The 104,916-nt window shown below is 49.1% G+C and overlaps 3 protein-coding genes across 11 annotated transcripts in view; 2 read left to right on the top strand and 1 right to left on the bottom strand.

The window, feature by feature from the left end:
* Window positions 1-15,223, top strand: part of GJA5 (gap junction protein alpha 5) — a 19,191-nt gene extending 3,968 nt beyond the window's left edge. Inside the window, exons 1-2 of one of the 2 annotated variants that reach the window (XM_009943282.2) lie at window positions 1,511-1,573; window positions 12,346-15,223. In XM_009943282.2, coding sequence (XP_009941584.2) covers window positions 12,399-13,508 — 1,110 coding nt within the window. In that variant the 5' untranslated portion in view covers window positions 1,511-1,573; window positions 12,346-12,398 and the 3' untranslated portion in view covers window positions 13,509-15,223. Of the gene's footprint in view, window positions 1-1,510; window positions 1,574-12,345 lie in introns of those variants that run through there. The other variant, XM_075434300.1, reaches the window with a different exon arrangement.
* Window positions 15,224-31,603: 16,380 nt separating this feature from the next.
* Window positions 31,604-39,120, top strand: ACP6 (acid phosphatase 6, lysophosphatidic). The gene is made up of 10 exons (XM_075434319.1): window positions 31,604-31,824; window positions 32,297-32,425; window positions 32,519-32,649; window positions 33,259-33,338; window positions 34,167-34,254; window positions 35,859-35,991; window positions 36,646-36,746; window positions 38,142-38,237; window positions 38,444-38,609; window positions 38,942-39,120. Exons 1-10 carry the CDS (start codon window positions 31,630-31,632, stop codon window positions 39,080-39,082), a joined length of 1,260 nt encoding a protein of 419 aa, XP_075290434.1. The 5' UTR covers window positions 31,604-31,629; the 3' UTR covers window positions 39,083-39,120.
* A 5,836-nt stretch (window positions 39,121-44,956) lies between these two features.
* On the bottom strand, window positions 44,957-104,171 carry BCL9 (BCL9 transcription coactivator). Of its 8 annotated transcripts, none has more exons than XM_075434392.1 (9): window positions 103,979-104,171; window positions 59,933-60,015; window positions 56,679-56,985; window positions 54,774-55,090; window positions 53,673-53,862; window positions 53,102-53,201; window positions 50,426-52,655; window positions 48,515-48,775; window positions 44,957-47,078 (listed from the first exon to the last, which is right to left on the bottom strand). In XM_075434392.1, the coding sequence occupies exons 3-9, from the start codon at window positions 56,729-56,731 to the stop codon at window positions 45,997-45,999; spliced, it is 4,233 nt and encodes a 1,410-aa protein (XP_075290507.1). In that variant the 5' UTR covers window positions 56,732-56,985; window positions 59,933-60,015; window positions 103,979-104,171; the 3' UTR covers window positions 44,957-45,996. The 8 variants fall into 8 exon arrangements, with proteins under 8 accessions (XP_075290507.1, XP_075290500.1, XP_075290445.1 ...); XM_075434385.1 differs by having other exon boundaries at window positions 44,957-47,114; window positions 54,774-55,087; window positions 103,979-104,170; XM_075434330.1 differs by having other exon boundaries at window positions 44,957-47,114; window positions 103,979-104,170.
* Window positions 104,172-104,916: the final 745 nt, after the last annotated feature.

The raw sequence follows: 104,916 nt of genomic DNA on the forward strand, positions 1-104,916 counted from the left end.
AGGAAATTTCATCACAGGTACACAACTGCCAGGCAGGAGAGGGAAAAACAACTCCGGAAACATTCCCATTTTCTTTGAAGTCACGGGACGCCTTTCAATACAGCTAGAAATGGAGCGGCAAATGACTGTGGGTTTCTCCATACCAGGAGTTTACTGAGATGCGGTGGGAATTTACTGTGCGCTGTATGTCCGGCACTAACCGTCAATGAGGATTCAGCCCTCTTGAAAAGGGGTTGCACTCTCAACTTCAGAGTGAGAGCGTCCACATCTGACAGGCCTCCAGAGGTGGCCTCTGCACCGCACTGTCCCTGCGTAGGCTGCCTTTCAGTCTCGTGACTGAAGGGGGTACGAAATTAGTGGGAGAACAATGATGAGATTACAAGAGTTGCCAGCCCTGTGTTTTAGTCTCTGGACTGCTTTTGCTTCGTGATCTACACTAGCTGCTGCATAGGGACCACTGAGCAATTCCATTCTGGATGGGAGATATCTAGCCCAGGAAGGATAGCTGGAGGGACACCCCCCAAAGTTTGTGCGCAGCAGGCCTGCTCTCAGGGTAGCAGAGCCTTCCACCCCAGTCTCACTCCCCTGACACTGGTTCTTTGAGCCTTTATCAAAGCCAGAAGGCATCTCTGATTCACCCTCACCTCTGGGGCCTGATGTGCAGGAATCAGAGGCTCGACTTCACACACACATGAAATACAAGACCTTCAGACACTTTATGTGCCAAAAGCACTTTTTAGAAAGGCTCAAACGCTCATGCATCAGACTCTGTGTGTGCAGAGAGGTGGAGGGGGGGTGGAGGTGCCAAAAAACACCTTTTCTGAGAGGCAGGTTATTCTCCACTTACTGGTAAGTGAAACATGTGAAACCTCCTGGGAAGCATCAGGTGCTCTTTGGGACAATGCTCCAGCTGTGCCGGGCCCCTGGTCCAAGCCAGTAGAGCAAGTCCTATGTTATTTGGAGAAGTGGAGGACCCTGCTCCGCATGAACTCTGCTTTGCCTGATTAAGCCTGAGCAAGTTGGAAAAACGTCCTTCATGGGTGCCCTGCGTGGAAGAAGCTTCCCAGGGTCTGGCTGGGGTAACTGTGGGCAACCCTCTCTCTTTTCATTTAAGGAAGGCTTAGACCCTGGCATGTTATCTGGGGGAGGAGGTGTGAGGAGCACCGGTAGTAGCAACTGGAGGGGACAGCATGAAGGCAGCAGCGAGTGCATCCTGTCGGCATGGGGAGGGTGGCACAGGGAAAGGCTGAGAATGGAGAGGGAGGAATGAGATCCATGGTCTTTAAAGGAAAAACAACAGCAAACTGGGTTTGAAAATAGAAAGATTAAGCTGGAGGGGGTGGAAGAGACAAGAAAAGTAGGTGAAGAAAGAAGAGAGGGAAAGGCAGAGAGGCAGTGGGGAAGACTGAAAGTGACACAGAAAGGGGGTGGAGAAAAAGAGAGGAAGAGAGAGAGAACCGTATTAAAGGAATAAAACCAAGCAACTGAAAAGAACAAGGAGTCCAACTCAACTACAGAAAGGAAAAGTGCTAAAGCAAGGAAAGGAGACAGAAGACAAGATACTGGAAATCAGGTAAGGAACCGAGAGGGGGAAATACCAGGACTGCGGAAGCATTGATGGGAGATCAAGCTGTTACATGCAAGGGGAAAACAGCATGAGGGTAGAGAAGGACTTGGTGAGGCAGGAAAAGAAGGATGGCCAAAAATTACTTAAGAAATGTACTTTTTCTTTCATTTTCTCTCCAAAACGTTCCCACCAGTAACAAGATGAGCGTGGGACATTTTAAAAATTAAACCCTCTTTGCCACAGGCAGCTACAGAAAAGACAAGGAAGCCTCCCTGCAGCGACCACAGATATCGATAGATTTCAACTTACAGGAGAGGAGGATAAGAGCCCCAAGTATCCCCAGACAGTATAACGCGCAAATCGCGGTTTCTGTCAGATCCCATTTCGGCATGCTGTTAGGCTGCTCCAGGGAGGGTGGTGAAGGGAACTCTTACCTATGAGAGCCTCTCAGGGTATAAACACTTTATCAAGTGTCTGCGTGAACCACCTATATTCCGAAGCACACAGGATGGTTTCAAAATGTTGCACTTTCTTTTTCCTTGAGAGCGTTGCGTCCTGGCTGGCCTGTGACATTGAGCCTGTGAATGTAACTCAAATGTAGAGAAGTGCCTTGCTGGTATCTCCCGGTCACCCGTACAGCGTGCGCTGCAGAGGGAATGCCTTTCTCCTCCATCCCGACACTGCCCAGGGCAGCCTCAGCAGAGAGGCACGCAGACCTAGGGGAACAAATGCCTTCTCCCACTAGCAGCTGCTTCTTCGTTATATTTTCCTTCCTAACTTTTTTCCCCTTTTTGTACTTGGAATAATTATTCAATTACATTTCCATAATTTAATACTTTTAGCACTGCCACCACATGTTTCAGAGAATAGTCCAGCTTGAAAACACAGTACCCCTATAAATCCACCTGGAAAGAAGATATGACAGTGAATATAAAGGTTGCCTGCTAATTGCCACCCCTGATCTGTGTCGACTCCTTTGATTTCCTAAAGGATCATTTTACTGGCCATTTGTCATGTCTAACGAGCTTTGTGGCACTCTGATTTTAACAGCTCAGGTAAACTGAGGCAGTGCCTCTGTCCCTCAAGTACTGTGAAAACCACCAGAGGATCACATAAGTAGCATTTCTGGACAAACCTCAGCTAAAAAAGTCATGGGTTGAATGAGCCTTAATCATTGAACTCTTCCTCCATGCTAATAAACCTGTCAAAATTTCTTAGTGAAGCAGTACATGTGAGAGTTTTTTCCCTGCAGCTGCCTATGTGATCTTCTCTTTAAGGCTAAAGAACTTGATGTGTGTAATATATGTGTGCATATGTGTGTGCAGCTAGGAGCGGGTTAAACTGTTATTTGGAAGCCTTGCAGTATTAAGTATTTGCACCAGAAACCAAACAATTCTGCATTTGCTGGTCTTTTCAAAATCTACTCTGAGAAGAGTGCAGGAGATTTCTTACTTTATTCCCCCTTTCCTTGGGAGCAGAACAGTAGTTTAGGAGAATTCCTGAGGCTTCAGGGTTTAAAATACTCATCAGGCTCTGGTCGCTTGGGAACTATGTTAAGTATTCCTGCTACTATAACTGTTTGGGGTTGTTGGGTTTTTTCCACTCAACAGTATATATTATCACAATATTTTCGTATTACGGGCTTTCACATGAAAAATTTAAACCTTGCCAAAAAACACAGAACTTCATACCCTAGCCTCTCTTCTCTTTTTGACCTTCAGGCAGATTTCACATATTCTGCACGTTTGCCCTTGTTTTCTGACTTATCTCGCAGCATTGAAAATAGACGAGAAGGAATGAGTAATTCAGCACTATACCATGTCATTAGGGAGCACATTTCAGAGACTGCTCCACACCTCGGGTGCTGTTGTATGAGGCAGGAGGACAGAGGCTTAAAATTAGAAATAGTTCCCAGGAGGCACCAGAGAAACTTCAGTCTTTGGGGTAAGAATTCATAAAAAGGAGGGGAAAAAAATCAATTTTATGGCTATTGATAAGCAACAGAGAGATCTCTATGAACAATATTCTGGCACGCCAGCTCCTTCCTGAAAGAAAGAAATATTTGTGCCACACATTACTATGATAAGTAATGAGCATAGTCATGCATGCTTCTAAGCCTCTCTAGTGTATCTTTAAAGAGGGTTCAGTGTTTTTTAATGTAAGAACGAAGGGGTTTACACTTACATTTCCATCTTTCTTCATTGTCTTTGTCATTACGGACATGCCTTGAGAAAGGTTGAGAATTTCCATACGAAACTCCTCTCCCTTAGAAGCAGGAAAGCTGACAGATGCCTTGGTCAGGGCACAGGGTCACTTGGGAAGTGAAGCAGTCCAGCGAGGGTGACTGCTGCAGAGCTCCAGGGTCTTCGGCTGCATTCGGATGTCTGGTGAAGAAGGGAGGGAATACTGGGATGGAAGAAATACTGCCTCCAGTTTAAAATCAGATACAGCTATCCAAGAGGTCTGGGGTTAATTCTTGCTTCTTACTCCAATTTCCTCTGTCATAATGGGGTAAATCACTTAAGCCACGTTTCTTCACAAATGCCCCCTCGGTGGTGTCTCTCATCTTCTTTGTGTCTGACTTCTAGATGTGGTCCAGTTGGTGGAAGTGATAAACTCTCCCACTCCGGCATTAACCAGACAGAGCTCTGCTTTGAACATACATTATATAGTGCTAAATACACTGAAAAAAAAAACAGATTAGCAACATCGCAACGAGTTTCCAAAATTAATGAACACTTTTTATCTTAATCTCTCACTGCCTTAGTTCCTCAGCTGTAAAGTTGATCTAATACCATCTCTTCACTTCTGAGTGGTAATGAAAATAAGTAAATTAATAATTGTGAAGCAATCAGATACTGTTGTGATGAAAGCCATAGGAAAACCCATGAGGAAACTAATAATTCTGTCTTTAGAACTGGACTTGAATATGTACAGTAAATGAGGCACAGGCCACCCACTGAACAATGAGGAGAAAACAAAACATTGAATAGCTGCTGTTCAAGAAAGCCCCAGCCAGGCTGGCACAGAATAAGGCAGGCATCCTGTGCAAAGAATGAGGTGACAATGTGAGGATGTGGTTAAAGACTCATAGCCATGAAGCACAGGCACAAAGAGATTGAATTAAGATTACCGAGAACAGTAACTCTAGCATTTCCTAACTCCCTACTGCTGGGCTTTGCAAATTTAGTATTGGTTGTTTTTAAGGGAGTGGAGGAGGATGTGCATATATATGTACATACACAGAGTATATAAAATAATCCAGTCCCAAGATACAGCCAGACTTTGCCCTGAATGATAAATTAAATACTTGAGGCAAGAATACAGCAGTGAGGCTGGAGTGTGAAGAGAATGGTATGGATTTTTGGAAAGAAAGAAGAGATGAGATTTGACAAGGTAGTACTAACTGAGAAGTAGATAGTTGCCAAAAATTTCCCCTTTCCAAAACTGAAAGCGTTAGCAGTCTGGGTGCTGTAGAGAGTTAAGTGGGCAAAACTGCCAAAAAGCTGAGGCAAGGCTCTGAGTGGGGGAGCTTGACTGTAGGAGAGCAAGGGGGAAGTGATAGGCAGGGAGACGCTGAGGGGAGAGGCGGGAAGAAAGGATGGGAAATATCTGAATGAAAGTCCTCTCCTTCTCCCACTACCTTTCCAGTCTGTTTTATTTCAACACTATAACAAGTTGTATCTCGTGCCGTATATGAACCAGTCTAAAATCACACAGACAGGTTTTCTGCTGCTATGTTGGGCCCAACGTGATGCCTGCCATCACCTCCACGCCTCCCTATACCAGCCTCCTCCGCTGCCTAAGCAGTGCTTAAGATCAGTTTCTCTCAGCAGAGCTCGGGAACTGCTTTACTACAGCGGTCCTCAAATTTCTCAGCATGTTTCTGTTTTCCGGAGCTCCCTCTGCCCTGTTTGGCTGTGCTCTCTCCTGTGTACAGCACTGCCCAATTTAGCATAAGCTGCAAATTCGTACAGGTTGGTTTCTCCATGGAAATATAAAGAAACTGTAAACAGCACCAAGCTCTGTAATCCTGAACTGGACACTCTTCATCCTGTAAATTAAGGACTGAGTAATATCCATTAGCCTCTGCAGCATTTACATCAGAGAGAGAACTGATGTTTTCTTCTAACAAAAAGCACACGTGAGCCTTCACTGAGCTTATCCTAAGTCCAGTTTTGTTGTATTTGTTGGGCTCTCCAAGGACCCACATTTCTCTAAGGCATAGAGATCACCCCAAGAGAATTAGAGTGTGGTCCTTGCATGCAAAATGTATGCCTGGATACCTCTAACACATAACTGATGCAGGCTTTTCAAATGCAGTGGGACAAATTCATTGCTCAGTTTGACTCATCTGAGTTCAAGGTATTTTCTGTTCTTGGTCTCCTGCATCTACATCAGGCAGAACTTGGCCCTAATGTCTGGATATACGAAAGCACAATTTGACCCTGGCCAAGAAGGGGAAAAAATAGCATTAGATGGCCTGGATAGACAAATAATAAAAATTCAGCTAACTGGGAGTCTGCAGCTTCCCCTATCACTTCAGATGAAAATATTCTACATAATACTGTCATCTCCGTGTGTAACACATTCCTGATATACACACTTGGAGGTGTTGAGTGATTTCCCTCTGTCTGTGTGCAGCAGGGTGGGTGTGTGTTCAGGAGGTGACAGGTCATTCAGCTCCCTTATCTTCTCACCCACTCGCTTTTTTGTGAACTCTGAGATTTTCCACATTTGGAGAGGAGGGGGAAAGCATACCTCATGAAGGAATGACAAGCTGTCTGCAACTGCAAGCAGGGCCAGTGGTCTGGATACCAGCATGAGTGAACTTCCAGAAATTGCAGTGAACTCAGGAGCAGCAGAGAGTTGAGAAACATTGGATGCCTGTATGCTAGGACAGGAGCTGTTAACACGGAGCTCTGCCTCCCCCATGAGATATGAGCACTAGAGTCAAAGTCACTCTCCCTGCTACTGATTCAGCATGGGACTTTGAACCCAGGGAACTAGAAAGCAACCTATGCAAACATGTCAGTTTTTTTTTTTTTCTTATAAAGCATAAAGAAGTACAAACCTATTTAGTCCAGATCCACGTGCAGATCAGAGTACAAATTTGGCTAAAGAACTGGCCTATTTCAGGCAGAAACTTACCATAAGCACATGCGTGCACATATGAAGCCAGAGGGCTGCCGCTTGGACAACAATGCCTACTGAGTCACTGCTTGTCGATCGCATACACATATGAAGGAGCCAATGCCAGTAAACAATGAATAAAAAGATACATGCTGAGGTGGGCTTTAGCACTGATCTATGTTGCAAAGCTCTGAAAAGCCTCTGGAATTCAAAGCATCACACCCATGCTGAACAATGCATTTCTAACTTTATTCATCTTTTAATGTTGCAAACCATGTGCCCCCAAAATGCTTCCTGACCAGGTCCTGGCAACAAAGGAGCACTGTATACATACACTGAAAAGGCTGCTTCTTCCCTTTGGGCACTGAACACAGCTGTGGGCTCCACCAGCAATAACAAGATGTTAATCTCCTAGAAAAGCACCAGAAAAACCCAAGAGAACCTCTGGTTCTGCCAGGTGTACCTGCTGTAGAAGGGTAGCACGAGAGGGATGTCTTTCAGGTGACCAAGACAGTATTGTCCCAGGGCACAGGAGAGAAGGGCTGCAGTCTGTAAAAGCAGATGTTCTTGTGCTGTAGAAGCAGTGTTGTGTTGCTGTCACCAAGTCGGAGAGGACAGAAAAAAGGACTCAAGTTTGCAAGTCACAACCCCTGAGCTCTGTCCCCAGACTGCCACTGACACAGTGACCTTGAACAAGCAGTTTGCCCTTTCTGTACCCCAGTGATCACGATCTGCAGGATAAAGTTGACAGCATCTGCACTGCTTGGGATGCTGGGAGGCTGGACTACTGCTAACAGGGGGCTGAAGACCCTTAAGTGACGGTACAGCTGTATAGCAAAGCACTAATCTCCGGCGCAGAGCTGAAAGTGTCCTTCCTAAGTGTCCACGGGTCTGAGCAGGCAGTCTTGCAGTGCTGGGACCACTCAGGCTTGGCTGCAGCCTGACAGTTATCAACACAGGGGAAAAGATCTCTGCCCACATACCCCCCACGGTAGCTATCTGTTGTGCCACGCGCTGGCCTGGACCTGATATGAGGGGACACAGCTGGAGGGACAAAGGTCACAAGCCATTCCTAGGCACTGACCGTGCCACAGCTGGCCTTGATTCTCCGCTGCACAGGGCTGTCACTTCTCATGCGCCCAGCAGCTAAAGGAGACGGCTGCCTCTCCGCTTGGTAGCTCAGAGGGGATGGACTTGCCGCGTGGCCTCCACACGCAGCCCTGTGTGTGTTGTGTGAGCCTCTTCAAAACATCTTGGGCCCCAGACTCGCAGTTTGTTGAGATATCTGCGTAGCTATCAGATGCACACATTTGTATCCAACTGAGCAAATCACATGCAGATTGGGGAAAAATCCAATGGTTTCCACTTCGTTCCTTTCTCCCTCCCTGGGACCCACGCTTCCCCCACACAAAGCAGCCTTCCTTGGAGAGCCTCTCTGCCGCCTGGGACCTGCCAAGGGGAAGAGGTGAGCCCAGTGAGGGAGAGCAGAAACAGTGTTATAATCAGGCTCTCCACTTTATTTTAGAAACATCCCGCAGAGATGGCGACCTCCTGTCACCTTCCTTGTGGGAAAAGTTAGCGTGAAGTGTCAAGCTCAGCTATTTATATCACTGCTGATAGTCTCGCCTGTCTTCTAAAGGGGTGAAAACTTTCTTCCTAACAACCCCTGGGGAAATAAACTCATATAAAGAAGACGGTTGCAGAGGAACTGCCCTGCTGGCACTCTGGGGTGAATTTCCTAACTGTTCCTCAGAGCCCTGGCTAGCCCGAGCAGCATGAGCGTGCCGGCCAGAGCAAGCAGCAGCGATGCGAAATGCTCGCCCGTCCCTCAGAGAATGCGGCATCACCAAGAGGATGGGCAAAACTGCTCCAGGAGCAACACACTTCCCCTCCTGCAGAAAAAGGTAGCGCAAAAAAGGGATGGTGGAGAGCAGCCCGTGGCTGGCAAGCCAGCATGGCATACTAGCAGGTGCTGTCCCCGCCGGGGTATTTTTATCGTGGAATTTGGCAGTCACAAGGCAGCCTGGAGCTGGGTGAACTTCACGCCTGGCCTCCAGTGTGATATTCGGTTTTCCCCAGCTTTAGTAGCATTCCAGGTGACGATTAAGGCAGGACAACCACGTCGCTGGGCTTGTGCCAGGCTGTGCTGGTCTTTGTCACATACGCGTTTCCTGGTGCCGAGGTCCTATGACTGCACGCAGCTCCTCTGTTGATCCAGCCAAAAGCAGGGCTGGGCGGCAGCACTGCCCACCACTCTGTGTGAATATGCATGACTCTGCCGTCAAGACAGTCTGCTATCAGGTGCTGAGACCCTGCAAAGATACCCAGAGGTGCTTTTTGCTGAGTCACGTCAGAGTGAGACAAGATTTGTCCAACTGAGTCCAAACTAGGAATATAAAAGGCTGAAGATGCTCACATGCTGAGAGGTCAAAGCATGGGAGGACAACAGTAGTCTGGGAATGAGGGAAGGGAACTACATGGAAAATTCCCAAGAATAGTAAAGCCCTGAGGAGAAAGGCTAGGTCAGAGGCAGCCCTGCCTAGCCAGGAAAAGTTGTCAGGAGATGACAACAATCCTTCTTTGCTTGCTGGCAGCAGAGAGCTAGATGCTCTCCTCTGTTGTTCTAGGAGTCCCTTGGTCTGGCAGTGCAAGAATAGCTCACTAATAATTAAAAAATGTGTAAGCCAAAGCACTGCTCTAGGAGGGAAACTCCTTTTCCTGGTTTCCCAAAACCCATTCTCCGGTGGCCACCTACCCCCTTGCAGCAGCCAGCTCAGCTCTCAGCTCTCCGTGGGGCTGCAGCAGGATGATCAGAGGCATTCAGCTCTTTGGGCAGCCCCTCCTCTAAACAGCCTGTGCAGAGAAGCAGCCAGCAGGAAGAGTAGACAGAACAGCCCTATTATTTAGCCTAAGCCTCGTGGCTGCCAGCCTTGGATCATTCTGATTTACTTCCTTTTGGAAAATTTTGTGCGTGTGTGAGGCAAATAAGTTACTGTCATTCTCACATCCATCACGATTTTTTATTTCCAGACTCCTCTTGCATCTATGTTTGCTTTACTTTGTGTTCTGTACACATTGATCTTTACAATTTGCAAGTGTCTGGGTGTAGTAGCCTTCCCTGGGGAAAACAAGCCCAAACCCCAAACTAGCTGCACGTGGTAGAACTGATGGGAAGACGTGCTCAGTCTGTGACTGCACACACACATGGCAGGAAGAAAAACTCATCCTTGGCACAGTCAGGGAGAAGTGTGTTCATTTTTATCCTAACAAGCAAGGTGAATCAAGAAAAAGCAGCTGTCAACTAGCAACAGCAGGAGCAAGAGGGGCACCTGCAAACACCACCAACTCATCTGGAAAAATGAGGATACCCACCATTGTTCATGCTGTATTGGAAGGAATATTCCACACATACAGTTGGGCTATACCATAATGACCTTGGACACACCCGTACCATGAACGTACCATGAGGGAGCTGGTTGCCTTGTCTGCACTCTGGAGTAGAAAAAAAAAAAAAGATCCTGATTTCAGTTCAACTGCCTGTAAATATTTCTCACCACTGATTTGTCTGCCTGTATTCAATCCCCTGCTGCCCACAGAATGAAGCCATGTGCTAATTTCTGCAGAATGCAGTAACTGCACCAAAGCCACTTCAGAAGATAAGGTATACCCACAGATTTGCCAGTTTTTGCCAGTGCAGACAAGAGGAGTCAGAAAGACTCGCTGATTTTCTGTGTTACGGCTCCACCAGTTCTGGGCTGGCAGCAGATGAAAACTTCTGCATACGCCAAGCAGCCATCAGGACCTACATCAGCACACTTGCAGCATGCCTGCCAAAGCAGGACAGAGCCAAAGCCTGTCCTTGGCTGCCCAGTATGCCCCTTCTGCCTCCTCACATGGCTTCCGAAAGTCGGTGGGGCAGCCAGTGGTCACCTCTCCATCTCCTCACCTGGGCAGTCCTCACCTTTCCTCAGGGCAGCCCTCAGCAGCACCAGGAGTTTAAGGATTCAGCTTTTGGTCTTTGTCCCATCCATCCTCGCAGATGGACACTGCATATAAACAAGCGATGGCCTAAATCACTGCATGCGCTGCTACGTTAAATTACATCATGTACTTAACCAGAGGAGGGAATACTGCTCCCTCAACAAGTGTATCTCTCTGTTCTCCAGCTTTTGCTCACAGGAAATCTACACGATATTGCTGCAGTAAATTCTCAGCATTTAACTGTGTCTACTCTCCACAGACTCTCTTAGCACAGTAAAAATAATTGGCTCTTAAAGACAAGACAAGGGACAATAAAGAAGGAGAGTTAACACTTTTGGACCCTACGGCTTTGGGATTTACCTTGTCTAGTGCTTTTAATATTTCATTACGATGATTATTAAGTTTTTCATTTATTTATTAAAAGGATATTTTCAAAAAGAGTGACTGTGGGAGAATATTATCTCCAAGGTAATACTGCATACTTTATAGCAGCTAGCCCTTAACTCATGCACAAGGGAGAGCTTTGCAGTGCCCTGGGAAGGTAAGCACGGTGAGTACAACTGGATCAAATGATCACTCAAGCACCCCCACAGAGCCCCACCAAAGACGGATTAAACCCATCATTCTCTTTTTATCCAGGGGGTTAAGTGACTTGGCCAGAAACAGTCTGTCAGAGTCAGAAACAAAACTGAAGCAGGCTCTCCTACATCCTCACGTTGTAATCTTACTACCACCCCACCAAACCTTTCCTCTCATCAGACCACCTACCAAACAGCAGTTCCCAGGAGCTGCTGGTCTTTGGGAGTCTTTCAAAGGAGGCTTTTTTCTTTGCCTGTGTCATTTGAACTGTGAATTTTGTCTCAGAGCTTAAGAAAAGAGGAGGGAGCAAGAGCCACCATTTAAATTTTGCAGCAGTTTCCGAGAGGTGTGACAGGGTGGCAGCAGATTAGGTTTACGGGACTGGCACAGCTCACCAAAGTCTTTACACTCCCCAAAACATTTTGCAGCTTGTATATGAAACACTTGCTACTGGCAACACTGCAAAACCAAAGCAAAACCCATGGGCAAGGGGCAGGTGGGCAACAGGAAGGTTTTCTCTGCATTTTTTTCAGTGGCGGCATCAAGCTCAGAAATGAAGCCCAGAGCTGCGAGCACCTCACAGACCAGGTGTCAGTGCAGGTATTACACAAAGGTGACACGGGAAAGTGCCAAGGCACTGCTCAGACCAAGCGGTAGCCTCCAGTCTTATCTCCCAGGGGATCAGCCCGTTAGGGATTCCCCAGAGCATAGTCTGCAGACAGACGAGCACTGCTTCAACTACACAGTCCGCAGAGGATGCAATATGCAGATCGCAGTGAAAGGACTACTCGAGCCAAGAAAATAATCTGTCTCACCCACAAAGTTTTGGCAGCCCATTTAACGGGTTGCAGTCAGATTACGCAAAAAAGAGCAGTTTTAGTTTCAGTAGCTGAATCGAAAAAAAAACCACAACACATCATTTTCAGTAGATGTGAAACAAAGTTTTCAGCACACCAGACCTCATTCATTTCAGGTCAAATTAAAACACGTTCTATGACACAAACCAAACCCTTCCACTCCATGCATTGCCAATCGGGCATTTCCAAACCCTCCTTAGAGCCACTCTCTTCTATTTTCTCCCACAGAGGCTGTGTTCAATTCTCCCTTCAAGACTTCTTACCCCTCCTGGTGAGCAGAAATGGGAGACTGGAGTTTCCTGGGAGAATTCCTCGAGGAGGTCCACAAACACTCCACAGTGGTGGGGAAAGTCTGGTTGACCGTGCTCTTCATCTTCCGGATGCTGGTGCTAGGTACGGCAGCAGAGTCCTCCTGGGGGGACGAGCAGTCTGACTTCATGTGTGACACCCAGCAGCCTGGCTGCGAGAACGTCTGCTACGACAAGGCTTTCCCCATCTCCCACGTCCGGTTTTGGGTCCTCCAGATCATCTTTGTCTCCACCCCATCTCTGGTGTATATGGGCCACGCAATGCACACGGTACGCATGGAGGAGAAGAGGAAGATGAAGGAGGCAGAAATAGAGGCCCAGGAGATGAAAAACAACGGCGACACATACTACCAGCAGAAGTGCCCTACGGCAGAGAAGGCCGAGCTGTCTTGCTGGGATGAATCAGGAGGCAAAATCATACTCAGGGGCAGTCTGCTGAACACCTACGTCTACAGCATTTTGATTCGCACCGCCATGGAAGTGGCCTTCATTGTGGGACAGTACATCTTGTACGGGATCTTTCTGGAGACCCTGTATATCTGCCAGCGGGCACCTTGTCCCCACCCTGTCAACTGCTATGTTTCCCGCCCCACAGAGAAGAACGTGTTCATCGTCTTCATGCTGGCTGTGGCAGTGCTCTCCCTTTTCCTCAGTCTGGCTGAGCTGTACCACTTGGGCTGGAAGAAAGCCAAAGAGAAGTGCTCCCGGTCTTACAAGCCCAACTCCAGCACAGCCCCCGGCAGATTGGAGTCTGCCCCACAAGTAGAAAGGGCCCAGATGTACACTCCTCCACCAGATTTTAACCAGTGCTTGTCAAGTCCCAATGGGAAGTTCATCAGCCCCTTCAGCAACAAGATGGCCTCCCAGCAGAACACTGCCAACTTTGCCACCGAGCGGGTCCATGGCCAGGAGGACCGTGCTGGTGAAGGGCACTTTGTTAAGTCCAGCTACGTGGAGAGTCCAGAGGTGGCCAACGAATGTGCAGCACCTGCCTTCCCTGAGAACTACTTCAATGAGAAACGCCGGTTCAGCAAGACTAGCCGTGCCAGCAGCAAGGCGAGGTCGGATGATTTGTCTGTGTGACCTGTCTCCAGGAGGAGTGAGGAGAAGGAGCAGTCTCAGCGCTCAGTAAAACTTCTGCAAAGCAGAATCCAGACTCCTGCCACTAACCTCTCTCTGTTTTAACACCCTCTCGCTCCTTTTCAGTGAACATCATCATTACATTGCAGACAGCACCTCTCACAGCTTAGGGCAGGGGCAGCCACTGGGAGACACGCACTGAAGAGAAGCACCGACCTCGTGATGTGGAGCTCTCAGCCATATTTTCACCATGGGACCCACAGGGATTGGAGACTCACTATCCTTAGCCTGGTAGAGCACAGGCCAGCAGACTCCTGAGGCTGCCCAGGAGGTATCCACTGTGACACTGTATTAACAGACTGACTGGACCTCAAACCCCTTGCATCTTCTTTGGTGTCTATTCAGCATTTGCTACATTGGTTTGGCAATTACACTGAGCTGAATCTTCTCTCACTTGCAGGGAGCAGAAACACACCAGTAGGCTTTCTGAAAGAAAGACTTTCTTATCTGCTTTGTTCTCGCTCTTTCTAACCCTGCCTTTCTCTACCTGAGCCCACATATTTCATACCAGTTTACCTATACAATAAATCCTACTTGAATTTTTTTACACTATGTATATAACTTTTCCCCATAGATAAGGGCATCCGTGGTCCCCCACGCACAGCTGCCTCATGTCTAATGTTGGAATCCCTTCCTCATTCCTAAGTCAGCGCAGCAGATTGGCTCTGGGGCCCAGGGATAGAGCTTAGATGGCCAGCTGATGAAGACTAGGGAATTTTCCCAAGATACTTATGTCATCAATTCTAAGCAAGACATCCATTAACAGATACAGAGATTCTCCTGTGAGAACAAATATCCTACTAGTAAAAAAGGAGGAGTCACCATGTGGAATCAAAGTGATTTTTCCCCTTTTTAAACTCATCTTTCAAGCAACATGAACGCTGCTGAAAGGGTGCTGCTAGCTGCCAATGAGAGAAAAAACACCCTCTGTTTATCTGCAGAAGAGGTACAGCCTGTGTCTTCTCTCATTAACCTACCAAACGCTTCAGCATCTTTTGCAAGGAGCAAGAGTCCTCTCCAGGTGTCACACATCATTCAGCTCTTAACTGCTTTCTCAGGCCTGCCAGACAGTGCAAGCCAAGATATTTGTCCTCACAGCAAGTCCCTGTTCTTCTACCAGGTCATCTTCATCTTCACTCCATCCTTAGCGCATATGGCATAAGAAACCACCCATGGACCAGCTCTTTCCACCGCTGTCGCCTCTTCGAGCAGCTGTTGGGGCTCAGCACAGCACAGTGGGTCTGGTGGGTGAGGTCTGTAGGCAGCTCCCGCTCCAGACACATTTTCTCACTGCAGAGCTGACATCCCTCTTTTAAAGAGAGCTGCTAAACAGAGCTAACTGCTCCCTGTTGTTTGCCCTGTGATGCCGTTTCAGACACGGGCCACAGCTTCCCAACATTGGACTACGTGAGCGAGTGGCCTGGCACCAGCTTATGAGGGCATCGAGCCGTTCGCTTTCTTAGGGGCTGCTGAAAGGGACTGTGAATCCTTGCTCCCGATACATCGTTAGATTTGGTACCATTCCCTGTACATATACATAAATACTCACACACAGAGGGGGGAAAACTTTTTTTGTTTGTAAGGTGTTTTATATATGTGTATTTTTTAATCCTGAGAAGACCTGCGTGCTCTCCTTAACATGAGATTTTAGTCAATCGTGCCTAGGTTTCTCATAATAAAGTTCTAACTCCATCTCTGCTTGTCGATGTTTCTCCTTTCACGTGGCTGAGAATGAGCTGCTAGCATCGATCAGTCTGCCCGCCAGCCTCTGCTGTTCAAAGATCACAAAAGTTCCCATTGCCCAGAGTGGCAGGGATGAGGGGAGGGCTCAGCCAGGGGGATAAATAATAAACATTGGGAAATGATTGATTGACTGGCTAACAGAAACCCCCTCCAGCTCCCCCATCTGCCTCTGCATTACCAAGGAAGGCTGGGAAGAGCTGGCCAGAGCAGAGCTTCCATCCTCTTGCGATGGAAGCACTACCTCCTGGCATCCTCTAGCACACCTCTGCACCCAGAGAGGCCACCTGCGACGTGAGGCCACTAAGCAGGAAAAGGGGAGCAAAACCTGTCCCCTGATCACCTGATTGCTTGTCCATGCAGTAGCAGAGTCCTGAAAGGCCTTTTAAGTGGCAAGGTCTTGAGAGACATTGAGAATCCACTGCTAACCATCTCTGCAAAGAGTTCCTGTGGGTGCTCAGCTACCTTTCTTCAGACGTAGTTGTCCACCCCAAAGAACACCCTTTCTTCCCCCAGCTGATGCCTCTCTGAACTTCATCACTTGCTCCCACTTTCCGACTTTCACAGGCTCCCTCCTTCTGACCTTGGGGCCCCCGTCCACCCAAAGGAAGTGCCCTTCCTTCCTTTCTCCACACAATCTCCCATCCCGCGGGACTCTGCAGGCTGGGAAGCTGGAGACCAGTAAAGTACTGGGTCCCAGCAAGAACCCTGAGAGGGGGCATAAAGAATGAAACTGGAATTTGATGAGGACACCAAGACAAGGACCTTTTACTGTGTTAGAAACTGCAGCGACCATTTAAGATCAAAGGAGCCTTGGCGTGGGGGTTTTCAGCCCAGAAAGGATGATGCCCCCTGAGCACCCACAGCTACACAATGCAGCGAGGAGGCAGGATTAGTCCCGCAGACCTGGAGTTTTTAACTGGCCTGTGCACAGCCCTGAGCAGTATGCCTGTCCCTCAGGGTGCCACCTTGCTGGGAGGGGTACACAGCGAGTAACTCAGGAGCTCATTAACGCATATTCACAGCAGATCACTCCCCTCAGAAAACTTGGCTATTGAGTGATATTGCTGTTTCATAGGGCCACTCAAACAATAACCCAGGCCTTGTTTAATAAACTGTTCTTGGTTTATAATAAGCAACAGTCCAAACTTTAAAACCTCTGTGCTACAGGCACTCAGAAGGATCACGTCTCTGCTGGAGAGCAAAACATAGTCTAAAAATGAGGATAAAGGTCTCCTCTACACCATTTCAGACCTCTACAATCCACACGTGTCCACAGGTGGTGTTTTGTTGGTCTTTGAGACCACAGGAGTACAACCACCCCAGCTCTCTATCTCCCAGCCTAGAGAACACACACATCAAAGCAGATAATATCTCTTGGCCACTCATTTCTTAATGCCTCCCTGGTTCTGTCTTCTAGGTACAACAATCAGGGAATAATTGACGGACAGATGTTTGCACTGGCTGACAGACCATAAACTTGGGATTCTTGGAATCAAGAATCAAGTCAAGGCTAGCCAGGCTGTCACACCCCAATAGGAGCACATTTACTTCAGACAGTGAGGACGGAGGCTGGCCTGTCATTTCAGACAGATTTTGTACTTATTACTTTGTACCAGGTGGATGGATGGACAGTCTTATAGTTGTGACTTAAATCAACATTATATATTAAATTCAGCCCTTGGATAGGCACTCAGTCTTTAAATGGCAGCATTACAAAGACAACGGTCCAAGGGAGAAAAAAGAAAACATGAGAACTTTTCATTCTGCTCTTGTCCCTCTTTTCTCCAGAGTGGTACCTGCTGGGGTCCGCTCAGCCTCTCAGAACTGAATTCTCCAGCGAGAGCTGGAACTGACATCTAACAGAAACACCATTCCCAATTGTCTCCTTGGTCAGCATGCCTCAAACTACTTCAGCATCGCCTCCTCTAACTGGTGTCTGAAGGAGCCAGGAGCCAGTTCTGATCTACAGCCTTGCGCTGATCAGCCACCGAGCCTAAGATAGGAGAACAGGAAAATGGATTTCACTAAGATCTTAAAACACAAATACTTCATCCTATAAAAGGAAAAGTTATATTTAAAAATGCATAGAATGCCAAAACCAACAAGTAATGAATCGAGACAAGGTCATGCCTGTAGTCCCTCTTCTCTCTCCAAACAGCACAGAGGGACAGCTGAGCAGGCCAAGAGACAAATGAGGGAGAAACCGAGAGAAATACCTAAAAGTAATGGCTGATCTAGAGCACATGGGTCGAGCAAGTTTCTTCCTGTTTCAGAATATGTGAGCAAGGCCACGCTCGAGAAAACTCAAATCTGATAATATTTAAGACTTAAAAGGGAACAGGTAAAAAGATGCCAGACTACACAATCTCCCCTCAATCACTTTTCCACAAAATCACACTGAGGCCAAGAAATTAAGAAGATCCCAAAACAAAAGAATAAAAGCCCTGTGTGTTCATAGGAACGAGAACATGCTTGGCTAGACTGCAAACGGCCAAAGTATGAAGAATGCAGAAATTCACAGCCCCAGCAGCCAGCGTGGCGTAGCAGAGAGCCCTCCTGCAGCAATGGCGAGCACCCCAGACCACCAGCATCAGCAGGAGCTGGGGAGCAGCCCCCCCTGCCACCGCTGCTCCCTTGAGCAGCTCTCGGCAGCCACACAGTATGGCCAAAAGCATCTTTATAAGCCTGGGCTCAGCACGAGAATCAAGGTACAGACAGCACACGATCTCTCTCATTCTGGGCCCGAGAGTAGCTGGCACCAACTTTCTCCTTATCCAAGCAAGGAGGAATGACTTCAGGAACGGGCATGAAGCTGAGAGGCAGCTGAAGGGATGCAGTGTCACTGTTCCAATCACATCCCACCACTGGCTTTCTCTGCTCAGTAAAGCTCCCGGGGAAGTCTGGTGCTTTTCTTCTGACCTGGTGAACTATCACTAGGTGCACAAAAATCAGAAATTTCCCAGTGGCAAAAATGATGACAGAAAAGGACAGCAGTGTCTTTACAAATGGCATTGAAATAGATAGATAGATAGATAGATAGATAGATAGATAGATAGATAGATAGATAGATAGATAGATAGATAGATAGATAACCGAGCCAAACAACAAAACTAGCCAGCCCCATTCAGGGCTATAATATCAACCTGGAAGTTGTTAAAGAGAAAAAAAAAAGGAGGAGGGGAAGCAATCTGGGCCACATAGGGTGTGGAGCTCCGTACTGAGTTCACATCGCATCCAGCTCGCAGAGCTGAAAGAGCTGGTTGGGCTATGAGGAGCTTCCAGCTGTGACTCATTTGCAGGAAGAAACACCAGGACAGGGACCGGTCAACTTCTACCTTTGGCAGTCAGGTTAGAACTCAGCCTTTTCTCTCTCTGCCTAATAAGACCTCTAACTGCTCCAAGGAATTCTGGCACCTCCTCCCAGTAGCGATTACAGGGGGGATCCTGTACAGGGCTGATGCCAGTTTTTGCACCCATTCATGAATAAAGTGCAACTTTTTGGTGATTAGGTTACCAGCTGCAGCAAAGGTGCAGATGGACTGAGAATGAGGATGGAGAGTGACGCTTCTGAAGATACACTTTTTAGGGGAAAACTATGACTGAAGTGCAAAATCAATAGCTTTGCTTTTGCCTTAAGTGTTCGTTGCTTACATGGTGTAAATGATTAAAGATCTTTCTGGGGACCACAGGAATTGTAATACTATATATATATATATGTATTACATTGTCATTAAAATTTGATGACAGAAAAAGAAAGAGGATCAAATGAGATTATAAAACTCACCGTAGCCAAATAGCGGAGAAATGCTTCATTTTTCCTTCACTGAACATCGGTTTACATTTTTTAAAATGAATTTGCTGAGACCACATTCACATACCACCACTGGTTTCCCACCGACATTTCAGCAATTGAGTTTGACGGGCAACAGAGTTCTCAAAAAGTGAATGTCAGTCATGGAAACTTAATTTTAAATTCATATGGGCCAATATCCACCCCAGAGGCAGCTGTGTGTTCCTCCAGCCGTTGGGAAGCACAAACAATATTGCGTAACCAATCCTGCCAATCACAAACCCAACAACACACCTCCGCCAGAGAGTATGAGCAATAAATACACACCAAAATACATTTTAAAGACAGTTATGCATCAGATCAGTAATATAAAACATCTGAGAGAACAGAGATGTACTGGCATTCTGCTGGTGGAAGTGGTGGTTATTTCAAACTCATTTTTAGCTCCCTTCCACTAGCCCCTAGGCATTGCCCGAGACATGGCTAGGAATCCTTGACGGCCATGCAGGAACCCCACAGCAGGACCTTATGTGGATAAGGAGTGCAGAACACCTCACCTTCCTGGCTGCTCACAAAGTAGAAGGCTGACAGGGGATCTTACAAATGCTTATAAATATCTCAAGGGTGGGTGTCAGGAGAATGGGGCCAGACTCTTTCCAGTGATGCCCAGCGACAGGACAAGGGGCAACGGGCACAAACTGAGACATAGGAAGTTCTGTCTAAACATGAGAAAGAACTTCTTCCCTCTGAGGGTGACGGAGCACTGGAACAGGCTGCCCAGGGAGGTTGTGGAGTCTCCTTCTCTGGAGATACTCAAACCCTGCCTTGGCAAGGTCCTGTGCAGCCTGCTGTAGGTGACCCTGCTTCGGCGGAGGGGTTGAACTAGATGACCCACAGAGGTCCCTTCCAGCCATTGCTGTTCTGTGATTCTGTGATTCCCATGGGCAGGTTCGAGGCCTCCAGCAGCCTCTCCATGTGAACACTTTTCACCATTTTGTGCTCCTACGCAGAGGGTTTTCCCAGCCCCTCGCAAGCCCGTGCACTTCCCAAGCACAAAAGTAGCAAAAGCACCATGAAAGTACTAAAGTGCTGCCATAAAACACGCTCTCCCATGCTCTAACACAGTTTGCCACACAGGGCTTCGTAGCCTACCTACTAACACAAAAACACCTGTCTCTGGATAAATAAAAGCAACCAAACCCCGTTTGCTAGCAAAAAGTATTCCCCCAGAGCAAGCCAGGAAGCAAAACTCAGAAAAGCCACAATATTTACGTATTCCTTTAAAATGATTTCTGGACCAAGGCCTATAGGACTGCTACATTAAGCCACTTTCCTCCCTCAAGGTGGCTACATCTTACTAGCGGATTAGGCACTTTCTTTCTGTTTTAATTTCTACATCACAAACTCCATCTGGCTGGCCCACAACAGGCTCCTGCGAGGCAACAGCCCAACTGCAGCATCTGCAGGAGCAAGATCAAGCACCCTGCGGACCACTGTTATTTTTTGAGAGGACATCTCCATTTCTTGGGGCTGGAACACAGCGGGAAAGTGTTCAGCGATTACTCCGAGCTGGGTTTTGTGACTCACTGTTCATACACAGGAGCTCCTCTTTATCATAAGATTAATTTAGACAGGAAGGGCCAGGACAGACGTGGCCAAGCTAGACATCAAAAATGAACTGTAAGGGACTCACAAGAGACTTAAATTTTCTTGTTCGTGTTGGACATGAACCTAACCTTAAAAAGACATGTCGGCGATGGCCAGCGATATGGCAATATAAAGAAAGCAAAAGACACATCAAGCCATTTTTCTAGAAACTAGATACGGGCTGCCAGGGCATGACATTTTTAATGGCAGCCCCAGCAAAAACCGACACGCTCATACTCAGCTACACACAGGGTTTCTCTAGAAATCACATTAGCCACCAGCTCCTACCCTTAAAAGGAATCAGATTAGCAGGGAGAGGCAAGCCTGAGGTCAGAAACTTGCTGCTATTTGTTTGGGTTTGTTTTTTAAGTAAATGCCGCGCGAGCTCTTCAGCCTGGGAACAAAGTTTGAGGTTGAAAAGTGCTCCTGACAGAACAAGCTTGATGGGTGCCAGGCTATGGGCAAGACGTTTCAGAAACAAGCGCCTAAAATTAGCCATTGCTAAATCACGTAGTCCAATGAAGTTCAGTTGCCACCTTGCTTGTTTTCCACTTCAGCACAGATTCAAGGAAGCACTTTGGTACACATGTATAGCAGAAATTGCCATCACCTTCACTGCGTAACATGAACTGCCAACCCAAAAGCACATGTGGTTTGTAACTGGTATTCCACTGAAAAAATGGGAGTGGGGGGATGTTCAATTAATTTTCCCCTTCCAGATCATGAGACCTCTTTCCTCACACTTTTTTCCTCTTGGATTCCTTGGATTACTTTTCCCCCTCTTTGTGGTCTTGTATTTTCTTAGGGTACGATTATACTTTCCTCTCCAGATTTCTAGTTTCTCCAGATTCCTCCCATCTCTGGCATTTCCAGAGAATACCAAATTTTAAGGACTTTCTGAAAAGTTCATTAAAGTGCCCAGCTCTAAATCAACAATAAAGACATTCATTAAATGAAAGAGAACTCTGCGCAGTCTTCACTGATTCCTGACGGATGTCTCTGACCACACAAGCACATCCCAGCTCCCAGCACAGTGAGGTACCCGAGAGCTTGAGGAGATCCTCAGAAGCACACTCGCTGAGATACCTTAGCCCTGTTCCTCTCCCAGTGCATACCTGGGGGTAAGGCGAACAGCCCACTTCCTATGGTGAATAGCCTATAGCTTTTCAAAGTGCTCCTCCCCACGAGTCAAATCAGGGCTGCCACCACCCCCATGCGTGTCTCTAAGCAAGCAGCAAGGCTGCGGTGCACATGCAGACATGCATCAGATCACAGCATCACACATCCGTACCATCCCAGACCCAGAAACACAAATATGGGCGGGCCTGCCTGCACCGCACTCGCACGCAGTGCCAGCTCCAGCGTTACCCCCAGCATCTCTGCACCACAGACTGGCCTGCAATGGGAGCCTACAGCTTGCTCTGTTCCCCTTACCAAGGCAAAGCTAAGAAGCATTTGAATCCTGAACGCAAGCACTTGCGATGGGGACAACATATCTGGCAACCGACTGCTCTTCTCACAGAAGCACTCTTATAATGAGAACCATTATTTTAATTAACAATTGGGAAGCACAGTCTAGGGATGAGGTTGTTTCTAATTATGGCAATGGGGTTTAAAAAGGTATGCACTGGTACTATAAGAAGTTGCTGACTCCATCGGAAATTACTGGTTAAGGTCCTCTCCCCTGCACTAAGCAGACAGTCAGACCAGTCACCCCAGCATTAAAACCTAGAAATCTGTGGAAAATTTACTGCGGTCAATACGTTGCAGTTCATAATGATTATTTTTTGTGCATGGTGCTGCTGTTTGTTTCAATCCATTTAGCAACATTCATTAGCTCCCCACTTCAAATTAGGGTAACTGAGAGTAAGACAACATGTAATAAAGATTTTTACTAAGGGAGACATGCCCCGTTCCCTTCTCTGATTCATTTGTTGACTCTTTTGACTTGCAGTCATGTTTTACCAGGAACCTTTCTTCAGAAATGCCAAAGGCATGGTGAAAAATGTTGTGCTGTCCCTTTCTTACAATCTCACTATCACTGAAGATTTTAAATCATACGTTTCTCTTCCTATTTATTCTATTATCTTACAGGGGAAGGATATTAAACACCGATGCCAAGACTGTTTTGCCCCTTACTCTTTTTCATGGCTAAAACCATAGACACTAAAGCCCTAGAAAAACTCATGTGGGTCAACAATCCTTAAAATAAATGCTAAAAAACTGTCTTACGACAAAACCAATGTTAACCATACCATTGTCTGGGATACTTCAAATTCTTCCTCTCAAGGAATCTCAGTCACCCGCATTAAATGACTCCCAATTGAGACATGAGAACTGGCAGCAGCGTAAATACCCACGGAGCACTGGCTGGTACAGCTGACAGCCAGATGGAATCAGAACAGCAACAAAAGATAACACTGAGTCTGGACAAGCAGCTCAGGCACCGGCCTGAAACTTCGGAGAGTGCCCTCAGGTTCCTACTCCATCAAGTTTTGTGTCTGACAACAGGCACGTCACCTGAGCCTTTCTCTGCCTGAAGTTCCCTTCTGGAAAATATGAATATAGCAGCCTTTGTGTCCTGCTAAGGAGACGCCGAGTTCCTACAGGAATGCAATGCCCTGAGATAGACAAGAGATGTACAGGGGAACCAGAACAAAAAACCCCTTCGGGTCCAAAGGAAAATCAGTTGCAGAGCAAGACAAATCAGGGTTAAGAAGTTTGAACTCTGTGTCTGGAGTGACAGTAAAACACAGATATGGCACTGTGTGTATACCCATGCAACACGCACAAAAGCAACTCAGGACTATTTCCATTTTGTAGTAGCAATGTTTTTGCAACCACGAGGGTCCAGGGCTGTCGGGCAAGACCTGAAGGAAAGGTCATATCCATCATACAAACAGCTACTAATGTAGTTTGAAAAACAGCTGAGCTCTTGCACATACAAAGCCTTCTGCATGTACTTTGCTACATAGCAGCCTTCCTGGTGAGGCAGGGAATAAGTGTTATTCCCATCTGCCAGAAGATAATCTGAGTTTGAATGGCCTACTGAACACTGCAGGTGAAATTACACTGACTCTGATTCAGCTCAAGTTCCCAGTGCTCCCTCCACAATTCTCTTTGTGTGTCAGGACCCAGTTTCAAGTTCATTACCTTCATGTTTTGAATTAGCACCTACCATCTGCATACAAATGTACTGCTTGCAGCTAACATTTCAACAGCTTTCAAAAACTGTGAAAACTCTCAGCAGAGATGCAGCTGAGTCCTTCTAGCACTGCTGCATGACTCGGGTTCCTGCGTGCTGCTTTCTGTTTTGCCGCGGATTCATGGCACCACCAGGGCACATCATTAAATCTCCTCACAGCACCATCTCTCCTGGGTGCGCACTAGAAACCACAACGATGTGTGTATGACTTCACCGGGGAATGGTACAGATTAACGATGGTGAGCTGCTTTGCACTGCATGGATGGAAGACACTATGGACGTATGAACCATAAAGTTGGTAAGGGATAACTATGTATTTCTTCATTAAAATTATCAGCTGATGATTTCTACTGGGTTTCTCTTGCTGACTGCACAGAATAGCAATATGCATATCCCTTGTTTATGAATGCAAAAAACCCGTGGTATTTCTCATCTCTCTGCTAGTTCTTGATATGAGGAGCATTCACCCTACAATTCTGCAACGGGTACCACACCAGATCTGGAAACTGCCCAGCCTCTGGCAGGGGGGAGCTAACTGCTGTTGAGTCCCTACTGATTTACACCACCCAGGGTCTGTGTCGGTTTGATAAGCAAAATAGTTTTTCCATTTGGCCATATGAAACATATTAAAGAGACCTGCCACAGGTTTGCAATTAGGCACTGAAAAATAAAGTGACAAAACTCAACGTCTGCTTTGAAAAAGCTCTGGCTGAGGCCAACAAAACCAATTTTCACAAACCTGTGGGGAAAATGCAGCTTTTAAAAAAGGGGTTTTTTTCCTAAGATATGAGAACTGCAGGACCAAGAATAGAAGGATGAGTTATAAACCTTTCAAAGCAGAGATTTATCATGGAAATTCTGACAACCATCAATGTCAGCAATGCCGCCAGGCACCACTCACATCCACAGCATCTTTCAAACCTGTCGGGGGTTTTTCAAAAGGACTAAAAATAAATGCAGAAATGCAGCAATATACACACACAGGCACATATATATATATATATATATATATATATATTATTGTTCAGAAAAGAACAGGTGGTCCTGCCAGCAGTGTAAACACAGATGACTCTTGAAAACAGCTAACAAACGCCCAGCTAAGCAGCCTTTCCTAGCCACACAAGCAGCACATTCAGAGCTCTCCTTGGGTTCTCCCAGTCTGCAAGCCACAATCATCTGGGATCCTGACTCTCTGTCATGACGAGGCCTGAGGACTTCCAAGCGTCTTGATCTCCTTCACCCAATGTATTCACACAATTCCACCCTCCTGACCTCCTGCGGATTATTGCTTTTCTGAAAATAACACTTATGGAACAGCTGGTGGGGCCAGAAACGTCTTGAATGTAAATAGCACAGGTCCCTGAGACGAGGTTTAAGTCCTCTCTTCTAGCTCCCCACAACTTAATCTGACCCCTATCCTCATATAACAAAGAGGAGCATATACTGAAGGGGAAAAAGCATCAGGGCACCACGGACAGCCCAGAAGGGCTCAAACAGCAGGTGTGGATGACTGCATGTTGAAACCCATCAGGTCCACCACCTGCAGGGAAGGCCAAGAAGAAAACTGGAAGCAGTCCTGGAGTCTCAAAATTTATCCTAAGCCTGCAGCAAAATGAAAGGATGACATTTTACCCCAGATTCCAGCTATATCTCCTCAGCCCACCACAGGAAGAAGACCGAGGTGACAGGTTGCATCACAGCCATGCATCCTACTGCTCAGTCACTTCTGCGTGAGTATGAAAGCATAACCAAACAACTTTGCCAGGAACACACTGTAAGGCTCCACGTGATGTCTTCGCAGCCCTTCTCCCCTGGGCGCTTAGAAAAAGCAACTGTAGTTTACACTTGCACCATCTCCTTTAACTTCATATCACCCCGAATCACTTGGTGTAATATATATTTACAAAAAGCAAAGGAGGTGGTAAAGATTAAAAGTGCCAAATGGTTAAACGCTGCCACAGGGGAGCACATCTGCCACCGCATTGGAGCGCCGAGCCCCCGGACGCAGTATCCCAGCCGCGGTGACAGACCGGCAGTTCTCCCACTGTGCCCGACAGCTCCACCACGCAGAGAGACACGGAGACTCCACCTGGCGCGGCTGGGAACAGCTTGTCCAGCTGGCTTCTGGAGGCCTCTGCTTATCTCAGCCTAAATTTGCACAGGGAAAACACTCTTTCAAAGCTGAAGAGAAAACTGGCCTGCTGTTATCCCAGAGGGTCACATAATTGAGTCGGCATGATGCTGCAGACTACCAAACGCAGCAGATGGCTGTAGGCATCATCCAGTTTAGGATGACAAAGTTCGAACAAAAGGAAAACAGAAGGCAGGGAGCGCGTCTTCTGCGCTAGGTTACAGGGCAGTGGACGAACCTTCACACAACCGGTATGTCGCCCGGCACACAGACAGCTTCCAGCTCTCCCACTGCCACACCGACAACGAACAAATGCCCAAGCCTGTAATATAAAAGGAAAGGAGAGGGAAAATCATGTGGTCCCAGGCAAAAGGGACATGAAATAACTGGATGTCTGATATCCTGTTCCTAAAGTCCACAGAAGAAAAACTCTGAAAACGTGCTCATGATACCAACCCAAAATGCCATGGGTCTGACTTCCAGGACTGTCCCACAGAACCTGAAGGAACTCAGAAATAAAATTATGAACTGCAAGTATCGGCACACACCATTTCACTGCTGGAAGGTAAACTGCTGATGTGAGAGCAAGCAGAAAAGGAGACGAGATGCATCAATCTGGACGCTGTACCATGAATGGTGCCTCACAGGGAGGGCTCGGTCTGCGGTGGTATTTAGGAGTTTATTTTTGCCAATTCTACCCCAAAGGATCACAGAAATTAGTAGTGGAAACATTCCTTCCATTTCCCCAGGCGCCTTGCTCACAAAGCAGCTGGCTACGAGGTTCACGACGACAGACGGACTGGAGTAGACACGAGAGATACAGCTCCACAGGAAGCAATACAGCACACTTGAACAATTTCTAAATAAATTTCTGCTCTTTATGAACACAATACAGCTTACGTGCCCAGACTGACTAGTTTATAATAGCCACTGTGGTCACCGATCCTTACAGGACACAGAGACATCATCATCAGCTCTACAGCTTGGAATGGCGAAAGCTCTTTTCGGCCGCAGGGGGAAGCAGCCTGTGATTCTGAACACGAATACGGCATGTATTCTTGCCCGTGTTGCAAGAGTGGAGACCTGCCAGTTACAGCACACGAGATTTCAGTAGCCATAGAGACTTCTAGCCATAGAGACTTCATAGCTTAAAGAGACCAGAGCAAAAGCACCTCAATTGTACTCAGAGAGCCAGTCATGGGAATGTTTTGGGGTAGAAGGAGCTGTTGGAAGGGTAGGAAAACACTGTGTGCTAGAGCAGAGTAGCAGATACTCCACCCAGAAGTGGTTCTGGCAAGCAAAGTACCTGGCCATTAAGACATCTTCCACGCAGTTCACGGAGCTGCCCCAAAGCAGGAACACCTGCCCCACACACAAGACCGGGACAGGGAGACATCACGGTTGGCAGGAGCTGCTCGTGCCTCGCTCCGGGCAGTCACACCAGCCTGGTTGTGCCACCCTCCTCCGGCAGCCAGCATCACCGCCGGGTTCCCAGCGCAGCTGCAGCCTGCGCTGCGTAGAGCTGCGGGAGAATGCTTCCAGCCCGCTCCCCGTGCTGAGCAAAAAGCACTTGGGAACGAACCAAAGAAGCCAAGGGAATATAAACCTATCTTCTGACCCCTACAGTTCAGGGGGAAAAAAACCCCACCTACCTAAGGTGTGTCCAAATGCTATTTGTGTCTCTACCGCGCAGACATTTTACAGTAAATCTCTGATCTGCACCACAAAGAGCTACAGCCCTTTGTTCAGGGAGAAGGTGTTCATCTAATCCAAGAAATAATAAAACACTGGAACTCACCAGGCTAAACTGTTTCTTTGGTGGGTATTTTTGAAACGCTATATAGTTTCAATCCACATTGTGGAACAAAAATCTGCTCATGATAGTTGGCCGCATACCTTGTCAATGTATCAGCCACAGAATGACTGCGTGGCTTGGTCAAACCACGAAACTCACTATGACTCAGTCTCCTCTTCAATAAAATGAGGATGTAAATGCAAACTCATCATATAGGAGCGTTCTGAGGTGTAATACTCATGAAGCACTATAAAAAGGCAAATGATAGCAACAGCAATATTTCGCAAAGGTAGTAATCATTGTACTTTGGTTAAACTCCAGCCAGGAGGAAATTTGCACTTTGCTTTCAGTGTGGAAGGTTTCCTGAAACGTACTCATTCGTTAGAGTTCATTAACTTCCCTCAGTGGAACAAAACTCGCCCACAGTGGCCATTGGATTAGCCTTCTGCTCCTCGTCTGGTCGCAAAGAGCAACAGAAGGGTAAAAATAACGAGTCCTTTGAAAATGTTTCTGTAAAGATGATGCATCTTAGAATAAATTTCTACACAGTTGGACAAAGAAAAAAAAAGGGCAACACCATTTGCTAAAAAATTGACAGCCGCCTGCTATTTTGGAGAGCTCTCCTCTAATTGCACGCACCTGCTGTGGCATGGTATATTCTAAAATATATCTCAACAGTAATGCTGCCTGGCAGCAGCCAAGTCCCCCCAGGAGGGACCCTGCAGTCCCAGTCTTCACAGCTTCACAGGAACTGGGGTTTTCTTCCAGGGTAACATTTGAATGGAAATTCAAATAAATTCACTGTGAGCCTCCTTCTTTGTTCCACCGCTGCTCGTTTCTGTCACATCACCTCTCGCTTCTCTTCCTCCCTCCCTCCCTGCCCTTAACTACATTTTCGTATTCCCTCTCCCCCCAGCATCCTTGCCTCCCTCACCCTCCCACAACGCAAGGTTTAGGCTCGATTCCTCCATTTGTTATTTTCTCGGCTTCTAAAATATTTTTTCCTTCTCTCTCTGCTCTTGTCGTGCCTCTGCATTCCACATTGCTCCAAGCTCAGAAAATGGAGGTAACCCTTTCGGAACAGCACTGCTTGGACAGGCACGAGGAGACCACCAGATCCCCCCACCTGCACGTACCAGCAGCTGTGCCAACCTCTCACCACCTGCAGCAGCTCCTCCCTCGGGCCTTGGTGCAGGCCACCATCCTCTCCCTCCCATTGCTCTGTCACCCTTGTCCTGCTCCCTGCAGCCGCCTGCAACTCCTCTGGTGCCTCCTGCCACCACCCCTCCAAGCAGAGGTCCTGCGAGCGCTGCTTGAATCAGTGCTGGGCACTGCTCCTAAGGGACAGATAAAGGCATCCTCAGAACTGATGCCCAGGGGACTTGGTTTCGACATCCAGGTCTTCCTCCCAACACAGGGAAGACTATTCAGTCGTCTTTGCCTCAGATCTCTATCTGTAAGGTGGTATTTGTACTCCAGACTGGTTAGAGGACGCTTGCCTTTAAAGCCTGGCAAGCACTGAGCCGCTCGGGTGACACGGGTCATCGACGAGTTTCCAGCGGGTGCCCCTGGGAGCAGGAGATCCCGGGTCTGCCACGTGGACGTTTACAGGCACGTGCATTCAGCCGGCACCGAGCTTCTTTCCCAGCGCAGATACCAGCTCGGCGCCCGCGCCATGCGCAGCCACACAGGCTCCTCTTTTCATTCAGGGGTGACCTCACAGGAAACAATCTGCTCTCTCTTTTTGGGACTTCTTTAATTGCCTGCAGTGGAAGAAATGGACAGCGGGACAGCTGGGCACCAAGAAGAGGTAGATGGGATAGGAGGGTACGCTGGGGATGGGGACACAGCGTCCTCTCACCCTCGCTGTCCTGGCTGTCCCTGGGCAGCACAGGCTGCCAGCACTCGCTGTAGGTGCTGAGCTTTTGAATTCAGTCAGGCCAAGAAATGGGTCTCTGCTGATGACGCCAGGACAGCAACCATGATGTCAGCGCTAGCATTAAGTGTTAGGTATGGCTTTCTGACGTTCGCCCTTGGCATCACCCAGGGCGTGCCACAGCCACAGACCAAAGGACGAGCAGCAGGAAGCATATGGATACCAGAAAGCGCAGGGTCCGGGCAGGCAACAGACCTGCACGCTTCAGACCAAGCAGAAAATCAAGATCTTAGAACCGGAGGCAAGACCCTCCCCAGAGGAAGGGATGCTCCGGACCAGGGCAGCAACAAAGCACAGATGGGACTCCTTCACCCTTGTAACAAACCGTAGGCACTTTACGAGGCCCCAGAAACACCAACGCTTCACTGCAGCGATCTCACTTAGTAGCTTTCCTGAAGACCTCATTTACTGCAGACATGCTCTCTGGTCCAGTCTCCACAGCATTCTTCTGGTGCGCTAGCTTTCAAAGACCATGATCCACCAGTTCCAGCGTTTTGGGGAGTGCTCCAGCTCCCAACAGACAGTGCCCACCTCCCGGTGGTAAAATCGGAAAGCGGGAGATGGCAAGGGCAGTGTAGTCAGGTCTGCAATTGTCTACGGACAAGTTAAAGAACTGACTTTTACAGACAGTGAAATAAGTGCTTGATAGCTTCCATCAACATCCCAAAATTCTGTAAAACTTCCCCTGATCTCCTTGGAGAGTTTTAAAATGTTGACACCCTGAAAGAGTAAAGAGAAACGGTGGGGAGACAGAGGGCAAGGGCAACCAGGAAAAGGAGGGCACCAAGAACCATCAGCACAAGTAGGAAGAAAGGGAGGGATAAAAGAGGTCCTGGGCAAAGTAGAGATGCAGACCGACAGGGAAAGGAGCACTGGAGCCTGTGACACACATAGGGAGTCAGGACAGCAGGCAAGGGGGAACGCAGAAATCCCTAATAAATCTGAGTCAAGCGGATGTGGTCTAGGGAACATGCAAACTGCGTATCCCTTGATAAAAATATTACTTATGTCAGAGTGATGTCGCCACCAAGTCTTGAACTGGAACGTTCACTGGAACCAAGGAGACAGGAACCCGTTGGCTGCTTTATAATGCCCAAGAAGGGCTTTCCGAATGCGCAGCTCTCCAGCTTTCACGCGTACCAAAGTTACCAGCTACTGCGCTGAACAGATGCTGAGCAGCGCTGAAGCGTTAGCTTGTACAGACCCACCGGTGCCGCCCCTCACCACTGCCGGGAGAGGAGCAGCCACGGACTGAGGAGCTGGGGAGCCCGCCTGGCCCTTTCCCCACGGAGAAAGACAGACAGACAGAAATACAGACCGACAGAAATACAGACAGAAAGACAGACAGACAGACAGACAGAAAGACAGACAGACAGAAAGACAGAAAGACAGACAGACAGAGAGACAGACAGAAAGACAAAGACAGACAGACAGAAAGACAGAAAGAAAGACAGAAAGACAGAAAGACAGAAAGAAAGACAGAAAGACAGACAGAAAGACAGACAGAAAGACAGACAGAAAGGAAGGAAGGAAGGAAGGAAGGAAGAAAGAAAGAAAGCAAGAAAGCAAGCAAGCAAGCAAGCGCGGGTGGAGAGGGCAGCGAGGCGGAGGGGTCGACAGGACCCCGCGGCCACCCCCGCGGCTCCGCCTCCCGGCGACTGCCCCGGCACGGCCGCCCCCGCGGCGCGGTGCCCGCCGGGAGCTGTAGTCCGCCGCCGGGCTCTCGCCACCAGCCGGAGCCAGCGCGGGACTCGGCTTCCCGTCGGCCCCTGCGGCCCGGGCCGGCGCCGGGTGCCGGCAGTGAGGTCGATGCCGCCATGGGCTGGGGCGCCCGGCTGGGCCTCCTGGGCGGCCTGGCCCTCTGGGCGCGGCGGCGGCGGGGGGCGGCGGCGGCCGCGGCCCAGGATGGCGGCTGCGGGGGGGAGCGGCGGGGCCTGGAGCTGAAGCTGGTGCAGGTGGTCTTCCGGCACGGGGCGCGCACCCCGCTGCGGCCGCTCCCGGGGGCGGCGCCGGTGAGGACGGGACGGGACGGGGGGACAGAATGCGGTAATTCGGGCGCCGAAGGGGAGCGGGGGGCCCTCGGAGGAGGGGCGCGGCGGTCGCAGGAGCTGCCGCCGCCGGGCGCCGAGCCGATCCCCGCGGGCGCGTCGCGGCGGTGGAGCCGGCTCCCCGCGGCCTCCCGCCGGGCGGTGCCGGGGGTCTGCCGGAGGAGGGGGCTTCCAGCGCGCGGCAAAGCAGCGGCGACCCGGCTTCCCGACGGGTCCTTCCCCCGGGAGGGGAGGAGAGCAAGCGCCGCGTTCCACCGGGGCACGGCCAGCCCCGCGTCGGGCACTGCCGCCGCTGCTGCAAGTCCCGCCTGGGGACGGCGGCTCTCCCGGGATCGGTGCTGGGGAGCGCGCAGTGACCGACGGCCCGGGGGTGGCTGAACGCTCTTGAAAGTCCTCATCTTCCAGTGGAACAACTTGCTGGTTTCTCCTGGCACAGGTGGAATGGCATCCCGCCCTGTTAGATGTGCCTGCCCAGACCAAGTTTGACTACGCGGTGACTGACCTAAACGGAGGGCCTCGGCCGCCCTCGCCCTATGAGGAGCAATACAAGAAGACCACCTTCAAGGTGCGGCTGCCTTTCACGGGGGCTTTGTGTTCCCTCTGCAGACTCGTTTGTTTCCGTGCCCCACAGGAGACCCTTCCTTTCCCTTGCACTTAGGGTGGTGCGATCGCAGGACAGCTGACATCGGTGGGGATGCAGCAGATGTTTGCCCTGGGGGAAAGGCTCAGGAGAAGCTACGTGGAAAAATCCAACTTTCTCTCGCCAATATTTAAGCCTGCTGAGGTCTTGTGAGTCTCTCATTTCCCTGCTGGACCTTCCCTTGCTTCCTCCCTCCCTCCTGTGCTAGGAGAGCTTTCTCACCAGCGTACATTTCCCCAGCAGACTGGCTGGCCCCTGGGCCTTCCTCTTTGCTCAGCCTGCAGGGCCCGGTACCAGAACTCACTCACACCACGAAGCATCCAGTTTCCCGGCCATCCCGAGGGGGGTGCCAGGGACAGATTCATCTCACCTAGGTTTAGCCATTGGCAGTGGTTTTATGCAGCTTTGTGGCGAGTGCAGAGAGGCAGGCATTTCTGAAGCACAGTTCAGCTCGCTGTAGCTTAAGCAGCTGAAGTTCAGCAAGATGGAGTGCACCTCTGCTGTTCACATCAGTAATGCTGGAAGTGTCTGGTTTAGGATGAGATAAAAATCACACCGGAGAAGAGCTGTCTCTGAAGGGAAGGTAAAGGGCAGGTCAGAGGTAGGTGTCTGGTTCTTAAGATTCCTACAGCGAGGTGAGATGAATCCCACCACAGGTTTCCAAAGCCAGTTTCCTCAGTTCCAGCAAGTCCTCCCCAACTGCAGCCCCATCCACCTGAAGGAGAAAGTGCTACCTCACAAACTGCTTTCTCTTTCAGCGTCCGTTCCACTAACATTTTCCGGAATCTGGAGTCCACACGATGCCTGCTAGCTGGGCTGTACCAACAGCAGAAAGAAGGTTGGGGAGCCTGCTGACCACTGCCTTTCATTTCTCAGTCTTCCCCAGATCCACACACCTCGCACATCCCAACTCTCTCTGGCTCCCGGTTGCTACTTCTTCCCTGGCTCTTCACGCCTGGCCCTCTTCCCCACGCTCTCCTGGTTCTGTATGTTCTTTATCAACTTGTGATTTGCTCCCTCTCTTTGTGTGGTTTTCTGCTGGTGCTTACCTTGGCTCTCTTGCCATGCATGCTGCGATTTCAGACCTGCTGAGGAGGTTAGCATTAACCCGCCTCAAAATCAAGAGGGCAGTAAGTTCCAGGTCCAGTATTCACGAGATGCACACCTGAAAAATGTTTCTCAGAGAGACCCAAGTATCTCAGCCCTAAGAGTACCAAGATCCTTTACAAGTTTGGTATCTGGATTAACTTTCAGCTGTATCCTACAGTTAACAACTACTTGTGTGCCCTAGAAATATGCTTTGGGTTTTGAAGGTCTCGCTTCTGCTCCTTCTGTGTTCAGTTCCAGGAACAGATAGCAAAAGTGACTTGCCAGAGCTCCTTGCACCTCGTGACATCATCAAAACTAATCTTTGTTGCATACAAACACTTAAAAAAAATTAGCACACAACTGAAAGCTTTACAAGGTGCACAGCAGACATCCCTGTGGAATTAAATGCTACGTGCACAGAAACAAGCACAGTGGCCGCGCTGCAGGGGATAGCTCAGGGGGAATTGCTGGCTGACAGCAGCGGGACTTGAGCACAAAGACTGCGGGAGGGATTAAAGCGGTCTGAAGACACGCAGATGCACTAGTGATCACAGAAGCCTCCCTTCTCGTTCCACAGGATCTGTTGTCATTGTCACTGATGAAGCAAGCTCTGAAATCCTCTACCCCAATTACCACAACTGCCAGCGCCTGAAATGCTTGAGCAGGTAATTACCAGCCATACCTCCCCATATGATTTCACTGCTGTTTCATTTCAGCGATAGTAATTTAAAACGGCACGTTTTCTTCCTGTTTCCCAATTTCTTCCCCTGCCACTTACTGTTCTTTGGGAATGGTTAGCTAGTTGTAGAAAATACTCTGTGAGCAGACTACTATACCAACCCGTGGCACCAGAAGAAAAAAAAATTATAGAGACTTCTTCTGGAAAGACCAATTTAATTTAGTCTGTGTCTAGCAAACACTCGTTACTAGCTAACGTACAGCTATTCTGTGGCGCTGCTGCAGGGCTGAATTAATGTCATCTACATCCCTTAACAAGCCTTTCAAGGGTGAACATATTGGGCCCCCTTTTTATATTCAGCTTCTGGTTTGGGGATTATTACGACATTCCTGTCACATTTATACCTTGAAGAAACTGAAATATACTCAGGCTTGACACATTTAACAAAGACTAATGAAGTAAAACAAGGAACATCCTACACAGAAAGAACACTCAAGTTTGCAGAGTCAAGTACTCTAAATGCCTGTGCCAGGTTGGGCATGGGGTAGAAAGGGAACAAGAGAGGCAAATGTCTTACAGTTTGGTTGGATTATGCATTAGCGTATTTTTGTCCAGAGTTCAAGAGCTGTTGGATTTCACCTGCAAAAGCTCATTATAGAATGCTTGACTCCGCAGGCAAAGGGTTGTTCTTGACAGTGGTGAGATGACGGCCCATAGAAGCAGTACGTTCAGCCGCCTCTAGTAACATCAACTGTCCAAAAAGGGAGTAAACTGCAAGCTCTTCCGCTCCCTCCCACCTAGCCCACCCACTGAGCACATTTGGTGACCATGTCAAAGTGGACTTTTTAAGCTGCAGTAAGAAGCACTGCCTCAGCTTACTGGCTACCTACGCCAGGACTTCTAGCACATTTGATTTCAAACAGAAACTAGAGCTGTTCCTAAAAAAAAAAAATAAACAGCAAACTTAAACTTTTCCCACCTCCTCCCCAGCAGATCAGGATCAGAGAAAACAAAACCTATGCAACACATTTTGCTTTAAGTACATGGTCAGCATGGATATTCTCAGCTAAACATTTCTAAATAAAATTTAAAATAGCGTAAAGAGGCAGATGGCTTGTAACAAAATGAGAGGTGAATTTAAGCTGCAAGTGAGTATCCAGATGTTTCCTTTTTCTCACACCATACAGCAGTCATTTCAAAGCTTCTACCCTTTCTTCTTTCATGAGGCAGTTAAAGGCTAATCCCTGAAGACACTGACTTCTGCTGTTCCAGTATGACCAGATCTGTTAACTGACACACAGCCCTCACTATGGGAACCACTCCTGATGTGTTCACATCTCAATTTAATTTCCCCCCCCACCTCTGTGAGGGCAGATAGACAGCTCTGATGCTTGACATCTAGACACAGTGTCTGTCCGCTCTGCAACTTAAGACTCCCAACATCGGGATTCCCTCAGTATCCCATGGTGCTTCTGTTCTACCCCTCACTGATGGGATTCAACTTCACTGGGCTGGGGTCACAGAAAACCCAAAAGATACAAAGTCTGATGTCTGAAGAGTTTTTGGTTTTTTTTCTTAATTCCCTGACAGGCATAAGTTGAAGAATGCTCTGCAACAGCCAGGTATCTCCGACGACTTGAAAACAATTAAGGAGAAGATGGGTATTGATGGTGATGAGCCTGTGGATTTCTTTCTCCTCCTTGATAACATTTGTGCTGAGCAGGTGAGCTGAGCAGTTCTGTTGCACTGTCACAGAAAGCAACATCCCTTTACCATGCATATGGAGGAAGCCACAGAGTGCCAACACCCACTGATACCAGTGGGTACCCCAGTACCTTTCTGGGCAATCCAGAGTGTTTACAGAAATTGCATGCCCTTTTTAAAAAGCAAGATGTGGAGTCAGCCCTGCTCTCGGATGGATGAAGACTCATCTCCGCTATTTATTTCTTACTTTGAAATCCAGTATCTCTTTCAAGTGTAATGAAGTAGAGCTAAGAGAGCAGTTGGGCCTTGCTTACCCCATTACAAAGTGCTTTACCGTCTTTGGCAGTCCGCACCTAACAGTCACCCCTTAGTACCTCTTTTTTGCTGGAGCTAATTGTAATTGGTCTGGCTGTCAGTTGAATAGCTCAAGGCGTTATGCTCCCTTCACAGAGAAATGTATTCTCAAGAACAAGTGTCCATCCTTTTGATACACATAGCAACTCTGTATGCTTAAAACCATCCTGGAACTCCTCACATGAATACCGTAGTACAATACCATAGTACAAATGCTGTGACATGAACAGTGGTTTTCTGAGGGCAGTCATCCATGTGTCTTCAGGCTGGGTTCAGAAAGGGACAAACCCCATTATTGTGTTACATCTTCTCCTTCCAGGTGCACAATTTGCCAAGCTGCCCCGTGCTGAAGAACTTTCAGCAGACAGTTGAGCGTCGATCTGTGGACTCGATGCTTTTCCTTCTGGAAGACGGTTCAAGGTGATTGCCTGTATCCACGCCTCCAGCCTTGGGGGTTGCCTTAGGCTTAGCCAGGGTGGATGACCTACACCAGCTTACTGTGGCAGACAGAAGCCCTTTCTGATCTGCTGCATTCCCCCTCTAGAGGGTACTGCCCCCTCATGAGGTTTGTGCCTCAGCCATCTCAGTGTCAAGTCCAGTGCCTTGAGTCAGCAACATGAGCTAGGAAAAAGGGAGTCCCCACTGAAGCGGCCAAGATGTGGGCTTACATCCTGTTTTGCTGACAGTCGTGAGGAGAGGAGTCTCCGACAAACAGCAGTAAGCCACTGAGGTAGGCAGTGAAGGCCTCAGTCGCCACAGTTGTTTAAGTGAACCTGCGTCAAAGGCAAAAGCAGAAGAGAAGAGGAGATGCTTCCAGCCTGAGCGCCGAGGCTGCACAGGCAAGGCTGCCCTTGCAGATGCACTACTACGAGCTGAATTCCAACCTGGAAAGTTTATCCCAGGGACAGCACCCACACAGCTGGGCTGAGAAGGGTTGGTGCTAGTGGAAAAGGTGATGACAGGCCCTGTACATGTGTAACTACATGCAAAAGAATCTGCTGCTACATGCAGTTAATTGCCTCCTCCACAGTGGTTTGTAAAGGTGGCTGAGTTACTAGCCTAGCAGCCGTTTTTCTTCTGGATTCATTCACAGCTGGCCTATTCACCAGCTCTTCTCAGGTGGTGGTACAGGACTGCCTTTTCCATTAGGGCAGTTGCCCTTAGCTTTTTCTTTAATTTGTATTAGAGAGCTCAGGTACTGAAAGACCTATTTGCCCCACTCCCACAACACCTAGGAGAGCCAGTCACACTCATCCTCCATTTCCACTGATGTATTCGTTAGGTAGAGGGAGTTTCTTCCCACCAGAATTTCTCTAAAGAGCTCCTCTTTGTTCAATACAGTGATAAAAAACTAATTTTTAAATATAGCCCACACCTTCTTGAATCCTACCCCTCTCCTTCCCACCAAAGACCCCAACCGCTTCAGTTGCTCTTCTTGCAGTCAACTACAGTCATCTTCCCTAGATGAAAATCACGCATCCAAAAAAAAAGAAAAAAAAAAAAAATCACAACTAGGGAAACAAAATAGCTTAAAGAACATCAAGGAGTTTCTAGATTTCCCTTTATGTGGGCCACACCTCATGAGACTGCTTGTTAACACCTCTCCCCTCCCACTCTGCAGTCACATTAGAATCTCTGTGGTGACTATGCAACTGCTGAAATAAAAAGTAACCATAGGAATTGCATTTAATAGTTCTTTGCTACACTCCACACGTTATCAATTTGTAAGAGCAAAGCAAGTTCCCAGGTGTTCTTTCGAAATTATTTAATTTGAAAGTTTAAAAACTAGTAGATTTATTTCTGCTTCTTTTATAGAGAAATTCTCCAGATGAGTGTTGGTCTCCTTTTCTATAACTTACGGAAGAACATTACAGAAGCAGTAGATCCCTCATCTCCAGCTGAAAAGGCCAGGTACAGGGCAGATCTCTTCCTCTAACCGTTATAAATCTTGACTTGCTGTCAGTGTGAAAAGCTGGTTCAGAAAGATGTTGAATGCGTGGCATAAAGAGAATGAGTGCTCATCTGCTAGAAAAAGCATGAGTGCTACAGGCTATCCATGGAGGAACACTGCTAACATTTTAGGTTTGGATTTTTTTTTTTTTTCCCCTTTTTATCAGAAAGCTCATTCTCTACGCTTCTCACGACATTACCCTTATTCCTCTCCTGGTGGCACTGGGCACCTTTGATGGCAAGTGGCCGCCTTACGCTGCAGATGTGACCCTGGAACTGTATCAGCACCGGGAGTCCAAAGAGTGGTTTGTTGGCATGTCTTATCATGGAGAGGTGAGATCCCAGGGGAAGTCCCCTGTACAAATCTTGGGCTTTTGGTTTTGCCATGCATGTGTGTAAAGCTGTGAAAAAAAGACTGGTTCCCAGCAAGCCGTCAAGCCAGATAAGAGAGTAAGACACCTACAGCACATCCATGGTAGCCAAGATACATTTTCTGTTGAGCTGGCTATCAACCCAGTATGAGTTTAGGCAAAGGCTTTGAACCTCTGCCTCTCGGCGTCTTTGCCTCAACTAGCGTATTTCCCTGCCGCAGAATGCATCAATGTCAGCAAAAAAGGGCTTTGGGAATGCACGAAATCTGAAATTTCGTCTCTTTGCCTTTGCAGGAGCAAGTGGTGAAAGGATGCAGAGCAGGTCTCTGCCCACTCGAAGAATTTCTAGAAGTTCTTTCACAGTACGCAGTCAGTCCAGAGGAGTACAATAACCTGTGCTCCCAAACAGAGGGGAATCAGCAAACCGACTCATGATTAAGTTGTCTTAAATTAAAATCAGTTTATTGTCACAATCTTTGACTATTTTTCTTTATATTCGTGCCAGCCTTCCCTATTCTAAAGGTATTGTAGATGAGGGGACTTTTTCCTACCAAAGGGTGGCACAGTGTCACTTTTCACTGTTAGCAGCAAGATGAAAGAAGTCGTGTAACAGAATGGCTCGAGTTCACCACTGAGGTAGCCACACAAAAGCACAGAGAGGCTGAAAACAGCAAGGGGGAGAACAGACCTTTTTAAATTGCCCTGCTGCTTCAGGAATACGAGAGAAAACATACCCGGCTCCTCATACGCTGGGACTGTGGGATGAAGCCCAGCTTGCTCTGTGCTACCAGACTTGAGAGCTTTGACATAACGATCGCTTTTATGTATGGCGAACTGCAGAAGCCACCGTGCCTTTCCCTTTCTTTTGTCACCTTGGAGGGTTGCCCTGCAGACAGATGAACCTCCCAAATCGCATAGCATTTAGCTACCCCATCTTCTTGAGGGCATTTTTGTGCACACAAAACCTCTCCAAAGGGACAGAAAGCCTCCAAACCTCTTCCCTGCACTCCTGTAATTATAAAAATTCTGCTGCAAACACGCAAAACAACCACAGTGGGCCAAGTAGAAGAGCATGCACTCTTTGTGAACTCTGCTTAATGTATTTAAAGAAAGAAGTCCGGGGAGCTGCTGTTGACTTCAGCTTTGGGCAGCGCTGCATCTATTTTACACTTGGTGAAACAGGAATACACACCGGCACAGCCCACTGAAGCACTTCTACCTGAGACGATGACACTTTTTCCTGTAAGACACTACTAAGGATCACTATGTTGCCAAAATTCTGATTTTTCAATCGGTAAATAAAACTCAGATCCTGACCTACTTTCTTTGGAATATGAAAAGCCTAAAATAGGGGGACCACTTATTATAATAGCCCTGCAGTTTTGGTTCTGCATTACCCCCTCTCACCTCGTGAAACCAGACTGCAGTGATGTTAATGTAAGTCGTTGACAGATATTTGACTGGAGGCACTACAGTACCTTCTCCCTGAGAAGCGTGGGCTGGATTTACCTCTACTCTTTCATTAGCCTGCTCCCACCACAATTACATGTTGACACCATGCACAGTGAACAGAATAATTTGAATTCTAAATACATTGCTGGAGGTCTCACTGAACTGCTATTAGAAGCTGTCAAAAAAGCAAACAAAACATTGTTATTTTCCACCAAGTTTTTATACAGCCTAAAAAGATAATGCCATTATATAAAAATCAATGGCCTAACTTTGCTTAAGAACAGTGTGTTCTGCTCTAATCAAGCTCTCTCTTATGCACGGTATAAAGTATTTGGAGAACGGTGATGGAAACATTAGGCATATGATTACAAGTTTATTTGTGGGGCATGGACTTCTTGGGAAAGGGGTACAGGGGAGCGGCATCAGAGGCTTTGCCATACCAGTAGACAAAGGGGGAATTCACATACCTTCTCCTAAACAAGAGCTAGGAGCATCTACCCAGCAAAACTGAGCAGAAACCACATTAAAAATTGCAACGCGGTCAAGACCCACAGAACTCAGCAGCACAAGCTGTCCTGGCGCACCTAAGATTGTTAAAGGGCACTGCATTCACACCGTTAAAATAATCCTATCACTCTAGGCAGGGTAACATACATTTCAGTAACAGCAGAAGACCTCAGAAAAACAGGCCAGCTTCTCGGCAGCGGCTAGGAAGAAGCCTCCACTGGGAACAGGTTATTTCATCACTGTCTCTTTCAGGATTTCTGCAGTGCCCTCTGTGCCCCGCTCCAGCCCTACCCTTCGCCTCGGCATGGAAATGGTTGGGCCACGCATTGGCCTCATCCCACTGAGCAACTCCATGGTAACTGTGGCCCACAGTATGAAGGAGGAGTTATTTGTGACCATGACTAGCGTAAATAATGATTTCAGAAGAGGATTAGTGGGACAGTGGAAGAATTTTAAGACTAAAGGATGCAGGTAAGTGGGAAGTGCTGAACTGCAAAACACAGCATGGAAAAGCTGAGGCATTTCTGAAAATATGGAATAAAAATTTCTAGAAATCGGTAATTTCAAAAGGAACATTTACATGAATAGGCCAACTCTTTGCAAGAACTGCGAAAGACAGAAATCCCAGGGGACAGAAAAAACCTTCTTACCCTGGGCTGTTAATATGAGCTGCTGACACGAGCAGCTAACATGTTCAACCTCAGGTTCCCTCAAACCTGAGCTGGAGCTGCTAACCCGGGTTAGTCTGCCTCTCTGGGCAACCTGTTCCAGTGCTTCACCACCTCTTCCTCATAGCCAGTCTGAATCTACCCTCTTTTAGTTTAAAACCATTACCCCTTGACTTATCACAACAGGCTCTGCTAAAAACATCCCCTTTTAAAGTTTCCAGTATCCCAGACAAAACAGCATCACTTTTCTTTCCTGCCCCACGCTCTAACAAAAACAATCATAAGCTGAAAACCTGAGTGCGTCATGAGTCATGAGGACATACATCTCTCGGCACGAAAGGTTTGCTAGTTGAAAGTCAAAAGGAGATCAAAAGGATTGCGAGTTTGGTAGATCTGTCAATAAATGCTACATAACAAAGCTGGCAGTTTGGGTCTGGGTCTTTTTGAGGCCTGAAGAACACTCCCAATAATGCGCTTTAACCTGAGGCAGAAAGAGCATGACAAAGCTAGGTGCTACATGTCTACCACAACACACATCATTAACAGAAATGACTGGAAACTACGTGGACTGGCTAAAAACTGGAAAATCTTTCCATTAGAGGTCACCTCGCCAGAAAGATGACACAGCACATATGCAAGACAACTTAGCATTTTTAGGTTAAGAATTGCTACCAATCAATAGAGTGAAGTGCACTCTACTAAATACAGGACTCTGTCAAACATGAATCATTCCTCTGAGAAATATCAAAATAGGGAACAGGTTTCAGCCAACAGCCTGCCAAGGCTGTACAAGGAAAGCATTCACCATCGTGAGTGCAGAAGAGCACCACCAATGAAAAGTAGCCTTTTCTGCCACCAGAATGGAAACCAGCAGAGTAGATGGGCAGCATAGCAAGCACTGCAAAATTTAGCCCTGGGTATACCATACTTCTAATAGCCCCAACACTCCGGCACAACAAATACAGCATTCCAACAGTCTAAGAAGCGTGTTTAGGATTCACACCTACCTTCAGGAAGAGTCGGGCACCCACATCTCCTCCAAGTCAGGATACGTGTATTGTACCAGAAGCACCACCAGCATTCAAATCCCAGCCAAGACTGATGCAGATTAGATCTCCACAAACTTGTCTGGCTTCTGAAACGTTACCGTTAGATACCACCAGGAGGCCAGGACTAAACTCATCAGGCTGGCTACTCACTTGTCTTGTTCTTTGGTAGATGAGCTAGCCCATGGTACGGGTACAAGGCTCAAGTTTATTTGGACAGTGCTTAAAATTGCCAGTGTACTTCGCAGATGACCTGTTTGCAACAGTCTACTACTTCAAAATAAACAGATTTCAAATGTTTTAAACTTTTGATTTAGCAGGCGTATTACTTTGCGTTTCAGAAGTTCACCATCTGCTGGGTTTACCTTTTAAGTCTCTCCGCACTCCGGCTGCGCAGCCATCTGGGATGAGATAATTTGAACAGCAGACTGTTTCCTCCCATGTTACTAGAGAGGAAGAGCAGCCAAGCATGTATGAATAAAGTCTTATTTCATTCTTTCAAACAAAGGTGGAGGAGGATGATTTGAAAGTTTAAGGAAAAAAAAAAAGGAGCGGGAGGAGAAGAAAACTAAAAATGGCAACCCCACTTTCCGTCTTCAACTGCACCATGACTACCAGAGCTGAGTCACAGTTACTATTGATTATAAATAAGCAGGAGAGAACAGAGTCTGACTTACAGATCCCAAGGTGAATTTGCAAGGCTGGCAGCTTGAAAGCTTTTTCATTTGCAAAGCAAAAAGGGGAGAAGTAGAATCAGGGCAAAACAAAGAAATTCTTCCGACGTGAGCCAGCTAAGGAATTAGCATCTCTTGTCCATCAGCTGGTACAAACCAGGCAACGCCACTGAGGTTAAGTGCACCTACCTGGACTCTGGAGAATCCACGTCTTCTGCATTTTCTGTAGGAAAAAATCTCATTAAGATACCAAATGCCAGCATCTTAAGTTAGACAGACACAGAAGGAACTTTAATTATCCAGCATCTTTATCATGTGTCCTTTCACTATCAAGTGGCTTTGAAACAGTGAATCCCCTATGCTAATTCTTCTAGAGTAAGTCACAGTCACCTCAAATCCTTTGCTATTCAAAATACCTCAACAGACACAGGAGGCACTGAGAAAGACTGTTAAAAAACCGCCCAAACCCTCCAGGTTATTTCTATGTCGATCAAGAAGTCTGCTTTGTTCAATATGGCAAAACCAGTCAGGAGTGGTGGCAGAAGTGGCAACACTTAAAAAGCTTGCACTGTGACAATTCCTGTGCAAGGTCCTCAAAAGGGAGCTGCGCAGCCATTCAAAGAAGAGGTAACTCCGCTCTCCAGAAATAAACTGTGTCATTGTCAGCTCTTTCTAAAATCTTGACAAGCCCGTGCTTCAGGCACGCTGCTTGTCTTGTTAGAGGGAAGCACCACAACATACATCCTACACTTTGTCAAAAGAGTAATTCTCACCCAAAATCATTGTAAATTTGCATGACAGCACAAAGGTGAATTCAGAAGCAGGCAACAGAAGGCTCTGAGGCTTGCATGCCTCCAACGGTGCATGGCTTCACTCATTTTCTAACACTAGTGATGAAACTCTAAGCCGGTCACCGACAGCATTTCTTTTTCCACTTGTAAATGGTCAGTTAACTCTGAAAAACTCTCACGCACCAGCATACTAAAGATACTCACTCTCCACGTGAAGTTTCACACTAATAGCCAGCCCTTTGAGGAAACCAGTCTTTGAAATCATTTCAAGTAACAGCAAGTGGAAGGAAGAACAGAGATCACACGCTCCATATACGGTGCTGGGGGACCAGAGAGCAGCCAGCCACAGAGCCCACTCCCTGCCCCACACATCCACACCTGGAGGCTCCTGATCTCCTCCAGGAGCAGGGCTCAACTCCTGGTCCGTGTTTTGGCATCCAGCCTTCCACTCCTCTCAGACAAAACCATAAAACCTTCTTGCTGAAATTCTCTCAAAAGGCAAGGCTGAAAAGACAGGAGATTAGGAAGCTGTCAATGAGAACTGCGGCAAAGCAACAATTTACCCAGCAGTGTTGTCTTGATAAAAATCTGCTCGTTGATGAACTTAAATAACAAAAGTGAAAGAAGTCATCCGTTCCCCGCTATCTCAGCCTCTGAGCAACCGCAGTCAGAGACCCAATCCAAAGCCCACAGGGGGACACACAAACCCAGCGCCCCGCACAGCGCTGGACCCCAGTGCTCGGCAGGCAGACGCTGCTGCTTAGGGAAAGCTCAAAACCACGCACCTCGTCGTGCTGCAAACACTCACCAGGAGGAAGTGACAGAGACAACAAGTTTCATCTATTCCTTGACGGTCAACAAATTGAGGAAGAATGACTGTAACTATCATCCCTGGGGCATTCTGAAATAAGACCTCGCTCTGAGGAAAAACAAACTCGCTTCAGGATTAAGCAACAGAAGTGCCTTGCAAGGAGCACGCGTCTGCCTACAGACTGGACTTTTAGGAGCTGCCAAAGCTTACCCCACCCGGCCTCTGCGCTGGCTGTGATCGTAAGGAAGGGCAAACAGTCATCTGGCCAGCCGTCTGATGTACATAGAAACAATGGGACTGGATAAAGAAGACAGTTCATTTTTGTAAGAAACAATATATTTTATTTTTCTGACACCACAGCCCTGGCGAGTGGTTTTGTACCAAATTTAATGGAGGTTACACAGAACGTTTTACGCTGGGGAGGAAAAAAAAAAATAACCACAAAAAAAAAATCCTGGATAACTTTTAGTGTCTGTTCCACTCCCACATTAATAAAATCACTTGGGGTTTCTAAGAAAAGGAGAATAGGAAACAGTGAGAGAGACTACTGTAGGATGTAACAGTGTCCAAGTCCAGCCCCTTCCTAAAAGTGGGAAGAGACCCCACGTGAGGAGAGGCTCTCCTAGATTTACTCCCCAAAATAACACAATGTATTGCAGCTGCCATAGGAGGGGACAGAAGGGGGACGGAGAGAGAGAGAAGCCTATTTAATAAAGAGTGGGAGGGAGAGACAGAAGGTGCTGGACAGCACGCCATAATTTGAAAAATATGTCCTTAACTTATTATTTATTTCTTTTAAAAGATTCCCCTCACTGAACTTAAGTTCCTTTTTGTGCTTTTCATTAATACTCTGCTCTGAGGTCGTAGTTTGGTTTTTCTATACATTGGAGTTGAAGGAAAATAGTCCAAAGTTCTGAAGATGGATTCTCCACCTAAAGTAAACAGCCTAGAATCCCATTCTCCTCTCACCCCAAAGACTAAAGTCTCTGCTAAAATCCCTTTTACAATATAGTACAGTACACAAAAAACCCCAAAAATAACCGAGAGTCCTGGGAGAAGCCAGTCCGAAGGACGTAAACATACAGAGAATGGTGCAACTTGTGACAAATGGCAATTCTCAAAATACAGCTACAGATTCTCAAAGCAGGTGCCGTCACGGGATACCCAAGTCCACAAAAATAATTTTTAAAAAATAAATCTTAAAAAAAAACAACCTGTTAAAATGAATAATTTTTTTTTTTTTCAGGTAATTCCATACATTCGAGATTTCCCAAAGCATCCTCTGGTCTCTTTTCACCTATTGCATGGCCAAACTGTACTCCTGAAGCTCCCAAAAAAGCCCTCAGGACTTGGAATCTCATCTTGACAAGGATCAGAACATCCAGTCTTATGGTAGCAGCTTAGAACATCATGTTCCCTGGGTTTCCAGGGCCTTGGCTAAATCCTCCCATGCCAACATCAGCAGCCATACCTCGGGGCCTCATCTGGGGGGGAATCATGATGTTTTGTTGGGGTCCCATCATGCCCTGCATTGACATCATCATGCCAGGTGACCCCACAGGGCCCGGGTGGCTGTACAGCCCCGCAGGGGCTCGGTCCTTGCCTGGGATCATGCCCACGGCGGCCACGGGATTACTCATTAGCGCGGGCTGGCCAGGCATCGCCGTTTGTGCTGGTGACATCATGCGGTGGTGCGGCCCCATCATGCCTTGCTGCAGGAAGGCAGGCGGTCTCATCGGGTTATGAGCTGGCATGGACGGAGCCGTCCCAAGAGGGATATCCGGAGTTCCCACTGGCCCAGGGCCCCCCATGCCAGGCAACGTTAGTCCCATCCTCGGGGTCTGCTCTCCTATCATCCCCTGCATGTGGGAAAACCCCGGCCCAGGGCCCTGCGGCTGCTTGCGGCCCGGCACCTCCCCACGAGGGAAATACTGTAGCGTCTGGCTAGGCTTCTCCGAAGGGATAATCCTGGACAGATCGAACTCGGGTATTCCCGTGGCTCCAGGACGGATCACCTCCTGCAGCTCCGGATCAGTGAAAACCGAAGGCATATTGTTTCCAAGAACAGTGAAGGAGTCTGGACCGCCAGGGCCTCCAGTCTTGCAAAGTGCTGGATCTGTCGAACTTTGGGGCAGGTTGGTAGGACGCCCCAGAGGTCCTTCTCCGTGGAAGCCCATTCCTGCTGGGAAGTTGCCTTGTCCACCGCTGGGCCCGTTGTGTGGAAATGGCACCTGCTGTGGAGGGGACTGTACAGGAGGGAACCCCTGTGGGAAGCCCAGGCGTCCCTGAGGTACCATTGGAGACTCCTGGGATCCGTGCCCCATCATCGGATTGTGTGACATCAGGCCGGGCCCCACGGGGACCCCATGAGGAGGTATATTGGGTCCCATCGCATTTGGAGAGGGCATCTGGTTGTTATGGGAAAGAGGCTGGGTCATTCCCATTGGGCTAAGGGTTGGCATTGGACCCACTGGGTTTGGACCTGAAATTCGAGGATTCTGAGAATTAATGCCCATTCCTAGGGGAGAAATAAGGAATCACATTTAGATAACAGCCAATAACAACCAACAGAGCTATCACAGGGCTTTCTGCAAGGTTACCACATCCACACACAGAGAAAGAAAAAAAAAAACTAGTGCTAGTAAAAAGCGTCAGTAGTGGCTCTGGAAAACGGTATTTTAATCAGAAAATTGATGCCACCTGCACAGCAGCCTCCCTAAGCTTGTTCCTGCCTTACCAAAAAGTGACTAAAGCCTGGTCTATAAGTAGAATCTCAACCCAGCCCACACTTTTACTACTTCCCTGGCAGTCTAGATGATGCAGGCATTAACGAACACATCTGTGGCAGATTATCAGCATATGGACACTTGTCCACTGGGAGGTGACCGAATCTCCTTTCAAAACTCAAGAAGTGACGAATCAGGTAACCCTCGTAAGACTAGGAGGTGGCAATCAACAAGGTTAATGAGCTATCATCATGAACTTACTCAATTAGACAGCTTCTCCAGGTATATTCAGCCACTCTGATTGTTACCGCATGAAACAGACAGCAAAGCTACAGGTAAACTCATCAAGAATTCATTACCAGTTGCTGCTCTCATGAAACATCCACTCATTCCCTCTGCCAACTACATTAATTCAACTGGGTGGAGGTACTACAGCCTACTTTTGTATTAAATATGTACCCACAAACATTAAGCTATCAGCAGGGACTGGATTTCCTCATACAAACACGCTCACCCACAAGACAGCCCAAAATGACAGCATTTTATTTTACTCTAACTCTCTCAGGTAGCGACCAGGACAGTTTCCCTCAGTCCTGGCTGAGGTCACCTGCCATTACACATTCCCTATGTGAAAAGATGTATGTTTTGAGAAAGCACTCTAACACTCTCTTCCATAACAAAGACAATCCACAAACCCCACAAAGACCAGATGATTCAGTGTCAAAAAACAAAACAAAACACACACACACACCACCCCTCCCCCCCCCAAAAAAAAAAAAAAAAAAACAAACAAAAACCTGTGAAGTTTCTATGTCACTGCCTTAAGACAGGGAAAGAATAGTTTCCTCTGGATAACATGTTTTAGGTGTGACCCTTATTCCCATGAGCAACCTTCACTTACACAAGTAATTCCAGCCTGCCCAAGTGGAAATCTCTGCCATACATAAGGGTTTTCCAGATTAGACACTTTCTGAAGAACAGACACTTTCTGGACAGAAGAAAAAAAATGGTTGCAAGGAGAATTTTCATCTCCCCACTTCAGAGAACTGCAACTGCCTTCCTCAGAAACAACCCATGGCTATATTCTTCAAGGTTTTTCCCTCTCACTGTCTTCCTTTGATGAAGCTTCCATAAAAATGACCCTCCCTGTATTGCCTGATAGCTTGGGCTTGTGTTTGTTTGAGTTTCTTACCTGGTACACTGTTCATAGGTGGTAAGTTTGGGGAGCGTGCTGGAGGGGAGTCATCATCCGAGCTGGCCACAGTTTTGATGGCATCATGATAGAGTGGTGTAGAGCTGGGCATGGCAAATTTGGACATCCTGGACATCATAATGGAGAGGGGATTCTGGGAGAGGGTCGGCTCTGGAGGCATTGTGTAAGGACTGCTAGAGGGAAGATTTCCAGGGAGAGTCGCAGGAGCAGACTGGCTGACTGTGGAAGGAGGTGGACCACCTTAGGAAAAAAGAGAGAAAGAAAACTACTTCAATTTTTTTTCCTTCTTACCATTTTTTCCTTAAATCACACCCTCTTCTCCTAGAAATCTCAAAAACTAGAAATCCCTTTCACTGCAAGAGACCATCTGACTAAGGCAGTCAATGCCTGTGAAAGCTAACCAGAAAAATAAGCCTGTCGGTCAAGACGGTTAATATTTGTTATCCTGGATTCTGCGCTTCTACTGCGACTATCTTGAGCTTCTACAAAGCCACAAGAAGAATTATCAGATAAGTCTGAAAACCCGACTATTCAACTTCCATACACTGAAGACAGACTTAGATATGAGGTCTAGCCCATAAAAATCAGAATCTATAGTCAATTAATTGTTCCTGCACCCACCAAATGTCAGCTGTAACTCCTTTCCCTTTTTCTTTAGGCAGCATCAAACCAGCACAAAAGACACAGGCAGCACAACAAGAGCTGCAGCAGATATTATGCTGAGACATGCGAGCAGATTTCTGACAGGCTGCATCAGCAGCGATAAGTAAACCCCCCTGTTTATATTTCATTTCAGGTTTTACATATGCATATTTATTATTCATTCCAGTTAAAGAAGTGTTCTCTGCACCTATTAGTTCAACATCATCCCTTGTTTCCCCAAAACTAGAAATCACTGCCCTTCGAATCTCCTTTCTTCTTCACCGATGAATTTCATGCCACCCAGACCACACGGGAAGGAAAGCTGCTACACCCAAGTCGTACTATCACTGAAAATTTGCTGCACGCTCCTCAGCCCCTCCCCAGAAAAAGGGAAGGAGACTAGAGAATACACAAATCCTGCAACGCCGAAACATTCACGCTTCGCAAGAGCGGCGTGTGAAAGCACTCATTAAGCCCAGCGTTTGTTTCTGCCTTGTAGGCACTCGGTCTCACACCGGTCACGGCCTCGGCAGCCACGACGAACACCGACACCCCGGCTCCCCTCCCAAGCACGGAGCCAGGCCCGGCCAGCAACAGCACCAGAGAGCAATGCGGGCAAAGGGCTCCCGGCAGGCCAGAGCCCCTGGGGCTGCTGCGGGGCCAGGCGCAGGCAGAGGCCCAGCGACCCTCAGGGCAGCGCCAGCCCCTGTGCCCTGAGGCGCCAGCCGGGCTCCGGCACGCTGCTGAACGCTGCGGGCGGCCTCCAGCTCTCGCCAAAACGACCTCCCTGCCTGCGGTGGGAAGCCCAGAAAGCACCAACGCTACCTGGACTACACCTAGACAGGCAACGGGCCCACCACACTCAGCAGGTCTTTGCAGCAGCCTTTTATCTCAAAGCGTTCTCCTACCAGCAGGATCTTCTCCACAAAGCTACCACCACCGGGAGCAGAATGGCCAAAAAGCCCTCTGAGGAGACATTTCTCCCATCAACACTCCGCATCTTTTCATACCTCCTGACCTCAGCCTTTCGCTTCCACGTCCTCCGAGCCACCAGCCCAACGCACAGGAGGCACGGTGCGGACCCACCAATGCAACAGGAGCAGGGACAGCGCTCAGCCACCCACCAGACCCGTGGGCCGAGTGCCGGGTGCCACCCTGCACGAGACCTCCTCCGCCCCCTCGCTGCACGCCTCGGGGAAACCCAACGCGAAGGAAGAGCCAAGCCCGGCTAGCAGAGGCGGCACTCACCTGACTCCACGTTCCCCATCATGGCTGGAGAAGACATAGCGAGAGACGCCTTGTGGTTCGGGGGAATCCCAGGGCTCTGCAGAGGGGGCTTTGGAGATGAAGTCCACCCGGGAGAAGGTGCGGGGAGAGACGGAGACTTGAGATGGACAGGAGAAGCAGCAGCAGACCCCAAGACAGGGGGGGACTTAATGGAGGCAGCGGCAGCTGCGGCAGTGGGGCCGGCGAGCATTCCTGCCAGCTGGGAGGGCGTCTGAGGGGACTTGAGGTTCCCCGAGGGAGACCCCATCATGGGAGACTGGACCTGGCGCATGGTGGGGGACTTGAGGGGGTTGATTCCTGGCGAATGCACCTGGCCAGCTGCGGAGATATCCAAGGGCTTGCGGCCGAGGCTGCGCTGCGCAGGGGGAGCAGTGTTGAGGCTGTTGGGGTTACTGGTGGGATTGAGAGGTAGTGGCGGCATGTGGCTGAGCCGGTTGTTAGTCCTTTGGTCAGGCCCCATCTGTTCTCTGAGATTGCGGAGACCGACTCCCGGGCCCTGAGACATGGGAAGGAACGGCCTGGGACCCATGCCATACTCCTGCTGCGGGTGCTCCCCGAACGGCAGCGGTACCATTTTCTGCTGAGAGGAGAGCATCTCCGAGACGCCGGGGCGAAGTTTCATCATCTCTTCCGGCCCGACTCCTGCCTCCCTCAGCTTCTGAGGGACCAGGGGTGGGTTGGAGCCCATGCTGACGTTCATGCCCATGTCCCCCTTCATGCTGCCGGGGCCCATCCCGAACTCCAGCTCCCTGCTAGAGGCCATTTGTGGGGGTATTCCTTTCGGGAAGTCCGCCCGGGAGGGGCTCATCGGCCCTTCCACTGGCATGCGAGGGAAGATGGGGTTATTCCCGGGCTCCATGTGTCTCTGGGAGGGCATCATTCTGTTTATCTCCATGCCGGGCCTGATGCCTTCCATGCTCAGGCCGGGAGGGAGGCCCATCTGTTTCTCGGCCAGCTGCTGCTGGTAGAGCTCTTCGGGCAGGCCCTGAGGGTTGGGGAACCGCTCCCCTCGGCCAGGGCCGCTGAAGACACCCTGGCCAGGAGGGAAGCTTCGGCCGTCTGGGATTTTTGGCACGTCGTCTGGCCAACTAACGCCCGAAAGCCCGGGCCGGGAGGCGGGATTCGGGACACTGGGGCCCTCCATGTCAGGGTTCATCATTCCCGCAAAACCAGGCAGGCGCATCTGGCTGCCGGGCATGTTGGGATGAGGGGCCATGCCCCTGGGGGGCAGAGAGTGTGACATGTTCATGCCTTCAGGGAAGGGCTCCGGACCCCCAGGTCCCCAGCCCTCCCCTGGGGTCATCTGGTAGGGAGGTGGAGGGCCTCGGACCACCCCACGAGGCCCGTGCTGATGGACCATCATGTCCTGCAGGGAACACTGCTGCACAACCACCTGCTCTTGCTTTCTTCTCTTCTCCTCATAAAACTCCTGCTGCAGCTTGAGCCAGGCGACCTGCTCAGGAGTCATGTGGTCCAGGTGGTCTGGGCCTATGGGTCCTGACTGGGAGTTCATTGGTGGTGGCCCCATTTCATCGGGCGAGAAGGGCATGTCCCTGTGTCCTTGAGGGCCAAACGGAGCCCCTCCATCTGTCCGAGACCCTGACCCTTTGCCTAAACTTTGGGACTGAGCCATCATGGCCTGTATCGGCCCTTCAGGTTTCTTTTGGGGACCGTCCAGCACCCCAGCGTTTGGGGGTGGCCCCCCGCTTTGCCCTCCCGCAAACTCCTTCTCATCAGGGAAGAGCATGCGCTGGATGTCCCTCAGGGTCTGCAACGAGCGCTCGCGATGCTCCAGCTGCTCCTGCGACAGTCCGTCCGGATTCTCGCCCAAACTGGACGGGTCCCCACCAGACACCTGCTGGGCAGGACCTTTGGGGTCTGCAGCCGAGCTATTGCTACCTTGTGAAACTGGGCTAACTGCTCGATTATTGGGGGTCGAACTCTGCCCAAATCCTTCTGTCTGCAGCGGGGTAGAGTTGGCAGGGCTGCCCACAGACATCACTTTGCTTTCCACGCTGGGACTGTCCTGGTCTATGGGACACGGGGGGCCAGTGGATTTGGATACCGGCGCTGACACGGGTGTAGTCGGCTGCATTTTGGCGTTCTGGGGAGGGTTCTGGTCCTGGGCAGCGGGGGCCTGGGGCTGCGGCAGGGGCTTGGGTTCAGTCCGAAGTGCAGCGATCTGGGGGTTCTGCAAGAGAAAGCCACACGCTGTCACTCGCTCTTCTTACAGCCACGTCACATCAGCAGCGGTGCAAGCGAAACATCCTGTCTTAGCCCCGCCAGCCCACACTTCGCAAGGAAGGGCAGCCTCCATGCAGCGATTACAGAGCAGCACCTTGGCCATGCAGAAACCTATCTTGCTCAAGCATTACAGCAGGTACTCCTTGCTTCTGTGCTAGCTCTGCATGAGCAATGCATCGGAAATATACTACCCAAATACTGCAAGACTCAATCTCTTCTTTGGATGATCCAAGATACTTATTTGCAGAAGGCTAGGTCAAAAACTCACTCTCTTTAGGGTGTTTTTCCATCCTAAAACTTATTTCAGAGTGTAAATGATCATCCGTCTCTCCAAATCACACACACAAGCACACTCCCTATTTCCTTTCCCACCCACATCCAGGTATTCCCTACCAAAGGTACAGTGTTTCGTTCCGCCTTGCTGTTCGAGATGTTCTGGATATGAAAGGACACGATGGTTTCCACCTGTCCCTTCAGCACAGCTTCTGCAGCCCTGCAGAGACAGACAGATATATGCACATATCCAGTTGAAGTTAAGAATCAATTTTCCCAAACCGCCCTCCCTTCTACCCTTCAGCTGGCAGAAGGGAGAAAGACTTAACCACACATATTTCACTCTAGACGAGCAGCAAAAGAAAAATGCTTACATCTACATACTCATCAGCATTCAGGGTTCATGTCTCAGTTTAAGCCCTCCTGGGTGCTACTCACTGCATGGATTGCAAAACAATATCTACCAGCATTTACCAAAAAAAACACACCCCGGAGGAATAAATAATCACTTCTCAGAGGGCAAGAGATAGTGACATTCTCCACTCCAGCCCCTTCAGCATCCCCAAAACAAGTAATGACTTTTTGCTACAAGAACGCACTTGATGCAGAAACTGCACTTGAGAATCTCTCACAAAGGGAGCACAAATATAAGCCCTGCTCCCTAAAGACATTCAAGCATCTACCTACTTACTTGTTGGCCATCTCAGTAGAAAAGACGTAAACCACTTTGGATGGAGTCTTCTGCCCACTTGCTGGCTCCAAAGCAGCAGTCAGGCCATGGGAAGGTGTGGAAGACCTTGGGGCTGAAGCATTTGAAGGAGTCATGGAGTGTGGTGTGTGCTGAGACTCCTGGGACTTCACATGATCAGCAGAATTGCAGTCTGGAAGGGGAGGAAGAGGAAAAGGGGGGAATCACTACCTTGGGAGCTCTCTGGAAACCATTTATGGAAACTGATCAGAGCTTTTCCTCCTCTGAAATTTCCTACTTCTCCCTCAAGCATCACTAAAGGCAATTCCTCTATTACACCACACACCTTCCCACTAAAGCCATGCTGCCCTTCAGGCACCACTGGGAGAAAGCTCATCTTGTCCCTTTCCAAGGCAAGTGGCAGCTCCCAGAGCTGACCCCTTTGAATTCTCTAATGGCCACACAGAACAACAGGAAAACTACACACTAAAATGAACAAATATAAATATGTCTGCGCCCAAGGAGAACGCTCTGTGCAAAACTGTACCTTTTTTTCCTTCAGCCACCTTAGCCAGGTGACCTAGCATATGGACAAAGGAAAGAGACAGCTGCACATCCAGCCTGTTTTTGCACTGCCCCACAAAGGCAATGCTGGAGCCAGGAACGGAACACAGAAATCCCAACTCTCTGGCTTGTGTTACCAGTCAGGGTGCTATGGGTTATGTACCTGTGTTGACAAAACAAGCCTGCATATTGTTCAAAGCCCCAGTTACAACTGAGCAGTTCCTGAAAGGCCAAAGGCCAGAAGGAAACCAACAGGTTGCATTTGTACTTTCAAATCCTCTGGGGGAGTTTCAGAGTTACAAAGGAACTTTCCCACCAGAGTCAGGTCTGCACTTCAACTGAGCGTGAACAGGACATTTGCCGATGCCAGCTATGACAACCTCTTCTCTTCGCCTGCTCTCAAGACCTTTAGACTTCGTTGGCTGGAACTTACAGAATCCCAGGCAAATAAATGTTTTGCTAACACTTGCATAGCCATTCTCCGTCTCAGAGGACTCGGACTAATTGTCTGCACTTGCACACGAATCCTGGCAAACGTACCTTTGATTTCAGGGTCGTCATTAGGAGTCCCAGCTTCCCTCTGTTCAAAGGAGTCCGCCGAAATGCTCCTCTCTCTCTTCCCCTTCCCCTTGGCACCATTTCCAGCCCCATTCTTCAGCCCCATGCTCCCACCTGGGCCAGGGAGCACTTTGGGAGGGTGACCTCCACTTTTGGGGTCACAAGGGGACGGCTGGGATTGGCTGGTGGAGCCCCCTTGTTTGCCCTGGTTGGAAAATTTGGAATCCAGTTGGGGGTTGCCAGACGGGGACATCACTGTAGGGGGACGGACCATCACCTCCTGCTTTGATTTGGGGCTACTGGTGACAGAGCAAAAAAAGGAAAAGAAAAAAAAAAAAGTCATAAATCACACCATTGATTCACTCAACCCTGTAGCAACAGATTAGAGAGAAGCAGAAACAACCACTGCCACCTTTGCAAGCCAAGGCAATTGCTGACAAATAAAAAATGCCTGCAAGCTTAGAGTCATGCAGATGCTTTTTTGAACATGCCCTGAAAGGGTTATTATCCAAGATGGGATCTCATTGCTCAAGAAGGCACCAGGGCAAGCTACAGACCTGCCAGATCCCAGGAACTGCTGTCACATGAGGACCTACCTCTGGGGCTTCTGTCAATAAAGACAACGGTTTCTATGTGCACAGAGAAGCGCCTCACACCAAGACCAGCACAGAGTAAACAAACAAGGCACAATAAAGTTCACCTCACCACTCTCCTGGACCCCAACTATACGCTGCAGCTCTGATCAGAGCAGACCCCCCACCCCCCCTCCCTTGCACCTCCCTATCCAGTTCTACAGGGAGCACAAGGAAAACCCAGCATTACTGCAGCATTCATCATACATTGGGGCGAGCTGCCAGGAAAACACAAACCTCTGACCGTGAAAACAATTAAACCAGCTACAACCTGCCCCTGAATAAGGAAAGAGAAGGATACCATCTCTCTGCACACTCCTGCAAAATGGGGCAGATGAAGCTTCTTTAATCTGCCAAGGAAGATTCAGAGTCTTTCCTTCCCTCTTCCATTCAGCAAATTGCATCCTAAAAATATTTTGCTCCTTTGGGTTTTACAGACATATTAGCCACCTCTTCCTCGTCACCCTCCAGTTACTCCATTTCTATTGGATCTTCCGCACTGTGTTTTCCCATCATCACTGCCACTTCCAACAGGCAGCGCTTGCTAGCATCCTCACTGTGGGACTCGCACAAACTGTTTCCTCCTTTGGACAGACTTCTGACTCAGAGGCATTCCCTCTGAATTACTCTTAAGCTCCAGATGACCTCTAGGAGTAAATAATCAAACTCGAGAACGCTGTCAGTCAGACCACTGTAAGTCCCTGGACACCGCTTCACTTCCATATTTTTCCCCTTCCAAATTAGCGGAGGAGAGATGCTGACCTGCTGCGCTGGCAGGTGAATGATGCAGAGGATCTCAGAGCACAGCTGATCAGTTCTCCAGGCTGTTCAAGCCAATAATACGGAGGAAGTGTTTTGTGTGAAAGTACAGACAGAGAGACCTTCTGCTGCCAAACTACCCCTCGGGGAAACAGATAATTAGAAGAGGAGGAAGAAAAAAAAAAAAAACACCACCGATAGAAACAGCACATTTACTCTCCTACAGCCTATTCAGACACCTGATGGGAGGGAGAAGGGCACGTAGAATGGAGAATCTGCACCTCATGGGTTTAGAGCTTTCAGCTCATCCTGAGCCTAGCAAACATGGAGGCCCGTCAGCGCTGTGCAGCCAGCGCTCAGGTACGTGGCAGGTCCAACGGGAGCACAAAGGGGGACCAGTGAGTCACACGCACCAGCCCTGGGCTAACCCTGCAGCAGAGCCGGGACAGCACCACGCATGGACCCCAAGCAGCTGACTGCAGGCTCTTTTCCTTACCTCTGTGTGTTGCCTGACGGGGAGTTCCTCACTTTGGGGTTACTGGAATGCATTGACAGAAATCCTGAGCTCACAGTCTCACACGCACGCAGATGGGCTCTCCTCACGTTCCTCTGGGGAGCGTGCCACCAGAGGCAGCGTTGAAGCACTTTCTGCCACCCGCTTCTCTCAATGCTGGCTGTCGGCTTGCCTTTTTTCTCTTTGCTCCTCTCTGGTTTTGCACTGGGCGCTTTCCTCCTGCAGCTCCAGCATTCTCTAGATGCGTGCCTCCTGCTGCCCAGGGGAAGTCTCGCATCTCCAGGGCACACTGTTAAAACCACCCCACAAGAAGAGAACAGAAAACCAGTGAGGAACTTTCCAAGCAGGTGTGTATGGTGTGAAGCAGTAAATGGCAGTTCTTCCCCCATTACTGAGAAGAGCTTTGAGATGGCTCAGTACAGCTGCATATTTGAAAACGGAGGCAGCCCTGGCTGGTCATTCAGTCTACAGGCAGTGAGGCCATCTTTGATTCATCCAAAGCAAATCACTCTCAAGTCAGCAAAACAACGAAGCGCCTGGTATCTGGACACTTTGATTCCGCATCAGCACTCAGCTTGAAGACACCTCTACAGCAAGTCAGTAGGAAGCTGAAATTACAAATCCTCAACATGACTTAGCTATCCAGAATTCCCCTGTGAATGGCCATAATCTGATATTTCTTAAGAACATAAACTGCTCAAATCTTCTCTGTCTCCTTGGTCCAATATAACTAGACATCTGTTCAATGATGTGTGCTAAGGGTTGCACAAAGGGAGGAAAATAAAATAAAATGCCTTCCTGACCACCTGTAGGCAACCAGCTATGCTGTGATTACTCTGAAAATACCAGAGGTTAGTCACTTATTATATCTATTAGAAAGGCCAAAAGATCACTAGAGAACTACCCCTCTAAATTTGCTCAGCAACACTATACAGACTATTGAGACTTAAAAAAAAAAAAATCAAAGCAGTTTTTCAGCTTCTTTCCAAGAAACAATATGCATGACGCAGGCAATAAGACACATAGAACGGTTTCTGGAGGAGAAAAACTATTGAACATTACTGTTTACATCCTTTGGGCTACATTATTTTGGAACAAATTTCTGTCTTGTTTATGTTTCAACAAAATCTCTCCTGTTCATCTCACCTACTCAGATGCAAATCCACTTAATTTAGAATCTAACCAAGATTTATTGTTAATGTATTAAGCATTGCTAGTTAAATATTATTCAAATGTAAATATTCCCAGTATTCCTTCTCAGCACCAAAGAAGCAGTTTCTTCCTGTGTATATCAAATGAAACAAAACAAATCTCAGCAGACTGGGAGCGTCTTGAATTTTATGAAGAAACCACTCTTCAAATTGCATTTGGAAAACAAAAATTGATTTGTTTAAATGCTGACACCAGAGGATTAAGAAACATGGGCACTACGTGACCACCTCTGGCCAAGGAGTTACCGGTAACTTGTAGCGTTGAGCACCATGGTTTTCCAGTTCCCCAAGCTGATTTTGTTGTGAGGCTGTGCCATTACACTGCTGTACTTTAACATGATAGTGCTCCACACTGCAGTTATTCTGCACTGTCTCCAGAAATTCTCCTCTCTACCACATGCCTCCTTCATGAGCCACAGAAATTATCCTGTTCCCTATTCTCACCTCCACTGTGCTGCACAAACCCATTAAGGTGAGGAATGTTTCTGCAATAAAGGTCTCATTTTTAATGCCTCCTATTAGGCACAATCAGATGAAATCCAGTCTGAGCCACACACTCCACAGTATCCACATGCCTCTCCAGGGCTATGAGCTGGTTATCCCACTGGTTTTGAGAACATCTTTGGAGTTACTCTATTACTAATGGTACAACTCTCATGCTGTAATTGGAGCTAGTGCTATACAGATACATTAAAGACAAGAGACAACATCTTCACAAGTATCTAAGTTGTACCATCTTTGCATGCAAATTTGGCTCCTATGTTTGTTTTGACAACAAAACCATAACATTATCAACAGCACCCAACTCCACTTTTCAAAAGAGATTTATGCATCTGTAACAGTCAATGGAACTCAGTGATATTTAGGGGTCCTCACTTAAGGTGAAGGTATGACTAAAAATAGTGTGAATTTCAGGTAAAATAGGAAAAAGGAACAATAGCGTTAAAGTGAGCGGAGCTCATCACTAAAAGCAGGATGCAGATGCCAGTGTAATGAACTTAAGTATTCAAATTGTTTCATCCTCTGCTTTTCCACTTTTGATATTTATACATTATCATGTTACCTTCTATTATAAGATGAGAATTTTCTCAGACTCTGAGTCTTGCACAACACAATCAGAAAATACAAAGAACAGAATCAGGATCACACTGGCTGCACAATATTTCTGACATGACCAAACTTTCAAGTACTTAACGGGGAAAAAAAAAAAAACCCTCCATTTTTTTAACCCTACTTTTTTATTATCCTACATACATGTATCTTCCATCTATTAGAACTGATACGCTCTGCCAGAGAACTGCATTTTCCAATCTCAGTTTAAATTTCTTCTTACCAGAGAGAGCTATAAAGGATACATCAATATATTCATCGGTGGAACAACGGCAACTCAGCTTCCTCCGTTTCTCATTTCTGCACACTGGGAATGTACCATCTTTTATAATGTGAAATGGAATGCCTCGTGATTTTTCTAAATGCACTTCTGACATATGTATGTCTGGGAATCTAGGGTTCAATAATGGAAAAGCTCTAGATAAATGTATTTTCACAGCTGAAGTCTGCCTGCCACAGCACAGCCTTTATCATTACTCTAAAATTAGAGGTAGGGTCACTGACAGTGAATGGTCAAGCCACTTTTCAAGACATTTTTGCAAGCTACATCCAAGGCTGTATTTTCAGGATTTCTTTAAGGTATGCCAGGCAACAGCTGCAGGGAAATGTATGGTTCAGCTGGCTACTCATTCTCACCACCTCTCTCCTGACCAGATTGAGAAAAGATTTGCATGGGAACTAATCCAAGGGAAACAGCAGAAACTTCTATTCAGCTGGATCAGCCCCCTGATCTGGTTGACCATGTAACCACATCAGTGCCACCACAAGCTCAAAGGAGGAGGTGAGAACAGGTGAAAAGTAGCCTCACCCCACTTGGTTGCAGCTTACAATTTGGGTGGCTTAAAATGACTTCAAACCTCAATTGCAGAGACAAAAGAGATGGACCTTTCCTCGCCCTTCCAACAAGTAGCTTACCAAGACCCCTGGTGTCACGACACGGCAGTACTCATTGTGGAGGCCATGAGCTGCGAACCACTCGTCTCACACGAAAAGATCACCTGAAAAAAGAAGAGAGAGAGGAAGGGTTTCACCAACAAGAATGTAGAGCCAGGCTGTGTGTCCCTCCCACGCATCCAGCCAGAGCAGCAGAGGCATCAAAACTTGCTGTGAAGCTCTGACGTGGGGAAGCCTCTGCTCAGACTGGCAAGATTTGTCAGGACTGAAAAAGCCTCCATCAGACTGGAAGAGTCTGAAGATGCGTGCTGCACACGGAGGGGAAATAGCTCAGACCTGCTTTAGTACTCCCACATTTGAGCTATCAGGATTCCCATGAGCTCATCTGTGCTTAGAGAAGCTGGCACAAAGCTTGGACATGTAACCTCCCCCCCTTCTCTGCACCCACCCCTCTTCAAAGGCTCACCTTCCCCTCACTATGAGCCCAGCAACTTCTGCCAAACCCCTATGCTTCATACATACAACCTCCTCCACAACCAGATACATATAAATAAAAAACATCAAGCATCAGGTAGAGTCAGGCAATCGCTCAGTCGCATCTAGGGGAAAAACAGGCAGGTTTTAGAAGGAAGAAGCGCTATTTACTGTTCTGGCAGCTCCCACTTCACGTCATTGTGTGACACTACAAGGAGAAGCAAATCCAGCCGCAAACCTTCCCAAGACACACTGCAAGTTTGCTCAAGGTAGAGGGGTCAGCCCCACCTTACACTACAGTTATTTCCTATAAGGCCGAAAGACTTCACGGCCCAAGAACCAATCAGCCACACTTTCAATAACAGAGACAACCCTGTATCAGCTAATGTTTACTCAAATATTAATGTGCCTGAAAGTTCCATAATACAAGGAAATGTGGACTCCAAGGCACGGCTCAATGGTGAACTGGAGGTCAGCAAGGACAGACAGGGCAGCTACCTGCCAGCTTCTCCCTCACCCACTGTGAAAGCTGGAGAGGCCGCAAAGAACGGTGCGAATCCAGACAACACTCACACTGTCGGGGCCAGCACGGTCTCTCAGAGCACGCTGAGCTATTTACACTGCACAGCCAGCCTTGCAGTTAAAGTACAGCTACAAACTGCAACCACCACCACCACAGGTTTTCTGTGTAATCCCAATGCATTCTGCTGAGCAGATCTCCCAACAGGAACACGGGAGCCATTGCGAGGCTCAATTAGTTACGCATTGTGAAACACTGTGCGTAGTCTCTTCCCTCCAACATTCTCCAACTATTATCTACTGCAGCTTCATCTCAATAGCGTAGCAATGCACTGCCATGTAATCCACTTCAACAAAACCAAACTACAAAGCTAGTCCCAAACAATGCAGCTACATTCTCCACCCAGTGCAGCCAAATCAAACAATGAAATCATCAACGTGATAGACCATCCTTATCTAGCCAAGTCACACCTGCAGACAGAAGCTGAAACAAACACCTATCACAACAAGCTGCTTCATCCAGTAAAACCTACCACAGCAGCACAATCATCCCTGAATCCAATTACCCAGTTATATCTCTTCTCCCCTTTCCCCCGCCCCACCCAACGAAACAACACAGGCTAAGCCATGCCAGTGCCAGTACTGACACACCTCTATCAAAGCAGCAACAGAAATCACCTTTTCCCATGAAAGGGAAAACACGTGAACACCAGCACACACCAGGATGGAGAGAATCTATCACAGCAAATGGTCGGGGCTCTATTGCTTGGAACGTTCAAGTCCAACTTGGCAAAGCACCGGCGCTAGGCAGCCTCGCAGGCCATAGCTCAGGACTGTAAGAGGGACACAAATGATCAGATACGATTCATCTTTAAGGCCACCCAGCCGAGTTACTGCTATGTAATTCCACCCCCTAGTTTACCATCTCTGCTGCTCAGCTGCATGGTCTCGGCCCACACTCAGCGCAAGACAGCTTGCTTTGCAGTGAACTTGAGAGCAAAAGGGTGAGCGCACGAACACAAGCAGCTGCCACAAGACACAAATGCACATCTTGGCTTACCTTTTTGGTAACTTATTCACAAACCATCTCTGCATTTCTATGAACTAGCCACCGTATTACTGTACTGCAAACAGAAGGAAAAAACATCCAAACTAGCTTATTCCCCCTATAGGCCCTTAAACTGCAGAAGCTCGACAGTGACAAGTGGCCAGACACTTGGAGGTGTACAGCATTATTATGGCTGCTGCAGCAGGAACAGCTGCAGTTATCACTGATTCACTTCAGTCTTTTCTCCCTCTTTGAGAAGGAGAATGTGGAGAGATGAAATAAAGGCATACCAAGTAGATAAAAGTATCAAACTTGTGGCCTTACTGTGACACGAAGCATTAAAGGCAAGAAACCTCTTTCTCTGTGTACAAGAAAGAGCACACTTCTTTTTTTTTCCCCGTGGCCTTTCTGAGACCGTCAGTCTGTGCTGGACTGAGTACGGTGAGAGCCCAAAATCAGCATGGAAAAAGCAAAAAGGCTAGAGACCTGCTGCTACAGAAAACAAATTGAGACTTTCAACACAAGCTGAGCCAGCACCCTGAAATGTAGCTGTGGCAGTGGAGTGGGAGAGAAAGAAGAGAGCGAGTGTGGAGTAAGAGACTGCCCTGGGAAGAGCAGCAGCTTCAGGTGGGACCAAGCAGAGCAGCACCAGCAGCAGGAGCTGTCTGAGCAACCGCTCACCCCGACAGCCACCGGGAAGCAAACCTCCGCACGCGCGTCCACCAGTGGATTCCCCGTGCGACCGGAGAGGTGGGGTAAGGCAGTGAATCAGCCGACACACATCTTCAGCGCAATTTTACTGGGAAGGGCACGTCCTATTTCTCCGACCCTCATTCAACCACGTAAGAGGTAGAACAGCCGCACTGGCAAAAGGTGACTCCATGACACTCAAGACACCCCAAGAGCTACCACTGGTTTTCACCACATGCTGCTCTTACCAGTTTTGTTAAGCGATTGCTTATTTTGCACACTTGCAGCTGAACAGCACATGTTGCTTTTTAATAAGCTGCTGCTTAATAAAGTACTTGATTACACACCTCATTGATGAAGAGTGCAACTGGGAAACAAGAAGGACACAGGAAGTGTTATTCAATGCTTTTATTGAACTGTCAGACTCCCTTAAGACCATATAACAGTAAAAGCAAACAGATAAATTGACATGAGTATTCTACACCCCACACACCTCCCCATGACACTTGAGGATATGGGGACACAGGACACTTCAATCCCTTGAGCCAGTCCCAATTTCTAGATATGGTCCCTACTAATGGCTTTTAGCTACACCTTTAGATCTGCCCCTACCTCTAAGCAAAAGCTGTCTTCCTCATCCTTTCCCATGAATGCATAAAGCACGTGCTTGTAACACAACTAGTATTGGACCCATCAGCATTCAAGAAGGTTTGTCAGAAACACCCCCTTTCCTTCTGTACACCAATTGCATGCTGGACCCAGGAAAGCAACTTCAACCAGTCAAAGTCTATCCAACTCTATCCCTTCCAGCCATCGTGAGTACTTGCAGCCTAGCTGAAAACTAACTCTAGATACGACATAATTAATTTTCAGGAGACAAGCTTCCTGTTTCAGCCAGCCAGGTGGCCACACGCTCACTGGTGCTGGCACAAAGGAGGCAGCAAGTGACTGACGGCACAGGCATGGAGAGACGTAAGCTGGTTGTTCAAATACACTTGTATCCTTCTCCTGCCAGGTCCCTCTCCTCTTTTTGCTTAAACAAGGGCAGGAAATACATCGGGTACCTAAAGAACTGCTGGGGCTAAAGACACAGTGTCAATATACATGTCATCTGGACACAATACAACTCTGCTTGTCCAAGCGAGTCATCAGTAGATGGCCTGACTACCTACTGTCACGGCTCTTTCCATAGCAGGGTTTGCAGACCTCATCCTTTAATCAAACTACACCATTATCACACAACAGACTTTCAGCTGACATGTTCACGTGCTCCATCTGCTAGAAAGGCAGTGGCCACTTGCACCAGGGGCTCCTCAAACGGTACATGGACCATACTCTACTCAAAACAGCTGCTGATTTGGGGAAGATACCATGTTCTGTCATTCCCTAATAAACCACAAATCCCCTTTACTTATAAGTTACTTTCTCAACATCAAGAGCTATCTTGTTAATACTAAGATGATTACATAGCAGCTTGCAGCCAGTCACCAATTTCTGGATGGTCCTACCTTATCCTGAAACAGTATGGACTTCCCTATGTTTATGTGCTGGCAGTAAAAAAAGGTGGCATATGCAAAGTCCTCACAGTCTCCCAAAGCCAGGAATCCCTCCTCATGCACGCCAGAGAAATGACTGCTAATCCCAAATCTGCACAGCATTACCTCTTTGCTCAGTCTTTTACAAGAAGTGACTCTCAATCAAAAGAAGAATAGAGAACTTGTCACCCAGACTCCTTTGGCTACATGAATGCAGGGACTACTCAATCTTCACTAGGCTCATCACAATCTCCACAGAGAAAGTAAATCTTCTTGTACATGTGGTGTGTATACAACACACTGTTAACTTCTAAAACAGGCAGGTTATTGCCCAAAACTACCTCCATGCCTTGAAGCACAGAGAAAGGGGCTGAGGAAAGACAGGCTCACTTAATATTAACACCTTGATGACCTACAAGCATAATGACAGGGGAAGAGTGGGCAAGACTCTGCCATTACAAGGAAGACAAGTTCCTTCGCATAGCTCAGATTAATTTAAGAATTTAAGACCACAGGACAGACCACTCAAAAACTGTAAGAATCTATTTAATCATGCCCATGCAAACGCAGTATGCATGGTCATATAAAATGAGCCTACCTGTGCCTGCCCGTCCACATATCTTGAGCAAGACAGTGCAGACACCCTTCCTCCCATGCTTTCCCCTCCCCAACTTCTATCACCACAGACATGGACATTTCCCAAAGAATCAGTCTCTCCTGAAGTTCATTCAAAACAAGGACGACCACAACCTTCTACTCTCCACCCTTAAAAAGTGCAGTCAAGACAACCACTGACAAAGCACAATACAAACTCAAAGGCTCAGAGAATAAAGTGTTTTATGACATTTCTCACGTAACCATCCCCTGCTCTCAGACAATGGTATCTCCACCAACTAGTCTCTTCCTTCTTCTGACAAGCACATGGATAACCAACAGTAGCCATGATGTAAAGGCTATTTAAGTAATTATTCTTTTCAGGTATTTACAAAAATAATTCTAAAATAATCTTTTGCAACAGACTTGTTGCCCATTACACTCATAACCATCACTTTTAAGAGCTGTAACACTAACACTTTTTGTCAAAAATACAACTATGTGGACATTAAACTTTCTTTTTAGTCCATCTCACAACACTTCAGTGTGTTTTTAATACAATGCGGATGAATGGCTATCCTAGATAGCTGCTGGTTTGGTACCACTCTTTGCACAACTCCTTCCCCAAAGTAACCAAGGAGATGGATGTTTATGGACACTGATGAGCAGACTCAAGGTGCACGCAGCCAGACACTTGAAGTCGCTTTCGATTTCCCAGCTGCTATTATGTAAAACAACCTTGAACTACTTGGTCCACCTGGGACTAGAACAACCTCCTGGCAAATTCTGACAGTTCCAGAAACCAGTTTGGGGGAAAATAGCCAAAAGAAAAACCCTACAAAACCCCAAAGCCTAAGCTACAACTATCTGCCTCTCTACAGGAATGCTACGAACGCTTCCCCTTGCTGCTCACACCATTTCAGCTTCACCAGCGTTAGTGGAATCTGCAGGTGCAGGTCAGCCACACTGCTACCAGGGCATTAGGCAGGCTGTGTAACCTGCAGCGCACCATGGCATCACGCTGACCACAGCTCAGTCTCAGCATACTCCAGCGCAGCTTCCAACATCAGCTCAGCTCCACCTATGTTAGCAATGCCGGGAGCAGTCTATGTACATTACAACTGGAGCTTTAAGCACTTTATGTGGAGCGTCACTTGCCTTAGCAGCAGCCTGTCTGCTCTAGAGTTCCTACTATTGTTAACACTGATAAAGATCAAAAGCTCTAGCAATAAGGGATTTTTCATGAAGTGTTTTAACAGTATTTCCCTAATATATGACAGGCTTCTGCAGCTTACTACATCATGTTAGCAGTTAACAGCCCCAGCACCAGTTAGCATTACATGCAGGAGTCCAGTGGATAACGCAACAGCTTTCCCCGAGCTGCTTTCGTAGCTTTGTCTCCTGTCAAAACTTCCATCTGCTTTTTGGCAAGTACGTAACATCTTTGGAGCCAGAAGTGATCCCTTTTCCCTCACTTTTCTGGGTTTATTTTTTTCTAAAATTTTGATTGGGACATCAGCATGAACAACCATGGGTAAAAGACACCTGCATCAAGCTTGACAGTAGCCCATTCTTCAGAAACTAATCGGTGAGGGGGAAGGATGCGGAAATAATGGATGGGAAGACAGGACCAAGACGACACCCGTTTGTTGTTCAACATGTAGTAACACCACACTGCTTAAGCAGAAGGCTTGGGAGAAATAAGCCACCACCTATCAGTTCAGCACAGAAAAAAACAAGCGCTTTCTCTTTTCATTTCAGCATCCCTTCACTAGGCTTCCAGAACGAAAGATAAGAAACTGTCCTCGGGCATAACTCCTCAGGCTGCAATCCTGTCAGTTTTCATAAGCTAAGTGGGGCTGGGATGGGTCAGAACAGGACAGACCTCCTCCGAGGAAAACCCAAAGCTACAGCAAGCAGTAATTCCCCAGGATGCTGCAAGGGAACATCACCCACCACGCCTGTCAGAATTCCTAGGGGCGACCCACACGCCTTCCTCCACGTTAGCTGTCACCCTACCAGGTGCCTGCTCTCGCTCTCTCACTCCAAGTGAGCAGTTTTTCAAGGCTCCCCTAAGTGTCACTTCCTTCCAGCGACGCCAGGGAGATCAGTTTGCTGCCCGTGAGACCAGTTCTTGTCCAGGACCACCGCCACCAGCCCTCCCACAAGCCCTCCCGCTGCTTCCAAACATGGGCGCCCGCACCCAGGGAGCGCAGCACTGCAAAGCAGGCATTCCCACGGGGACAGAGGTGAAGAATCGCTCTATCCCATGTGGCTCACCATCGGGTAACCTGTGTGCCAAGGGGTATGCTCTCCTGGTCTGCTGAACCTCTCGTTCCTTTGCTTTTAGACCCACATTAGCTACATGTTAGATGCAGTACGACCTTTAGCGACACAGTGCAGTGCTTCCCAATACTGGTTTCCTAGTCATGAAATGTAGGATCTTCAACAGAGCAATGACTCTTCTAAGGAGTAAGGCACTTCAAAGAACTCCAGCAAGCAAAGACTCCATGTACACAGTACTCCACGATGCTACATGATTATATCAAAGCTGCTGGGATGAAAAACTGACATTTGATAAATAACATGGGGTCACCTAGAAGATCTCAAAACACTGCATGTAAAAATGTTATTTTGACAAGAAATTAAGCAATTGTATAATCAGGTCTATTATCAAATCTACTGCTTTGACATGATCTTATAAAAGTCTGAAGAGCATGCAATTCCAATTGCTGCAGGATCCTCCCTCACTCAAGATGTACGCGCTTAATATTCTTCTAGTTAGCCACGCATGTATAGCAAAGCCCAACATACTTCAAAGTATTTACTGTACTGTATAAACAGAGCGCTATTTTCAAAGACTCGTAACTGTCAAATCAAAGCTGGCTTTCACAAGAACATTCAGAAGCATTTCTGCTGGATGGTGGCTATTTGCCTGACAGTTTCAACTTTCTATCCCCAACCACAAGAAGGTTAAAATTTATATATATATTTTTTTTTTTATTTTTTTAATGAGACAGAAGAAAGCATTTTCTTGTTAACAAGCTGTCAAGCCATTTTGGCGTGAAGTTCTTCACTCTCTTCTTGTACGTACATACAAAATGTGGTGGAAAACTTCAATAGCAAAAGTTCCGAGAAGAGTTTCTCCATACATAAGGACTGCCTAAACTCTCCATCGTAACAGCTCTCACTGTAGAAGCTGTGGCTGCTCACCTCAACAGGCTACAGCTTTGTTTTATATCACACTGCAAATACATTTCTAATCAATCCTCAAACAATACCAGATTGGTACATAGATAAACATACTGCCATTTCACAGGCAGTGGAACAGCAATATCATGACACTCGAAGAAGTCAGTTTAGCAAAATGCAGAGAGCACAGCTCTAAGCAGCCTGAAAAAGGGTCTGCACTGCTTGATCTTACCCAGCGTTTTTACCAGTGAACCACTAAAACAGAATTTTCCTTCAGGTTTTGTATAATTCTATACATACTGCAAAGGTGGCTTCATGCAACATACACGAGCAGACTTACAGATTTAAAGCTACGTGTAGATCACAGGTAATGTGATTGAGCAGATAAATCACAGGCACGTTATGAGCCAGGTTGCCTTCTCAAGTTCACCACCAAATCCAACCTACTCTGGTTTTAAAAGAGCCCATGGGCCCCAGCCGCCCTACTGATTAGGTAAAACAGATCTCTGCACCCTTTGTTCAGAAGGCATAGAGGACAACAACAGGCACATGGAGACCATCCGGTAACAAGATGGGTGACTGATTTAAAGCTCCCTTGCTCTGCTACTGTGCAGACAGCCCCACCAGAAAGCTAAGCAGAAGGAATACAGTGGCACTGCTTTCTTAAGAGGCCAAACACCCGTGAAAACAAGACAACCAGCTCAGAGTAACTGCAAATGCTAGGAGTTGAGCAAGCAGCTGTATGGCTATCCGTGCCTGAATCACAACTGCTCTGAACTCAATACAGAAGGCAGCAAGCTCTCCCTCAATGCTATATGCAGTTAAATTATTGTGTATATCATACACTCCTTTTGCCATAGATTGTACCACTAGGGAGCACTTAAAATCAGTATTGTTTTCAAGACTACAGCACCCAGTTTTCAGTGAACTCTCAGAGGACGTTGCTCCGCCACCTCTCAGCCTTGCTTTGTTAAAAGAAAATATGTCACTGGTAAAGCATACTTTCTATTTTCCTTCCTTCAGAAGGATTTCATTGATTCTGATGAGGTTTTAAAAGCAAACAAACAAGCCAACCACCTTACAGTTCCACTTCTCATCTCTGTTCCATATTCCACAGCCTCCTTCTCAGAGGCCAAACACAGAAAAGCTCACCTCTGCTTTTACATCTATCTGAAAAAACAGAATCTTGGAGCATGTCTATCTACCCTAAAGAGGTGACACTCATTCTTCAGACATAGTAAACCGCAATTTCATAACAGTCTTTACAATAAGTTCAATGACTGTTGTTGAAGCAGATCAAAAACAGAGCACTGAGAACTTACTCTAATGAAGACCAGGTAGGAATAACCCACAGAAGGAGGAGTAAAACACATAAAAAGTCAGGTAGCAGCAGTTCACTTCGCAATAGCCACAGTTTGGTAGCTCAGACCAGATTTCAGGATGTATCACAAGGATCCAGTCAGAAGCCTATGCAGCTTAATGGCACATCTCACATATCGGTCTCAATCAAGTTTCCAGACAAATGTGCGAGAACCCCCTCAGCAAACCCAGGCACAAGCAGCTATTCCCTCCCTCTCTTTCCCAATATAGAAGCACATCTGTTAGACCAGAATGAAAATCAAGGTTTAGACCACAGGCTTAATACCTCTTCCAAAATGTCTACTGTCACTGATTATGATAATTGAATATTCTTCATATTCCTACAGACATCTGATCCTTTTTAACTCTTGTTGAATTCTTGCTCCTGATGATTCTCACAGCATGAGCTTCACTGCTTAATTGCAACCACAGTAAATAGTCTATCATCAATTTACACTACATGTTCTGTATCATCAGTCTTGAAGCAGCAGAAACTTTTCCATAGCTAAACCACCGCACTCTACTTTTTGCCTTGTTTAAAGCTTCTTGAAGAGGAATTCTCTTTTTATAGGTTGCATACATGTTCAGAGATGAGAAACGCTTTTGGCAAAAAGAACAAGGTAAGCTGAAGGAACTGTTCTCGGGCAAGGGAAGCTGTAACAAATAGGTGTAAATAACATTTAGCAAATTTAGCAGACTCTTAGGGGTATAGTTAGATGAGCAGTGCTTTTGGCAGCAACGCCACCTTAAAAAAATGCTGCTACCAGTATTTTACTTCCACCCCTGTACCACACGGTCTGATGTGCCCGTACAACCGTTCGTGTGGCGAAACAGCGAACCAGCTTGGCAAACTGATGCAGGCAAAGTAGAACTATCTTTTTGCCAGGCTGCCTATAATCCAGATCAGTTCCTTGATCCATTTCAGCACACAGCTGCTCCAGCAGCAGTACCTGCACACACAGAGGGGTGGTGCAGAGTCAAAAACAGGCAAGAGCCGAGGACTCCCCAAAAGCCAACTCCAGCACTGAAAGAACTGCGCACAGGCATACAAGCAGAAGGCAGCCAGGCCTAGAGGTAAGGCTATAGTCACAAAGTACAACCCAGCTTATTCCAAAATATCAACAATGCTTGCATTAAAGTCAACATGGGAACAGTTCCTTTGGATTCAGCACACACTAAAACATCACCTTATGTTTTGCTATTGTTGATAACTAGAGTTTGTAAGACCGCATGGTCTTAAAGGCAACTCTTCAGAAATTTCCCAACAGATGGGTTCTTTTGTCCAAATTATGAACAAGGTTGCCGTTCTTCTGCACTTGTGTAGTCCCTACCACAAAGAAGATCCAGATCCAAAATGGTTAAACTTTTAAAACAGAAAAAACCAAACCCTAACAGACAAGCAAAGGTACAGGGGAAAACTCTCAGACAAAAATTCAGCAATGACATCTCCTTCCATTCACAAATTATTCTGAAAACTTGAGTTAACACCTTCATTTCGCCAGCAGGAAGACCAGAGGGACTCCATCAGAGCTTGTAAGCAGGAAATTCAAGCCCATTGCAAATCTTGCTGGGTTAAAGGACTTCATATCTATGTAAACAGACCACAGACCTTACCAAGGCACACAGATTTCTGTGAAGTCCAAGGCCATGCAAACTAGATAGAAGGATTTTACGAAGGCTGCCTGCATCGCTCTCAAGAAATTCTGGTAAACTTCTAGAAAGCGAAAGAGATCAAACCCTGCTAGGTAGCACAGCTGACATTTAAGATGGGAATTAGTTTGAATACTCACTTGAGTGTAAATCGCCCCACAGGATAAAGTTGTTGTGGTTTGGTTTTTTTTTTCCCCCCATTGAATTCATAAAAGACCAACTAAATTCCTAAGCCATAGGCACAATTTTTAAGCAACAGAACTGACACAGCATGTCAGGAACTCAAGAGAAAGAAAAAAAAAATCTAGAAAGAAGCATGCAGAAATAGGTACAGAAAGTCAATACATTACAGAGTAGCAAGCCTTTGAATAGCTAGGAAATACAAATCAAAGGTACTCCATTCTTATCCACCTCAAACATATAAACTGTTCAGAAAAGCTGTTGTACATGAATATTTCAGCCTTGTGGCTTACAGTTGCCTTAGTTTCTATATTTGGATATTTAGTGACAAATGTAGTTTCTCTGGCTGTGGACTAACCCTAACTGAAAACAATCCAAGTACACGAACTGTAAAGATGAAATGCAAGATGGGGGGGGAGCAGCACAGGGAAGAGAGTCCACACCCTTTGTATTCATAATACACAGAAGAGATCTACAAAGTTTCTGGTTGTATGAACCAAAACCTACTTATTTTCTTTCACATTAGAATTCAGGTCCTGCCTAGGTTAGAAGACTATGTCGAGCGATAAACAAATTACCTGATGACAAGAGAGGAAAGTAAAACACCTCTCCAAAACAACAAAAAAAACCCAATAGAGAGACACCTATACACACACCCCTAGCCCACAAAAAGATGGTTACAATAGTACCGTCATAATTTAGCTACTTCTCTCACATCAGAGCGGACTGCAGTTTCTCCCAAAACACCTTCATTGCATCTATGCGCTAAATAATCTGTATTGGGAAAACTATACCGGGAAGTCAGCAACAGAACTTTCATCAAACGTAGCCAAAACCAAGTGCATACATACGCACACAAAATACATCCCTAACATTAGAAATTCTTTCAATCTGACCAAAGATGAGCAGCTGAATGGGAGGGGGGCTTAGACAAAAACTTGTTTAGGGTGGGGGGTTTTTTTGTTTGGTTTTGTTCACACTTATTTAACGTCAATGATTGATTAACATTTTGGATAAAGGAGGTCTTTGTTAGCGATTCAGCATCTCCACCCCTTCAATTAAGGTGTTAAGAGTTCACAACAGTGCAGTGAGACCCCAGATCCCCAGACCCCTCTCCAGAAAAAAAAACCCAACCCAAAAACCAGATCAGCAAAAACAAACGCGCCCAAAAATTCCAAAATCCCAAAACTGACATGGTTGCTAACTCCAAGTTAAAAAAAGAAAGCTGCCTTTCTTTTGTTGTTTGAGGAGGGGCCAGCAAGGGAGACAGGGAAAGAATATGAGCCCTTGAGCCATTTTTATGCTCTGAGTAAGAAAAAAGGACACATTCATCAAAAATAATCTCTTTGGAGCTCACTGTAAAAAAAAAAAAAAAAAAAACAACCCACACCAACACAAAACAAACATCACACTACAGAGCCATCATGCCAACTTGTCCAAAATGGCTATAACATCTCACCAAAGCAACCCCTGTGATTCCCAGGAGAAAGCAGATTGGTCTGCTATGAGATATGGGCTTGTGCACTCCTGCTAGCACAGCTCTGCTGCAAGCATAGGATGAACACAAACCAGCTGTATGTTAGCCTCTATTTAACTTCACCGATTCAACACCTGTAACACCCCACTGCAGACAGCAATCGGGCATTACACCCCTAATATAAAGCAGCAGAGAGGTAAACAAAAAGAAGACAGGAACAAAGCTGTTTAGGTATGTTCATTCTTTCATTCCATACCCTGTGATTTTTTCTTTTAATTTCACATAATGCCTTGCCTAGCTTTCCAACACTTGTCTTTGTAATATTTCGAGCAATCACTGACCAAATATTATCTTCCAACGAAAGAGAAGGGAAAAAAAAAACACCTACATCACATCACTTTTTTCCTCCTGCTTTTAAAGCTTGATACATTTAGGGATGCTTCAGGGCATCCTGACATCTGTGTGGGCTTTTCACAGAAATCGAGGACAAAATACTTTCAAGGAAAAAAAAAAAAATGTTACTGGAACCCCTCAAAACTGGAAGAACTGTCTCCCCCACTTCCTCCAACTGTATTTTGACAGTAGAGCAACTAGTCAGCAGCGGGGAGGCTTAATGAGACAAACTTGACGTGGCACAACCTTTTCTTCTCTGCCCCAAAAGTTAGTGAGGCTAATGCCCAAACTAAGGACAAGATGTCACTTTACTTGATGCTCCTCTCCCAGAAAGTGAGGCTCATGGTTATTTCCAGACCAGTTTCAGAGTCCAAGTTAGGTTTGGCATCCGGAGAATAAAAACATCTTCATTTTCACATTGGTGGGCTTTGAAACGTTCCACAATCAGCTTCCTACTGTCACTTACTATTTCACACTTTCTTTCTTTGCTGCATGACAATTTCCTGATTTCTCATTTCATTTACTATTAAACCACTAACCGTGTAATCATCCCACCTTAATATTTTATACCCAAATAACAACCCACAAGTGACTGTCACATCAGATTCTTCCCATCTGTCCTCGCACTTTGTCTACCCTCCCAGTGTAACATCCACCTTCCACATCCCAAACATTAAATTGTCGGAGGCCTTTTTAATCCCATCATCCCATCACCTACGCAGTGGCCTCAAGGACAGAAAGCTGGACAGCACAGAAATACAGGGTGCTCTCTCATCCTAGAAGTGGAGCCTTGCTGCTTGCACGCATCCACCTGTCCCATCATTTCGCTAAGCATTTGGGGTTTCCAGTGTTGGGTTTTCCACACCACCACCACTCCGCCATTCATCCAGCTCTTCACCTCATGAACTTGCGGTCTTTCCAGATTTAGCCTCTCTTATCCCACTGACAGCCTCCCATGCACAGGCCAGGGCGCAGACCCCCTCTCCTGCACCGTGCGCAGTGCCTCTTCCCTTCCTAGCAGAAGCACTTCCAGATAAACACATTTCCCCTGGCTTGTCCAATACTGCTCTTCCCCACGACCCCTGCACACAAGAGCCCCTCCCGCACTCTCAGTATCCCACAAATTCCTCTTGCGCAGCTACCCCACGTACCAGCCCAACGCTATGCACTTGGCTTCCCTGGATTCCTGCTCCCCCCAGCTACCTACGCTGCTTCTCACCTCGGGGCCCCTCCAATTCCCTTCACAGCCACGTGCACCACCTCCCTCACGCCGAGAGCACTTCCCACCCCACATTCTGGCTGCCGGTGCTTCCCCGCACCACAGTCCCACTCCCATCTCCCTTCCTCCCCATCACTCAAGCCCCAGCTCCTCCCATCGCTACATCCATCCCCTCACCTCACGCTCAACATTTCTTCACCCACCTCTCCGCATCCCTTCCCGCGGACACCCGCGTTTCAGCTCTCCCCGCAACAAAGCCGCCCCATCCCTTCGTCGCAGCGCGTCCCAGGCGCCCACCTACCACCTCCCCGCCCCATCCTTCACCCCGCTCCCCGCATCCCTGCCGCAGACCTTTGTGCCCCAGCCTCTGGCTCCGGCTCCACCCCGGAGTTCCACGCACCCAACTCTCGCCCCAGCTGCTTTCCCCCCGACCCGACGGCGTTGCCCCGCTGTGGCAGCCCCTCCCACCCCCTCACCGGGATTGAAAACTCGGAGCTGCCTCTCCAGCCCTCCCAGCACCGTCCCCTCCGCCCGGCGCAGCCCCTGGGCACCCCAAGCCCACCGGCGCGGCACGGAGCGCTCCGCACACCCGCTCACGCAGCCCGGCCGCCCCACGCAGCGAACCCCGCACGCACAGAAGCCCCGGGGCACATCCCCCCCCCCCAGGCAGCCCCGCTCTCGGGGCATCACCCCACACACCGCGGCGCGACCCGGGGCGCCCCGCACGCCCCTCCCCGCAGCGCGACCTCCGGGGCATCCCCCCGCCAGCCACACCAGCCCCCCCCCCGGAGCGCGACCCCCGGGGCACCCCCTGCGCCACCACGCAGCGCTCCCCCTCCCTCCACACAGCACGACCCGCAGGGCTTCCCGCGCGCCCCCGGGGCACCCCGCGCCCCTCAGCCCCCCCGAGGAGCCCAGCGTCCCGGAGGCAGCGCTTTCCCCTCAGCCGCCGCCGGCGGCCCCTCCCCGAGGCGCCCCGGCCCCCCCCAACTCTCAAACTTTGGGCGGCCGGTGCCGGTGCCCGCCCGGTGCCCGCCGCGCCGCCTCCCCCTCACTCACCGCCAGGCCGTGGGGGAGGGGCGGGGGCCGAGGCTCCTCTCAGCCCCGCGCGGGAGGGGGCGGCGCAGCGTCTCCCCCCGGCGACGGCGGGTCCTTCCCCCTCCCGCAAACACACACAGGCTCCATTGTCCGCCAGCGCCTCCCCCCCCCCTCCTTCCCGCACACATGGTACCGCCCATCGCAGCCCCTCTCGCCCGCTCCCCCCGCCCGCTCCCCCCCCTCTTCCCCACACCGCTTCCCCAACCCCCTCCTTCCCCCCCCCTCCCGCCTCGCCTCCCCCCTCCCGCCGCGTCCCGCAACCCGGAGAGAGGAATGGTACCGCCCGTCGCGCGCGCCCCGCCCCAGGAATGGTACTGTCCCCTACTCACTCCGCCGGCGGGACCGCCTCTTACTCCCCGTTCCGGGCAGTGGTCTCGCCCGGCCCCCCCCGCCCCGCCCCGCCCCTCCCCAGCCCAGCCAGAGGGCGGAGACTGCACCCCTTCCCCCTCCCGCCTTCGCCTACACGGTGGTAGCAGCCGGGCTCTTAAAGGGACAGGCGCGCCGCGGCGAGCGCCCCCCGGGCCGGCGGGAAGCGCCACCCCCCCCTGCCCGCGCGCCGCGGCACCGCCCCCTCCATTAACATAGCCTGTCCCCCGCCTCGGGGCGGCCCCACCCCTCCTCTCCTTTTAAAGAGACCGCGCGCCCACGGCGCGTCTTAAAGGGACCGCCCCTCCCGCGCGCACATCCCCCCCCAACTCCCCTCCGCGGAGTCGAGAGCCGAGAGCGATCCCACCCACCCCACCCCCCGGGCGGGGCCGCGCCGCCGCGGCGGGGGCTCCGCCTGCCCCGGTGCCCGCAGCCGCAGGGGAGGCGCCCGGTGAGCCGGGGAGGGGCCGGCGCGGGCCCCCGTCAGCGCGGGGCGCGGGAGCCGGCGGCCCCCTCGCGCTCCCCTGAGGCGGCGCGCGGGGCCCGCCCCCCTAACGGCACCCCTAACGGAAACGGCGCGGGCCCGCCGCCAAGCCCCGAGGCCTCCCGCAAGGCCCCCGGGGGAGGCGCAGGCCCCTCCTCGGCACCGTCCCGCCCGGAGCCACCGCGGCTGCCGGGGCAACCTTCGCCCGGCGCCGCCTCAGCCTCACGGGCTGCCGGCCGAGGGGCTCCTCCGCACCGGGTATCCGAGGCGGGCGCTGGGCACGGCAGCCGGCCGCGGCCGCCATCCCTCGGGGGATCACGGCCCAGAGGTGCTCGCGGCTGGCGGGTCGGCAGGACCAAGCACGGGATCTCCCCTCCGCGTTGTTCTCTGGAGAAGGCAGGGCACGGCTGGCGGCCGGCGAGGCAGGAAAAGAGCGGGAGGGAACTTCTGGAGGAGGAGTGCTTCTCTCCTACCTGGCGGCTGAGCAACCCGGCTCTGCCCACCGGCTGCCGGCGGGCTGATGGAGCCGCTCTGAGAGGTCCCAGGGCCTCTTCTGACGGGAGAAAGCACTGGGTTAAGCAGCAGCTTGCAGCTGAGCAGGGAGGAACCAGGCAGTAATGACAAACAGACACAACCTATGAACTCCGAAATGCGCTCAAGGGCCCTGTCCTGAACAAATGCTCCATGTTCGGGGGATCAAACGTCAACGCCGTTTGAAACTGGCTGGCAGTTCGGAGTTTTGAAGATTTGTAGCGATCCCCCGCCCTTTTCAGTCTGTGACTTGCTGTGAAAAGAGTGCTTTCAACATCCACTAACCCTCCTCCTTCACCTCCACAAAATGTTCTTAAAATGGGCGATCTTGTGGGCTGCAAGGCAGAGCTTTCCAAACCACCGGTGGCACACAGATGCGCAGAACCGCTGCAGCCTAAGGAGAGGAGGCAGGCTGATCATTTTTGCATATCCGCGATGCCTGAATAACCTGTTTTGCCGATACAAGGAAAGTGAATAGAAATGCAGAGCGCGTTCTCCCTCTCCCTTTATCCTCAAACGACCCTCTCTTCACCCTGTCCAGCTCCCACTTTTCAATAACCCAACTCTTTGGAAGCAGAGCCTTTCAGCACTCAGCGTTCACACTGGGCGGGGGAGTCGCTCTGGCAGATAAAACCATCTCCTCTCTCTGCTCAGCCCTCAACCCCTAAGGGGCTTTTCCTCTTTTTGTCCCTCTCCCTCCCTTGTTGGTGCCCACTTAGTAACATTGTTGAAGAACTCTCTACAGCTTCCTGAGCACTGCAACAGTAGCTGACTCACATCTCTCGCCCTAGATAGATACTCTTCCTTGGGGGGGATACTTCTTCACAGGGCGTTTGCATTCCCTTCTGATTTGCAGTCCAGATGCCGTAAGCATTTCCTGCTGGACAGACTTTGAGCCCACTGACGCCTCTTGCTCGCTCCTCTCCACCACTTGCACCAGACAAGTCCCTCGGGCTACAGGTTCCTAGGATCTACAACCCGGAGGCGGAAACCGCTGGTCTCTGGCCAGTCCGTCCAACCCATCCGATGCTCGCCCAACCTGTGCCTTCCCCATGGATCACGGCAGCACTTTCTAAAGTCAAAGTGTTGGGGAAACCTGACTGCCGATCAGCTCCACTATAGCCACCACCCTTGCTGCCATCGGTTCAGCCCGCTCCTCTACCTGACGTTTGAACCTTCTCCAGTTTTACACCGATATGGGTCTTTTTCACTCTGAGGGTGACGGAGCACTGGAACAGGCTGCCCAGAGGGGTTGTGGAGTCTCCTCTGGAGATATTCAAGACCCACCTGGACAAGGTCCTGTGTAGCCTGCTGTAGGCGACCCTGCTTTGTCAGGGGGGTTGGACTAGATGACCCACAGAGGTCCCTTCCAACCCCTACCATTCTGTGATTCTGTAATTCCTTCCCTCCTTTACGCACCCCACACCACAGAGGGCTCAGTGGACTGAGCCCAGGGAAAGCTGCAACAGCAGCAGCTGTACAGAGCAAAGCGGCCAGGCAGCAAAATATGGTGTGAGGAACAGACACGCATAGCGGTGCTTTACGTGGAAGACCCGGACCCGCTCTCACCAACATTGGGGACCCATCGTGGTTTGCTTAAAAGGCAGTTTGTTTTCCCTGGGCAGCAGAGGCTGGGATTTTTCTAAGGAGCCTAAGGAAGCCAGGCACCCAACTTCCGTTTCCTGAAGGTACCTTTGAAAATCCTGGCGTGCACTTCAATCCTGACACATGCAACAGCAGCGATAAAATACGAGGTGTTAGCAGACTGCCTTCTGTGTTCTCTTCCCTCCTCTGACCCAGTACTTCGCTGTCTTGTCCCTTGAGGAGTCAGACCGGGGAAAAGGAGCATAAAATGCTACTAGTTTGCAGACGCTGTGGTTCCTCCAACTCCCCTCCCATCCCCCCGACCCCATCCCCCCACATTTCAAACAGTTATAAATGACTGTGCAACTCTGCAGGCAGCAGTCTCAAATAACCACACCAAGCCTCTCCCCTCCAACGGCTTTATGTCTCTTCCTTCCTCTCTTTGGGGCTCCGGATAGCAACTATCAAGGTGTTTTTGCTTCCTCTCAAGAGTTAAGTTGCTACTTCACCTCACCACCTTTGGGAATCTGCCACAGCAAATTGCCACAAGTGGTGAATTCCCAAGGCAGGGATTCTCAGCTGAGAAATTCCTCCCTGCTGCCCTTGAAGGGTTTTACCATGGGAACCGACAACAACAGGCTCCCAAATGATCTCAACTGCGATGACAGGTTGTGAGGCAGGATTTCAGGTAGCGGAGCCCCAGACCGCGGGACCGCCGCTGCCAACGTTGAGAGCATCTCCCCATACCAGGGCCTTGCCCTCCCTCAGCCAAGCTCATAAAAACCATCTCGGAGAAGCCAGCTGTCCCAGCTCTTTAGAGCACTTCGGCAAATCCAAGAACATCTTGGAAACATTACAGCTCTCACCACAATGCGTACACTCTCCTCGCAACTCCCTGGCTGCGGCAGGGACAGAAGATCAGCCCTTCTATCCAAAAGCAGGCCATCAGAGTGATCCAAGCCTCGTAAGAAAGCTGCTACAGGAGCTCTAGTTCTGCAGAGCAGACAGATCAGACGAGATAGGCCAGTGAGCAAAATACATTTGCGTTACACTTTCCGTATGTGGTTCAGAGCATGGCACACCCCAGTCGTGCCTTTTACTCTCTTTAAGGGCCTGACCCTGCAAACACTTGGTTTTACACGTGTAAGTAGAGTCCCACTGAAACACAATGGAGCTACCCATGCAAATAACATCAAGAGCATGTAGGGCTGTGGCTCCGTTTCACTATTGCACCCGAAGCAGACCCAGTTTAAGAGGATCCTGCTGTGCTCTCTCACAGTTATTGCCACTCACTTGTGCCAGTCAAGCTACTTACGTAGTCACACTCATAGGTGAGCTGTTTAAATGGTCCAGCTTTTCTGGGTTTTTTTAAAAGCCCTACTAACAAGAAAAAATCCTTAACACTAGACCAGCTCAAACGTAGATTTCATCCCCACAAGCGGCTGAACTGGCACAACTGGAGGAGGTGGAAACATCTGAGGAACAGGAACTTTTGAAGACGGGATTGAGGGCAGGCGAAACGGCAACATGGAGCCTTAGCATGTGAAGGCTGGAGGCATTACTCTCTTCTGAAGTTACACCCTGCTCCTGACTATCCACTCTCTTCCCCAACCACACAGTTGTTCCACAGGAAACAAGTTTCACCTCAAATGCAACAGCAGATTGAGACTTTTCAGCCATTAATGCTTAAAAACCCTCCTTTGAGAAAATCTGTCACTATTAAGAAGAATCTGCCGACAGTCACTACACCCAGGACGAGGGGCGTGCGCTCCTCCTTGCAGGCAAAGAATGTAGTCCTCATGCACATCTGTAGCCAGCACGCTGCTTCTTCAGCAGTCAAAAGATCCCTCACTATTAGCTTTGACATGGCACATTTGGGCCATGCAAAGTGTTCCCTACATTTTTTTTTTCAGTTTATGGGCTATTTTATCTCCAGCAACTCTGTGCTGAAATTGCATCACATATTTCCTGTGTGCTGTGACAAGATTTCCCTCTTTCAGTGTGATTATAACCTTCCAGCAGGGAAGCTCCACTAACTCCTTAAGAGCTTTGCTCCCTACACTGCCTCCCGACTTCTGCATTCATGCACACCTGCACAAAGTGGGTGTAAAACGCTGTCACTGTTGGAAGTGAAGAACACGCATCGTTAGGAGGATGTTTTGCTTTGTTTGTTTGCTTTAGGTTTGGGGTTTTTTTGCCCTCTTTTTGCTCTGGTGTAAATGATCAGAGGAGCTGCAGGATGAGAGAGAGAGACCAGGCTCTATAACGTCTTTTTCTTACGAGCCTTGGAGTTTTACATGGCTTCATGCTCTAATGAGCCTTCTCGAAAGGAAACAACCCATTTCTGTACAGAACCCAGGTGATTACAGTTCGCATACCGCCGTGATCTCTCTGCATGGGCACAGGGGAGCTGCCTTCATGAATCTTGCTGCAGGATAAAGTCTAAAGCTGGACAATGTGAAAGAGATGGGAAAGGACTGCAGGGAAGGGTAGTTTAACATCCACTGTTAACTTGGAAAAAAACCCTTCTTTCAGAAAGTCTTTTATTTATTGTAAACCATTCCTAAAAGATTAGGAAATCAGGCCTGGGGGAGGGGGAGAGATTGTTGTGGCTTTCTTTCTAGTTCAGCGTCTTTTGATATTAGACACTACCCTGAGTCTCCCCCATTTTGCTGAACCTCAGTCCTGCAAACACCAGAGAACATTTGTAACTTGGTTCGGTTGAACAGTCCCCCTGCACCCTGACTGGTGTGGGACTTCACAGACTCACAGAGGAAGGAAATGCTATCTACCCGTATCAACACCAGTATCCATATATATATATATATACACACACACATTTACACATAGACATCGATCTCCCCCCCAAAACTCTCCTGCACACACCCCTACCTCTGTCCCCACCGCTGGCAAAAGACCACCCGTAGCTCACCCACACCGACCACCACTGCCCAGCTGGCTGCACAGTGCACAGAGCCCTGCTAGGAAGGAGACTGGCACTGGCTGTAAAACATTACCCTGTGGCAACAGCACACAGACGACAGCAAATTCAGCCGAGCAAGAAAGGCCTTGCTCTCACTTTTCCTGTCTACACTGAAAAGAGAGAAATGGTTGATCTTATGTTCTCCTATTTGCACATGAACATGCAAACAATTTGAGCCTTAATGAAATCTGAGCTGGAGCACAGAACCAGGCCTATGGTTAAAATACCTCCTGGATCTGCAGAGAGCCTTCTAGTTGATCTGCCCCCCTTCAAGACATTATCCCACATCAAAACTCTGACGCCATGAATGAATCCCACGTATTATAACATTCCAATCGCAGGAAGCTCTTGCTCTATTTAGAAAGTCATCTCTCAAGGCAATAAGCAGGTATGAGGCAAATAACCATGCAGCCATAGAGACAAATACTCAGCTTTATCTCCCGTGATAAAAAAACAGGGGAGAAGAAGAGGGAGGAGCGAAGAAGATATTGAATCAGAAGGGAAATCAGATAAACAGAATCTGGGCAAACACATGCCCAAGCAACACATGAAAAATAAGAATTCATACTAAACAAAGGTGGGAAATTTCAGCGTACAGGAGACTCCAAAATCGGTGCTTGCCCAGGAACACTGCTCCCGTTACACTGACCCCATGTTTCACAGGGAACTGCTAACTCACCCTGAGTGCTGTGGTGCTGCCAGGAGAATTTGGCTGTGGAATCGCCTGACCGTGGAGCCTTTTAAGATCCTCAGCCATGACTTTACACTCCCTTTGTATGTGTATGATGATCTTTTGAATTCAGTGAGAAAAGACACGTCATCAGCCCAGAAAACTGCCGAACTCACCTCTTGCTTCTGTTCAGCCACCTGCTGAGCCTAGTCCAAGACAGCAAGGCCTCTTGCAGAGCCACGCAGCTACATTCTCCGTAATGCCTGCCCCACAGCGCCAGGGCACACATGTGTGCACTTTCGTGGTGCAAATCCAACCAAACAAAATCACAGGAGTATTTTGGAGAAAGCCATGACCAGCTGCAGAAAGCACTGTTCATTAGGAGCATCATTCTCAGGGGATAAATAGAAGGAGGCTCAGTCTGCCCTTAGACAGACAGAAGTCATCTGTCGCCAACACGTACAGCAGCTCCCTTGGCATAACAGGCTTTTTGTGCCTCCCCGTGCTGCTCCTCCAGCACCCGGCTGCTCAGGGTGCCCACCTGCTGCATGGCAGGGCAGCAGCACAGACAGGTTACACTCAACAGACTACAGCTGCCCCTATACAGTCAGCACACAGGTGTTTGAGGGTAAAATTTTGCTCCTGTCTCCCCTGCAAGGCTACAATAAAACAAAAATAACTTCAGCATGATTTCCCCTCTAGATTGCACATGAAGAAGAAACCAAGCCCCCACTGTACTGCAGACTGGCCCATTAAAGCGAATGGTTAAATTCTTGCTATGAAAAAGTAGGCGTTGTTGTCTGTTTTGTGAGGCAGAAATCAATACTCCCGCCTCCTCTCCTTCTGTTATTTCACCTTGAGATACTCATGCTCAGATAGATGGGATCTGAATCTTACTCACTGCTACCGCAACTTTTCTCTCTCCAGCATTTCACAGGGTCACAGATGTTCTTGGAGTCGTAACCTGCCTGTAATTTACCACTCGGCTCCCTAAACTGAACACCACTGGTGACTGAAGTAGTGACTGATTTTCCTTCCAAATCACACCACTGCGGCTATTTCTAACTATTTATCTACACCTTCTATCTCAGTTATTTTGCTCCCTGTGCGCTCCAATAACAACCCTCTCTCTGCCAGAGCCTCTTTCTTCTCTGGACCCCTATAATTCACTCCCTGGTGCCAGCCTCTTCCATACTGCGGCCATCTCATATAAATGATGTTTTATTGTGAAATGCCCCTTCCACTCTCTGTCTTCCTTTAATCTAACTCGGGGGGAGTAGCTAGGTTAAGCCTACGAATGTGGGGGGGGGCGGAGGGGGCGAAGGACCGGGGTGACTGATGCTCAGACCAGGCGAGCCTGAAGCAGTGCTGGCTGGGGAGAGACAGGCAGGGTAAGCTAAGGTAGCACCGTACCTCAGCAGCTGCTCGTTCAACAAGGTTTCCCTTCGGCAGTTCAGATTCAGGGGCCTGGACCAATTCCCGCAGATCAGGTAGCAATAATGCCAGGCTGACCGGGCTGTTCTGACGAGTCCTCTTGGATGCAGCTCTGCCTACTATCATGCCTGCCTCTGTCACCTAAGGATTAGACAACTGCAATATGCTCTGTTTGGCACCATGCTTTAAATCCATTCATAAACTGGAGGCAGTGCAGAGCTCGGCACTCTGTTAGAAAAGTCCTGTCTCTCACCCACGATCATTCTCACATTTGTGCTCCATTTTTATGCCACCTGACCACTGGTTTCCAGACAGATTTTAACATGTTCCTGCCGACCTCCAGTGCCTCACACACCAGAACCCTTCCCACCTGAGAAATCACCTCTTATATTTTCTAGAAGCTGTAGAAAAGACACTGGGTGTTCTCGCACAGGTACCTAGGAGAGTAGCATCGAGGGTTTTTCAGTCTTTAATTTGCCATTGTTTGCTGGTGACAGTCTGATGAAATTGCTTGAGTTATAATGAAGAGAGTTTTCATTATCTGTCATTTAAAAATGTCAAGGGAGCTTAGACTGAATGGATAGGTTCTACCTGTTGTTTCAAACAGCTTTTGATGAAGGAAATACATTTCAAAAGTACCAGTCACTGATTTACAAATGCTGTACAAAGATTACATAAAACAGTGAGATCCCTCCAAAGAAAACAAGAAGATTTTCCCCCTTGCTCTTTAGTTCAGACATTGGCTTCTCATCAGTGTGGTGCTGACTTTCTTCTGCAGTAATCATCGGCAGGTTTCAGATCTGCAAGATCCGAGACGATAGAGGACTACACCAACAAAACCAGGCGTCTTCATTATTAGAGGGCACTCCAGAGTTTTAACTTGGCTACACAATGCTTCTCACTCCTGTTCCTCTGCATTTTCACTTGCGCACTTTTATGGTGCAAACTCTGGACCACTTTGGCAACAGATATCATGACTGGACACACTTCTGCCCAAACATTTTGCGAGTCCCTCTCTGCTGAAGGTGTTGGCCTCTCACAGCTGAACTGCAACAACAGACTGCATGAATGTTCCTAGTCCATCTGAGCACGAAATCTGCCAGCTTATTTTAAACCGTATCTGTTTATTCCCTAGCATGAATATATCTGCTTACAATACGTGCCTTGCAGGTCCCAGGAGACACCTAGGACAGCATGTTTCTTTTCTGTCTGTATCCTTGTATTTTAGAACATCCATTTAACATGTGAGACGGTGCTGCGTAGGGGATCTGTCTTGGCAATGTAAGTCTGATGGGATATACTCTCTGTGCCTTGGCTTGCTTACAAGATGGGTTGTTCCTACACACAACTTGCTGCTTTTGCCCGTCCTTTCTGTCAAACCAAGACAAAAGGAATGCCAGCAGTCCAGCCAGCATGCAAGGAATGCAGGTAACACTCTGGCTGCGGTGTCTTTAAGAACCACTTGCATTTTCAGTAATTGCTTTTATATGAGTATCCAGCATCAAAGACTGTTGCACGAAACTCTTGTAAACATTTATAATGCTGAAGCACAGCTACCTTCCACTTAACAGAGATTACTGCCGCTTCGTCCTGTTCAGCCTGCCTGGGTCCCACGCTAGTCAGCTGGCTTCCTCACCCGGATCCCTATTTCCCCTGTGCGCAGAGACTGCAGTGTCCCCTGTGGTGGCCCAGCTCTTGGTGGTGTACATGATGTTCAAAACTAAGATTCAGTGGTAATAAGGAAGCAGAGAAGGACTGAGCCTTGGGATGGTGGACTCTGAAGTCACAGATGTGGGGAAGAAATAACAGTTGTTCTGAGACCCTATCACTTCTGCATCTTCTTTCCATTAGGACAGTGTTTCCCAGGCACTTGTTTGAGCCATCCTTACAAAGCATCTTCCAAAGAAAAGGGTTTATGTTCCTGGCAGTACGTTCCAAAAAAACATGTCCCCAGCTCCCTGCTGCCATAAGCAAGCACAACTCCAGTGATTTCAATAAAGCTGCACTTTCTGTGGCCCTAAGGCTATAACACTACAGTAAACAAAGCCAAATACTGTAAGCCAGATGCTTTAAGGTCTGAATCCAAGTCTTCGATGTCTTACACATACAATCCACCAAAAGCTGGCTGAACCCACACCTCCAACTGGCTGTCACAGCGCTCTTTCTCCCACCAGCAGAACACGGATCCCAGGGCCTCATCCTGAGGCAGAGTGATGGCTAGTGGACCTCAGCCTGCTCCTCATGGGCACTTCCCCTTGAAAGGGCAGCGATACCTCAGTCCTCCAAGCTCTGCGCTGTGTCAGCACTCCCAGCCTCCCTGCTGAGTCCTCCGCCCTCTCCAAAAAAAAAACCTCGAACCCCACTCTAATGGCCACATGGATGAGTTTCAGCAATAAAATGCTGACACAAAAGCCAAATGACCTTACAATTTCAGCTGCTTACCACTCCAGTTTCTACATTCCCCATCATACAGCTTGTTTCCCCTCTATATCTAAAACATTCGAACAAACACCGCTCACTCCTAGCAAGGGATAGCTCCAGGCTGTTGCCAGACCAGGTTTGGGATCCCCTGGCATACGTGGAAAGCAGACTCATGGCTCAGCTAGACGACAGCGTACATCCTGGAGTAAGAAGGATGTAATGTTGGACAGTTGCTCAGGACTGAGTGAACACAGCAAAGGAACGGCCTTTCCAGCTTCAAAAGTGGTCCCTGAAGGCCAGCAGTAAGGGACCCTGGCTTGATAGAATAGTCTGGGGAACGTACTGCGCACAGATCCAGTGAGCAATGTTGAAAATCCATAGGCAAAGGAAATGTTTTAAAACAGAAGAGGAAAATCTACTTGAAATCAATATCGTGAAGGTCTCTAAAAGGAAACACTCTGCAAAAAAGGACACATTTGCCACATATAAATCTTTAATGATATCTTGTAGTTCCAACTAAGCCTTCCTGCAAACAAACCCCATACACAAACCAAAAAAACAGATCCTGTAATACACCTGATAGAGCAATCATCCTCACATGGCAAAATATGATTTTCACACCTGGTAAATGAAATGACTCTGCTGCATCCCAGGGCCAGGGTTAGGGGCTAAGGTGAGCTGCTAATGGAAGGTTAGAGACCACATAACAGCTCTTCAGGGAGCACCTTTCAGATGCTCTTTTCATGTACAGCAGCGCACAGTGATCAGAAGGCACTGGCGGCATGTACTGAAGCCACTGCCACTGACAGTGGTTCTAACTGTGCCGTCGCCAGCTGATAGCTTGGGTTAAGATAGCCGGCTTGCACGCCAGCGCTCCTCAGGCGCAGGGTAAGGCTTGCTCTCTTGTAAGAGCAATCCTCTGTTCTTTCATCTCCCTCCCGGCATGCCTTCCCCAGCACACCAGGGTTAACCGCTCACTCTCTCCTCGCAGATGAAGAGTGAAGCTATAGAGCCGAGACAACAAACTTGTCAACCCTATACAGCTAGAGCCTCTGAGCCATTAAAAGAAAAGCATGCAGTGAAAATCAAGGAAAATACTGATCACAGGCAGTGCTGGTAGGAACCCGATGGCGTTCAGAATCTGCCCTGCATCAGCACGCGAGACTGCCAGATCCAGGCAGGATGGCTGTGCAATTTGCCAGTCACTTGGGAACAAGAGAGAAGTGAGACCTGCAGGGAGCCAGCAGGCCCCAGAGGTATGGATGTTTACAACAAAAAATCCGCGTGGAACCAGCAAGAGGGAGACGCACAGAAAATACACTCCATGCTCTAGGACCAAACAAGACACGTGGCTTAACAAGATGCTTCAGAATATCTGGCTCCACAAATTAGACTGTGATTCCCAGTTCTTTAGCTCCCAGCTCCTGCTGATTTCTGTGGATAAAGGGGATGTTTGTCACTCCCAAGATCAGATGCCAGATCGAATGCTTTTCAAGAAGTACACAGATGAGTATGTTCCTAGGGAAGAATGCGCTAGGGCTAAGTCTTCAAATGAGCACAAGGAGAACCTCCTGCCCACAGACAGGAAAGTGGTAACCTCCTTCACTTCCTTTGTGGCTTTAACCTAAACCACAACTCCTCCCTCTGGGTTAGGAGTCTCTTCCACTCATTCAGATGTTTGTCAGCTTGTCTCTCTCTAATACCCAGCATCCGTCGCTGCCACATAGGAAAAATAAGCTCTCTTCTTTTTTCCTCTCTCACACACCCTCTTCGCAGTTTCTTTCCTAAACAAGAATGGTTTCAACGCACGGCAAAGCAAGTCTAAGCTACAGCTCTTCAGGCACAGGCACAGAAATTAGCAATTGCAACACCAGGGAGCAGGGAGAAAGCAGACATTGGCATACAGGCTACACCAACATTTGGGAACGCTGGCAGTGAGGAAACGTTGCTGCCAGCAGGCAGAGCGACGCCAAACCAACTCACAGGGCTTTTCCATGAGTGCAAGCGCTCCTTCCCAGCCCGGGGCACAACATCCCTCCTTCTCCTCGAAGGAGCTTCACAGCATGGACGTGGTGCTGAAAGCAGTGGCCGGAGCCAGGGGAGTGCAGGGAAGAGCGGTGCTGCTACGAAGGAGGCCCTTTGCCCGTGCATACGAGGTGAGAAGGACAGGTCCCATCAGCCCGAGCGTGGGGTGTCAATCAGGGAGAGGTGGTAGCTTCCCCCTCACTGAGATCCCGTCCTCATCTGCTGAAGGGAGGTTTAACGATGTGGGAGACGGTGGCTTCCAGCCAAAACCCTCCTGGTCCAAAGGCTTAACCTTGTGATAACCAAGGCAACCCTGAGGTTTTTTAGAGGGAGTTAGGCTCTAGGACAGATTTGAGCAGGACTGCACAGGCATTTTTTCCTACCTTACAACTGCCTATACCAGGTAGGCGGAGAGGTACTCAATGGGTAACCTCTCCCACTGCTCTACTGCAGCGCACCAGGCATCCACGCACGGCATCGAGCGATGCAGTCGCTGCCTTGTCACCCCCCACTCCCAGCACAGTTTGGGACTATGTAGGGTGAAAGGGAATGCTTTTTATTCCTTCAAGACTTTCAGAGATTTAAAATCACCGATCAGGGGGAAAAAAATAGTTTCCAAAACTTACACGTAGAAACTCTGACCAAACGAATCAAATGCAAGATTTTATTTTACCTTCTTGAAGCACTTAATTTTGACAGCTTAAAAACTTTTCTCCATTTTTTTCAAGATGGGACATGAAACTGGAATTAACTTTTCCCAAAAATAGGAACAGTTTTGGCAAATCAGCATTTTTCTAAGAAAAATGTACCACTGGAGAAAAATCCTAACAAAACCTAGTTCTATTATTTCCTCCCAGCACTGCACAAGGATATGCCTCCATGGTGTAATTCAGCCTTAAGTTTCATAGCAACTCTGATTCAGACATATTGCACACAGAGATATTACAATATGCCTTTGACATCATGAGAGCAATGCAAAATAGTGTATATACAATATGGCCAAGCAATGCTGCTATGGAAACCCTTGCTTTGAGTTCCCATCTATGGGCTGTTTAAATTCTTATCCCCAATATTGCTCTTTAACAGAATTTTGTGTATTTTATTTCCTTGCTCAAGTCATCTCTCTCCTTCTGGACTTTCCTCCTTGCAAAAGAAGGATGTTTTTGTGGGTGAAGGAGAAGGTGATGAGATCTGCACGGCATTCCTGGTGCTGCCATACACACATACTCATGCCACACATGTGGGCTACAGCAAGAGAAGTAACTGATTTGTGCCTCAGTTTCTGCAGCTGTAAAATGGAAATAAGCTGACGTTTTACTTCGGATATGACTCGAATGTGCTTTGAAATCCTTTGTGACAGCCAGAAGATACACGCATCCTCATTCCTATTTGTTACTTTCCGTAGGCGAGGAGTTACTGTCCTCTGCAGACCTATGCTGATGATCTCTCTATATTGGAGAACCAAATCAGGAAGTACAGTCGCCCACTCATGTAGCAAACAGATAAGTAATAAAGCAGTGCACTTGCCAACTCCTAAGGAGGTGGTTTCTTAAAAAGACATAGGAAGCTTTCGTGTTTTGAAGCTGACTAATTTCAGAAAGTTCCTGTTTCGCTCTCTTTTTCTTAAACTTCTTCAAAAAATATCTGTTCACCTGATCTTCTGAAGTGTCTTCTGCTAGGGAGGGTCAGACCAGCTAGATTCAAGGTAGCAGTGCTGGAAGAAGAGGACACTTTATCCGTCTGTCTCCCCCGTTTGCAGGGTGCTCGTGCTGACCCTAGATGTACCCTTCAGGTCTCACCCCGATGAGGACAGGACACTGCAACCAGCAGTGGCCATCTGAAACTCTGCCGACTGCTTCGGGGTGCAGCGCATCCCAGGACACATGGCAGCATCACCTCCTGCAAAACGTGAGCAGAATGCGCAATCTAAAAACGATCACCCAGCAGCCGAACAAACTCACCCGTGCAACCCAGCGATCGCAAATGCAGATTAAGTTACTTGCATTCGTCTGATGGTGTAATTGCCAGACTGCACATTCAAATGAGTATTTGTTTAACTGTGTGATATACAGATAGAGCTTATGCACTTGAGGCCAAATTCACCCCTGTTGTAATTTCCCTAACTCCAGTAGCAATTACTCAAAGGATTAATTTGGCCCACAGTGTTTCCTAGTACATGTGATTCATCGTTTCTTTCCTATAACAAAGAATAATACACTGTTTCAATCAGCGGTGATGTCCTGGCCTCCTTGAGGCTGCCGGACTCCCTGTTTAATCAGACATAAAACAAATCACTTGCGGAGGCAGAGGCGTATAAGCATGCTTTAATTACAATATTGTAACACCAATTAGAGATCTATCTAATCGAGGACTCAGTACTTCCTACTCGGGTATTACTCCCATGTTGGGATAATTACTGCTAATTAAGCTTGGAACTAATTAGGCCAAATGATCTCATTTATACCAACATAGATAACTTCTAGGAGTTCACGCACACAAAAAAAATCCAAGTGTGATTTTATCATTCCTGGACTCATCAGCGCTTTGCTTTTGAAACGGACCTTCCCTCCCCGATGGATAAGCCCTGTTAAAACTCAAATCCCAGATCTCAAATGATCTCAGACCCTCCCAAGGCAGAGAAGCGCTCTCTGAAGGCATGTCAGTTGGTCGGCCCAAGTCACCTTCTGCTCTGACAGACATGGTGGATCAACAGAGCTGTGTCGCATCACGGCCTGGTTCATTCAAAACCTACAGGCTGCTCTCACACAGTTGCGGTTACAACTTCCCAGTGCACTGAGCACTACCTATACTGCCGGGATCGCTGCGCAGAATAAGGAGGTTTGCTGTAGGGCACTGTGCAGTGTTAAGACTTACAGTAACTTAAACAAAAGAAAATAAATTCTTAAACTTGCCGATAGCCCTATGTACTTGTTGCTTGATTTGCATCAATGCTGTGTATAATTAGAAATTACATCTGATCACTGTTTAGTAATGGTGGCTCTGCTGTGCTGTATGTGACAGCTGAGGGAAGAGGCTGGCTAGCGAATGGAGTTCCTTCCAAAACTCATCTGGGCTACAGGAGTCCCCATATTCACAACCTGACCCCATCTAACAAAGCTGGCTTTATACTACAGTCAGGCAAACAAATGACAGCCCATGAAGCTGTGTTTATGTTGCAGCTTCTCCTTCTCCCCTGCAACCCCAAAATTTCTGCACCAGCTCAGCACTGAGATTCTCAGGTAGAAGAGACACCAAAACAACTACCATTTAGACCTGCCCTTGGCTTCTGGAAACAGTCCCAGGCAGTCAGTTCGGTGTTCCCCACCTAACGTTGACATGGCTGAACGGGTGGGTAAAACAAAGCTTAAAACCAAAACCTCTGAGCACTGCATTTTTGTCTGGGTATGTTGGGGACTGTGAGCTGGTCAGTACTTCAGCAGCTGTTTCTCACCCAAGATGGTTCGCATCAGTAGCGTGATTTTCTCCTGCAGTATTCGGTGATTTCAGTTTCATGGCTGAGTAAAAGAAGAATGCCGCCTACCGAAATACCAGACCCACCTCTCGAAGTGACTGGACATCTTTCAAATGCAAGGAAGGACTAGTATCAAAGAACTGGCTGGGAGCAGCCATCCTGGCACCCACCTGTCTCTGCTACAAACTTTACAAACATACGTGGCCTCCTGTCCCTGGGCAGTCAGAGTGCCTCAACACCTCTGCTTTGCCTGTCACATCTGCTGAGGCAGCAAACTGGTGGGTCTGTGCTATTATTGCACAGTACAGGTAAGTGAAGAATGATTCAGTCACACTCGCTGCACAGGCCATCTCTTTCTGCAGATCCCTTCTTCCAGCTCCTGCCTCAAATTCAAGACTTCCAGGATCCACTTCAAGGCACAGCATGTAGTAAAACCTGCTTTCTCTTTACTGTTGGCTTTCTCTCACCAGCTGCTTTTATTGCTTCTAAAGCTTCTTCCTAAACACTTCATTTTCTTACGCTGTCTTGTACTTCAGGCTGGAATCCTGAAGCCGCTGAACCCAGGAATTCACCATTGTCTCCAGGTCTTCTTCCAGCCTGCCCCTTTATCCTCACAGCGATCATTGTTCCCTGGTGAGTCACAGACATCCCCCTTTCTCCCCTCCCAATGCCTCCTGAACCATCTTCTCTTTTCCAAAGCCTGTCAAAACCGAGCCCAGCAGGATTCCCTACACCAACCTGACCTGGTTACAATACCTCCTGGAACTGATCCTCCAGCTGTCTGTGAAATTTCTGTAGAAGTGCCACTGCTTTATGCAGTACCATTAGCGGGAGATTAATAAATAATGCACAGGAATAACACAATCCCCAATAAACAATGTACTACTTCCTCTCCTATTTTCTTAAGTGAGCAACATGGATCCTAAATCTGATCTCCCCCTCCAGTTGCTACTCAATCCTCATCTCAGCTACCAAACTCTCTCCTCCCTCCCCTGGCAAGCCTGTCATTCCTTCCTTCCCAGCTGCCAAGGCCTTCGCTGCTACCTCCTCCAGCCCAAACACACTCGCAGACACGAATGCAAGCATCCATACACATATCAGGTTGCATGCTGAAAATGCACGTGCTTCCACACGCTGCAATACAGTAGCCCACGGCCCACTGAATCCTATTTATCTGGGTATCTGCTGGAACCCCTGCAGAAAGAGGTGAGTTGGAGGAGATCTTCTAATGGAAACAAAAATCACTGAACCCAGAGTCTGAGGAAGACAGTGGTAGATAGATGATCAGGAGAGTGTTCAGCAGCAGCACACATTAGGCCCAGGGGGCCTCTCTGAATGGCATCTTTAGCGTTAAAAGGGAGAAGTGCATCCCAGCTGGGCATTAGACTCTAATAAATAAGATGCTTTACACTGACAGAGTGCCAGAAACCTCCTAACATCCACCCCAAGCTCTGCACACAGGCGTCTCTTCAGTCAACGGTGGTCTGGATGGCAGAAACCAAGCAAACAAGCTCTCTACGTAACAGGGGAGGGAAGGGAAGCAACATCCTGGTGGAGGAACATCAAGTCACAGCCACTACGGAAAGCGCCACGAATGCTCTGATTCGGGACTATAGTAAGCCCTTCAGGACGGCGACTGTCTCTTTCCAGTGCCTGGGCAGCACACTGCACAACGGGCCCCCAGTCCCGTACCAGGACACCAGCACGCAGTGTACAAATATTTACTGCCACCAGTGGCCTGCACAGAGAGGCTGTCTCAGAAGGACCGCCCCAGGGCACCTGCAGGGGATGATGGAGGTCTGAGTCAGTGACCTAAGACCCAGACCTAGGGAGTTCACCGTGAGTCACAGTTCAGTATGTCCTCCTGCCAGACAGGTTCCCTCCGTTATTTTCAAGCACTCGCCGATTTGGGAGCTCTAACACATGTTTTTTTTCAGAGCAAATCCCATAGTCTTATTCAGGCTCTCCCTACATGCAGAAGTCCAGTTGGTGGCTAGCCCTGCATGGCCCTATACGGTCAACCCTATATGTGAAAAGATGATGCAGAAAGTGCAAGGAAACACACGCCAGGAATAAACAAACTTGTGTTCTCTAGGAGCGTTAGCCATGGGAAAACATCCAGGGTCCCAGAAGCAAGATGGCAGGAGAGTGGGGACGCTGGCTCTGTCCCCTCCCACCCTGAATATCTGGGTTGGTACCGGCTGCTTTTCCAAAAGAGAAGCAAAGGGGCTGCTGCTTACTGCAGGCAGCTAGCTGCCAGGTTTGTGTCCTCAACCCTCTCAAGAGCTCTGGCTCAGGCTCTTGTTGCATAAGGCAGGAACGCATCCCTAAGTCTGAGGTTTAGAAACAAGATATATTTATTTGTTATTATTTTCAGTTATCTGAGTGCGGTAAAGGTCAGAACACTTATCTTCTGGGGTTGGTTCCTGCTCCCACTCATGTGATTCAAAAACCAATTGAACGATTTTTTTCCGTACTTCTCAAACAGCAAAAATCCAGTGGGAATGAAATCTGACAGAGGGCATTTTCTAAAGAGGATCTGTGGGAAACGAGGATCCACCGCAATGGGAGGAAGGGGACACTTGTGGGCATTCCTGGGTACCTCCTCCCCAGTCCCCATTAGATGCAACGAAACACGAATAAACATGGATGGGGAGGCCATAGCTTTTTGCCTAAGTTTTAACCTAAGCTGATCTCCAGGACTGGAGTGGACAGTATCACCTACACGATGCTCCCAGAGCTGCATTTTGGGTGACAAGACTCAAGGACACAGCTGCTTGTCCTGCGCCCTGTACATGGGCTGCTCCATACTCTCCAAGTTTAATTTATGCAGAACACGGGAAGACGTGCTTTTTCCTTTTGCAGTGAATGACTTCATTAACCTTTCAGGAGCTTGCCAGCAGTGAAGCAGAAGCAATAGGAGAATCACTCTTCTGGAGGAAGGGGACTTCTGCCGTGTTGCTGACAGCACACACCTGGGGGAGGCCAAAGACACCAGCAAACGACAGACCCTGGTCTAGTGACACTCTGACTCCCCCCTCCGCTCTCCCAGACACCCTCCAGTCTCTGCCCTGTTCTTGCAATGGTCCTTCTCCCCCGGCTGCCAGCAGCTCACAGCATGACCACAGAGGCAAGGAAGCCAGGTGGGAAGGCAAACGAGACAGAGGAACACAATTTTGGGAAGAGTCTGGAGAGAGACCTAGCCCAGAGGCAGAGCGGGAGGGAAAGAGCAGGTAAAACAGGTGAAGCAGGTATGCAGAGGGAGAGAAACGGCCGTGGGAAAAATGGGGAAAAGGTCTATGGCACCTTGCATGGAGCGCAAGGAGGGATGCCATCTCAGCATGCTAAGGAAGGGTCAGTCTGTTGCAGAGACAGAAAGGAGAAATCGGGAACTGTCTGGTTAGCAAAGCTGAGGCCGGTGGCTTTTACGAGCATGGGACTGAGTCATGCCTGGCAGGGTCCAATGTGGTCCTACCCAGAAGCAGAGGGAGGCCACCAGAGGCCAGAAAGTCACCGTGCCCTGTCCTGCAGGACACTGGCTGAACTCCAACACATGGCCATCTGCACGACCTCTTCACACCTTGCTGTCAGGAACACCTGATGAGCTCCGATTTGGCCAGTTCTGCCATCGGCCTAGCTGCAGCCACCTCTCCCTGCCCTGGGGAAAGGACTTCTCCATGCCACATGTCCCAGTCGTTGGAGGCAAAACGGAGTCCATGAAGGGATATCCAGAAAACCACCATCTTTCCACTGTCGCTGCTGGCCAGGATCCCCGCAGCCGAAATCCTGTCTTTGCCGGGAGGTGGTAAAACAGGCTGCATCCACCCTGGCTGACTGGGAGGAAACTCAGTCCTACATCAGACAGTGGGATCAGGTAGCCCCCTCAGGCAGATGGGAGAGGGGCTCTCCCTAACGCAGTGACCCTGCTGTTCCCGTCCTGTCCGAAGAGCAACCCTCTTCCCCCGCTACGCACGGGTCTGCCAGGACAGAACGCAGCTATCCTGACCTGCTGGGCCCTGGCTTGCGGGCTTTCCAACAAGATGCAGAGGCCTCCTCCCCAGACGTTTGCTGCTAGCCCTCTCTCTCCTCCGCCATGGCTCTCCCTGGCAGAGCACGGGACCCTGAACTAGGCTGGGAGCGATGCAGGGGGACAGTCACCCTCCTCTTGACCACCACAGATGCCTCCAAGCAGCTAATGGGAGAGCTCACTGTACCACAGCCAGGCAGAACATAATCCTCATTTTCAGGGCAGATTATCAAGAGCAAGGGGCAAGTTGGGGCAACAAGAGTGGGACAATGGGCCAGGACCAGTAGAAGTCGGGAGGCCATGTCCAAGGAGATAAGGTGACATCAGGAGACTAAACTTGAGACTACGGACTTCATCGGGCCCCCAGGCAGAAATGAAGCACTCGGGCATCAAAGTGGCAACCGTGCTGCTGCGCAGAACAAGACCCACGGCAGCCCCGTCCAAAGTCGGTGGCACGCAAGCGGAGGGGTCTCACCTCGCTCCACCCGGGCTGGCCAGGCCATGGCCGCAGCAGGGGGCTGCCGGGCCCACCCCACGCCCCGTCCTTCCCCCTCGGGCCCGGCCAGCCCCCCCGGCAGCTCAGCTCCCCCGCAGCCAGGCTGCAGGGACAACAAAAAGGGGTCCATGGCGGGGAGACAGGCAGGGGAGGAATCTGGGGGATAAACTAGAGAGAGGCGATAGGAAGAGTGTGCGGCGCACGGATAGTGGGGGAGGGCAGCAGATACAGGGTGAGAGAAGAAAATGACATGAACAGAAGGAAGGGAGCTGCAAATAGAAGGGGATGTGGAAACAGCAGAGAGAGACAGATTGCAAGAGCAGTGGAAGTAGAGGAGACCTAGAGGGACAGAATATAATAAGAACTCTTAAAAGGAGAGGAGAGGAGAGGAGAGGAGAGGAGAGGAGAGGAGAGGAGAGGAGAGGAGAGGAGAGGAGAGGAGAGGAGAGGAGAGGAGAGGAGAGGAGAGGAGAGGAGAGGAGAGGAGAGGAGAGGAGAGGAGAGGAGAGGAGAGGAGAGGAGAGGAGAGGAGAGGAGAGGAGAGGAGAGGGATTTATGGTCTCCTGGAGAAGGAAGACGAAAACCCTGCGTGTACTTCTTGTTAGCTTTCAAAGCTTTTCTGGAAGCAGAGTGAAGAGTTGTCATCCTCATTTTAAGAAGGGAGGAACTAAGGCACAGAGACTGAGAGAGGCAGTGAATGAGTAAGACAGTAGAAAGCTTAGCTCCTTACTTAGAGTCTTCCATCAAAGATACAGGTGAAGAACAGTCTTGACTTTCTTCTCCTGAGCACACCAGAGAGAGCCCACTACCCAAAGATTGTAGGAAGAGGGCCTGCTAGAAGAATGAGAGATAACCCAAAGTAACATGCAAAAAAAGAGCAGCACCTGCTCTTTTTTGCCAGCACCAAAGTCTCTGGAGATCTGGATTTAGACATATTCAGCGTAAATCAACCTAGAAGGCACCAAAACAAGCACTGTCCGAGTGCTTCCATGGAGAATTGCTCACAGGGAGAAGATGTTGCAGCGTGGGTTCAGGTCCTTGCCGACCCTACCAGCATACAGCCAGATGCAAGGAAAACAGAGAAGAGGGGTGCGCAGGAGGCTGTGCGACAGGGGCTCTGCTCCTGCAACGCTCACTAACACCCTGCATTTGCAGCATTTTTTTTTTAGGTGTCTAATATTTACCCACTTTCATTTGTACCACCTCTATGTTTCAACCGCCACTATGGAAAGCAGGCTTTTGTGCATACAAACAAATACCAAGCCCCCAGTGCCAGGTACGCCCAAGCCAAATATAGTCTGTAAGAGCCCTGAATAAACCAAATACCTGGTGCCTGCCTGCACTCCCATACACACACGGGCAAACAGAGCTTCCCAGTTACTCAGTGCGCACAGGAACCCAAAGGATCCGGTATTTTCCTAACCTCAGACAGCGCTACTTTATGGCCTGCCAGCACAGGAATTGTCTAGGATTCCCTCGTCAATGAGTGACGAAGGTCTCTCTGCTCTAAACTGATGTTAATGGCAGGTTGTGTACCTTGTTTGTTTATTGCCGAGGAGGAATGTTTGTCGTGGCTGTCAAGTTTATAAAAATATTTCCATGACTTCAGACAGCTTGGCATTTTTACATGCAGCTGAGAGAGTGGGTGAATGTACAGATGAAAAATTGAAGAAACATTATGAAGGGAGGAAAGAGACCATCTCCTGGCACCACCAAGATAGCTTAGAAAGGCCAGGGAGGTCAGAGACATTTCTGAACAAAATGTGTTTTTTTTCCCCCAGGGGTTTCTGAAGAGCTGGCAATAATTAAGCATTACAACACCTTTCTGGAGTAGGTAAGTCAGCTGAGGCCATCGGAGGTTAAAGGACTTGCCTGTGATCACATACAGCAACTCAGTGGCAGAGAGGAGAACCAAACCCAGCAGGATTAGCTTCCGTTACCCAAGTCCTACACACGTGGCTGACATTCAGACCAAAGGACGGGAGCTGTGCCGACTGCAGACCTGACTGTCAAGCACAGGTCCTTCAAGACAGTGCAGCCATCGGGCAAAAAGCTGAGCGGCAGGCATCCACCCTAACTTAAAGATGGTAATTGCGAAAACAAGTGACAGAAGGCTGGGAAGCAGTGCCTAGTTACGAACCGTGGTGCCAAGTGGATTAAATATACATCGATAGATTCAATTACAAAGAGCAGCATGCAAAATGGAAGTGACTGCAGTCAAGGACCCAGGATGGCAAGAAATAACCCTGAAATATAATCACAGTTTTCAGCAGGAGGAAATCCACACTTCCAGACCTCATGGAGAAGGTGCAGTCTTCTATCTCCAGGAGGGCTGTCCCAGGCCACCCCAGGCAGTGAGCGGACGGTGACACCCAAGCCCCGAGGGCTGGTGAGAAGCCTGTAGGACTCAGGTTTAGTGGGCTGAGAGCGATCCGTATCACCTAATGCCGAGCAGCCCTTTGTTATCACTGTCACCAGAGAAGACGGAGAGTGAAATGACGGAGAAAGTGAGCTACTCCCCATTCCCTCCAACCACCCCCGGCTCGCCCAGGGCAGGGCTGAGACGCATCCGCTGGCTGAGGAGGAGGAAACCTGTTCCACACTTTGGGGATCCACACTGCCCTGCACTGGAACACCAGCGACACCCCCACCGGTGCCGATACCCAGCCCTGCATCCGTCTGTGCCCAAATGCACGTCCTGTTTTGGGGAGCTCTGAAAGTACCAGGTTTGGCAGAAGGCGAGGCCAGGTCCTGACACCACTGACCAGCTCAGTGGTTCAATACTCCTTGTCTGCAGCGGGAACAGAAGCTCACCTCTTCGCTCTCCTTCTTCGCCCATGCATTTCCCCAGGATCTCAAAGAGTCACGGAACTACCATTGCAACCCCCCGCCCAACTTCAGCCTGCGCTTACCACGACACATGTACCACCCCAATCGCTAGTCATGATTTAATTTCCTCCTCCTCCTTGGAGAAAAAATAGCAAGGACAACCATTCAGCACTCCATACATACAGCCACCACCCGAAAAATGCAGGTGAACGCAGTTAAATGGAAAGGCAAGTACCATCTCAGACCATTTTCTGTACCTGGAGAACTAGACCAGCACTATTTTGCATGCAAGATTACAGGTCTGTGTGCAGTTGCATTTTCACATTCCATTACTGCAATTGCACACGGCCAGTTACGTGCCTTAGCAGCAGCTTACAAAAGCAATTGCTGCTAAACATACAAAATCCAGCCCCCAGATGCACAAGTGCAAGACTAAAAAACTGGTCCTTATTTTTCTGCTGCAGAAAAAACACGTATCTGCCAGCTGCCCGCTCCCTGTGCAAACACCACACCAGCGTATTTCCTTGCACTTGTATTTGTATGTTGATCCGCATATTCATTCGAGCCTTGCAATAACCTAAAATGTATCAGGCATTCTGCAACTAGAAGCGTCCCAAAAATGCCAAAAAAGGCTCCATTTTTTGTACAAAGAAACTCTTCTCCCAGCAAGAAACTGTAACCACCTCTCCAGCTAGAATATACTGTCTGTTTAAGGCTCCAGAGAAACACAGCACTAACCCTTTAAGACAGTAACAGATGAATACTTTTTTTCATTTAAACTATAGGGGAGTTTTACCTAGATCGACTGCAATTTCCTGAGCTTGACTCTGGCGAAGTGCCCAGGGCTAAGACCACCCCTTCCCACCCTCTCCCCCCCTTCTTTTGGCAAAAATTACCATGGCGTCTCTAATAGTCAGAAGTAGCTTTTAGAGTTCTGTTTTCACCGAAGATGCTGAAAGAAAACTCGGTCCTAAGCAAGCCCTGGTACTGCAGAATTTCTTCCAAGAACTAAACCGATGCGCGAAGTCCTGAGCGTACTATCCCCAAATACCCTACCGAGGGATGGCTCAGCACTGAGTCAGAGCGAAGCGGGCTGAATCACAAACAGCCATTCCTGCAAACTGCTCTCCCCCCACAAAACCCAAGTTCACAATCCGAGCAGTGACCAGGTTGCGGTTAGCTTGGGAAAGCTGATGAGATCACAGTCTGGGGAGATAGAGCCTCAGACAGCCTCGAGTTTTTCTTAATCGGTTCCTTGTTTTGCGTGGAGACGTGGACAGCAGTTGCTATACCAGGTTTACCATATGTTTGTAATATTGTTGTTACGGGAATACACGCACCGCCCGTGTCACTGGCAAGTTGTGCCGTTTTCTGCTGGAAGGATAAAACCGAATTCACTGCCCAAGAGAGTGCCGCGTGTGCGCACACTTCGAGCAAAATTTAGGGCAGCACGAGTCCGGCGCGGTGCGAACCCACGCGCTTTGCCTGTGCGATGGCGTGCGAGCCCGCCGCAGCGTCTGCACAGGAGCACGCGGCACTTCACAGCCCCGCGCACACAATTCGGCGCGCTGCTCCTTCCTGGGACTCCGGCAAGCTTCACCCCCATTTTACAGATTTTGGCAGGAAGATCAAGTCAAGGTTTAAAACAGTTTGCCTAAGGCTGCCCATCAAATCCGTGTCTGGATCTCAAGTTTGGCAAGACCTCCGTGTCCGAGACCTCCGTGTCCGAGACCACCATTTCTCAAACAGGACCAATGAAGGATGAAGCAGGGGCAACATTAACTCCAGCAGTTAAGTACGTAACTCCACATCACATAGCAAAGCATTTGCCTCCCCGTGTGTCCCAAGATGGTGTTTAAGGCAGAAAGCTTGCTCACAGCACCCAGGAACAGCGCGTTTGTGTGTGTGAGACTGTTACCAAAACCACAACGCCCAAGATGCCTGCACCCTTCGGCGCAGGGCAGGGAGCACCCGCAGGTGGTGCTCGCATCTCCAGCGGGTAGGAGCAATGTCGGTGGCTCGAGTGGCTCTGCCATGCAAGAGCGGCACCAAGTAACCGCCGAGGAGAAATCCTCTTGTCTGGCAGCCCCCAACGCCACAAAATCCAGGCTGAAGGAGCGAAATACGTTTTGTTTACTGCCAGCCCCACCAGCCCCTGAGCCACCACTGAAGATCTCGGAGGCGAAAGCAGCTGACTAGAGCAACGCACAACCACTTCAAAGGAAAACCCATTCACCCGTTTAGCCTCCTTCTAGACATCAGCAAACAGCGTAAGCAACAGCCAACTCCCCTCCCCGCCTCCCCCCCCCCAACCCTGAGACGTTGCCATTTTCTGTCCCCGTCTCCACGCAGCTAGTCACATCCCATGCCGCAGCCGGGGAGCGAGCGGCGTGCAGGGTTTAATTGTGCACGTGCTCTCTGGGGAAAGGCAGCATGGGGTGCAACCCGCTGCCCACAAAGGAGCGGAGGCAGGAGGCCAAGGCCGGTTATCAGCCTTGAGTTGTACTCGCCGATTGGCGCGTCGAGGATTTCAAAGCGCATATCTGATCGGATCGGCAGCTTGTCCTAGAAGGAGGAAAGTGACACAAAATATGCACAAGCCTTCCTTCTGTCCTGACAGCAGGTTGAGTTTTCAGATGATGTGGAAACAGCAGCCTGCTCTCCTCCCCCCAACATGGTCTCCTCTCGTGCCTTTGCTGCAGCACTGCCATCTTCTTCCCAACCCTGGAGACTCGTCTCCCTCCCCAGCCTCCACGCCGAGGCTCAGCCTCTGCCCAGGGCTCAGCCTCTGCCCAGGGGGCTCCAGGCCCGCTCAGCCCTTGGCCTTTCTTCTCAGCATGCCAAGCGGGGGCTCATTAGCGTTCCCTGTCCTTCAGCTTTTGTGGCTCAAGCCCGTCCAGAAAAGGCATCAAATCACCATCCGGGGGGGTGCAAAACTTCCCCGTGCTGCCAGCCCAGCTGGAATTCCAACAGGTGACCTCGGAGAGGAAAGGTGCAGCACGCACATGTTCAATCTGCGCACAAGCTCTGTCTGCGACGAGCAGGCGCTGCTTCAGCTCCTTGCCAAAGAGAGCAACTTCGAGTATGTTTCACCCGAGATCAGTCCTCTGCACATTTCTGTGCACAACGTTTTTACGGCGCGGTTTGTGCGGGCGATGTCTGTGGTATGTGCCTGCTCTGTCACGGGAACGCCGCCGTGAACGGAAAAGCTAAAACATGGCACATCCTGGTCTCAAGTCTTACCCGCCTCGTGTCGTAATTCGTGCTACGGCAAAGTTGGCTGTCAAATACTACCGCTACCAGGCTGGTGGAATAAGCTATTGTGTAAACTGAGGAAAACACAAGAACTGGGCCGTGTCTGTGCAGGAATCACAACATGTGCAGGTTGCCCCTCAGGAGGAAAAGCGTGCTACACCAGCAGGTGTGTTTGCACCAACTTGCTGTTTCTGTGCACGCGGAGGGGCTGGGTGTGCGGGTGCGTTCATGATAAAGCTTTATTTCATCCCCAGACGTATTTTCACAAGGGACAGATATTTTGTCCTTACTGTTGCCAGCCTCCAACATCATTAACAGAGACATTTTAACAGAAGGTCCCTCTACCAGAGAAACCACCTATGGAAAAGGCAAGCCACGCACTCTCTCCCCATCCCCTCGGCTGCAATCTTTGCCTGAGCAGCTATCATCCTTTGAGCTGGCTACAAAGATCTCTTCCCCTGACCAACTGCCCCGAACTCTGCCGAGTCAGAAAACTCAACCTCTGTTTTCTTCCATGCCAAAAAGTCCTCTTAGATCACGTTCAGCTTAGCTAGGCTTCGTCCTTCCTTGTGTCCTGATTCAGTTCACAATTCCCCCTCTTTTTACAACCCTCCAAGGAGATGGTCCAACATCTTCCTTGGGCATCCTTCTTCCCCACTCCCCCTCCCCGTCTACATCCTGGGGCTGCAGGTTTTCCACCCAGCATCAGAACTGTAGGTGCCAGAGCTGCTGCCTCCTCCTCCTCCTCCTCCTCCCCAGGTCCGGCTGCCTGGAACAGGCATTTTATCTCCCTACCTCACTGCCTGACAAGTCTCCTATCAAACACGATCCGATACTTCTCCCCCTCCTGTGACGATAAACCTCAGACTCTTTCTCCCTGCTCCTCACATACCTCCATCACTGGACTCTCTGACTGTAGAGCGTCTGGGATAAAGGCATCATGGAAAACGTTACAGCAAATCATGAGGTTTCGCTGTGATTCTTTTCCTGCTTATTTATTTATTTTTTGAAGGGAGGTAACAAGTCAGAGAGAAGCTGGCTGAGATTTCTGCTGTACATTTTTTTCTTTGCAGCAGCAAGATCCTCCATCTTCCTCGCTGGATTGAGCAGGGTCTCAGGACAATTTAGACTCCCTCCCCCACCTCCCATCCCTGCTCCTATCCTTCGGCACGCAACGCTCTCTTCCCAGCCCTGACGGGGAAGGCACACATCCTCACTCTCTTCCCCGCTTCGCCTCCTGCCTCGCGCGGGTTGTGTCAGGACATTCGGATGACGAACATCCGCGCAGCTCCAGCTCTCCCAGATTATTTTTTTAACAAAACCACTAGAATCAATGAAACCTGAACGATGGCAGACGACAAACTTAAAAAGACCTGGCGAGGATGCTCCCGGCGTGCTGGGAGGCTTTCTGCCCCTCGCGCCAGCAGGGAAAACCAGCCCCAGGGATGTCCACCGAGCCCAGAGCCGACGCTGCAGCCAGGCCGGCCGTCACGATCGGGGGGGTGTCTCCCCTCTCCCCTTTTATTTTGGTTTTTTTCTTCCCCCCCGGCTCTCGTCCATCACCACCTCACCAACCGCAGGTCACCCGCAGCCACAAACCCGCCAGCGAGCAACCCCGCGGGCTTCGCGCCCACCCCGGGCTTCACCTGCCGACCCACGCCAGCTGCAAACGCGCACCTCGCCCCACGGGGGCTGACCGCCCCCCCCCCCCCCCCCCCCCAAGCCCAAAGCCGCCGGGCCGGCAGCCAACAGGTGGAAGCCGCTTTTTGTCCCCCTGTGTCCCCCCCGTTGGCCACCGCGGTCCCTCCCTGCGCGACTGGGGGACGCTGAGGTACCGCGGCGGGGGGGGGGGGGGGCAGCCGAGCGACCCCCGCAGAACTTTCCGCCCCCCCGCGGCACACGCAGCCGCCCCCCGTCGAGCCGCGCCGGGGGAGCCGGCGGCGGGGAGGCGTCCCCGGGGGCGGCGGCGCCGGCCATCGGCCCCCCCGGCGGGCAGCGCGGCGCGGCGGCTGGCCGGCGGCGGCGGGGCCGAGCCGGGGCGGGCGGCGGGGCCGGCGCTTACCTGCCTCAGGCGGCGGAGGCGCGGGGCGGCATGTCGGGGGGCGGCGGGGAGCGGGAGCCTGCCGGCGGCGCGGCCTGCGCTGGCCGGGCGCTAGGGCAGCATCAAGGCAACTTAGGGGGAACCCTTGCGGGGCCTATTGTCTGCGCGGGGCGGCGGGGCGGCGGGGCGGCCTCCCCCCGCGGGCGCCGCCGCGCTTGGTACGGCCCAGGCATTCATGCCAAGCGGCTTTCACACATGGAGGCTTGTCTCCAGCGGCTGCTGACAAGCCACAAACAAGGCGTCCCCCTCCCTCCTCCTCCTCCTCCTCCTCCTGCCTCCTCCCTCCTCCTTCCTCCTCCCGCTCCTCCGGCCTCCTCCATGCGAACTCCCAACTCCGGTGACAGGCCGGGCCTCGCCGCCGCCTCTCCCCGACCGGGGCGCGGGGGCAGGCGGAAGGCCGCCTGCCGCCTCACCGGGAAAATGGCAGCCGCCGGCCCCGGGCCTCGCCCGGGGGGGTTCCAGGCTCCCTCGGCCGGCCGGGCTCCGGCGGGAAGGCGGGCGGCAGGCCCGCGAAGGGATTAACGCGCTCCCGCTCCCCGGGGGCCTTTACCAACGGCGGGGAATTTGCCCGGTTCCCCCAAAGGTTTCGCACCCAACGGTGGAGACCCGGCCCCGAGGGCCTCGGGGTCAACCTCATCCCACCGCCGAGGGCCCACATCGCGACGGGGAGCGGGGCAAGGAACCCCCCAGAACAAGTCCCCGTGGGCTCCCAACAATTTTTGCGAGCCCCCGTGAGTGTAATGAGGGAGCCTGGTTCTCCGGTGGGGAAAGCTGGGTGTTTCCAGGCCTGACCAGCCCGGATAACCCGAGGCACCCAAAAAGGCCCTCACCCAGCAGCGGGGCCATGGTGGGTCCGGGCTCACGGAGATTTGGGCAAAGTTTTTTCGGCGACTTCAGCT

This window comes from Opisthocomus hoazin, chromosome 1, assembly GCF_030867145.1.
Source record: "Opisthocomus hoazin isolate bOpiHoa1 chromosome 1, bOpiHoa1.hap1, whole genome shotgun sequence".
Classification (NCBI taxonomy): domain Eukaryota; kingdom Metazoa; phylum Chordata; class Aves; order Opisthocomiformes; family Opisthocomidae; genus Opisthocomus; species Opisthocomus hoazin.

What these genes read in the sequence shown, in the direction of transcription:
- BCL9 (XM_075434330.1), bottom strand. Translation starts at nt 56,731, where the DNA reads ATGCATTCCAGTAACCCCAAAGTGAGGAACTCCCCGTCAGGCAACACA. An exon ending in AACGAAACACTGTACCTTTG is followed by an intron (nt 52,656 to 53,101) that starts GTAGGGAATACC and finishes TTTCTCTTGCAG; the next exon opens with AACCCCCAGATCGCTGCACT. An exon ending in ACCTATGAACAGTGTACCAG is followed by an intron (nt 47,115 to 48,514) that starts GTAAGAAACTCA and finishes TTTCTCCCCTAG; the next exon opens with GAATGGGCATTAATTCTCAG.
- ACP6 (XM_075434319.1), top strand. Translation starts at nt 31,630, where the DNA reads ATGGGCTGGGGCGCCCGGCTGGGCCTCCTGGGCGGCCTGGCCCTCTGG. An exon ending in ACAAGAAGACCACCTTCAAG is followed by an intron (nt 32,426 to 32,518) that starts GTGCGGCTGCCT and finishes CCTTGCACTTAG; the next exon opens with GGTGGTGCGATCGCAGGACA. An exon ending in CTTCTGGAAGACGGTTCAAG is followed by an intron (nt 36,747 to 38,141) that starts GTGATTGCCTGT and finishes CTTCTTTTATAG; the next exon opens with AGAAATTCTCCAGATGAGTG.